Source organism: Parus major, chromosome 4A (genome assembly GCF_001522545.3).
Source record: "Parus major isolate Abel chromosome 4A, Parus_major1.1, whole genome shotgun sequence".
NCBI lineage: Eukaryota > Metazoa > Chordata > Aves > Passeriformes > Paridae > Parus > Parus major.
In genome coordinates this window covers 17,593,064-17,696,002 of record NC_031772.1, presented here as the reverse complement: position 1 = coordinate 17,696,002, position 102,939 = coordinate 17,593,064, and the positions used below count along the sequence as shown (strand labels likewise).

The window sequence follows — 102,939 nt, the reverse complement described above, 5'->3', positions numbered from 1 at the left end:
CCTGAGCAGATCCTGCATTGGCAGGGCAGGTTTGCAGCCAGCCCAGAGCCTGCCAGCCACAGCACAGCTCCAGTGCAGCTCTGCCTTGGCTCTTCCTTGGTGCCTGCTGCCACCTGCAGCAGGCAGAGCCAAAGGCTGACTCTTGCCCCCTTCAGAGAAAAATCTCATCCTTCACACAAGTCATGCACTGGTGAGGGGGTTTTACAGCAGTGCTTGTGCAATCCCTATCCAACACACGCTGTTCAGATTTTCTGAAGCCACCAGTAGATAGAGTCATTCCTGCTCACCCCATCCTACAGCTCCCCTCTCCTTCCTCTCTCTCTGCACATCCACATGTTAAAATTAAGTGGGTCTTAACAGGTCCATAAGTGGGATATACCCAAGTGTTTCCAATTTACCCTCAGTGAACTTGAATGGAAAACATTTGAAAATGAAATTCTGGGTGAAATCTCACAGCATTGCTGCAGCATATGGAGCCAATTTCAAATAGCACTTTGATAATGTCATGATCTGTTAGAAAGTGTTCACCTTATCCCAAAGATATTACAAACTCAGTTGCCTCACTCAGTGTATCTTCATCTTATGATCCATAAGAAAGCTATTTAGTGGATTGTGAAATATGAACTTTGGCCAGAGCTAATTTAAGAGAGATCGTTACACTAGTGATGGTGCAGCTTGTTTCTTCTGTGAGTTTTATATTATTCAACTGTTCACAGCTAGTAAATTCACATCTAATAAGCTGCAAAAGTTATCAGATGAAGCACAGCCCATTGTAATCCCCACATGAAGCAAATAACTGATAAAAAAATTAGTTCCAGCATGTGTTACAAATATTTTTGCAAGCAGCATCTGATAAAGGAATTGGCTTTATTAGCAGCTAACTCCTTCACGCAATGGAGAAAATGCAAAAATGTGTTCTATCTCTACAGGCCACAGCATTTCTCAAGAGCTGATGAGGAAAAAAATAGAATTAACTGGAAACAAAAGCACAAATAGACCACTTCTCCTGGCAGGCATAGACCTTGGCACTGGGAATGCAGTGGTGGGAATATGCTGAAATAGAAAGGATTTGCAGCATGTAAGGCGCAGGGAAAAAGGCGTTTGTGTAATGACAACCTTGTCAAAGCAAGTAGTTAATTTATACCTCACTTTTGAGACCAAGTAAGAGCCAGTGACTCCCACCACAAGTCCAAGTGACTCCTGGTTCTGTCCAAGGGCTGGCCCAGCAACCAGGGCAAACGTAAACACAAATCTGTGCTGGGGCTGGGCTGTCCCCTCTGCCCGGCACAGGGAGGGAGATGTGGAACTGGGACTTGCCTGTGCTCCTCAGGAGATCCTCCAGTGTGTATACAGTTCTCCAGAGCCTCCTGACCCCCAGGAGCAAACAGCTCTCCAGCTTACACAGAGCTCCTGGTATCATGCACCAGGAAAGATGCTCAGGGATAGAGCTGACAAACATTAAACCATTCAGAAGAGCAGGGTGTTCAGCACTTGTCTGGGGCTAAAGGTGTCTTAGAAACATCCACCATATGCAGGGATTGCTCCAAGCACTGAGCAGATTCAGGGAAGGACACCAGGTACATGTAGAACCAGGTAAATGTGCTGAGAATGAACACTGAAATACCAGTGCTGAGTCCTGGGAACTTCACTCAGTTTTTCTCTTGTTTTCACAAACCTCCACAATTGTTCGAGGCATCTGGAATAAGAACGAAGAAAGGTATTTCTAGTTTTACCCCTCAGAAAAATCAGTGTTAAGCCTCATACTAGGGACAGCCTCATACACCAGAGATTGTAGATATTGTGTTCAGATTTTCTTTCCCCTTCTCTAAGTCAGCCCTCAGCCTGCAGCAAGGCCAGAGGTTTCTCAGGTATCAGCAGGAGCAGCCCCTTTCCTCTGCTTCATTGCTCCTTCACTCCAGCAGCAATTCCTCTGCCTCTGAAGTCTGTCAGCTTTTCTTGCCAAAGAGAAAGGAATGACAAAAGCATTCAAAGAAAAAGAAAAACAGAGAGATCCCAAGCCTCATGTGTGACATAAAGCAAACAATTCACATGATCTTTATTTTTGTAACCCTCGTCCTCCTCTCACCCTCATGCCTGTTGTTATCACTCAGCATGTTATTGTTATTACTTCAAATTTGTTTTTGAAAGTGCCTATCCAGTGCTGGAGGTGCCTGAATACACACTGAAAATATACAAAACATATGTCCAGCTTAGACCCTGTGTTCCCTGAGGAAGGGCTGGTATCCCCGCCGTGCACTCAGCACACTTATGGCATGAACAAATTATGAACAATAATAATAAAGAATAACTAGTGCCTATTTATCTGTTTGGTCTATGAAACTGATCTGTCAATGACCCTGAAAACTCTTGGTGACACACACTGTGGTGGAGTTAAAACCAAGTTGCTCTTTCCATTAATTTTTTTCCAAAAGCTTGAGTCAAAATCCCAGGGTAGGTGACACAGGGCGACCCTCCTGCTTTTGATGTGAATGGGAAAGGATTTGTCTTTTTATATCAAAGCTAGCTGGGAAGAGGAGGTGGGTGGCCATGAAAGGGAAAAGCCATGAAATTATCTCCATTGGTTTATAAGAAACAGCCATTCGATGGGATTTTGGGAGGGGGAAACCTTATGAAAAATGTGCTGGTGTGATTCCTCTGGAGGCCGGCACATCTGAGCCAAGGCTGGGATGGAGCAGGGGGGGCAGGAGAAGTTCTTCCCTTAATTGAGAACACACTTGTTTGCAGAGTTCAATGTCGGGAACTCCAACATTGTTTTGAAAAGACAGAGCACTGTGTAGGTGTCGGAATTCAGAGGAGGCAGAACAAAACCGGGTGGAAAAAGGCAGCTGTGATGATTTAAGTCTCCGAACACCTTCAGCCACTTCCCTTCCTGTGCCCCACCAACCGGCCCTGGCTCATGGCTGGGCTGGGAGAGGCAACCCTGGAGCCTCCTGACCTTCTCCAGCACCTTCCTCCTCCTGCCTCCACCCAGCCTGGTCCCCTGGGCTCCCACAGCCCTTCCTGGGCTGCTGCTGGAACAGAACACAACCCCAGGACAGACAGCCCTAAAAACCAAAAAGCTCTTTACAAACCCAGGTCATCTTCATTACTAGCACAACGTTTCTATCCATTGGTGGGAGTCCTGTCAGAAGCCAGGATCCATGGAGAGAGGCTGAAGGTAATTATCATCCTCACGTGTTTCAGAGTTCAGGTGCTGCTGCTCTGGTGCAATGACAGCTTTGTGTTCCTGCTTTTGAGATCAACAGGTGAAGACAAGGTAGTTCTGCGGAACTCAGATCAGATTAAATTTACCTAAATATCACCCTTATCTACTAGATGTCTTTTTAAATGCATTGCAACACTCTAACAGAGTAAAACAGTGCAATAAATGAGACTCTTACTCCAAGCTTATAATATTCCTAGTCCTAATCAATAAATTAATTGACCAAAGTCAAGGTACTGAACTAACTTTAGTTATAAACAGATGATTGTTATTGAAAGCCAGTTATACTGCCAGGTATGGCCAATTCTAATGACCAGGTATGGCTGAACCAGCTGAACTGGTGCTGCATATAATTCTGATAAAAATATTCTATAATAATTATATAATTACAATTATATATATATATATATATTTTCAATATAAAATACGTAGTTTTGCCTGTTCAACAGTTATTTTCTCTTTACAGAAAGTAAACTCTCTTTTGTCATAGCTGACCTGGCAGCAGACCAATGATACAGAACTTCTGACTTAGAGAGAGACAAGCAGGTACCTCTGTGACGGAGGAGAAAAGGCACAAGGCAGACAGCCAGGTTCAGGCTGATTTGATGTATTCTTGTTCCTGAGTCTTTTTATCTCATCTTTATGTCTTGGCTACCCTTAGTAAGAAATGTGGTTCCTCGTCCCATCATTGCACTGTTTCACTTCTATTTTATCAGAGGAATTCAGCCAGAAGAGAGAAAATAGGAAGAACATTCTGACTGTGAAGATAATTAGCAGAGTTTTACATAATAAATTAAATTATTAAAGCTCCTGAAATTCTCAGAATTCCAAAGGTCCAGGGACAGACCATTTTCTGTACAATACTGAAGGACAAAAATGCATCAATCTCTGGGGTTTAATCACACCTTGGGGATCCCAGCAGGTACCGGGAGCTGGGTCAAATACCAGCACCTCTGGCATCAACACATCCTCTCATCTCCTGCAGACACTTCTTGCCAACCCAAGACACCAAACCCCACCTTCATTTAATTATAATTATAACAACACTAATGTGAATCTTAAAATTCAGAGGAAGATTTCTTTCTTGCTTTATCTTAAGTGTTGCTATGCAGGAAGGGGAAATACTGTGGTACCCAAAGACATGTTACAACTAGTTCTCACTTACTGTCATCGAGATATTTAGAAATTAAAAGCAGTATCACAAATTTCTGACATTAATATTCATTTATCTAAATAGTTGGGAGAAAAGGGCTGGATTATTTAGTTAAATGCAGCTTCTGGTATTGTCTTGTGGGTTGGTTTGGCTTGGAATCAAATTAGTTTTTCAGATTTAAAAACCCTCTTACTTTCAGTCCAAAAACTGACACGTTTGCCTCTTACAACCACTAATTTATGTTTTATCGGTTAAAGGGCCAGAGTGTAAACAAGTTCAATGATTTTTTGAGTTAGAATTTAAAAGCAGAAAACATCTCACAATGTTTTTGTAGGCAACTCAGTAATATTTAGCATAAGTGCTTGTTTCAAACAACGCATTCATGTAATGGGAAAAAAAACAGGAAGAAATTACATTTATGCTTAATCTGATTGCAAACGCTCTTGTTATGCTCAGAAACAACAATCAGATAGAGGTGTTGCTGTACTAACATTTATGAGGAGGTTATCAGTGTAACCAGGCTGTGGAGAGAGGGGTTGAAGTCAAGAAATTTCATCCAAACTTGTGGTATTTCAGCCCTGAATTTCTCATCCCCTTAGGGGTGAGGCTGAAGGATATGGAATCTGGATCTAGTTCTCAATTTTGTGGCTTGGTCTCTTTTCCAGTTCCCGCAGAAACGTGTTCATCAAGATCTCCTGACATTTCTTTGCATTTTTTTCTTTCTTTCAATGATAATTTGAAGCAAACCCTGCCCTTTCCCCCATAACATTGCGCTTTTTACATCCCTGCAGCATGTAAACACTAAAAAATGCAAGCATAGCAACTCAGCAAAATACATAGAAACAAATGTCAGCAGAAGAGCCTTTTTTCCACGATTTTATAGGAGTTCCACAGAGCTGGGATTGCACACACAAACCAGAGCAGAGTTACACATAAACCAGAGTGTTCCTGTCCTGGTGAACAAAACCTCTGTGGTTCTGTGCACTGAGATTACTGGACAGGAGATTTCAGTGCCCTCCCACTAATGAATCATCCTGCAACAGTGGGTCTGTGTGCAGTGCTAATTATGGTGATTACAGAAGTCAATGCCTTGAGAATGTGGGTAAAAGCTTCATGGAAATGGGTAGTTTGACTCCTAAAAAATTACCAGTCCTTTAAAAATTGCTCCAATAAAAGGAAAATGCGGATGAAAAAATAGGCTCCCTTCCAAAAGATGGAATCAAAGCCCTGATACCTTTTATCATTGTTTCATCACAGCTAATAAAACTTCCGTAATTATCCAAGGACACTGAAGCCTTTTATCTGTGATGAGTGACACAGCATTGTGTGTCTGGAGAAAGAAAGGTAAATACAATACATGTCTGTGACAGCATCTCAGGAAACAAAAATAAACAGAGATCTGGTTACAGATGAATACTGGCATAATCCTGAAATTGTAATTTCCCCTTCCAAGCTGTGCACCTTCCCAACCACCAAAACCACCACTGACCCTTCTACCCAAGCTCCTGCAGAAAGCACCCTCCAAAATACCTTATTTTGTGGGTTTAATCACTAAAGTAGCCTCATCATTTAATCAAAAGCCTCTGCTTTAATCAGTGATCACCTTCCACTCCAGGCTCACAAGAACAGAGAGCATTCCTCTGTAACGAGCTTCCCGAAAAATGAGGGATTGTGTAGACACTGAAGGCTGAAATTCTCTCCATTTGCCCCAAGGGATGCCAAGTGCAGCTCAGACAAGTACAAAGGGAACCTGTTCTTGCTGCTTTTCAACTGTGGCCCTACTTAAATCGCCCCGGGGGTTTCACATTTCATTCTCCTAAGGTTACTGTCTCAGGCTTTTCTGCAGAAAACATTAAGGATGTAGGCCTTGCTTTAAACCAATTTCCCTGGGAATAAGACTGGGCTCGTAACCTCACAGTAACAACTCACATGTTTGGTATTGTCCCTTTTCCATGCATGAATCACACAGCCAGGTCTTTAGAAAGAGCTCCTGCTTTAATTTATTGAGATATATACACACACATAAACACACACATACCCATGGGATGGAAAGAAGGTAAAATCAAATAAAACGGGCACTTCATACCGCACAAAGACTTACAATCTTAAAATTTCATGTTATTCTTAGACTTTTCATTAAAATTCTTGCCACAATCTTCGAAGGCACAAGCCAGTAACAGATCTCATGCTGGAGGATCATTTGATCCACTGTTGAAATGCTGCCACTTCAGAGTGGAGCAGAGCATCTGGTTTACACATTAGAATAGTTGGGGACATGAAATGAAGGCTCTTATAACCACCTGAAGCAGTAAAGGAAAATGTAGGTAAAAGGAATTTTAATTAGCTGAATCCCTACAGCAAGAGCCCTGGGAACACCGATGGATAAGCTCTACTGCTGATGTTTTGACTCTTCTGACAAGCCCCAAAATCATTTCATCTTGCCTCTAAAAGATGTTCTCACCTAGCTCAGCTGAAGACCAAGTCTCCTGAGGCTGAAGAACTGTGCCAGGTTTGAGGAGGGACAAGTGACAGCAGTGCTGTGTTGGCCACAGTGGCTGTCACTGGGGATCCTGTGTGTAGCTCAGGGACACCACAGCCTTCTCCTCTGATTCTTTTTAAAAGAAAAACCAAGCATTTGTGATAAAAAGAAAAAAGAGGAAGAGAAAGAAAAGAGAGAACACTGATTTTTCAAGGGTGCAGCAGGGTGCAGACTCTTGTTTCCCTTCCCTCCCTCCTCTGCTTGGACAGACCCAACCTCTCTCCCCCTGAACATGACGACCCCATAGCAGATCCCCTAACTCCAATTGGAAAAGGCTGCTGTTCCCAGCATGGGAGAAGATGAGGAAAAAAATTACACCCCAGCCTGTTCTGTCACCATACAGAGATGATAAATCCTGGCTGGGGTGATCTGAGACATTTCATACGGTCTCCAGCAAATTCAGCTGGATCCCTGGGCCCTCACTGGCACTTGCAGCGTGTCCCAGGCAAATAAATTGAATATTGCCAGCACGGCCTCTCACCCAGCAGATGTGCAGCTCTCACTGCTGCTGCAGATACAATATAATCCATGTGCAGGGGGATGACTACAATTTAATTTACACCAGTTGTAGCACAGAAATCTAAGCCACCACACAGAGCTGAAATCATGGGATGGTGCCATCTGTATGTAATTGTCAGGGTTACGTTTTCCATTACATTTTCTGCTGGAGGAAGGGGAGGATATACAACTGGGTAGCAATCATAACAGTCAGGGCTTGCAAAATATCAGTCAGAAATCACACTTTGGTTTGCTAAAGGGGTGATTTGCATTTCATTCTGACACGTCAGAACGGTCTATTTCTAAACAATGTCAGAGAAAATGAGACGAAATTCAATTTTTATTCCAAATATTGTAAAGCAATAGGCCAAACAGATGGACAGGTATGGCATTACTTCATCTGTGGCATGCTAAGCTTGGCCACGGGCCTGCAGAGCACAAATGTTTCACAGTCCTCAGGGGTTAACAGGCAGCACGTTCAGCAAGGCTCAGAAATTAAAAGATCTAGCAATTGTTGCTTTTTTTACTTTAACCCTGCAAGAGGCTGCTAGGCCGGGAAAGCAGCTAGCTAGACTAATCAGCTTGGCATTTTTAAAGGAAAACTTCAGAAAATGTGATTTCAACAACTGAAAAACAACCCAAAATACATTAAGCCTGAAATGATTTCTTCTGCTGCGTGTGTTTTCCTGGAAAGTGAATACTTAAAAAGACACTGAATACTCCTTATTGATAAATTATTATAATTATATAAAGACTCTGTCAAGCCTTTAATCTGTTTGCATGTCCTAAAGAATGCTCTAGGAGAATGCTAGGAGATTACAATTAGAAACTGAGGATGCAGTTCCATATTTCCTGTAGCATCAAAGCCACCTGAAAAAGATCCTGATGGACTCCACACCACCTTCCCCATCCCACCCTACACACCCCTGTCCTGCAGTTCACCTCTGAAGCACCAAGTTCCCTGAACCTCTGCTAAAACCCAACCTTGAACAGAATATTTTCCTTCCAGAATAGCATCAGCTCTTTCAAGGGAGTTCTACACAGGGATCTGCAGACTAAAATCATTTTAAAGCACGCTTTTGCTGTGTATATTTATCTAACAGTCGTGAGTTATGCTGGTGAAGCCAATCATTTTCCAGGCCCCTCTAAAGTTTGCCCAGGTTTTGTGAGGACAATTTTTTTTCCTGTGAGCACTTTTCTGTAAAACCTCACATTTATATCTGCTTTTTGCATTCGTAGCCAGAAAAGGGGGAAAAAAGAAAAACTACCCAAGTGCACAAACCATGTGCTACAAACTGTGCTGTTTGACATAACGACTCTGGGATAGGCCAAACCAGGGATTAATTTCTTTGAAACACTGACCTCTGACAATCCCCTCAAGTCTGGAAATACCAACACTCCAGGAGAGAAACGTTCTGCAAAGCATTCACCGCCCAAAATCACAATTATACCTGTCCTGTACAGCCTCTCTCCGAAGTCTGTCAAGATAAACATTGTAGTCAATCTGCTCTTGGAGTAAAAAAGTCTACAATAAACACTTATACAAACATTTGCCTGTCCATCACTCTTCAGAACAAAATCCCTGGCAAAACTGCTGGCGACAAGGCCTTGATGGATAGGGACAGGATGCCCTTCCAGTGAAATCCAAGAATTTCAGCTTAATTCTTTTAACTGTTCAAGTGGCTTTTTAAGAAAGTGATGTTCATGAAATACTACAGAAAAATAAATTCTGTTTAGGTTAAAAAATTGTTAAACACCCTCCTGGACTCATATATACAGGCAAAAATCCCTAAACAACCCAGGCCTCCAGCATGTAAGGGTTAAACTCCTGTCCCCTTAATGTTTGGTTGTTAAATGCTTCCAGAGGGCCTGGAACTACAACTGGGCACTGCACACTCCAAGCCAACTGGCAGACCAGTGTTGCTTTAGGCTTAGAAATGCTGTTTTTTCACTCCTGGGACCTGGGTTTATTCCAGCTTAATCCAGCTACAAATTGTTGTCTTGCAAAGCCTGCAGCTTCTTTTAAACGCCTCCCTCCTCCTCGTAGCCTATAATTACCAGCAATTACCATTCTTGTTTACCAGGGGCCATTTCTGAGTGGTGTCAGTGCGTGTGTGTTTGTGGAAGAGATGGAGCCTTTATGAAAATCTGCATGAACTGACCCAATGCTCTTGGGAAGGATAAGACAAATTGGCGTGGAAAACTGCGAGATCTGAATCATCCAAAGGGGAGCTGAGTATTAAAACAAAGCACAAAAATAAAATATCTGGGCTTGCTTCATTTCTTTGGAAGACCTACCACAGAGTTGTTTCCCCCACCTGATGTAAATAATTGCTTCTGCAATGCTAAGCCATTCAGAGGCTGTTGTGTTGGAGCAGTTGCTGGATGATAAAGTACTTTGGAGATAAGTTTATATAAAGAGAAATTAGACCTATCCTGCCAGAACAGTGACTCAGCCTAATGTGTGAGTTTATAGGCTGCCCTGGTCTCAAAATTCATCCTTCAAGTCTTGGCAGCAAGCACCAGGTGAACATTGTGTTCTTCACATGGAGCATCAAGTTTCTGGGGCTTTGGCTGTCTGGAACACGTGCTTGGAGAGGTGCTGCTGCACGGGCAATTAAACCCTGCCCTGCTTGGAGCAGCAAAGCCCTCTTCTGAGTTTCTGGGCTGTTTGGTGCCTTCAGCAGCTGCAAAGATCCTTCAGAACTAACCCCAGGCTCTGAGGAGATGCTGCATTTCCCAGGAGCGTGATGCTCTGGTCTGTACGAGGAGCTGGGAGTGCTGCCAGGATGGAACGAGGGTGTCTGTGACACACACCAAGCGAGACTCACACAAGTGAGCTGGCTGCATGAGCCACAGCTCCAGGGAGAGTGGGGACAATGTGATGAGGAGCTGCTGGGAAGCCCAGAGGAGCTGGGTAGTGCCAGGAACGTGCTGGGGACACCTGGCCATCACCTCTTGCTGTGAAACCAGCAGCACATTAGTGCAGGAGGGGAGCAGAGCAGATGCTGCAGAGCCAGAGCAGTCCTGTCAGTGCTTGTGGCACCCTCACAATCCTCGTTACTCACTGGAAGTGCTGCCTCACAGATTTTCTCTTGTCTAAGACAGTAAAATGTGCCCTCTGCTCATGGCTCAGCATGTGCTGCAGGCCAACAGGGTGACTTCTGTGTTAAGAAGGAAAACAGGCAGTGACAGAAGAGAATTCTCAAATTAATAACAAGAAGAAGAAACAACCTTTCTGCTTTGTGAATTTATATCTGTCCTATATTTAAACTCCTGTTTGTCATTCAAATAATAAACCAGAGGCTGATAAAACCATTTTAGGAGTGTGAAAATAAATTATTTTCTGTGAGTCTTTAAACTGAGGTTTCTTCCTTTCTGTAAAATCTCAGTACCTGAGACCCCAAAACTCTGGTGACTGAAATAAGAGGAAATAAATCCAGCCACATGTGACTGGAGACAGTGCAGAAGTACATTAAATTAGTGTCCCAACAGCTCCCCACTGTCCCTAATGGCAGCTCTGGGATGCTCAGACCCATCTGCAGCCATTGGCACCTCCCTGGCATTGATCTATTGCTTTTTTTTAAATTCTCTTTTTCCTAAAGGCCTAGGAACCCCTCTCCAGTGCTCTCCTGCCCCTACTGCTTCTGGAAAAGAAAATAATAAATTAAACTTCAGTGAACTGCAGAAATACTTTATTTACAAATTCAAGGAGAAGCTTTTAATTTCTCCTACATTCATACAATTGTTCCTATTTTCCTTCCTTTTCTCCTCACCTATGAGCTACACATAATCCTGCCAGAACCAGTTCTTTAACCTCATCTGAGCAAGCTTCCCTGAGCTGCAGAAAGGCAGAAATGCAGCACCTGCTCCCACTGGAAGATCACAAGTCAAAGCAGCAGGTGCTGAACCCCCTCTGACAATGATTAAAACCCCCAGCGAGCACAACTGAGCTGTTTTATAAACTTAGTGCATATTATCAATAATAATATTTATTTTAAATTTACAGTAGTCTGGAAAAAAACCCCTCACATCCCTTTAATGTGCACAACAAGATAAAAACATCCAAAATAAGAGAGAGAAAAGCAGCAATTTGGATCAGTAGCATTTCAGAGCCTGCTTTAGCATCCTTTGCTCACAAGAGACTCTTTTGCAAGAATACTTGACATGGTTAAGCACTCAGGTTGTGAAGCCCTTTAAAAAGTTTGACTCTTTGCAAAGTCCAAAAAAATTTTTGGGTTCTGCTGCAAATTTTGAATGAATCCATGCATTGTGCCATCATCAAAGACCAACCATGGATTTACAAGTCCATGAGAATTCCTTTGTCCCTTACTGTTTTGAAGCACAATCAAAGGTCAGTTTAAGATGAGCTGTTTATCTATAGCTTGGCTCGGGGTTTGAGCCATGTGAGTGTTTTCAGACACAGAGAAAATAAAGAAAATAAAGAAAAAGAAAATAAAGACATCTCTGAAGAAAATACTTCATTCAAGTCATGAGGAGAGATAATGTAACGGGATTAAAAATGTTGCACTGCAATTTAAAGATTAGAAAAATGTAGCTGTGAGACATTGACTGAAATAATAACAGGAATGCTAATAATAACAAAAAATAATAATAAGAAGGACACAAATGGGAATGCCAGTGTGCATGTAGGAAAACATTACCAAGCTGAGGAGTAGCAACTCAAAAATTTGAAACAGAAGAAGAAAAAAAGCTCTAGATCTGTAGCAATATTTGGCAAGCAGAGTTTGGCACTTTGGACTCAACATGCTTTTCTAGTTAAGAGTGCAAACTACACTATTTGTACCAGAGGAGGATGACTCTTTGGGATGCAGCTGGAGGGAGACTAAGACACTCCTGAACAGCCATATGGGTTTTCAAGTCTGCCTTGAGAAAAAAGCATTTTCCTGTGGCTTAAATAATCTCATGTCCCCTCTCTCCTGCCCCTTCTCTGAATCTTCCCTACTCTTATTTTTGTCTTGGCTAAAGGGAGAGCACGGGGGTGAGTTTGAGATAACAGCTTAGCTCAGTTGTTGTCACTTGGCCACTCAGAGAGTGGCAGTGCCTTCCAGACACTCCTGTTCCAAAAGCACCAGCTGTTATTGCCTCACAAAGAGTTATTGTAGCACAGCACCTTCCTCATCCAGAGTTCACTGACTGCCATCCATCTCTCAGAGGCCACCAATCAGAAAACCATGAACATCCCATGGTCCAATCATTAAGTGCCCCAGAACTGTGGTTTTGTATTTTGAGCTTGAGTACATAACAGGTTGTATAGAGCTTTTTCAGCTGGAGGTGGAAGATGCAATAGAAGGTGAAGTAATTCTGTTTTTCAAGTGTGGGGTATAGGTGAATCTAATTACAAAGCAGAAAATTCAGCTGTGATTTAGTCATTACAAAACCCTATTGCAAATGCAGAGGAGGGGACTCATCAGCGTTGTGGTGAAAGCACAAAACACCCCAAGAAACCAACCGGGCAACTGCTCCAATCATAAAAAGGAAAAGCCTAATGGAAGTTTAATAAAATAACATAATCTCAGCAGCAAAACGACTGAGGTGTTTCATAGGCGAACAGAATGCTAAAACCACCCTTCCCCAGCCTCAAGAAAAACCCTGAGCTGCAGCAGCGCTGAGAACTCGGTGCAGTGGATTTTCCAGAGTGCAGAGAGCCAAGAATAATATAACATCACCACGCAGACTTCAAAGCCTGCTCCTCCACTCACTCGCTGCTCCTGTGCATCCCTCCGGTGCCAAAGCACACAGGGATCGCAGGGCTCTGCTCAGCAGCTGCTCGGGATGTTTGACACATTTCCCAAACTCTTACAGCACTTGTAAAAGAAGTTTCCAATAGAGGCAGTGCTTTGACTGTAGCGTTTACAAGAACCAAAGATAAAAACAAGAGGGAGTTTTGTTTATTGATTGACTGACACGATTTTGCAGATATTTCCTGGAAAAAGGCATCGCTGTAATTGTGCAGAATATTTTCCTGTGGGACTGCAGATGTTCACAGAAGTACAAGGGAAGACTTATTGCTCTAGTAGGGAGTAAAGTCATTTTGGAAACCATCTAGAGATAATGACAACAAAGACTCACTAACTCAGTGCATTAATTACTTGATGAGCTTCAGGTTGGCAAAGCTGAAAGCATCCTAATTTAAGATCAGCTCTGTTTTCAAAGACAATAAATTCATACTCCAGCTACAGAGACTTTAAGAAGTGAGAACATTTGGTATCATGCTGTGTGAGCAGCATATTGGCAGAATAAAGATTTCCAATCAAAACCGAAGACCCAAACATACAGAAGCGTAGCTGAAATCCTCAACTCCCGTGCTAGACCTGTAAGTACCAAATTTTCCCGAGGTTGAACGGTGTGGGGTGTGGAGGGCTGGGGGTGCAGAAGGGTCACAGGGCTCTGGGTGCTGCCCTGGCAGCCAGGAGTTCAAAGTCAGGTCACTGCAAACCCACAAATACACAAGTTTTGATTTGCAGATTTTTAACAAAGCCCAAAACCTAAACCAGATATGAGTTAAGATGTTGGATTTTCATCTGGGTTGTTATTACTATTTTTAGTTTATCAAGAAATGTATCTGAAACTGTGTGGGAAGGAAAAGGGATAGAATACCTAACCTAAAAAACTACCATGAGCACCAGCAGGGCCAGCTGATGTTTTGCAGTCTCCTGTGGCTGCCTAATGAATTAGGGCTGAATTCACAATCAGGAGCAGATATCACAGCCAGGTCACTGCCACAGAGCTTGGATGGACATAACAAAACAATCACCTTCATCATCCCCATCACCCAAATATCCCATTGCACTGCCCACTCAGATTATTGGATGGGAAGGAGCTTGCATTAGACTGGAGCTGATTTTTTTTCCCCAGTTTAATAAAAGTGGCATCAAAAACTCATTCTCACCCGCAAATGCCACATGTAGCCAGCAGCATGAGCTGGCAGGGATGCTGGAGATTAGCTGTGCTCCCAAAAGACAGCACTTCCAAATATTCCACTCAGGCCATTGAGGTCACATCAGTCCTTATGTTCCCTGACAACAAATTTGGGGTGAGGGAAACTGATCTTGGATCTCCTTTTGGTTCATTTTGGTTGTTTTGCCCGTTTTCATTGGGGTTTATAACTTGGCAGTAACCTTGGGAGCTCTGGGTTGCATGTAACAGATTAAAGGCAGAAAGCACATTTGCTGAACAGAAGTTCACCAAGGATAACATCTTTTAATATTAAAGCCACTGATAAAAAAGTGAAATGCAATAAATAATAGAAGCCATATGAGCTGGGGTTAAAAACCAGGGTCCTTGAAGGTGCCCTGATGTTCAACACTTGAGAGTTTTCCCAGCAGCTCTGCCACTGGTGGTTTTTATTCATCAGTTTCCCTCAGCTGTAAAACACAAAGTGGTTCTCATGCTACAAAACTGTTCTGTATTTAATAGGTTACAGGATTTAAATGCTTTAAACTTGTAAGTCATATACACACACCACTGAGGCACTTTCAATTTTAAATCGACAATAACCAACATTAATTTCATGTGAGACAACTTCCAGTGGCATTTTAGAGAAACCAAAGCACCAAAGGCATCAAGCCTTGAGGGACAACTAAAAGCCTGTAGCATGAACCAGTGTGATTAGGAATAAACATCTGGCCTCTGCTACATTGTTAGAGGTTTTCTGAGAACAAATTATCAAGCACAGGAGAATACAATTGTGTGGATAAAATTCACATGGGTCCTTCAGCTTGCTCAAACAAGTGATGGCCCAGGTCCTGTTTGCAGCTACTGCTCCTGAAAGACCTCTGAAGGATGTGCTCAAGTGATAAAATGTTTCCCACTCACATCAAGAGGGCAAGAGAAGAAGAGCAGCTCCAGACAAGAGGCTTTTGAACTTGAGAACGTGCTTTCAGAAACCACAGGAGCTGTGATCATCCTTTCCTATGAGTGGGACTACAGCCTGCACCACCAGGATGTCCTCACTGCTGACCCTGTTCTTTCCATGCTCTGATCTCCTCCTCAGAACCTTGAAATCTCAAAACCCTGCTCTCAATCTAACAAATAACTCCAAGTGATCCCAGAGCCCCTCTGACACTTGTCTTTTAAAGCTTTCCTTTCTCTTTAGGCACTTTGGAGTTGATCATTTATTGCTTTCCCTTTTCTAAACATCCCATGGGTGTCCAGCTTCTCTGGTTTTTTAAAATTAACCTGTTCTGAAGTGTGTTTTTGATGGTATTCCTTCAGTAAGTACACATGCTTGTGTGTAGATAAATAATGATTTTACTTCAAACAGAAAATCCAAACCCTGTATACTCAAGATACAACTTGCCCCCAAAATTAATTATCTACACATGTCCAGCTGGAATTTCACTTTCTTCACAGTGTGCTTGAGCATAATAGACACTAAAACAATTATTTATACCACAGACTGGAATTGCTTGGGTTGAACAATGAGAATCTTTTAAAAAACATGTTTTTAAAGATAAAGCCAACTAGCTTTTCAGCTTCAAATTTAGGTTTTGCAATAAAAGACATTCTACAAAACATTATACCATTGGAAATGCTTTAAAGAAATAAATTGAATTTAGAAAGTTCATAGTTATTTTTGTGAAGGGAAATGTGGTGGGGAGTTTGGATTCAAGACTGCACGACATCGTAAGTCTTGGAATACTTGGAATTCTTGAAAGACGGTGGAATTTCCAGAGGACTAAAAGAAAGCTGGTGGTGTGCCAGTTTTCTAAAAAGGGTAGGTTGGACAGTCTGGCAAAGGCAGCCTGGTCAGCCTTGCTTCCCAGAGAAGAAAATATAGGGATAACAGCATGTGTCTCAACCCATGCAGCTCAAAGAGGATTGATAATTAATCCAAATCAATAGAGGTTTACAGAAAACCACTTTGGCTGAATGTCAGCAAAATCTCCTTACTGAGAAGTGAGAAAGATAAAATCAATAAGGAAGATATTAAGAGGGTTTAAAAATGGTTAAATGGCATTTAAATGGTGGTTGAGAAATGAACCTGCCCACTGAATCCCAAAGTAATTGTGAGACAGCATGAACACATTCTGGTGCTAACTGGGAAGAATCAAACAATAAACAACGACCAAAGATGTGAGCAAAAAACATCATGGGAGGAGAAAGCAGGAAGAGGTTGGTCACTGATTGGGATCTGCACCACGTGGGAAACTGAGCAACAGCAGCAGCCCCAGGGCAGCCAAATCCAGTGTCAGCCACTCAACCTCCAGCCCTCCTTCCCTCTGCTCCACAGCCACTCCAGATCCTCTGCAGGGACCCCACTGGGTAACTCGGTAGTCAAGAGCTCCCAAAAGTGGAATATCCCATATGGGAAGTGTGTTTACATCATCTCTGGGTATGGTGCTGCTGCAGGTACCACCCCAAAATTTGGTATTGACAAAATTTGCTTTGATCTTAATTCAGTTTGATGAAGAATTAAAAATTAAATTTGCTCTGGGTAAAGAAGTGTAGAAGCAACATTGGTTTGACTTATTAAGGAGAGGATTCTGTGCTAACTTTTTGGGTATCTAAAAAAATAGAAGAAATCCAAGAAGAGGAACATTTCAGTCTAGAGACAAGAATGCTTTTTTAAGTCCAGTGGGCATAAATACAGAGTAGGAGTTAAGGAGCAAATTTAGACACTCTGGTTACCAACTATTGGAATAAGTGAAGACAGACTGTGATGAATCAGTGGAAACTGTAGGATCAGGATTCTTCCTGTTCAACGGGGATTAAGCCTTGTGATCCATAACTGCTGTACGTGACCACAGGAGTCCACTTTGGACTACAATCTTTATGATCTACAAGTCTCCAGATAATATCACCTTCCCAAATCGAACAAATGGCAGAAATGCACAATCCAGCCACATCAGAGGAGCAGGGTAAACAGGGCAGAGGCATCAAGGCTGGCATGGTTATACTGCATTTATTAATGTGTGAGCTGGCCTCTGCCTCCCCGTGTCAACATGGAACTGCTCTGTGCCGTCAAAGCAAACCTAGTCAGAGCAGTTTTTATTGTCAACATTTGAGCAAAATTAAATTTGATATTACCTTCAAGAAAAAGCAACATGACATGATTAAATATTCATATTTTAGTAATACGGAATGTTTTTATTGCTAACACATGCAAAGAAAATATTGCAATGTTTATGTGAGTATCACATGCTTTAATAAACAGTGATAGAAGTTCATATTTGTGTTCATTCTTGTCTCTAGAACAAACCTTCTGTGACCTTTCTGGGATGCAGAGCATTTTAGACCAGTGTTTATGAAGTTCATAGTTACCTAACAGCTTTGAGCTGGTATGAAGGCACATGGTGCAGAACAGGGACTTTATAAATTTTTATGAAAGATCAAAAGAAAAGAGGAAAACAGCCAGCACCAAACAGGCACAGACATAATGGCAAATAACAAGGCTGAAGCTGTTGTGACCAACACTAACCCAAGGGCTTGGATGTTGAACTCTTATTCTGAGTGCCCAGAGAGGATGGAGTGAGGACCCTAACTTGGAATTTCCTGGCTGTCGTCAGTTCTGTTACAACCGTAACTTGTTTCAACATGTTTTCAGCTTTTAAATTTTTTCCCTCCTCCTTAATATAGTCTAAACTAGACATAAAATGGAAAAAATGTACTATTTCCACTGAGCACTGATGCCTTTGACATCTGCTTCCAAGTGTTATTCATCACCACACAGCGCAACAATCTGAGAGCAAGTACGAGGTACCTTTTGGAAAAAGTGAGTCCCTGGGACTGCTTCTCATAACAAAGCCTCCCTTTCCCCAAGGAATTGCAGCTCTGGGATGTCCACAAAAGAAAAGCACCACAGCCCACCTGCAGTCCTAGCAAGCAGTAGCTTTAACCCTCCCACCTCACAGATGGCAGAGGGGATGTTCCTTACTCCCTTTTTTCAAGCATAGTTTCCAGTATTTGTATTTTTATTTTTTTTTAAATCTACTCCCATCTCACAGCGGTGTAATTTTATGCTCATGACAACTTTTACATACAAAGGAAAACACCAAAGAGAATTTCTGAAAGGATGAAGGTCCTGATGAGCATCTCTGTCATGAACCAGGTGGCCTTGGGAAATCCACTTTGTGTGTCTGCAGCTGGCAGCAGCAAGGCTGCAAATACTGCAGGAGACACCTACAGTTGTGAGTTTGGGTTTCACCCCTACACAATCAAACTCTTTACATGGAAAGTCCTGGTGAAAATGCAGTAAGAAAAAAATCTGGGGCTAATCTCACCAGCAGGTTCCCATCTAAATCACTTGGCTGAGTTACAAGGACTTCAGAAAACTGCCATGTTATAACAAAATGAAGGGAAAAAAAATGCCAGTTTTACTGGGAAGAGAGGAACAATGGCTGAGCAAAATCACAATTACAATTAATGTTTTTCTGTATCAAGAATTCTATGCAGAGCAGAATAAGATGGGTATTAATGGGTTCCTTTCCAGGTCTTTTCTGCTTTGCTAGATAAATTTGAAATAATCAGCAGCTGGGATTGGCTCTGTTGATATTGGTGCATCATGGCTCCATCAAGAAGGAACTGTTTATAGCTAACACTATTCTCCCATTGAAATCTCCTCTGTTTCCATACAAACTGACTTGTCCTTTGTTGAGTGTAGGCAATTAAGGGTGATTCACATAAAAAAAGAAAGATCTGACTCTGCACAATTATTTTTTCTCTTGAAGATAATACTTGATTACATGCTAATTCTAAGCATCATTTTAAAGGGGTAAATGACAGGAAAATTAAGGTTACAGTGATGTTTGTAATTGATTTTTACTCTCTGTACAGAGTTGTGATTACATGAAGTTTCTGGCTTCACACTTTGACAGCTAAAGCAGGAAAGTGCAGGATGAGATGTGGATCTCCTCTGTCATCAACAGCACACAGAAACCAGGGAAGTTCAGGGGGATTTTTATTTATCTTTTAAATACACAGTATCACAAACAAGTGATGGCAATTACCACTGGTGATTTCATAGCTCTTCACTCGCTGATGTGCACAGCAGTGAAATGAATTTGGACAATTTCTGGGTCTAGCCATAAGTCAAGCCCCAAGGCTGTGAACAGCTCTCTGCTCTGGTTTCACACCGGTCCTGTGCAGGACACTCACACAAACTGTGCTGCCAAGACCTCAGCCAAGGGCTACAGAAATCCAACCAGTTATGCTCAATGTCACTCCTTTGAAAGAATCTGGGCTCTGACCTGGGGTGCAAATTAACTTCAGCATGCTCTCTACAAAGTGTTGACATGGAGACATTACTTAATTCTTGTACAGCAAGGGTGACTTGTATGGATCATTTAGGACTGTCAAAACAAGCTGCTCTGTGACTAAGGGCTTGCTCCATGTGAGCTGTGCTTGCAGGATTAAGTTCTTGGGGAAGAAACCACGAGCCTGTTGCTCATAAGTCTGGGGAACAGGTCAATTTCAAATCCTCTAAGGCAAAAAGAGTGGCTTTTTTTTCAAGAAGAAAATATTGCATAAGTATTTTAAAAAGAAAAAAAAAGTGAAGGTGTTATAATAAAATCGTTTTAGCTGCAGTTTGAGGTGAACAGACTGGTCAAACAGAACAACAACAACCACCTGCACCAGTGCTCATTGTAGGGATTCATCCTCCTTTGTATTCATTTTGAAATGAAGTAGTTTATTTATCTGTATTTGCTCTCCACTCAGGAAAAACAACTCCCTGTGCTGACAAATCCAAGTGTATTCCATCAGTCCTGGTGCTGCACTGACACAGAGGCTGAATTCAGAACAAGCTGCAGGGCAGGGACAGGTGCTTAAGGACAAGTACTGGAGTCAGCACTGAAACCTTTGATATTTTCAAGGGCAGAAACAGGGGGATTTAATGTTTTGCAGTGAGCAGCAGAAGGTTTCTCCTCTCCCATAGCAAACACAGCTCTCCTGCTGTTTCCAGGCAAACACCTATAAGTAAAGATCGTTCTGAAGTACTGATAAAAGATTTTTCTAGAAGACCTAACCAGATTTGAATAGAAGAAAGAGGGTGCTTGGCAAGGTGACTAAACATGGCAGCACATAGAACAGACTTGGAATTGGCATATTTAGTGAATATCAACAAAAATTTTGGATCTAAGCCCCAAAAGAACTCATTTTGGTCCAGGGCACATTTCAAGGAATAGGGGAAAAATTCAAATAAATAAGTAAAAAAAAAAATTTGGACCAGACTAGCTGTTTGATGGGATGTTTTGATTTTTCTTCCAGGAGACCCAGGTTGATGATGACCCTCTGACAGTGGAAGTACCTCACCTCAAACACAGCTCTACATTAAATCCTCCAAACAACACATTGCAGTGGCTCAAAATGTCCCTTGGCACACACGTATGCATCACACCCTGGGCCAGCCTGCAAAGGCCAAAATTCCCCTCTAGCTGTAGAGAAAGAGTAGAGAGACATTTTCTAGAAACAATTGTATTTTGCTTATTAAGTCAGGTGCCCTCCTGTTTTTGATACCTTTAAGATCTCCAGTCCTACTGCACAGTTTAAATTATACAGGTCAGTGACTTCCTGGTGGATATAGCACAGCTCTGACAATAGTCTTTGTTTCCTGTCCTAAGACAAAGTGAACATCATTCTGGGCTATTAAGTTTCCTATAAAGCACAGATGAACAAAAATGAAAACTTTCTTCATGTTGCCTTTTAATGGAAATGTGATGTTTCATTTCTGCACAGACTGGTTATACAGAAAACAGAGTTTACCTCCAGATGTGGTGCTAGAGCAGCTTGACACAATTTGAACAGGTGTTTATCCCAACAGGATTTTGCAATCTACAACTGACACTCTCCTTAAAGAATCTTCCAGTTATCAGCATTTTAGCATGTTTCAAAAATGTCTGACTCTGGAATTCTCTTACCTGCTGGTTTTTATTCTGTTTCTATGTTTAGAGCAGTGTTCACTACCTTTCGCTTACCTCAGCCATCACTCTCTAAACCACACAAGCCACAGTGCCTCAGAGGTCACTCATATCCTGGTTTCTGACCTGTGCTCTTCTCAGGTCACTTGCTGGTCCCTAATTTTTCTTTTGTAATGGATATTTTTCATATTGATGACAGTTCTTTGCCAGAGACAAATATCAAAACAGCAGTAAACATGTTGCAAATCTATTAAATGGCTCTGCTGCTGATTAATCTCCAGTTTAATCTGCTAAAGATCATTTAACTTGCACAAATCAGTGTCTTACTACTATCCTTTCTGTCTTTGCTTCTTGCTTTGTTAGGTACTTGCAAGTTCTCCATCAATCACTATTTTGAATTTGTTGGGAGTCCTTGTCTACCCCAGCAGCCCAGGGGTCAGCAATTCTCCAAATTCTGCATCTTCTTTTTACTCTGGAATACAGTGTCAAAAAAAGCCCTGTGACCAGAAGTGCCCCTCACACCTCACAGCTCTGCAGGGAGCAGGAGCAAACCCAGGGTCTGTTTTTCACACAGGCCATGGTAACGCTGCTACTCACGGCTCCAAAATATTCTCAAGTGCATCAGAAGAGACTTGAGGGTGTTTGTGACCTCCTGTGTCAGGGACCGAGTTTCTGTGCTTTTGAAAAGACCTGGGAAATTAGGACCAGGAGCACCAGCATCTCCTTTAGCCATCTAAACCCTTTCCAAAGTTTTCTGAAGAGTTTTGTTCTGTCTTTAAATAGAAAAAGAAAAAAGAAAGAATTTCACTGTTCCTTTGCCCAGTACATAGTGTGAGTATTACTGTGTTTCTGTCCCCTTCCCCTGGAGTGGGCACAGCAACATTCCAGGACACAAAAAGGGAAAACCAAGCATATCATTTCAGCTGTACCTATCCACTGCTGCTAGACATCAAAAAAATCCCCTGTTGAGAGAGAGAAAAAGTGGAGGTTCTGCTTGGGATGACATTAGAGGGATAAACAAAAGGCAAACCACCCCCAAGAGCAGCTGAACAGCTCTCTTAAATTTGTGGTGCAGCCATTTAATCACAAAACAGCTGGGATGGAAAATCTGATATTTCTTGGCAGTCTGCGTAACATTTTCTTCTCACTGGTGAAAAGTATGACCCTGAGGGTTTATAATTAAGCAATAATTAATCAGGCATACAAGCACCTCAGCAAATGACACAAAGCTTCAACATCTCTAGACATTCCTCCATTTCTTTCTGCTTTATCCAAAATACACTGTGAAAATCAGTCTCGGGAGTTAAAGATGGAGAGAGGCTGCCAGGTGGGGCAGGGGAGTCCACAACACCAGTCAACAATAACTTCTGCTCTCCAGCCCTTCCACCAGGGGAAGGCACACACACACACACAAGGGCTTTGGAAGATTCTGTAGTGTGAAGGAGGATTTGACGAGGACACTGACAAAGAGAGGTGCCCCAGAAAGCAAATTTGAGCCCAGATTCAAATGGGACACCTTTTGTTCAAGCTTTAATTCAGCCTGCAATGAAGGAAGAGCTGCTTGCACAGTCTGGAGCTGAACTTTTCCAGAGATCTAAAGGGCCCAATATTCAGTTCTAGCTCTTGGAATAAGCTACCAAACAAAAAAAAAAAAAAAACCCTTCAGCTTTTCACTCAGATTAACCATTGCTTTGGATAATAAAGGATTCAAACTCTTCAAAATCCCTCCTCCATTTCTTGGCACGGCATTCCCATCCCACTTAGAGCTGTGACAGGTGGAACTTTTCTGTAGCATTGTCTTTTCTGCCTTTTCCTGTAACATTTCCATGTTACCTTTTACAAGAGAGCCCCACAAACAGAGAAGGAGAGTGCAGGTGCAGTTAAACCCCCCTGTTCTGTAGTGCAGAGAGTTTCCATTACCTCTAATTTCCATTGTTCTGCAGTGAAAACAAGCAGGCCCACTTGGAATGGGCAGCCTAGGAGCTGGAGCAGTGGCCTGAGATTGGGATGTTTTCAAGTACAAAGTCAGATCTTTTCTAGCAGTTGCTGTTTCTAACTGTTCAGTGGCTTTGGCCACCTCTCAGAAGTTTTGGTGATCTCCTCTGGTGACAGGCAGGTGATTTGTTTATCATTTTGGTGCTTTCTTTTAGGAGGTGAGGACACATAGCCTGAAACAAAGCATTTTCATTCTTGAGTCCTGATGAGATTTGAAATCACAGAAAGACTGTGAGATATAATAATCCAGATAATTATTTGGATTTCAGCCTTTGCAAGGAAATTCCATATTGCCATTTGCATCCCAAGTGGAGCAGCTGGGAAACAGAAGCAACAGAGATTGTCCTTGCTCTAATTACCAGAATTTCTAGCTCCAACACAGCATGGGGCCAGGCTCTTAAATTAGTTGTCATCCACTAAAAATGGTTTAAGAGTTCTTTATTTCTCTGGCAGATTATCAGTGAAATATTGACAATCACAGAACTTTATCTTTAGGCTTTCTGTCTGTAATTAGCAATTCCTCAGAACCAATGCTAATGCTGGGGTGGTCTCATTCCTTCATTCACAGTAATGAGTGAGGATGGCAGGGTGGGCAACAACCTCCCTGTAACACACAAGATCCCAAGGAAAACTCTGACTACAAAAAACACTTCATGGAAAACCTGGCTCGTGTTCACTTGATAACACCAGGCAAAGTGTACTGAAAAACATCTCTGGAGGCAGAAGCACCTCCTGTAGATGCTGTGTCTGTAGAACAGGCACTGATAACCAGCTGCTCTCTTGGATGACCATCTTTTAAACCAGACACAGGTATCAGCTGTTGGGCTAAAGCTAAGGAGTTTGAAAATTAAACTCTTCCTTCATCTACAGGTCTTACAGGACAATTCAGCCAAAGTAAAGGGGATTAGGCAGGATACTCCACTATCCCAACTCATATAAATACTTATACCACACCATTTCCTCACTAGAACTGCCTCAAGCAAGAAAAGGTGTGAGTAACACACAGAGATTTCTACAAACTGCAACAGAGACAATCGCTATGGAATATTTACAGAAAAAGTCACCATTTTATTCAAGTTTGGTGGCATGATAATATCTTTGCTAAAACTCAGATTATCCTTGTCAAAACAGCCAGAAAATTCCCAGTTCCACGCAGCCAGGACCAGCTCATGAGTTGCTTCACACTGGTGAAGTGTTGGGCACTACAGAGGCATTTTCTGCCTGTGCCCTGAGTGAGCCAGCAATAGCCACACTCCAAACAAGGGGTGATGAATTTGACTGGTGTCAAATCTTGTTTTTACACCAAGCATTTCATTCCAACACTCACAAATGACTCCAGTGCCACTGAAACAGAACCACTCTCGTGGCAGACAGTGGCAACTAAAAACACATCGTGCAACGGCTGAGGGAAATAAAACGTTGGCAAAGGTAACGTTGTCAAAACTCCATTTCTGTGAAAACTGCTCTGGGAACTTTCAAGTGCATTTCAAGTACACACAAGTATTTTCAATTTATGTAGTTTCAAGTACATAAAGCAGAGACAAGACCTCAAGATTCAAGTTTAAAATTTCTCATCCTAACAAGCCATATTTTCATTGGAATAAAAGGAATAATATTCAATTTATACTTTATCTTCTCCAATTCAGTGATGGGACCAGCTGTACATCAAGCTGTGGAGGAACTAATAGTATTTTCTAAATATTTGATTAACTGTAGGTAGGATTTATCCCAGAGAGGGGTGGGAATAACCAAATTGTCTCTTGGTTACTGATGCCATCTGAAAATTAATCAAAGTATTTAATATTGTTATAGGCTGGATATGGAGAGACATTTAGGAACAAAAAACAAATTGGCCAAAAGATGGATCTTGAAAGGGAAAGAGGAGGGAGTGTCAGGATAACAAAATAAAGAGTTTTGAATTTTTATTGTCATACTTTTGCTTTGAGCTCGACATAAGGAGGATTAGGTCACTTAGGAATAGAACACATTTATTGTGAGTTTATTGGAAAACAACTTGAGATGCCCAAGAATTCTTCAATTCTTCTATTCGATCACCCCACCCACTGCAGTCAAATCTGGGTTTCAGGGAGCACATCTGTGGTTAATAATTAGCCAATAATTCTCTTTTGTAGGGAGAAAAATCCTGCCTACAAAGCCTTTTGGAGAATCTGGAAAAGGGGAATCAATACTCATTGAGTAAAAATCTTCAGCTCTTTCCTAGTGTGCATTCTGTTGGAAGAAGTAATGTATTATTATCTCTACTTGGTCACAAAAGAGCATAAACAAAAACCAAACAGACTCCAGGAAACAAGATCCCCCTTTTCCAAGTGCTGGATGTGTTGGGATTGCGCTGGGGCTGCTGCTTTGCACAGCTGGGACCACTTTGCAGGAGGGCTGAGACTTCTCACCCTCAGCTCCGTGGTGATCAGGGCAGAAAACTATAGCCAAAAATGTTTCTTTGAGGGTATCTGCTGAAGATATCAAATATAAACAACATTCACAGCCATCACAATGTGCCTCTTGCTACTTCAGCCTTATCCAGTTTCCCCAAGTTGCCAAGAAATGCCATTAAAATTTGGCAGAGGCAGTGAAGAAGCACTATAGTGCCATGCCTTGTGTTCATGGCTCCTGGAGAGTGCACTGGGGCTCCTCTGCCCTGCTTTGCGATGACAGAAATCCACTGACAGCAGTGAAATTCTTCCTCACTTGCACTGAGTCAAAACAGGCTTCAATTTACACCAAAAGCAAATTTCCCCCTTTCTGTGGTGGGATCACCCCTTAGAAGTTGTGTTGATTACTTCAAAGAAACATTAGAAGCAGAAAACTCGATTCCTTAATGCAAAATGGGGAGATACCAGAAATCTTTTTGTCTTTTTTACCACAAAATCAAATCTATTTAAAAAACTTGGTGGCCCCTGTGCAGGTTTCAGCACATTTTAGAGGCCTGGTCATTTTAAGAACCTGTTCTCATCCATCTGCAGCCTCTGCAATGACAGAGCTGTGAGGAGGGGATTTAAACATAAGCCCACACAGCAACAATAGCACTTATGGAATAAACAGAAATTCATGGCTAAAAATGAGAGGAAATTCTATCTCAATACCTTTCCTAATCAGTTCAAGGCTGTTGCAGACTAGGAATTAAATACTGCTGGCTGAAATATGTGCTAAAATCAAAGAGTTTTCAACATAAATCACAATACATCTACTTGTAAAATAACTTCTGTGAGATAGGATGTACAAATTAGAATGTAGTAAGGTGACACAATAAAATCCCAGAACTACAGAAACACAGATGTTATCAACAGAAACACAGTTTTGGGTTAAAATAGTGGAAAAGTAACCATAAACTACACTGTGTTTAATAAGAGATGCAATTGGAATGGTTAAAAAGAGAAGATGATGAAGAGTTAATATTGGTATTAGATGTAGAAGAACTGCAAAAATGCATTTGAAATTTGGTCATTTGGATGGGAAATAATATTATTCATGATATAATACATACCTGCTGGTTTGTTGCATGATGGGAGTTCAGTTAAAAAATAACCATATTCATGGTAACAATCCATATGTATTTTATGAGATTTATATAAGGTTATTATTAAACTAGACAGACTTCACTAAAAATGCAGAAGTTAAAATTCTACAAGTAAGAGAATCTATTTCTCCTGCTGAATTTCTCTGTCCCTGCCAGGAGTTTAATGTGGTTTGTGACTAATCAAACAGATGTAACACACCCTATAAATATATATATTTACATGTAAATACTAGCCAATTTCTGGGTCTTACAGAAATAAACTTATGGTATCTTAAAAATTGTTTCATTCCTTACTAAGGAAGAATTTGATATGAGGACAAATCCAGACAAAAAGCTCAGAAAAGGTGAAACAACTCTGTTAAATGTTGAATAATGGTACTGACCTCAGAAAAACATCTGTGGTAGATATTTCTCTAGAAATAATGATTTAACACCTGGTAATTAAAACATTAAAACATAGGAAGTTTCCCTTCCTATCCCTTTAGCTGGTAGGATTATCAGTCCTCCAGTGCCCTCCACCACCAATTTCCTTCTTCACACTCTTATTTATTTTAGTAACTTAAAGAAAACAACACTGAGGATTCGTGTGCATTTTTATGAGCTGGTGGGGCACACCATCAGATGTGTCAGCAAAACTAACAGCAACATCTCCCCTGGACAGAATCATTTGTAAAAGTTGTGTGAAGACACTGGTGCTCACGGTTCCACCTGTGTATGCGCTTAATCGAAACCAGGGATGTGCAAGAAAAGAATGGAGCTCGTTGTCATTCCAAATTCTGAGTTAGAGGAGGTAACTGGGTACCAGTGGAAGAAATCAGCTGAACCTTCAGTTGTGAGGCTTTGGAGGAAGCGTGGTTTTCTGGAAGATCCCCTCAGAAATGTTTTCCTTAAGTTTGTTAAAACAAGTGAGGCCAATCAAACGTGCCTTGTTTGATTGGTTCCCTTCCAAGCATGACACGATCCCAGGGCATGTGGTTTCAGTTAGGGCAGGGCTGTGACAAGAGAGAGTAAAGTCTTAACGAGGCCAACCAAGTGCAGGAACATGTTCAGCAAGACCACAGTGAGGATTCCTTAATCCTACAGAGCGGAGCCGCGGGAAGCGCGGGCATGGAGCACACGCGGCAATGGCTTCTCCTCCCCCATCCCAGCACCATCCAGGAGATTCCTTTGCTTCTGTTGAAGGCATCATCTGCCTCCCCAGTCATTTAAATCCCAATGTACACTCAAATTCAGTGAATGTCTTTGATGCTGCCTCTTAGTCAATGAAACTCCAAATGGTCTGGCAAACTCAGAGGTGTTTGGTCACTTCTCAGCTGTGATTAACTTTCAAACCACCTCAGCTTTCACGGCTCAGGCTCTGAAGTCATTAAGTTATGATACCTTTTACAGATGGCTCCAAGGTCACAGAAACTGAAATTAAGAAGGGTTACAGCTCAGGCAGCCAGGCCTTGTAAAGCAGCACAGAAATCAGTCACTGAATATATGGAAATAAAGTAAATGAGTTGAATATTGTCTCAAACAATAGCAGTTGCAGAATCATTTGAAAACTTGATTAACAAAATAAAAGAGACACTCCCCCACTCAAGTTATGCAGACCCCAGCTCCCCAAATGCAACAACCACAGGCTGAATTCTCACAGGCACTCACAGCAAACTTGAGCTGTGAGGGAATGGGAACATTCTCCAAAAGCATGGCTTTGGGGAAAGGCAGGAATTTCTCAGCTCTATCTACACTGTCATCAATGAGTATCTGAGATGGACAGGAAATGGTCCCCAGATGGATTTGGGAGCCTTGATCCTGACTGAGCACAGGCTGCCAGGATTTGTGCCAAGGGGAGCCCTCAGGAAGTTCCCTGCTGTGGGGTTTGTACAATCCTCTGTACAATCTGCCAGCTACCAACCTCCTGAGGCAACAAGGCCAGACTGAGCAGGAGCTACAGGTTGATCCAGGACTGGACTTCTTCCTTAGTCCCTGAGAATACAAACCTAGCAGTTATTTACTGTGCATCCACTCATCCACTCATTAAGGTAGCAGGTGTCCCTTGGCTGTTTTTCCAAACCTGCCTCCTGTCTCACTCACTTTCTGCTCTTAAGGGACCAATCAAACTTACACCAGTTTCCCTCCATGTGCTGTTGTTTCTGCTGATGGGATTTCCTGGTTTCCTAATCTCTGTGCAGCCACCTACAATGCTCCTGAGAAATCTTAGGTGCAAACATCAAAGTTTTGGTTCCTAGTGATGAGGCTCCCCTTCCTTGGCTCATGTGCCCCAGTCTGTCACCAGATGTCCCATTTTTCAGTTTCCCTTTCCAGGGCATCACCACGCATTTCCAGGAGCCTGCACTGCTGTAGCATCATTTGTAGCACCATGTCTGAGCAGCAGAGAGGAACTGAACCCATCATAGACACCTCAGCAACTCCTCAATAGGTTCAACCACATCACAGACCCACAGCTGGATTTTGCACCGCCAGCTCCAACTACGTGTGACTGCTCGGAGGGGCCGGACACCAGCACTGGAATGGATCTTTACAGCTTGGCATTGCTGCTGCCCTCTGAGGAAGAACAGGATGATGAGGTGGGAGAACAGAGCCACAGCCTCTTTTGGACTAATGGGTAAAAAATGCAGGCAAACTATTTTTAGATGAAAGCATGAAAACATTCTGCTTGAATTAAACTCAGAACCAACTAGAAAAAGCAAGAACAGATGCAAAAATACTTTTAGTGGAAAAATATGTTTAAAATTTTCTAAAAAGAGTTTGGAAGATGCACTTCCTTACAGACTTAGACAAAGTTTAAAAATGAACCAACAACTACTATTCCCTAACCTTCAAACACTCCTTAAGGCTGTCTGCACTCCCACAGGAGTTTTGGGAATGCTTTGAGTGGGCACAGCAATGCCATGAAGTAGCATCCATGTAAATGAAAATAGCAACCAGACATTTGGCAAACCAAAGTAAATGAGTGAAGAGATTGTCACAGCAAGAATGGACTTTTGTCAGCTACAATCCTTTCTTTTAATGTATTTTCCTAGGCTTTATTCAGGATAAAGGTCTTAAAACCTGAAGCTGGGCAGCAGAGCAGAGAGGGGAGGGCTGGCAGAGAGTCAGCCTGGGCTTTCTCACAAAGGTTTTAGCCCAAAGCAATTTGCTATGCCAGAGATCCCCCTCCTGCCACCTTGGTTCTGTTCTGGCGCCTACAACTGACATAGGGATAAAACTTTAATTTAAAATAAAAAAAGATGGCTACATGACACTCTGCAGAGACAAAGGCTGATAAACTGGTGTGAAGTTAAAGTACTGATATGAAGTTAAAATACTGAATAATTGCTAGGACTGTCTGACTTATCTACAGGACATTTGTTTAAATAATGCTCTTTTTCAGCTCAGAAAATGTAAGTGCTGCTATTTCATCCTATGCAAGATCCTTCACATGCAAATGCTTTTAGATTTGTTTTCAGGAGAGAATGCAGTAGCAGTCTGAACTTACCAGGTTCATCTCCAGGTTATTCAAAGTTGCACCAACACCAGGTCATGCACTACCAGATCACCCCATGGCACAGTTTGATCCAGATCAGGTGTGGGCACGGGACCAGATGTTTCTAAAATTAGCCAGAACCCCCAAAATGGAATTTGTGCCAGTTTTCCATGGCTCCCTGCCAGCAGCAGTGCATATCAGACTGAGCATAAAAGCACAGCAGTACCACAGGGAAACCCTGAACCAGAATAAAGTCAATCAGTTTAACTGATTTAATGTCCCCTGATATTCTGAACACATCTCGGTGATTTAAGCTAGGAGGATACCGAAGGAGAATACTGAATTCTTATCAGGTACCAGGAATCTGAAAGCCAGATTTGCTGTATTTCTAAGCTATGGCACAAGTGCAAAGCGGAAAGGCCAACCTGATAAACATCTATAAACATCTATTTTGGTGTTTGGCACCAGCTGGAAACCAAATCCACAGCAGGGATGGAAATGCAGCTTAGCAGAGAAAGCACTGACCAGAAAGCTATAATAAAGCAGAACTTCCCACCACAAAGCACCGCTCCTCATATCCACAAGATTCCTGGAAAGAGGAGATCTATGAAGCCAGAGGGAATTACACTCTATAGAAGGAGGCCAGTTGTGTTTCTTTTACACACTGCTGAGTGGATTCAGTTTAGTCTGAGTAGAGAAATGTTAGCAGCAATTTTGGTCGGTTGGAAATAAAGCTGATGCCAAAAGGTCCCACCTGGGACAGGCTGCTGCACTTAAGTCAGGGACTGTTCACCTTCCCTGGACCTTTCACTCACAAACTCATTGGCAATGGAACAGGAGCTTCCTCCACTGAGCCAACCAACATCCATTGGGAAAGGGAAAAAAAATTATCCTTGTTTTTTGAATCAAAAAGAATTGGGTTTTTTTGATAGCTGGAGCTTATTAATGAAAATACTGTGAAGAATGTAAAATGAAGCATCATTTCACTCCAATTTCTTCCCCGGGCATTTTATTTTGGGACATAGTCAAGTCACTCTTGTTTTCTTATTATACACATATATATTTATATATAGTCTCAGGATAAAAAGATGTCCCAGAATCTCTACAGGCAGCAATGACAGAAGTGGGTTATAGGCAGGAATAACATAAAGCTCAGCTCTGGCTGGGGAGCTCATGGAAATAGCCTGCATTTTCTTCTAGTGAGTTTTGAATTAAAGTTTTGCTTTCTTTTTTCTTTCCTTAAATCTGTTTTCAATAAGTGTGGAGCAAAAAAGTATGATGATAATTATAGCTGTCTGTGCAAAACAGAAATGTCAGACCTCACATTTCCCAACTGACCTTTCATCAGATGAAAATTCCCACAGCAATGTTCCCCAAGCACAGAGTTGGGAACTATGAAAATTTGCAAAACAGCTTTCTGTCCAATAACTTTGTTCATGTGGCAGATGCACAGGTGGGTGTTACTGTGATTTACATGGGAGGAATAGCTTTAAGGTAATAAAAAAGTAATCAAACCTTAAAAGCTGTTCTGTGAGAAAGCTTGTGCTGAGCAATCAGAGCACAGCCATGCTGAGGGACTGCTGGTGTGCTCTGACTGCAGGAAAGCCAATGACAAGAAAGTCAGATAGAAATGAAAATGCAATATTTGTACAAGATATCTTGTCTGGCTCCTTCCATTGATTCTCAAGTACTGCACTGAAAGTCTCCTATAGGGGGAACATCCCCAAGAAGGATGAAGGGATGAAAGAGTTCTCAGTAATTAACACAGGGATAGGAGAGTTGGCTTCAACTGATAAAAAGTGAGAGAAAGTCACAACAAATCTCAGACTAGCTGGAAGCAGCCTAGCACTGGATATAAAACAATGCTTTTTGTTCCCCAAAGCGCTCCACTGGCGAGATGTGCAAACATCACACGGTTCATGTGCTGCAGGAACAGAGAATGGATGAATGTGTGCAGATATTTTCAGTTGGCTTGGGAAGAGTTTTGGAGACTCCTAAGCTGTCTCATGCCTGGCTACAACTCACCCTGAAGCCACAGGTCTATCATCCCATTTTTCCCAGATGGGTACACAGAATCCCAGGATTGTTTGGGTTGGGGTGGACTTTGAAGGTCATCTCATTGCTGCCATGGGGACACCTTCCACCAGACAAGGTTGTTCCAAGCCCTGGTGAACGTGTTCTTGAGCACTTCCAGGGATGGGGAATTTACAACTTCTCTGGGCAATAACAGAAAAGTTGTTCATTAATTTGTCTTAAATAGCTAAAAGGCAAGAGATATTAAAAAAAAAACACCACCAGATCTAACCAGAACTGGATAAAAGAAGAAAAAAAACCCAGATAAAGTTAATGTTAACCCTCTCACTCTCTCTCCAAAGACAAGGATATGGTTTAACAGAGTTTTTTACTAACTTTAGATTCTGCACAAGCTTACCCAATCATTACATTTCTAAGGGTAGCAAAACATATTTTAATTATTATTTTTTTACTCTTTATTTGCATTTTCATAGTGTCCAAAAAGCATTTCTATATAATCTATAAAGTCCTTACAACAGAGAAGGACAATAAAGATAGGTAACAGTCTGAAAAAAGGAATATTAAAATATTAACTCTTTGTTATCACTTTTTCCCACCACATTTTGTAACACACCCCAGCCCATTTTCAGGTACATCACAAGCCTAGGAAGACTCTGAAACCAGAATTTAAAATCCAAACTTCAAGTGAAACAACTTCAGCTGCACTTTGTATCCACATCTTTCTAACTTATTTTGGTTAATCCTGCTCCTAGAGGTAATCCACTGAAATCAGGTGGAGCACTGGCCCAAACCTGTTCCCTGAAAATAACAAAACCAAAACATAGCCTCATTGTCCACTTAGTAATCAAAATTTCCTCTCCCAATTTCTTATGGAGCAACGTAATTTCGAATGCAAAAAAAAAAAAAATCAAAAAAAAAATCATTTTTTCAAGCAAAGTGTTGAGTTCTGGAAAGGCTTTACTGTTAAAGCTCTGCCAAATTGTTTTGGCTGACAGCTGGGGGTAAGGAAAACCAGGCTGGGGAATTTTTTTGCAGGATGCTGACAAAATTTTTAAATTCCTGCCATTTTCTGATAATGGCAGTGAAAGCTTCCATCACTTCCAGCAATGATTTTGCTAAGAGTGTTATCTAACTCCGATGAGCATTCCTTGGGAAAGCTCCCAGTGGGAGTCAGCGATGCCCTGGGTGTTGAGGATCACCCATCACCATGGGTACAAATATGCCATGGCTGGTGCCACACCCAGAGCACCCCTTTTTCCTGGGATAAAGTCATTCCTGGAGGTTTTCCTAACTCCACAAGCCATTTATGCAGCACTGAACATGGGTTACATCAGAAACATTCATGGAAAGGGGAATAATAATTAAAAAAACCCTGCACTTAGCCGTTTGCGTAGTGCTGTTTGCATTAGACAAGGTACAAATCTGCTCAGAAGTATCAAAATAAGAGGTGATAAATGATGGAGATAAAAGCAAATGAGGTCCTTAACCTCTGAAAGGGGTTCCTAAGGCTCCCTCATCCTTGCCAAAGTCCAAGTCTTAATAATCACATGGCTGTGATTTATTATCCGTGTATGGCCACGTTCTGAAAGAAGTCCCAGGGGCTCTGTAAATTGCAGATGTAACCACAGATTAATGCTCATAATCCCTGGTAAAAACTCTGCAATAACACTGCTATAGCCTAAAGAAATTCTCCCGCTAATATTCCTAATCCTTTCCCATTGGACTTTATGATCCTTCTGTGATTTTCAGGCAGTCCAGCAGTGACTAAACAATATTTATGATTTAATTCTGCTGGTCTTCATTTCCAGACTAGAGGACTTTTAAAAATTTTATTTTTAAGTTACACCCACACACATAAATGCTGTCTCTTATAAATGCAGGAAATGACCAAAAGACAAAATGATAAGAAACAAGATGATGTTCTATGTCCTTTATTGCCTCTCCTACCATTCCATACCCATTTGTCAGGCTGGAAAACAACACCTGGGAGCTTTAGTGACCTTCCACTGCTGCTGCTGTAGCACCACACCTCCAACTCCAACCTCACAAACAGCAGGACCAGAAGAAGGAAGAGCCTTCTATTTTTTCCCCCCTTTTATTACATCATACTTAGTCCTATTCTTTCTTCTGAGACTGAAAAGCTGCCAGTTTTCAAGTGTCCCTCATTAACTTTTAAAACCTAAGCTCTGCTAAAGTCGAGTTATTAGTTTTTTCCTGGCACTGCCTGAAATTGCAGTACCCACATAAGAGCACTAAATCCTAATAGCTACTCAAGGCAAACCAGGAAACACTGCCTAGTGTGAGGTGTGATATTAAATATTTGTACACAATGGGTTCTAATGGGCAGGAATTGGAGCTGGAGGTGATTATGGGTGCTTTTGGAAAGACAGTGATCAAGGTGTTTCAAAAGAAAATTACCTTTAAAAGTCAAAGTATAAGAAAATACACAGTAAATAAATAATGTTTTTCTTATTTATGGACATGCAGATATCTTCTACAGATATACAGAATAAGATTCATGTTGGAGAGAGGCTGAATTAAGGGGATTGCAGGAATGAGGGTTGGTAAGCACAGGGATGAACATGTATCTAAGTTGAATTCTTATAAACAGGATGCCACAAGCCAGATTCTGATCCTCCACAAACCACTCAAGGGTTCTGCACCATCAGTTTGACATCTGTACCCTCCTACTCTATCAGGAACCTGAGATTTAATTAATAATTGTCTGCAGGAATTAGATTGAAAAACACCAACTCAAATATATTTAAATCCCTCTTTGACAGAATGTAAAACCAAAAAATCCTAAACAATTTCTACTGTTTTGCTCTTCCTTTTGTAGAGGAATTAGGGCCACCAAAGCTCAGAATTTTTAATATCTACAGATCTGCAGTTTCAGTGTAGCAAGAACAGTATGAAATTTAGTAAGTAGCTTGTTTTGAAGGTGTCTAAATGCAGTAACACAGGAAGCAAGCAGCACAAAGCAGCAGAAAAAGCTCTGTTTTCAAATAAAAGGTCTGGCCATCAGCTTTTTAAGCAGCTGGACCTCATTTGAGCCAGCCACCTCTACTCCTTGTGCTTGCAAATGCCACTCTGTGGACACATCTCTGCAATAACTACTGTGCTAGTCTTGAAAATAATTCTGTGCTTCTCTTCAGTTTGAGGGTGGCTGTTAAAATGTGCAGCCAAAGAATGGTCATGATGAAAAGTTCGTATCCACCTTCCACCCAGCCATGTGGAATATCACCAAGACAGACTTGCAAAGGATGTATTAAAAACAAACTATTATAAGTGCAAAATCCAGGAATTTATGATGCTGCTGAATGAAGCCACATAAATAATTCAGTATTAATAGGACCTTAAACCTTCCTAGATGTACAGAACCTGATAGAAAATGAACTTCAGCCCCTGAATTTAACCTCCAAAAAAGTAACAAATCTTTTTCCTTCCTTTTCTCTTGATATAGATTCTCTTTCCTTCCTTTTACTGAACTGGTAAACATCCAAAATCCCCAGACTGGAATCCTAGATCAATATTCTATAACCAGTTCCCCAGCAGTGATGATGTCCTTAAGGAGAAGAAAGGATCTTTCACTGCTTTCACAGTGCTTTCATTTCAAATATCCTGAAGCCTGCAGCAGAGACCTTCTGAGTAAGGCAGATCCAAGCACATTCTTCCCGAGATGGTTGTATTAAAGTTCAGGAGAACACTGGGGATGTTTAAGAAAATAAAAGTTAAGCTGAATGTCTCAAAATATCTCCTTCTACACCTGCATTTCACACTTCTCCCTGTGACACCTGTTAAGTAAAGGTGGGAAGAAGATTCATGAGCACACAGACAGAAGCTTGGAGTTGCAAGAAAATACAGGATATTCTTGGAAAATTAACTTGGGTTTCTTTCCGTGGCACAGTCAGAGCCAGCCTGAAGCCGGATGAGGAGCTGCACTTTCAAACACTGTCTGTGATGTTCAAAGAGATCCCAAACAACCCCAGAACTTGCTATCCCTTAGACTTTCACACTTCCATGTACACACACACACACTTTTTATGAATAGATTTTTATTTCTGGAAAGTTTCTAGAGAAGCCTGGCGGGGTGTGCTGAGGGTCCCACAGGATCAGCAGGCTTAGAAGGAATCCCAGACAGGTCAACACATTCCATCATCTTCCTTCAGAGCAGAAGGGAGCTCACCATCCCTAAACTCCCCCCAAAAAGCAGGTGTCAATGTCTCACCTGCTGGGGCCAGTCACCTCCCCTGGAACCTCACTGCACTGACACTTCTCACATGGTTTTTCCTAAGCCTTCTCTGGCCTTATTGCCTAATCAAAATAATTGGTCCCTGTCCTTTCCCTAACAGTCCTTAAATATGTTTGCAGACACTTGGAGTTTTCTTTTGGTCTAGACTGAGCACAATCCTTGAATTTTCCACAGAGATCCAAGGGTTGATGATCTCCCTGGGGCTGAGAGCGGGGCCTGGCCTTGGTAACAGCTGCTGGGAGAATCAGCCATGCCTTGGAACCAGCCATCAATGTAACCCTGCCACTCACACAAACAGGTTCAAACATTCCTCACGTTAGGGGGAAATTTCAGTTTCTCCAGACCCACAACCATAACTTATTTATTGCTGCTTTGCCTCTTGAAGCAGTCTGCTCTTTAGAGAAGTACATTTGATTCTGCTGTAATAGGTGGGTTAGAATGTGCATCCATACTTTAAAGGAGTTTGAACAAAGAGAAAAACTTCAGGGAAATATACTTACTAAAGGACCTGAAAAATCCTCATCTATTCAGTTTGTCAATTAAAAATAAAAAAAAAAAAGTAAAAAATTTGAACGAAGTCTTTCAGAATTACTTTATAAGGAAAGAGTAAGTCATCCTGAACTTAGCAAAGGTATAACAAGAATAAGTGCTCGAGTCGCTACATTCAAACTAGAAATGAGATGGAAATTTTTCACAGACAAGTTACCAAGGAATGTGTCAAGATCTCAATCACACAGGGCTCTTCAGTCTAGACCAAGGCCTTCTAAAAGAGGCCACTGCAATCACATGTACAATATTAAGGATTGTTTATGCACGAGAGATCATAATATTAATTTCTGGGAATCAAGTCCCTGTTATACAATTTGCAGGTTTCCTTATGGGAAATCAGCTACAGAATATTTGAAGACAGACTAGACTGCTGAGCTGTGAATTAGCTTAGAAGAAAACACCATACTGCAATTCTATAAAATTTTATGAAACGTACTGCAATCTTTTCTTCTCCCATTGGTAACTGAATATCCTGCAGTTCTGGTAGGCAGACAGAAAAGGGAGGAGAGGAAATGGATTTCTTAGTAAAATGTAGCCTGAAATAAAAAAAACCCATGTCATATTTAGAAACTTTTCCAAGATCTTTTTGCTCTCTTTTTCTCCCCTAATTTTTCTGTACTCCTTGAGGAAGGCCTGCTGGAACATCTGTTATTACCCTTTCCCTTCCATCATTGAAGTAATGCACTAATTAGAACTCTCATTTGATTAAGCACAAGAGCTCCCACTTCCCTTCTGTTGTTTTGTCTCACTGGGTCCCTTCTCCCATCCCATCCTCCCCGTAGTTTTCCTCTCTCAAAGTCTATTTTTTGTTTTTACGGGTTATTGGTTGGCAATTAGACATCTCTGTTATTAGAAAGGCTTCCCCAGTTCTTGAATGAACACTTCAGGCAATGAAATTCTTTCCTTTACCTTATTAATATCAAATACTACAGTTGCTGTGGTGACCACAAAGTAAATTAAATCAGATTTTTTTAGGATCTAAAAGTGGGTTATAGTCTAAGTACCTGTTAGCAATAGAGGGCAATAAATAAATAAATAATGCCCCACAGCTGGAGTAATTTACAAAACATAATAGGGAAAAATTGGCCTTGGCTGTTGGACATCAGAGCATTAAAAGGGTGTCACGCAGCACAAGGTTAAGGCCTATTAAAACATTGTAATTTCACAGCCTTTAATGTTATCAGTATTTTCCACTTGACGCTGCCAGATAATAACCAAGAGTGGACAACAAACATCGAGCCTTTACTGTCAGGGTATGTGCAGAGAATATCCCCAGCCTGAATGAAAAATTCCATCCCCTACACGTAGGTAAGGACCAAGTGATGACACCTCCATGCTGAGGGGACTCTTGCCTTGCTCAGACAGATGCTGTGAGTGCTCCCTGCCCTCACAGCCAGACCCCAAAAACTGCCTCTGTTTGTCTCCTCGAGCCCTGCTGAGCAAAGAAACAGCAGGATGGATTTCAAAACCAAGCAAGAATCCATAGGGTGATATTTGGCAGTTGGGATTACTTTTTCTCCCTGAAAAGATCTCACATTTACACTTGAATAAATAGACTTTGGGCTCCTGTTTAGTGCCCACACTGCTCCATTGGCTGGGGAATAGTTTTGGTGGATGTTTTCCTCCACAAGCTCAGAGAGAAGAGGTGCAGCAGACACCCTAAAAACCAGGGCAGTTGAGCAGGACCCTCTACAGCAGCCCTCTGACAAACCAGAAAAACCAACAATTTCATATTTTTAGGGGTTACTGCCAGTACTGGACAGTAAAAACCAACAGTTTTGTGTTTTAAGGGGTTATTGCCAGTACTGGACAGTAAAAACCAACAGTTTTGTGTTTTAAGGGGTTATTGCCAGTACTGGACAGTAACTTCAGCAGCCCTTGTGCTCAGAGCTGTAGGACAGCAAAGCACAATGTACAGAGTCATTGTCACAGCCCAGCACAATATAAAAGAGACATGAGGCCACCTAGGGAGTGTCCAAAGGAGGTCAAGAGGATGGGGAAGGGTCTGTAGGGGCCTTATGAGGAACAGCTGAAGGCACTTGGTTTGTTCAGCTTAGACAAGAGGAGACTGAGGGGAGATCTCACTGCACTCTTCAACATCTTCATGAGGGGAAGCAGAGGGGTGGGTACTGATCACTCATGGCCAGTGACAGGACACAAGGAATCTGCATGAAGGAGAGGTTTAGGTGGGACATCAGGAAAGGTTCCTCACCCAGAGGGTGCTGGCACTGCTCAGGCTCTCCAGGGAATGGGCACGGCCCCAAGGCTGCCAGAGCTCCAGGAGCGTTTGGACCCCACGGCCAGGGATGCCCAGGGTGGGATTGCTGGGTTGTAGGGCCAGGAGTTGGGTGATCCTGACAGGATCCTGACTCTTGGATATTTTATGATTCTAGGATAGTCAGCAGAAGACCCAATCAGAGAAGCCCCATTTGGTGGGGCTGGCATTTGGCATTGTTCAAGATTTCTGGTCTCAGGGATCTCATTCTTGGCACCTCCACACATCAGGTGGAGCTCCTGCAGGACCTGAGCACTTCATTCTCCCCCACAGCCCCTTCCTGCTGGATTGCAGCACTGTGGTGCAGTTTAGGTAAAGAACAAATGAAACTTTTCCTGTTCTTGACATCAGTAAATAAGAATAGAGCAGCACTTCCCAAAGGAAGCAGGATACATAAAGAAAACTATGAAAAGTTCTTCTACCTTTAGAAAAACAGCTCTGTGAATCACTTAAACTCTATAACACCATAGAACATGGAAATATTTATCATGAGAAAACTGATATAGTTGTTTAAAAATATCAAGGACTAATGAGGAAAAAATAATCAGTAATGAGCCTGTACTTTAAGCACCAGGCAATGTTGCATCTGTATTGGATGGATGAAGCTGCTGCAGCACTGGATAGGGACGGGCTGTTCCTTGGCAGGGAAAGGCTGCAGAGGGTGTAATGCTCAGGAACTCCACTATCCCTTGCCCAGCACAACACCATAGTTAAGAAAAAAAAAAAAAAAAAGATGGAAAAACAAGGCAAGAAAAGATGATCTTGGCTGAGCACGTAAAGAATATCTTGAATAAGTGATATTTAAGTCATGTTCTTGTTTATTCTTTTAAACACGCTTGTGGTGAGCAATCGTTCACCTGCTATAAATTACAAGCAACTGATAAGTCTCCATTTATGAGTCTCCAGTCAACATCACTCATACTAAAAAAAAAAAAACAACAAAAAAACAAATTCAAAGCCATCCAGAACCAACAGCATTTTTCCAGAGCTGGACCACATACAAAAGTTTCCAAAGCAGATATGTAGCAGGTTTCTTTACAATTTAGTAGCTCAAGAGAGTCCCAAAATGTCAGGCAAATTTCACTCTCCAGCCATTCTGCTGTAGTTCTTTGCTAGATGTAAGTTTAATACTAAAAAAAATAAATTAATCAGTATGCTTGAAGCCTGTTCTTTTTAATCTTAATTAGTTATGATTTTATACAGTGTAGAACCTTATCCAGAATAGCTTTAAAAATTGAAAGGAATAAGATCAGAGAGAGGAGAATATGAAGTGGGGTTTTATCCAACACATGACTTGATGTTTCCAACTAGTATTCCATGCAAAGAAAGGGAAAATGAGCCATTAAAAAAAAAGTATTTTCATAGGAGATCTTCACAAATATGTTACCTCTGCTGACCTTTAGATAAAGGTAAAAAGGTTAATGCAATAGTTTGGAAATTATTAGCCTGAAAAAGGACCAATGACCTTCTCAGGGTTGTTCCCAGATTTCTCAGCATAGCTTCTAATTCCTGGGAGATCATTTGAGCCGTGCAGAGACCTTACTTAGTCAGAGTCAAAATATTTTTCTGCCTTTGTAGTGACTCTCCAAATCTATAAAATGTGGAGTTTCCTTTTGTTCCACCCCCACCCCTAGCTGGGGAGGGTGCCAGTGCATCCTTTCATTCATGGGGCTGCAGATTTTCCGACCCTACACCGTACCGGAAAGAACAGCTGGGATTGACTTCTCCCTAACACGTCCTCTCACTCCTCAGGGTTTGTCCACTGAACCATCAGCTCCCTTGGTGCATCAAACAATGCAAACCCATTTGCATCACTGCTCATTTTGGCCAAGAGTTAGGAAACTCCTGATTTAAATCATGGCAGTTTTGATAATGGAGAGCTAAACGGGGAGCGCAGAAGAAATGCAGAGTTCTGGGTTATTTCCTATCTCCTTCAATAACCTGAAATCCAGCTTGAGTAAACAATTAGATTTATTTATGCCACGATTTGCTTTTAAAGTTGATGTTAGAAAGTAAAATATCTCTGGGATTAATGCAAGTCTCGGACACTTTTACAAAAACCCCTTTAGAAGCTGGACTGGGCAGTGCCAACTGTAAAGAAATATGGAATGATGCCTGAAGGGGGCAAATTTCAAAGCAGGACCTTCAGTAAGGGTCCCAGTAATATTTTGAAGCAGAAATGCCTCACAATTCCAGCCCCTTAGTTTTTGAGATCTAGGCTCCTCTTGACCCAAGTTCTGTCAATTTGTCATTCTGCAAAACACACCAATGTGAACCCCCAGAGACATCTCAGTTCTGATGCACTGTGAAACACTCTCATTTAATTCTTCAGTCTTTCTGTCCAGTTTCCTAGAAGCTGAAATTTCCATTCAATTAAAAACTACTGCAAAGCAGTATTGCTACATACATCACATACACAATGCACCCTGTGCAGAAGGAAAAGCTGACACAACCTGCACAATGTCCTTTGAAGGGAGGGGGCTTTTGTGAATATTTATTTTTTACAGTCTCATCACAGCAGAACCAGTTCCTGGTCTTTGCCATGCCGTGGTGGTACCAATAACCCAGCAAAGCCACAGGTTCCCATCAGCCTTTTAAAAGCTTTTCCTGCTGATGCTGTTGTTTCCCCAGGAATGAGAGGAAAGCTGAGGACAGGATTCAGCACCAGTGCTCTGCCAGCATCTGTCAAGGGAAATCAGGAGTCCCCAACAGGACAAGGACTATCTAGAAATGAGACACACCAATAATGGTGACACACCAACTTCCAGAAGCTGAGATGATTTCTTTGCTCTCCCCCTAGCCTGTGTGATTCCCAGGATTAGCCACAGTTCACTGGTGTAACAGTGCAAACTCTTTTCCATCTGAGCTCTGTTAAAAAGGCAAATGGTATCTCAAGGAGCGAGTTGACCCCATTATCAGAGCCTTTGGGAGTTAAGAGAGCAGCCAGCAGTGGAGAGCAGCCAAAATGCCTGAGCTGAGGCCAGCTAAGAAGCCAGCCAGGCAAATCCAAGGCTGCTGGAAAAATACATATTGGAGCTCGGTGTCTGGGACCCCGAGCTACTATGCACACCCTGCTTCAGTGGATATTGGGTGTTGGCTGGAACAGAGCAGCACAGAAGAGAGGGTGAACAGGAGAAGCAAATTAGACTGGAGTTACATAAAAGGCCTATTGACTTTTTAATGACTTTGTTACTTGGAAGTAGCAGGTATATTTACCAGAATATAATCTCCTCTTTTACTGTAAAAGGTTTTTTACAGGGAAAAGATATGCAAAAAGGGATCTTACAATATATCCTTACAGAAGTGTAGAGGGATGGAGTAGGCAGCACAAGAGAAGTGGGACAAAGCTGTCTCCTTACAGTCTTTCCAAGCTTTGGAAAGTGTATTTTTCAGTCACTGTTGAGCATAATTGCTCTTTAAAGCCAACAGAGAGAAGACCTTTGCTACCAAAAGCAGTAGAAAGCAAGAAGGTTTATTAGGTTCACAAATTATTGAATATTCACTCACTTCCAGATCCTTATTTTAATAATAAAGAAAATTATGTATGATTTTTAAAAGGCAGTGTAGATGACAAGGTAACTCAGAGACACAGGGTCTGTCCTCCCCCAGGTACTGCATTTTTAGGGACTTCTGGTGGTGGGATCTCTGCTTCAAGCTTAACCAAACACCAGGATGGTGCCATGGCAATGCCCACATCTGTGAGCACCGTGGAAGAAGTTAAAATAAAACTACAGTCAGTGGCCCAATCACTTTTCTTGCTGTACTGAAGTGCTGACCTGTCAAGATAAGACCACCTAATGCACAGAGCCTGGCAACCCTTAAGAAATCATTGATGAAATTAAAAAGTCACAATCCTGGATCACAGTAAAGCTATTTCTAAAAACACTGTTTGTTTTGTTTTTTTTTACCTCTGCCATCAGGTCTCAGCTCATCACTGGAAAGCTGTATTTCCATGAAATTATTAAAGTCTTGAAAAATGTTTGCTCCAGGGATCTCTGCTCCCTTTTCTGGGGAAGCATTTTGCTGAAGAACTGTGTAAGAAGGAAAAAAACCCCTATGCTCACAGCAGCTAGAGAAATGAGAATCCCATAAGAATCTTGGGAAACTGAAAAGTAGGTGGAAATATCTGATACAGCTTGGGACTAAACCACAGTGTCAAGTCCATGGCCACTTTTTAGAGCACATAGCTTTTCATTCCTGTGCCATCTGAAGCTCAGGCATAGCACCTGTCCAAGAGCTCAGGCTGAGGTTTGGACTCAGCTCCCAGCCTAAGGGACCAGAAGATAATTAAGACATGAGACAGATGGCCTTGAGCAGGAAGAGAATAGCCTGAGTTAGAAGCCTTTAGCAAAATAGAGGTTAAGGTGCTCAGAAATATTTCCAAAGATTGTCAGTGCTTGCAGTGCTTCAGGTTGGAGTGAATTAGCACAGATCAGGTGAAGGAGACTGCTACACAAAAATATCCTGTAATGCAAAACTTTCCTGCTGTCAGAAATGCTCTTTTTAATCATTAGTACTTTAGCAAGAAAACACATGTGCACATACACACAAGTTTAACGTTTCTCTGAACGTCTGATCTCTTGTACTTTAGACCAAATAGAAAACACTGAGCAGGCCAAATTCTGACCAGAATCTGCAGCAAAGTTCAGCTGATCTGTGGTGTTGAAAGCCATTGCTGCTTAAAACAAGTATTTTACAAGGCAGTGAAATAAACTTTAGATAAACACAGGCAACTGTTGCTTTGGCATGGAGGAGACTAACACACTTAGAAATATTACTCCTGTTTTCTGCTCCCAAGACCAAGGAGAGAACAGCACTGTGCAGAGGACACTGAGACTTCTAACATGAGAACATTACACATCTACAAATGTCAGAATGGAGTTCCAACAGCCTTGAGTGAGTAGGAAGATGAGAGGACACCAGAGAAACGATCTTCTGTCAGCAAAAAATCATTGAGAGCATTTGTGATGGGATACCAAACACTGCTGTTTTCCCTGGGGGATGGAGGATTTCCAGCAGAAAGGAAATGTGGGGATGTTTCATCTGGCACCTGGTGAAGTCCCCTCTAGGGCTGGAAGCTCTACAAGCCTGGAGGTGCATCTGGAATATGGCAGTGCCATCAGGGAGTCCTCCACTGAATTATGCACATAGAACACACTCAGCATTGTTTGCACATTTTGCTACTAAAAAGGAAGGGTGTCAGCCCTACCTCCAATTTCCAAGTTCCTCTTTTATGGTGACACGAGTGGAAGAATCTCCATAAAGATTCAAAATGAAGTGAAGCAGTGGAACAATTCAAGGTGAAATCATTAATTTCCTTTTGCTGAAGCAACAACCTCTGCCCAAAAGAGAGCCAAGACACCCAGGCACGATGACTTCAAATCATTTGGCAAATATTTCCTATTATTTCTTTTGCTAAAGCCTTGAAATTGCCTTTGCAATGGTTCTCTGGGGATTTAGGAGAGGTTTCAGTGCTTGAAAGCACCCACTTTTAGCTTCAGTAAGAGAACAGATGTTTGGTGTTGAACTTGTGGTTCCCATATCACCTGTGCCACATGATCCATGTCAAGGTGCATGAGAAACAAGGCAGGGCACTGGGTTTTCACTTAAACATTAATCACAAGGAAAAAATCAAACCAGAAAATGCTTCAAAATATAGGGAACATTCATTCAGAAGGAAAAGCTGGTTAATCTTTGTAATACTTACTTTGATAAAATTACACATTTAAACTAAAAAGGCAAGAAAGAAGGAATTGAAACCATTTTTTTCAAGTTTGAATCTCCCTCATGCAATGCCAGAAGTCACAGATGATCACTGCTCATCTCCCTTCTTTTTTATTTGGGGGTTACCATTAACAACAGACTGTTACATCAAGACCTGGATAAGTACTTTTCAAACTTTAAAACCAAACAAAATACATTCAAATGTAGTTTACCTCCATATTAATATGAGGAACAAAATAGAAGTTTGCCAAGCAGAGTACAGAGAAAAACTGGACAGCAAAAAGGGATTTATCAGCATAACTTTCCAGGCTGATAACTACAGAGCCAATCTAACACTTCTTTGGTGAAAAAATAATCAACTTGCAGTTATTGGCATATTTGCAATGATGAATAAATGTTAGGTATTTACTTCTATGACTGTACAAGCCTTGTAAATAACTATAAACTGTCCCTTTTACTCATTTCATTTTTCTCACTGTGGGTGACCAAAAATTTAAAAGCAACATTATCATACATCATTTGATCTAATGGAATGGACACATTTTTGCCTTCCAGATAAAATTTTCAAATTTATATCTATCTCTTTCAAGATATATATATATATGTATCTATATATATACATATACCTGGAACCAATAAAGACTTAAAATTTTTCATGGATAGTAAAGCATTTTTGTAACCAGCTGTATATGTTAAGCTGGAACTCCCTAGAACTAGAATGGGAAGACCCAGATCTTTTTTAAAAGGCCACATGAAGTTATGGTAAATACACATTTAAGAAAAAAGGGATCAGCCACTGAACCTGGGCCACAGAAAAATGACCATGAACTTCTTAGGTAACCACATTCTAAAAAGAACTCCAAAGCTTCTCTGGACACTCTGGGTCTCATTATCAAACATTTTACAGTTGTATGAGACATGAGTCAATATGAAAACACTGGTGTAAAAGCAGAGCAAAGGAGCTATTTATTATGATATAATGGTTTGGGTTGGAAGTGACCTTAAAGCTCATCTCATTCCATTCTCCCTGCCATGGACAGGGACACCTCCCACCATCCCAGGCTGCTCCAAGCCCTGTCCAACCTGGCCTTGGACACTTCCAGGGATCCAAGGGCAGCCACAGCTGCTCTGGGCACCCTGGCCAGGGCCTCATCACCCTCATAGAGAAGAATTTCTACTCAATATCCCACCTTACTCTGCCTTCTGGCAGTTTAAAACCATTTCTCCTTGTTCTGTGACTACAGATCCAGTCCCAAGTCCCTCTCCATTTCTCTTGGAGCCCCTTCAGGTACCAAAAGGCTTCAATAAATTCCCCTGGGGCCTTCTCCAGGCTGAACACCCCCAGCTCTCACAGCCTTTCCTCACAGGAGAGGTGTTCTAACCTCTCCTTTGTGGCCCTTAGAATGGCTTTTCACTGAATTTCTCAGAAAAGGAAACAGATTCTCCCATTTTTCCCATTTAATCAAGCAGTGCTAGGAACAGGACACCACCAGCTTTGCCTTCCTTTAAAGGGGCTTTTGCACATTTCCGTGCACCTCTAATAACCCTGCTTCAACAACAACAGCCAAAATAACAATTGGAAGGCCCCACTCCCTCTCAAGGAAGCTGCAGTTGTGTGTGGAGCCATCAGGACAGCTTTGGGTGTTCATCTGGCCCTCACATCTGCCCAGCTGGACAGAGGCATCATGGAAAAGCAGAGATCCGCCCGGACACGTACCCCAGCACTGAATGGGCCCTGAAGGATTTGATGAATGAAAAATGCTCAGGACTGTGAAGTTTCATTTGATTTCCACTGCTGAGGGAATAAGGTTGACCTTTTGGTTACCATGCAACCTTGGAAAGTGGGAGCTGGGAGAGCATGTGTCACCCCAATGAAGGGCTTGAGTCAGCTCTTGCTCAGCATCTTATGGACCAGCTGCTGTCTGGACACATGTCCTCATTCAAAGCTGGTCCCCTGCCAAGGAAATAAAAGGCAGTCAGAACTATTTCTTCCTGAAAATCAGATTAAGGAATCTTGGAAGAAAGGAAAGATTGTATCATCTTGCTACATTACAAAAATCAGCTGTAACCCAAGAAATAACACTTAGAAAGTAAAGACAAGTGAACTGTAAGTACAAAGGGCCACCAGAGAATTAGATCTTCCCATCAGTTTCTCCAGGGGATAAATTCCCATCAAAATTCAAGAATCAGAGTCTGACGTAAAATGAAAAGTGTTGATGCAACTTTATAACCCACTAAGATGAGAAAATCAGGCATTTCATCATCCAGAAGAGACAGCCATTTCATACAATATAAAAAAAATTTAGGTCTGAGAGTAAAAAATCAGATGCAACTTCAATGTCCTCAGCTAGGGAAACATCACTCACAGTATTAAAAAGTGATTTTTAATAAAAAAAGCTCCCATTTTTAGTATTTACTTCACCTCAAAAGCCATTTAACATGCAAACGAATACATAGGCATTGAAAGACTTCAGGAGAATCTCCAATACTAATTGTCAGCTTTTCAGCAATTCAGCTGAATTTCAGCATTTGATATCCTCAAACAGGAGAACAGGATTGCAGCCAGAAGCCTCTAAATAGTACAAACATTTGTGCACTTTTACAAGGCAGGTAAAAACCTAAATTATGTTGCTAATTAATTTTATATTTCCTTTGGGTAGCCAAAGAGACCTGGAGCTGCTCAGCAATCATCAAATGATGGGGTTTTGCCAAGTATTCAGGTATGTTATTAACAGCACAAGCCAGAAGAACTGAGATCATGCTTTTTGCAATACCTACAGGGAAAAAAGTCAAATTCAAAGCAAGCTCACGCAAAGCAAACATCTACACGAGGCAGAAAGGGAGAAAGGAGCACCAAAGCACTCGAGACATTTAAATACAAGTTAAAAAGCCCTTAAAAACACTTCTCCAAAACTAAGACAACAAAGCCAAGACTATAATTCAATGGGAATGAATACCAACTACTCCAAAGAAAAATACTTACAAGAAATTGAGAACAAAATGCTAACTTGATCAACTTGCAAAAGATAAGATATGATTTGCAGTATGCACACTTTATCCAAATAGGCTACATCAGACTTAATTGATTTTTGTAATTGAGCATGGCACGATAAGCCAAACTTTCCTACATACCTGCACTGTGTAGGTGTGATGCCCTGGAGAGAAATAGACAGGCAGGACATTAAATAGAATATTTTTACCTTCAAAGCTGCTTCCCTGTCTCCTTTTTACCTGCAGAGTCTTTTTTGTTTTCCTTACAAAGATCTTGTAATTCAATTGAGGAACATCTGTGTTCATATCAGCTTTTAAGATACTTAAAGCCTGATTACCACACACAAATATTCACTTCCCTCTGCACCCACCAGTGTAAAGCAACAGCCTCTCTTCTTCATTCTCAGGGCACAAATTAAAGCCAACTCTTTTCTTCTTAACAAGTTCATCTGTTCAGTTGATATTAAAAGGGTACCAATTATTAACCACAATATGAGTGGTAAATAAATAACACCTAAAAAACAGATTAAAATGATAAATGCAAATTAACAATACATTTTCTCCCCTTCAGTCACCAGTCCTCTTAAATCTACTGTGAGGATCTGTTGCTTATAAAGGTATATCCTCACAAGATTTCCAGATTTCCCACCCTGAATCTCTCCCAAAATGAGTTCCAGAGTCTGCACTCATCTCATCAGTAAAAGTGCTGTAGTGGAATGTTTGGCTTTGTTCAACAGACAAGGAAATCCTTTCAGAGGCAGATATACAGATAACAACTTTGTAATTCACAACCAGTTCCCCTTTCTCTGTTGGGAAGGGGATTAATATGGCAAATCCACTTCATCACTTCATTTTGTTTCAAAAGGGCCAATATTTCAGGCTGCATTCTCTAAGGGAAAATTTAACAATTTATCCCAATCCCTGATGCAGCACATTTTTATAAATACCTTTGTGATTTCCTTCAAAGGAAAGAAAAACATCCCAAACACCTTGCTTCACCTACTCTCCAACAGATGAATTTCAAAGGTTTTGGCTCCTTCAACATCAGCAATTCAAGAATTAGCACCAGCCAAACATTTTGAGTCACTGTTTTAAGATCGGATCAATCACCATCGTATATTGCCGAAATTGTTTTTAACTGATATAATTCCATTCCACTGAAAGAACTTAATTCCTATTCAACGTTCCACCTTCAGCTCCAGGTTTTATGAACTAAGAAATCTCTCTTAATTGCTGAGAGACTGCTGCAGGGATAAGGTTCCCCATGTCTCTGCATCCTCTGCTCAAGGCTTGCAGCAGTCCCAGACTCTGGAGGAGAGGCCAACGTTAACAAGGTGCAATCCAACTCCACGTGTTTGGAGACACCAATAACCAGCTGAGACAAACGGCCTGGAAATGCTTACGGGAAAAAGTGGAGCTGTGCATTAAAACCCCAGCAGCTCCTGCTTTATGGGCCCTGAAGAAATGGATATAAACGTGCAAGTGCACAGAACATTTGCGGCGCTCTCCTGCCCGCACTGCAACGCACGTCTGGGCTCGAGGCAACTCTGTTCCCATGCCAAAACTGTATGGAATGCACCAAGAGGTCAGGGCGAGGAATTTATGTGTTTTGCAGTTATTTAGAAATTACGGGAAAGAGAACTTGGCTGTTCCTGTTGCTGCACAGGTGTAACTAGCTCAGAGTGCTCAGGTGGGTCAGGCTTTTTCAATCAAAATTCCACTTGGTCAGAAGCAATGGCTCCGTGCATGTGAAAAGATGGCTCAGTCTGGGGAGACAAATGAGGGATCACCTTCAAAATTCTTTCTTTGAACCTCCTTTTTATCTCACCAAAATCCAAGCCTAGGCTTTATGTTAGAGGACAATTATCTCAAAGATAATTCATTAAGTCTATGCATGTGAAAAAAACCCCTAAAAATATTACCCTAAGTTTTTATTTGGTTATGCTCTTCAGTGGAACAAAACCACTCAAAAATCATCATAGGAAACATCATTTGAGCTCCTAACTGAATAATAAGGAAAATGTTCCAGAAGCTGAATGGAAGAGCTCACTGGCTGTTCTACCCATAAGCAAACCTGCATTCCCAGACCTTTATGGGTCTGTGCATATACAAAGAGCCCTACTGATTTATACTTACTGAAGAGAAAAAAGGTGTGGTGGAAATGCAAATTTGAGGGTTTTTTTAAAAAATAAAAATAAAAAAAAGGACAGGGAGATACGAATACAAGAAGCAGCAAAATGGATGATGGAGGGAATGAAGAAAATGTGAGAACGTGCAGTAAGAAAACAGTAAAGGGGCCATAGCGAAAAACAAAACCAGACAATTCTCCCAGGTATGTGTTAAGGTGGCCCAGCTGCCATCTATGTGGAACTGTCAATTTTTTGTCCTCTCAATATTGCACCTGTGAAAAACACTACTCCCCATTACAGTTTCTCAGGAAACAAACACAGTAACAAAAGCTATAACATTGAAATTCAAGAATTAATTTTTCCTTCTGGACATAAGGAACACCTAAGAAAACCTGGGTTGGTGGCAGTCCCTGAGGAGTGTCCCAAGGTGGCTTTCCAAAGCTGCACACAGCTTGGTTTGTGGGCACAGCAGCAATCTTTCCACAAGACAGGCTGTGCTACTCCAGTAGGAATCTGTCAGTGCATGGAAAGTTAAGAGTGTCTGGATAGCACAGTGGTGGGTAATGTGATACAGATGATTTCACCTTTAGGTCTCCAGTTCAAAAAAATTCAGCCCAAAAAGTGTCATCACCTGATAGTTTTTACTACTTCTATTTACAGTACAAAATTTCCCAGAGGGCCAAACTGAGATCAAGACTCTCCTCCCTCCCTCCATGCTCTAGGGATTGTGTCTAAACTAAGGAACAGACCTTCTCTGCAATCCCATGGTGTAAACAGACTGCAGATATGAAGGGAAAAAGAGCACAGAAGACTGAAATGTGTTGTCAAAATTCAGTGAGTCAGACATTAAAGCGAGTCTGACTCCAGAGCTGATGACATTTTTACTCTGCTTTTTGTGTCGGGAGAGTTTCTCTACCCTGCCCCAAAGGCAAAAATGCACATGTGCAGCAAGATCTCAGCTCCAGGATGCATCAAACTTCCTAGACAAGGATATTTTTTTGTTTTATCCCATGTGGAATAGGGCTGATACCTCCCAGGAGTGTTGGGTTCACTCCACATAGGCTGCAGTGCACAGAGGGAGCACACCCAGGTTTCCCAGACATCCAGCAACGTGGTCTGAGCCACCACTCCAAGTGCTGGGAATCCTCAGTAAAGGTGCTTTAAAAAAAAAAAAAAAACCCAAAAAACCATAACCTCAAAGTTTATTTTTACCCAAACAAAGTATCCATACCCAGGGTATAATAATCTGAGAAAGCAGTTTATTCTAATTTTTTCTAAAAGGAGCAGGAATCCATGATCCTACTTTGCTCCTTAAAAACAGGACCACCTATGATTATAATTAAATATGAGATCAGAAAAATCAACTTTTGCATGAATTCTAGCTCTAAAGATGGCCTTTTCAGGTGAGGCTGGCAGGAATCCTGCTGAAGCTTAGATCACAGTATTCATCAAACTCATTCATTCTAGAAAGTTACATCAATTTCTCAGCAAAACAATAATTTTAAAAAGTATTATAAAAAAAATAAAGCCTTAGAAATGAGGGAGCCCATTCAGAGTAAAGCACCAACAGCATCAAAGAGTTATCTTTCCATGAAAATATATAAATATATATCGCCATATAATCAACCACTCCCTCTCACCATTCTGCAATAACAACCAGTAATTCTATTTCCAGTGTAAATCATTTCAATTCTGACATCTTCACTGGGGACTACATAACATGTGACCTTATCTAACTTAAAGCTGGTATTAATTTTAACAAGGAAAAAAAATGCTTTATGAAATTCAGAAGCTTAAGGGTAACTGGGGGGATACAGGTCTGCCTCAAAGGGTAGCATATGGATTTCATTTTCCCTACATTTTTCACCAAATTCTAGGAACTACAGTAATGTTTTGCTATAGGGTGCCACAAAACTAACTCTGAATCTTGCCCAGAAGAATCAGGGCCTGAATGCTGCACTGGGCAAAGGAAATTCGGAACATTTGAACAATTGCTAAACCTTACATAGACTTGATTTCTTTTCAAGCTTTCTCACATAACTTGCAGAACCTTTAAAAAAATAATTGCCTTCTTTGAAAAGTAAGAGTATGACCCTATTATGAAATATAGATAAAGCCTGGCTCTGCTTCCAGTTATGCCTTTAAGTGGGGAATGATATTCAGGAAGTTAAGCTGCTGTGATCATAAGTCCAAAAATTGATCCTTTAGGAGACCTTTGATATAATTTGCCAAAAAACTTCCTGATTCTTCAAAAACAGCTTTCTGAACTTCAGTGGGAAAGACTTTTCCATGCTGAAGGTCTTTTCATCTCTCTGTACACAGTTTGCTCTCTTCTATTGCCTGTTTTCCCCTAAATCCTTCCATGCCACCAAGAGAACCTGCTGTCTATCCACACCTTCAGAAGCAGGGAAATCTTCACTTGATCTGGCACTGACTCATCTAGTGAGGACAACCTGGACACACATGCTCTGCTGCATATTCCAGAGGTACTTGAGTCAGAGATCTCATTATTCCATTGATTTTACTAGTGTTATTAAAAAACTATATTAATTGCCTCATTTTAAAGTTTTCAAGTAAGTTATCTAAAAAACACTTGGTTTTGTTTATCTTAACACCTCACCTATTAATCTTCTTGCACATCCCTCAGCTCTTACATTGTGAAAATCCCCCAGTCAATAATTATGCATTGGAGCTGCTCCCTGCTCTCCCTCCAAACACATTTCCCAATCCAGACAGTCTGAGGCTGCTCCATTCTGCTCCTCTCAGTATCATTTCTAGTTCTGTTCCATTCCAGGACAGAGAAAACAGATCTGGTAGAGATGCAAAATGTACCTGGCACTTACACAACAGACTGTGCTGCTCCCATGCTTTGTTCTGATTCCTTCCACCACAATCCTGACCTGCCCTTTGTGGGTTTGGTGACCAAAAGTAGGTTCCGCCCTTTGTAATTCGAATGGAAGACACAAAATAACACATTGATATGGGACAGAACTGATTATCACTACAGCCACTCACGGAAACTGCTGTAAGGAAGAGAGGAAGAACCTTGGAATAACAAGAACTTTTCCTACACTTCTTTCTGTTCATCAGGTGCAACACCTAAGTATCACTGTGGGTCCAAGGCCTTGGAACAATCTGGGACAGTGGAAAGTGTCCCAAGGCAGAAGAAATGAGATGAGCTTTTAGGTACTTTCCAACCCAAACCATTTTTTGATTCTGATACATGTAGTGAGTGTTAAAAAAAATATAATAATAATAAAATACATAAATTCATCAACAACTGTAAAATGAAATATCTCAATAAAACAGTATTTTTAAAAATTGTTATTAACTTATTTATTAAATCTGGGAAGAAATGAGGCAGAGTTCACATTCTTCCTTCCTACTAGGTGGTCACACTTCATTTTGCAGCTTCATCAGCTGCCATAGAATGGGCTGTGAGAGCTTCCATTGGGAGCTGCACTGTCTCCAAGGTTTCTGTAGGCAGGAAAAAGGATGAGACCTGGAGCACCTCCCATGACAAACCCTGCACCATGTCAAAACCAAGACAAGCACTTTTTCCTACTGCAAGCAGACACAAAATCATGGTGCATGTCTTTCAAATCATGATGCATCAAAAAACTCTGCTGAAAAGGGCACCAAACACAGACCTCTAGAAGGAAGGACTCCTTACACAACATCTCTCCCCTGTGCCCACCAAAAAACCCCCAAACAAGTTCAGGAAAGGCATCCTGCTGGACTATTAAAGAGTTTGGAGCCAACAGTCAACACATTAGGTAACCTCATTATCCACTGCCTAGTGCCAAAGGCAAAACAGGTGTGAGGATACCAAAGCAAGAGGAAAGCACAGCCTGTTAAGAGAAATCTGCAATTTTAAGGGCATTAAAATATTTCCAAATGTTCAGAGAAAAACCTCACAGTGGAGCAGACGTTCACTAATGGAAAATAAAAGAAAAATGTGAACTGCTGGAGAGGTGCATCACCTTTAAGACACAGCTTGCTTTTCCCCTTTTTTGGTTCAGATTAACCCTGAGACTTAAGGCCTTGAGTTTCCTTTTGTTCTCCAAAGTGTAAGACAGCAAGGAGTAATCACCATCTTTGTTTCACATTACTGAATTTATCATTTCATGGGAATGGAACACTATGGATTTTTTGAGACTCAATAAATGAGACCATCCCACAGGATAGGTCAGATCACCCTCACCACCTTGTCCCTTCAACTTCTGCTAATCCACCATTCCCAGTTCAGACCTGGAAGTAACTGCTTTCAGAAACAGCTGCCAAACAGTAGCAAGTTTTGGTGAAATTAGTGGAACTACATGACTGCAGAGACAAAGTGAAAATGAAACCCTTTTTCTTCAGCCACCACAACACTGAGATCCTGGAATCTGTATCTACTGCATAGAAATATCTGGGCAAGAAAATCAGAGTTTTACATCACTTTGATTCTCTAATGCATTTCCTGAAGCATTTAATATCATAATTTAGCTGAATTTAGTTTTCATTGTCCATCTCACACATATTTCAGTGTCCATTCCCAATCCAGAATAATAATGTAAAAATATTCTTCTATTTCAGCTCTGTATTCAAAATACAGCTTATTTTCACCAAAATTTACTTCCACACACCTCCTGCAGATGCTGCAGGACACACTGATGAAATTTGAATTTCAAAGGCTACCTGACTTAGAGTTTGCAGGTTTCATTTATAAATTTCACTTGTTTATATCAGTGAAGCCATAGGATTTGCAGAGGGGACTTATGCCCATATGAGAGGGGAACATTGCACCACCTGAGAGTTAAAATCCCATACAAATTACTTGCTAGCACTTTAGATACTTTTCACATTCAAAACACAATAACAAGGTTTTATTAGTAAAATAGCAGCTATGATAAATTGGTTGGCAAGGATATACATAGAGAGTGTGAAGGACAGAAGGGGGAAAAAAAAAGCTTTGACAGCATATTACTTGCAAGCTTGTCTTCAAAGTGTGGTTTAGTGGTTTAAATAGAAAACTCAGCCCAGTGGGGCCTGACCTCAGCCATGCCATGGTTGGGTTTCTTGGTGTTGTTTGCCAAAATAATTCAGCAACACATTTTGTCCATTCTTTCCTTACCTGTGAAAAACGTGGCAAAAAGTTGGAAGTTTCTAAGAAACTCTCCAAGGGGCCAGTGGAAAATGCTGTGCTAGCAGGACATGGGTGTCCCTTGGTGACACAAAATCCCCCAGGGCCAGGGGTTCTTACACAGCCACTCAAGAAAAAATTCACCTTGCAGGGAAACGCTCTGAGCTTCAGCCTGCAGATCTCCTCCTGGAACTGCTTCCAGCAGGTACATCTGCTCTTTAGCAGGCAAGCAACACAATTTAATTTACCATTTAACAAGAACAAAGTTTCCTACACTTTTTCCACCCTTCCACTATCAATCTACTCCGGCACCAACCTCTGTGTCATTATTTCCACAGAGCCATGGAGATTGTTTTATTGAAAAAATCTTTCCAGAAGTTTTTGTTGAAACTCCACTTTGAAGACAATCTATGTACAACTCAAACACCACATTTGGGGATTTTTTTCAGCTGTCACTGTTTTTCTCCTGGCTTTTAAGAACTCACGAACATTCTTTCAATTAAACCTCTGGTCAATCCAAAAATGTGACAACTGTAGAGTCTCAAGAAGCATCTGAAGCAAATTCTAGGTTTCCAATAGTGTTAACCTATATTTGTGTGTTTCAAAACAGCTCCTTCAGAAGCTGTAAAATCAGGAAATAAATATTGAAAACAAATATATATAAAACCAGTACTGAGGAAAGAAGAATAATCTCTGTTATTGAGCTTTCTCATGTGGATTTAGTGCAGTAATTCAACTCCTCTTTCCCTACTGGACAAAGGAGAAGGAATGGATTAAATGAGAGCTTTGAAAGGGGCCACCAAAAGATGGTAGAGGAAACAAGAACCTGTACACTAAATAATGCTCACTAAACCTAAACTGGAGTTAGAAGTATTTAGGAGGAAATTCTCTCAAAACAGAAAGTGCAATGGAAATCATAAATGAACAAAATAACTGCAAGTAAATCCTGGCAGTGAGTCCCCCCTTTGCACACACACTTCTCTAATGTTTCTTTTGACTGACTCTTGTGCTGAAATGAGTTCATATGACAAGTCTGATTTTTTCCTCTACAGATCACCATGCTTTTCCAGCACAAATAACCCTGAGTATAAATCATATACTTGCTGAAATGCTTAGATTGGCATGTTATCTCATGTAAGAGCAAGGTACCAAGATCTCAGTTGTAGAGACGTGGTATTTTTTTGTTAGGCAAATTGCACTGGTTTTTTTCTTTATATAATGCTTCTGTAAGATATTCAACATTTTTGCCTCCTCTGATAAAAGATATAGACTGATAACTCACTATGTCTGTGCTGTTCTTCACTCATGTATTTCAAAATGCAGATAATTATCACCAATTTAATAATGAAAATCCTGATAAAAAAGATCTTTCTTCTCATTCCAGCAGTAAAACATGGAACAAAATTTGTGAGTCTGAACACTCAGTTCAATATGTTTTCCAAATAATTTACATCCCATTATAAAATAATTAGACTGGCTCAGACTACAAAATGACCTTAAGGAAAGTTCAGGAATTTTGGGTCCTAGGATGTGAACCAGACTCCCACGCCTGCTCAAAACAAGTCTTAACATCAACAGTTCAGCAAACATTGAAACTAAAATTTTCTGTGTTTGGTCCTATTCACTCCAACCTCAGCATTTATTTTCTCCAAGACAGCCCTTGTTCCAGCATCCCCTTTCCTTCCTTCCCCCAGTCACATCTCCAGCTCCCACCCTCTCCTATTTGTCTGGAGAACAGGCAGCCATTGCCACTGTGAGCCAGCCCATTGGCAGGATGATGCCTCACAATGGGTAACATTTGAATTCTGTATATATGACTTTTTTTTTAAGAGTACCAGTTCCCTCATCTTTCCTTTATTCAATTCCTCTTTTCCATGAAACTTGCAGAAACCTAACTCCTTGGAGATGCCAAGCTGAAAAAGAATACATGATATCATTCTGTCTGGAGACAGGGGTGGAGGCAGATGGGTAACTGTCTTCAGACACATCCCTGGGCTGCTGAAAAAAGGATGAATGTTCCATGAGTAGAATGAGAAGAAAAGGAGGTCTGAATTTCATCACAAAACACTCAGCTTAGGCATGTAAGGAATTACCCAACAGTTGTAGCTTAATTAACTAAATTGCCGATAGAAGGTTGGAATGGCATCACTGGGACTTTCAAGAACAGGTGAGTTGAAAGCGCTGGAAGGAAACCAGGTGTAGGTTGCTTGTACTCACTTGGTGGGCAAAACACCTTAAGAAGCCACCCATCCTTCTGTGCTGGGCCTCAGTTCAGAGCAGGGGAACAGGACAGACACAGGCAGGGTACAAATCAGCAGCAGACACAGCATGAAGAGACAGGGAGCTGTTGGGGCAGGTGCAGAGGAAGCCATGGAGATACTCCATGGGCTGGAGCCCCTCTGCTCTGGAGCCAGGATGGGAGACCTGGGGGTATTCAGTTTGAAAGCAGAGGACAACTTCTTGTGATCTTTCAGTACTTAAAAGCTCCCTACAGGAAACACAGGATCTGTAGCTCTGACAACAAATTAAAAATTTGAGCTCCTAAATCTGCGAGGAAGAAAATAATCAATTAAAATTAGCTTGTTAAAATGAGCTTGATTCATATCTTGAAGTCTTTATTCAGAACTGCCCACCTTATTCATCACTGTCCTCTCTCACTCAAAGTCACTGAATATTTAGCCTGGAGTTTCTTTTGTTACTTTTACCACTACTGGGCTTTTTCCTCACCACTTGTGTAAAATTATTAAATGAATCAGTTTCCCTTTAAGAGCTGGATGGCCCTGCCAGCTTAGCCAACATGAAGCATTTCCAAAGAAGTTTCTTGCTCATCGCAGTAAGGAACAAAATATTTTAAAACCCCAAACTTCAAAATCCCAGATGGTCTTGAAGCCCTTTTAAAATAAACTGTGTGAGTTTACAGTCAAATCTGCCCAAGAAAATCTTCTAATGGAGACTGAAATCTATAAATGCTCTCAGTTTATTAAAAAATGATTTGACACCAGCACAGACTATTTCAATTTTTTTCCTCACATTGCAGAGCTAGACACACTTCTCAAAATATTTGCTTTCAACAAAGTGACAGCAGCCCCTCAAGAAGTGTTATGTATGAGCCAGTGTTTGATTTTTTTTTGTTATATTTCATATTATATTGTCTGTTGAATAAGATGTTTTAAAAACATTAATGTAATATAGAATTTCAGACTCTTAATCATTTTGACAGGTTTTCTGAAACTCTTCAGAGCAACATTTGAGTAACGACCCTGTGCAATACACAGCACTGAAACAGGCAGGACTGGGGGAAGGGGAGAGGAGTGCTGGAAAGGTCTCTGCTCTAAAACACATGCATTCATTAGAAGAGAAAAATGCCTAGAAATTTGGCACTAGGAAGAGTGTTTAAATGAAGTCTGCCTGAGGGGATAGCCCTGACTTGCACTCTTACCAACGGGATGGATATCATGTGAACGTTAACAAGAATTACGTACCAGGTTAAAAATCTCCCCGTAAGAAACCACAAGGCCATGCCACGCTCTGCAGCGCTGCACAGACAATGCCTTCTGCAGGGAAATGATTCCAGACTGATGCACAGGCTACACACAAACACATCCAGACAAAAATGGCAACAAGCTAAAACCAAAATTCACTGTATCCTGGGATTCGGGATGTTCGCTAAGGGTGAATTTGGATCCAAGTTTATTAACAAATTGGGTTTAAGGTCAGCTTATTTTGAATGCTGATTATTTTACACCTTAACTCCAGTTTTTTAGTGTAAGTTCATCTCAATTTTTTAACTTTTAGGCCTACATTCCAGTCTTGCATTGTAGCTCTCTGGAAGGACAAATTTCAATGCCAGAGTCCAAGTGCCAGTCTATGTGCTCCCATCTGAAAAATCAAGTCCACAGCTGAAGCACAGCAACAGACTCAACATGAACTTGGTTTTCCAAACCACAATTATTCAAGAAATACTTGGGGACCAAAACAAAGCAACCCTCATTCAGAAAAATCCTGTGTTGGCTGGAGCTTTTGGTATTGATATTTCCGCCATAACTAATTTCAAATATCTATAAATAAAACATATAATCTTTCATACAAGGATCTATTATAGCTCTAACACCTCAATAGGGGACATGTCAAATGGAAAGGATTTATAGTTTTTTGCTCTATATACTTCCCCTTTTGGAGAAAGTTTGAATGAAAAGGACCTCATGCTTTGCTTTTCAAAACATTACAGTTAGCAAAATAAACTATAAGTTTAACATACATTTTTAATGTACATTGCAATCCAATGTCACATTCAGGAGGAGACAATTCTCTAACAAACGACAATTAACCAGCCACCTTCACCCATTTTTAACTTATGATGGATATTAATATTCTGTATGAGCTGCTTCCCCAAGCAAACTCAGCTCCAATCCACCATCTGGAGGCTGATGAAATTTCATTTTTGCCCATTTTCACAGCTGCAGCAAAGCAGCCAGAGAAGGTCGAGAGATTAACCTGAGGTTGCCGAGTGAGTCAGTGCAGCAGGATTACAATCATTAGCACTCCTGGCTGCCAGGCTCAGCTCTGCTGCTTCTGCTGCCACTTCCACAGCCCTCACCAGCTTTGGCACACAAAAATGATGGACAAGTTAGTGCCAGGCACTGGGAGAAAGGGCAATTTTCCCTGAGCAGTGTCAGTCCAGACAGCCTTGATCTGTGAACACCCTTCAGCCCCAGCACAGCTCTGCCAACACATCGCACTGCTGGCCTGTCAAACCCCGGGGTTTGTGAACAGGGACTGCCTGCTGAGCCAGATGGAGAGGTGGCTGTGGAACCAGACAATTCATTGGAAAATTCAACATCAACTTGCACCTGCAGCTATAGAGTTCACTGACACTGCAGAATGCAAAGAGAGTATAAGTGAGCCAAGCCTGAAATTGATGGTGTATTCACCTCCTGCTCACAGCAATACCTGACTGTAAACACTCACCTGTAGTGCAGCCAGAACAACAAACAACTTCATAGAATGTTTGCTTCCATGGTGGAGATGGCAGCAGCTCCCCATCGAGATTTGGGCAATTTTACTGTTTTAAATCAAAGTTTAGTTTGTATAGACAGCTCTGACTCCCTTGCTCTGCACCACAGAGCTTTAATCAGGTTGGTGTCACCATCCTGCAAAGAGAGGGGCAGAGGTTTTTCCCACTGAGCCTCTGACAGTGCTTCCCCCTGCTCGGGATTCACAGCTCATGGTGACCATGACCTGCAGTTGGTTTCAAGTGTATGAATCCAAAATCTCATGAATAAATGGTCTCATAACCCAGTTTTGTACATCCAGGAACCTTAGAATTGTCATCTTTTGTCAGATTTGTGAATGCTTTTCTGAAACAAAACTCCAAACCTCTGTGGGTCACCTACTGATGGCTTGCAATATTAATCAATCACATTTGATACACTTGACTCCCTGCACAGAAATTAGAATTGGTTTCACTGCATCGATTCACTGCCAAAATCCTGCAGCTGGTGTCACAGGGTGGTGGCATTTGTCATGTCACAGCACTGTGTAGGAGACAGCTTTAAGAGCCAGCTTACTCTGCTCTTCAGCCAATGGCATGGGATAGAGGTAGATTTGAGAACCACAAACAGATGGGAAATATATCCAACTCCAGAAAGGATAACATTTATATTATACCAGGGTTTAATTTATTTCAGGTTTTCCTCAGGATGTTATGGGTACAGCTCAGACCACCACAAACCTGCAGAGATGTGAGTACAGGAATCCTAAGCACTGTCTGTGTTTTTCAGTATCACCCCTGCCAATGCTGGGCATCAGCAGCAAAGGGGAAGAGTCAGGTGGAGGCCAAGATAACCAAAGTCACCTGATGCTATCCCAAGGCCACTGTCTATCTTCATTTTCACATTTGCTGTCTCTTGAAGATGGGGCTTTTCCAGAGTGATCTTAATTCCTGCTGCTGCTCCAAGGAACATTTCCAGAGAGCCCAGAACTCAAATGAACCCCAAGACAGCCGAGCACGCACAAACCAAGGCAGAATAGCTGCACTTGTTTTTTGAATTTTGTAGTAGGATTCCTCCATAAAGCTATAGAATAAACCAAATAATATCTTTTATTTGAATACAAATCCTTTGATCATTAAAAGAATAATGGAATGACAAAAAGAAAATGAGCACAGGGCATAGGTCATTATTTACAAGCCATATGTCCCCATTTCAGTCCTGGGTTGATCTTTTAAGCCAGATAAATCTGCCACCAGCTGGCAAGTACTTTGAATTCCTTGATTCCCAAGCATTCAGTAGTCCCTAGAGTTCTTAAAATTCCAACTGCACACAGAAGGGCATGATCACATCTACAAACTCTACCCTCAGCCATCCCCTTTGGAAGTTTCTGTGTGGGGAAGAGAACCAAGCACAGTGTAAGCAGCAGAAGGATTGCTGCAGCCAAGCAGAAACATCCAACTCTTCACCAGCTCCAGACCAAACTCTCCCAGACAGGGGTCTCATTCCTGGCTAACAGAGCCCACACAACAAAGCTCTTAGTCCTTATCTAGCATTTGGATTAGGAAGATTCTAAATCAAGTGCTTAGATGGCAGTGAAAGGCAAGTTTGCATTTGGAATAATGGGTTTTTACAGAGTTGCACAAGGAGTGCACATTTCACCTGCTCCCAGTGTCAGCAGGGACCCAAGCCCAGCCCATCCAGACTCCCATCTGAGCATCCTTAGGGACACAGGGCAGGGACAGGCACCTTGCAGCCCCTGCTGGGACTGATCTGGACACATGGAAAGAGGCAGAGATACCTGGGTTCTTTTTGGCCTAAGAAATATCATCTGCAGCAGTGAAATTCACTGAGTGGGTGAAGGAAACAGGTGGCAAACAAGAGAAAATGGTTAAAATGTTCCCCTCACTAAACATGTGTGAAATCCCTAATTCCAATGGGCTGCAATAAACCTACCACTGTCAGTGCACATAAAATGGGTTGAAGAATTTTTCTTCACAAGGAGGTAAATCTGATTTTTATCTAAGCTGGCAGTAAACAGGTCAAATATTTAACTGTTTCTGTGGCAACTTCCCCACTGTTTTTTTAATTTTTAAATTTTTTTAAACATTTCAACAAGGCCAGAATGCTGCACAGCTACAGAAGATCACAAGGATATAAACTAGGGGGTCCATGGCAAATACCAACTGCCAAATTAAGAAAGTAAATGCTGATTGCAAAGAGAAAACAGTGGTCCCAGATAGAGGAACTCAGCTTCATCAACACTGGATTTATTGTGCATGGTTTAGTCAAGTGATTTATATGGATTACACCACATTTTCCCTTTTTGTAGCTTGCCTTGGTAATCAAAAAGTCTTTTTGTAATTTACATTAATAGCTTTGCAACATTGTGGAAAATATTAAAAAAGACCTTTATATTTTTGGCACCTCCTACTTCAGAGGACTGCACACAATCAAAGCTCTTTTGAACTGTTCCAAAGAGTTTGGCAAGAATTTGAGGTACACCCAAAATGTCATGAAAGACCCTGTACAGAATCCTCAGAAAAACTGGTCAGTGGATGTCCAGGTCAATAGTTTTCTTAGGCCTGAGTCCGCAGCACGTCCCTGCCAGCAAGAAAAAACATTACACATCCAAAGCACTTCCATTATCTTAAATCACTGGGTTTGAATAATAATAATAAAAATAATAAGACATGTTATGGAAGTGTTATTTCCACAGTCAGTGCATCCCAAGTTGGGGAACACTTTCAGGCCATAAAAAGATGTCACCACAGAAGATTTCTGAATTAAATCAATTAAGAACTAGCACATGTTGCTGCCTCAACAACACAAGAAAACAAAGCACAGCCAAGTGTAGCTCAGTAACCCAAGGATGGAACTCAGAAGTCTGAGTTTTTGATTGTGTCCACTTTCTGGACAACCTAAATTGTCCAGAAATAAGATATTTTCTTATCTTTAAAAAGGATCCTATCTCAGAACAGGATTGAGAGAGTGAAAGGATAAAATGGAAGCTTTATAAACACAAAGATGTTTAATTATTGTTGAATTTGTGTGGATGCACCGTGCAGTGCTGGTAGTGATCTGTAACACACAGCTCAGCCTAGTGACAACTGCCATAAAACTGCCATGAACAGTGTGATGCTGGAAAGAAAACAAGAAGAGTTTTGGTACATCTTGCCTGTCAATTCATAAAATATTACTTAATTACTGCTCCTCCAAAGAAAAGCATAAAATGAAGGATGAAACGTGTGGTAAGAAAGAACGGGAAGTGTGTGAAAGCTGAATTCATGGCCCCAAATTCCAGCTAAAGACAAACTTTTTCCAAAACTTTGCATCAGGATTATGTGTTTCTATCACTTCTGTAAATGTAATTATCTTGCTTTTCTTCCACCTCTTCCCTGCTGTCTTTGTGAGCTTCAGGAAAATGTGAATCAGAGCAGGATTGGTGCCAGTGCTGGGCACTACACAGAGACACTAAAAGGCATCTGCCCATACACTGCATATTTGGATCTGCTTAACAAATTGCAAAGATATTTAAAAAATTAGTAAAGTCTATTACTACAAGAGAATGCAAATGTAACAACTAATGTAAAATGCACTAGCAAATACCCAACAAAATTCTGGTTCCCAGGAGAACCAGTGATTTCCCATGTGATCCCCAAACTACTGAGGAGGCTTTGGAGCACCAGTTCAGTTTCCTAAAGAAGATGAACTGAGAAGAGCCACAAAGAAATCCCTTTCTGCTTTCCAAGCTGTCAGTCCCCACACAGGGAGAAGAACAACATCTGACCTCAGAGCTCTTGCTCCTCTGTGCTCTGCCAGGGCTGTCCACACCGCAGGAGGATGAGGTAGAACTTGCAGCAAATATTTGCTATCACTAAGGTACCAGGCCTACACACAACCAATGCCTACATTTTCTGCTTTAAGAACATTAAATGAGAGTTTTCATTGTTAAGTTAGAGCCAAATCTTGTTCCAAAGATATGCAAGACCTATAGCAGCTTCTCCCAGGGCCAGGATTCAGTAACTCTAGGAGAAAGCTAGGGACGTCTAGAATTTCCCCATATACATATTTCATTTTACACACAGTGAATCATCCTAGAAAAACGCTTTCCAAACACTTTGAGACAAGCTGGATATGTGGTATTTGGATAAAGCACTATTTGAACATCACGAAATAAGAGAAACAAAACGGATTTTTACAGACTGACCCAGAAGAACAGTTTTAGAAAACCAAACCCTTCATATCTTAGAGAGGGACCTCTTTCTCTTGCACTGAATATTAAGCAGCAATAATCGGGAAAGAGAATAAACCTACGTGTCTAAAAAAATCAAGCCACAGACAGCAGCTCTCCAGCAGGGTGACAGTGATCAGATCTGTAATTCCAGGCAGCAGATAAAAGCTGTGATGAATTTGCACCACAGAATCAGGCACTGAATTTTCCCTGGTTCTCACTGTTCTGCATCACTGGATTCCAGGAGTTAGTTGAAATCTGACTACATATGAACAGGATTGACTTCCAAATTTTTGCAGCTGTTGAGATACCAGTTACTGCTAACATCTGGATCAGCCCAGCTTCAGAATCCACCCAAGCCTGAGCTAATTCCATATTTAATCATGTTGATTTCAGCTTTAACAGTGACAATATGTAATCCTTGTCCACATGCTGAACAAGAAAGGGAGGTAGGAATTTATCTCTTAAAATAAAATACCAGTGATTAATAAATCACATGTTTATATCACTTTGGAGGAATACTTCTAATACAAAGCAATCCCAGCCAGAGCATTCCATGCCAAATCAAATACTCATACGAAAAGACAATTTCTGCCAGTTCCTATGTCCAAAAAAGCTTTAAAAATTGGAAAAATGAAAGCATCTGCCCTCTTTCCATGAAAACCCAGAGTGCTGGGCACCAGGAAACAATGTTCCCACCAACCTCCACTAACTGAGGTGAATAATAATTCGAGTTATGAGAAGTAATTTGATGCATTCCACTGTGTGGAAAAAGCAAAAAAAAAACCAAAAAAAAACCAAAACCAAACCAAATAAAAACCAACCCAAAACAACAACAAAAAGAGGCAACTCCTTTTGATGCTGTAAAAACTTCCCTACAAATACATTTGCATTGTGTAAAAATTCAGATTTCTTTTCCCCCTGTATTGTCCAGCTAAAAAAGAAGATGCTTTCTCCTCACAGGGGGCTTTGAAAAGTTATCAGAGCCACAATAAAAAAAGGAATAAGCTGGTAATTTATTTATTTTTTAAAACTAAGTATTGGTTTCCCTTACTTCATAGGAAGCTTATAAAGATGACCAAGTTACAAAGTTCAGGCAAGAAGAGGAGCAAGCAGTGGCAGAAACCCTTTAGTCAAAGTACCAAATAGAGCTGGTGGAAATTGTATCTGTCCTCCCAAGAAAACACACAAGTATTTTCCAGAAATGCTTGAAAAACTTTGAGTCAGTTTGAAATTTAAACAAAGCAAAGCAAACAGCCAACAAGCATTAAAAAAAAGCCCAACTAAACAAACCCAGAAAGGCATGCAGAAACAAAAACAAGCAATGGTGAAAATAAAATGTACCATAATTGACAACCAGCATTTTTAGTTCTATCTCCATTTATCACCAACCTGAGAAACTGTCAACCCATATAATTTCTCACATAAATACAGATAATATTGATAAGGACAGCCATAACAAAGAATATTAAATGTTTAGAGGGTTTTCAATGGGGAAGTCAGATCCAGCCCCATATGCCAGTGAAATAAAGGGCTCTGGAAATACACCCTATGTTGTTTAGAGTATCTCCATTTCTATAAAAGTATATCTCCTTTAAATTATAATTTATTTGAAATATTATTTTCCATTGAAAGTTTCATAGTACCCTGTTTAGGCTCTCATGTCCATTCTTTATTTTACAACAACAGCACCATTTGGGGAGCCATTCCCAAATAACTCTTCTGATTTTGGGGAACTGGAAAGAGATGCAAACCCTTCTTATTTTTTTATTTTATTTTAACCAAGGAATGTAATTCTCCTGAAAAAGTACCTGCAATAATACTGGTTCTCAGACAACCTTCATCAGTCATGGGGAATTTGAGGTATTGCAAAGTTTGCCTCTGCTCTCCAAGGATGAAGCTATCAGATAACACAGCCCCAGCTCCAGCTTATTTTTACCTGCTGGCTTGTCCCTGCTTCTCAGTTTTTTTCTTTACCCATTTTTTCTCCACTATGGCAACTTTGAGTTTATAAATTCCATTTTGAAATTAAAAGCAGATATCAAACTCAAAAACTAAATCCCAGGCTGAGCACCCAAATAGTGAACATTAAATTCCTGATAAAATTCTCATTGAGACGTACTTGGACTTTTTAAGCCAAGCAAGTCTGAACAGAGAACCTGGCAAAATATTCAACTGAGAAACATCAGAAGTCTCATCATTAAAAAAAATTAAAAAATATTCCATTGCCTGACTAATTTCAAATCCTCTAGAAAAAACCTCCACCATGCCATAAGTTCCACTGCATGAAACACGAGCCATATTGAGTCAGTCCTGGCAAAATCTGCAGGAAATGCCAAGAATAAGTTTTGATGGAAACGTTGCTTAACAGAATTACTGAGAACACTGATGAGAACTCTCAAATGGTACAGAGCAAGGGGCCAAACAGAGTTAAGAAAATGCTATTGTCTCCTCTCTGCTGTAGGGCTTTAGAATCTGCTGCAGCAGCAGAGTCAGCGGCTGTGCTGAAATCCTCACTTCAGAAAGACAACCAGCAAAGAGAGCTGGCATCTTCCTCTGATGTCTTCCTCAGATATCTGAGGGGAAAAGGCCACCTGGAAATGACACCTCCAAGAGGGAGATCTTTCCTTTCCAGGTGTAGGTGTCACATCTCCTGCATTCCTGCTCTCCTGGCTGCCCTGGGCAGCCTGAGGTGCAGCCAGGTGGGTGTTTTAGAATATCTGATCCTTCCAATGGAGCAGGAATCTTTCTAGCCCTCTCTCCTCAGCTGTACACAATGTACAGGCATTGTCCAGAGAAGGACACATGTCAGATTGCTCAGCACATCAGCTCCAAGGTCCATCAGCCTATCTCAAGTGTTCATTGGAATACATGTATGACATTTCCCTTCCAGCCTTGTCCTATCTTCCACTCCAAGTTGCTAATCCTCAATAGGCTCCTCTTTCACGAGCTTCCTCTGTCTGTTCTGAAACCTCTCAAGTTTGGAGCACCCACGGTGTCATTTTGTCTCACTACACCAGGAAAGGCAAAAGTAACGATGCAAACTCTTCAGATTTGTTGCAAAAGGAGCCAGTTTTATTCTTCCAGCTCTTCTTTTATAGACGGATCTGAGAAGGTAAACCTCTCACTGGTCATTAAACGAACATATCACCATCACTGGACAATTAGGAACAGCATCCCTTGATTGTTTCTTGCAAGTAAACAACAAGAAGACAAACAACACCTGCAAAGGTTGTTTTCCTTCTCCAAGGACTGTGTGGATTCCTCCTTGTGATTTTTCAGGCCAGAGTGAGAAACTTATGTGACTCAGTTTCACACAGACATTGTGCTCCCTGCCCGATTTCTCACTTCCAGCATCCATATCCTTTAGCAAGTTCTACAATTCTGCTCCTCATCCCACGAAAACCTGCCTTTGCCCCCATTTTGAGTGAGCCCCAACAGCTTCACAAGATATCCCTTAGTTCCTGTATCAGGAGAAGAATTAAACACTTGACTCACTCTCTGCCATTGAGACTGTGCATATATCCACCATTTCATTTATTTCTTTCCAGACTGAAGGCCTTATTCATTCCTAATACTAAATTGGCTCCACCCATAATTTTTGCACCTTTTTGTCCTTCCCTGTTACATATTCACTTTTTATGCCCTTTTAGAGATACAGGTAGTATAGGCAAGTCAGACTTTTCTAATCCAATACTACCACCTCACAAAAAACTGAGATCCTTTCTTCCTCCCTGATGTTGCCAGGGACTGAGATCTTTCCTTGGAACTGTTGTCATCACCCCCAAGATCTTGCTTCAAATTTACATGTGAAGGCAGTATTGTCACTTCCCCACATGCAGAATTCTGTACATTTATTTATGCTGAATCACATCAGCCATTTCATTGCTAAGTCAGTCTCAAAGTTTTTCTGAAATTTGTCCTAATCTATGTCATTTTTCTCATAATCTTCATATTGCATGTAATCCTAAACACTGGAACACAGGCTTGAAATTTGAAGGACAGGGTTTATCTGGGGTGATTGAGCATATTTTTAGAAAAATATTATAATGAATTATTCCAGAGAGATAATACATTATTACAGGAGGATATTCAACTCCATTTGCTATTAGAAAAATACATTACAATACAAATTTCCAAGAGTTCTCCGAGGTTCATTGCTCTGTTTCAAAAGCAAGTCAGCTGCAACTCCCCTTCCCACTGAGCATAGAGAGCTTTTTTTTCCTGTGGAACAGTTAAAATAGTTATGAAGGAAACTGAAGCACAAAGTTTTGAGTCCCTTTCTCCTACACTCCCTAAATGAGTCAAGTGAGCTTTGTAACTGAAGCCAAATGGAGCTGCTCTGTGGGGCTGGAATATCCCTCTCACATCTCATGAGAGCCCAGAGACAGAACCAGAGCCTCAGGAAATCCACCTTTACACAACACAGGGAATTTCCAGCTTTTCTGCAAAGCAGAGCAGCTTCAACAGGTGAGAAACTCTTCTGCTTTTCCTATGTTCCATGTATAAGAGGAACAAATGCTTTTCCTGCTTTACTCACAGGGAAGACACCAGGGTTACCAAAGCAGGTTGTCCATGGTTTAATGGAACTCCTAAATGTTCTCTCAGCATAGCTATAGGTCAAAACCAGAACATCACTTTTTCTCTTAAGTTGCCAAAAAAGGAACAGAACCTGCAGTGTGGAACACTTGGCTCAGAGAGACTGTCTGTGCTGGAAGTTTACAGGGGTTCAAGGGGAGATCAAACAAGATAATGAAAGAAATTCAGAGGGGTTTAGGGCACAATCAGGCTGCAGCAGTTCTTGAATTCAGAATTCTTGGGAGAAAGTTAGGGAAAATATCCCTAAAATAATATTGTAATATTTTTCACTAGGCTTATCACTAAGCAAAATGAGGTTCTTTTCTATAGGGCCTCACACCTTATCTAGAGTAATTAATTCCTGTGTCAGCACCAAGGCAGATGAATAAATAATCCTTTGCCATTTCCATCCCCAAGCAGGCAATGCAGCCTGGAAATTGGTTTGGGGTTCAAGTCCTGCAGCTGACTGGTTGGACCAGCCTGCTCTCAGGCTGCACAGTTATCTGCTGGTGATTACACAAAGGCCCTGGAATGTCCAGGTTGCCCTCCCAGCTTATCCCAACTGTTCTATATTTTACAGGACCAACCAATTCATTTGTTCATGCCTCGCCTTCCCCACTGGGATAAGCTTCCACCTTTAAAGCAGTCATGCATTAAAAGAAAACAAGTTGCAATCACAACACACAATCCTTTCCCTGCAGCTGTGAAAGGAGGTGGATGTCTTTTCTCCCTGTGTTATTCTGTATTCTTCTTTACCAACTCTGAGAACTCAAAGCCATCTTGTAGCAGCTGTACCTTGACAACACACCTGTGCTCAAGCTGAAGCAGGGGAAAGTTCAGTAAGGATTAGACTGCAGGTGCCAGAACATCTCATCCATTCCAGAATATTTCACAGATTCAGTATTTCCCCCCCATTTCCCCCTGAAGAGGTTTGTGCTTTATCCACAACACAGATTAGAAGGACAAAGCCGTTTCTGGAGCACACAGAGCCCTCACTGCTGGGAGCACTGCAAGAGTTTCCATGGATCTCTGTTGATCCTGGACCTGTGCTCGCACAGCTCTATTGATTCAGGACAAAAATAAGTCTCTGGCTGGGCACCGTGGCTTTCCATGGATATCTGCTCATCAGCAGGCCAAAGCAAGCTGTACTAACAGTGAAAAAACACCATGCTGAGGAATTAGACAACACCAAGCTTGGAAACGACTGCAGCCTCAGGGACAGCAGAGGCAAGTGCATTTAGGGAATACTCTCAGGATAACATCTTTGACTCTCTCCTTTTCTACTCATTACTTTAAATCCAATAAAATAAGAAAATTGTGTATGCGGGACCAAGAAGAACCTGCCAACCTGCAGAAGAGTCCAGGAAAGGACAAATCAGACCATTAATGATTCTTTTTGTACAGCACAGCACCATTTCACTGCTGGTGACTCCCTTGGTTTATCATGCAAGGACACATATTTCTGTAGTGCTCTCCAGAGTTAGGCAGTCTGAAGTGTGGGATCTCCTCCAAAATTTCATCTTATTACACCAGTGCTACTCGCCATAATCTAGCACTGGCTTTAAACCACTGACTTCAGCTTCAATCCCTCCCCCAGGCAGCTCCCACCTTGTTCCCATCTCTTCTCTGTCAAAGCATTTCCTGCAGTTTCTCCTCCAACTCCAATGCCTGAGCTTGGTTCTAAGAATACTGTGCTGTTAAAGGCAGCATGAGTCAAATTAAAGGTATCCCTCAAGATATCTACAGGTAATTATTTATGACCCTACAGCATTCCCTGCTCCATCTTTTCATCCCCAGAATCACCAGTAAGGCTCTGGAATTAGCAGCATCCTCTCAAATGGCAAAATGCAGAAGCTGAGCAAAAACCCCAGGGTTTTTTGTTGTTTTCTGTTTGGTTGGTTTTTTTGGGGATTTTTTTAAATAAGACTAGGAATGTTAAGCCTTGCAACACTTTAAGTTAGGTAACTATTTTACCTCTAATAGTATTCTTGTACTTCTACTATCAACTCAATACATACTATCTACTCAACAGATTCTTGTACTTCATTGTATAGATTTCATAAGCGTTCAACAGCTGGACAAAATGCTGTGGGACTTCTCAGCATTAAAACTGTGTGAGATGCAATTTCCTTCTACCTCCTTGTCTCTTTACTAATCCATCAAAATGAAGCAATGCAGTATCTAATCTAAGTTAAGCTGGTCTCAAAACCCTTCTCTAGAAGATATTAATCACACTTAGATGCCCTCTCTGTAAAATTCATGGGCACTTCTATTCTCTCCAGGACTGATAATGCATCACCTGCATGAGTGAAGTAAAAAACATTCCCTGATAAGAACAAAAACTTTAATAGGATGTAGTTTTCCAGAAGTGGAAAAAAGTTTTCTTCCAAAAACGCCTCCAGGTATAACCAAGAGCAATTTTCAATACCTAGAGAAGCTTTCAACAGAAAGGTGTGGAATACAGAATTCATCATTTTCACATCTTCCTTGAAAATCTTTTAACAAAGCAATTGAATTTAGAAAGAGACAGAAAGGAGGTAAAGTATTTCTCATCAGGAAATTTAAAACAAAGAAGAGTCTTGGTTTTGGGCAAAAATGAAGAAAAGTAGTATCTCCCTTGAATGACAGAATGTACTGAAAGAACTTCCAAGAAAATCAGAAGGTGCTTCCATTCCCTGTAAAGTGGAATATTCTATGATAGAATCACCCAATGGTTTGGGTTGGAAGGGACTGTAAAGTTCATCTGGTTCCAACACCCTGCCATGGACAGGGATGCCATTCTCCAGAACACATTACTCAGTGCCCCATCCAGCCCAGCCTTCAACACCTCCTGGGATAGGGAACCTACAACCTCCCTGGGTAATGATTTAAAAATCCCCTCCTAAAATGAAAACTGCAAGGTTATAAATGCTTCTCACTATCTACAGAGGAGCTCAGGCCAAACCCAAAACCCCTTCTACAAAAGACAGCTGATTAAAATCCAAACCCAGACTCACAAGCTGAGTGTGTTTTAACAGCCAGCTTGGCATGTGACATCACCTTGGAACACAAGCATCCTTCATTCAGTTCTTCTGCAGAAGAAGGTTAAAGCAGAAGTATTTCATATGCATTCTCTTATTCTGTTCCAATCATCTTGATGATGCTCCATCATATATCCAGGGAAGGAATCCATCAGATGTCCCAGTAAGGAATCCCACAGCACCACTGATAAAGGCAGCAGGGACTGGGCTGTGGTAGCACTTTGGGACGAGTCTAGAATTGCACCCCTGCTGTGCTACTCTTGTAGAATGGAACAAAAGACAGATTTGGGCCAAAGAAATTATCATCCAAGTGCTCTAATTCCTATTTTGCATTTGTGGGGAGTGATTCACTTGTAATCACTCAGTAAGTTAACAACACAAAGTGGGATTCAGCCAAGCATAGTGCTTAATTCACCAGGGCTTGCAAGACACTGGGAGATCCTGTAACAAGGAATTTCTACAGAGGACAAGAGATTAAAGCAAAAGCTTTAAGACTGTCAAAATGCAACAGGTGCCATTTTCTTCCACACAGCTCGACTTGGGACACAGTTCCTGAGCCAGAGCTGTAATGGCTCACATAGTGCAGGTTTTTTTTTCAAAAGCCATTAGAGCCTTAGAAATCCTATCACGGTTATTTCGCATGACTGGAAAGCTTCCATGCCAGAAAAACCTTCTGCTCACCAGCCTGAGGTAGGGGAGGCTCCTCTGTAATTGGCTGATGACCAGTTCTTCTTAAGGAAAGACTTTTGCTTTGTTATTTGAAGCTGATTCCTTAAAGGTAAGGAGAAAAGTTATCATGTGAGCAGCCTGGTCAAAAAGCAAATGCAGAGCAATGCAGTAGCAGATCAGAGGGGAGTTTTCCATACAGCTTTCAGAGACCATTTATTGAACAGCTGTGGTAAAAGCAGCTATGGATTTTTTACTATTTTTAAAAGTTCAGTTAAAAAGAAATAAAAAAATACATTGAAGAGGTGTCAGGGGTACTTACTGATATTTCTTCCATTTTAACTTCCTTCTAAAGTTAAGGAATACCTTAAAAAAGAATACCTTCATGACCCAGAAAGAAAGGTGGTGCCTGTATTTATAAAGTTGTTTACAAGATTCTACTTTAAATGCACATTTACTCCCACTTCCAACATCACCTATAGTCAAGTAAGTTTTAAGTAGTTCTGTGTTCATTGAAATCTCTTATCAAGGTGATATCACATCCTGATGCAGATCAAAATTTACACATGTGATGATGCAGCTCTTATATTGTACCCTTAAATTACATTTAGCCATTCATGCCCCTTCAAAAAAAAAACAAACCAAAAAACAGTGAGAGTGTGAACAAATTTAAAGAGCTGCTAAACTCCCACCAACCTGCAATGTGCCCTAAATTTAAAAGAAAGAAACTAAATCTGCTCCTTTCCTTATTTTCTCAGTTCAGTAGAGTTCTTGCATGAAGCTCATGAATGAAACAACCAAAACAGTGAAAGAAGTTGCAAAACTTGGAAATCCAGATTATACTGAAGCCTCAAGAGATTCCTCTAAGTTTGGATTAGCTCCCAAACTCCTAGATGCTTATTTTAATTGAAGCATGATGAGTTTATTCCTTTTTTCTCACACTGCTCTCTCATCAGTAAATGTATCTCAATCTCTCCATTTTCAAACAACATTATGAGGTAAAGAATCAGATCCTTTAAGTTCAACCTGTTGTGATGTCTTGTGCATGTATACACACACACACATATATATATATACACACACACATATATTACATACTTCTCTTCCAACTCCAGCCCAGAGTTTCTCAGCAATTCATTCAAATCATGTAAAGTTCAGGGGGAAATGGGTTCATGGTGCATTTCCAGTCAGCTCATTCATCTTCCGAGCCTGCCCTGGAGCAGAGGTGTGACAGGAGCAGCAGAGGCTGCAGCCATCCCTGGGTCCTGCAGCACTAGATGGCACCCGAGCCTTCAGCTCCTCAGAGCTTCTCCAGCCCTCTGCTCACCCTCTTTCCCAAATACAGGCACCTGAATTTTAGTCGGGTCAAGAATAGCGATTTTTAATTCTTGATGTGGGAATGTGTTTTAGAAAATACAGTCTAATATAGTAGTGGCCTCATTATAAATAAAAAAATTAAAGCATTCTTCTGTTCTACATGGGCAAACATAAGTTACTCTAATTTTTTTTTTAAATTGGAAATGAACAAGCAGTTTCATTCACTTCAAGCAACTTAAAAACAGCCTTTAAATTACAGGAAAAATACTAAATAAAATAGGGAAAGTACTATGCTGACGTGTTTCTTTACTTGGTGCCACTAACCAGTCAAGAAAAAATTATGATTAATTTCTGAAAATCTGATTGCCTCTGTAAACACTGGACAAGTTAACAGAGTTGAAGGCATGCAAAGATTTAGCTTCCCTGAAACAACAAGGTCTTTGTGTGTTCTGCCAAACAAATTGGCGTGCACCTATTTCCAGAGCTGCTGGGATGCAAGGAGGCTCTGTTATCTGGAGACAGCACACTGATAAGGAAATCCAGCCTTCAAGCAATTGAATGATATGGTCAAAACTACAGAGGAAATCTGTGTCAGAGCTAGGAAATGAAGCCATTCCAGGTCAGTGACTTATCCAGGAGGTAAGAACTTGCTCTAAAGTCCTCACATGCAACTGGAAACAGGCAAATTCCCTTCAGGACTCATAGAGAGCATCCAAGGATTTGAAATACCGTAGCTGATTCTGAATAAGATGCCATGATCCACCTGCAGACCATCCCATACATTCAATGCTCTCCTTTTCTGAAGCAATGACAAAACAGGATGCTCTATCCAGTCTCTGAATTATTGCCATGAAACTTTATAATGGCACAGAAAAGGCAATACCAAGACAACAAACTCATTTTAGGTACATTCCATACCACTGAAGGAAGAAAGGATTGCAGCAGACAAACACAAAGCTATTTTTTGGTGGCATTGTGAAAAGCAAGACCAGTAGAAAAAGGATGGCTTAGGAAACTGAAAAATTAGAAGGAAAAGGGAAAAGGTTATACAAGCAAAAAGTAAATGTGCTATGGTTTTATTTAGAATAATAAAGAGCAGAGAGGTCTAGGCCTAACTAAATTTTAAATCAAACAATTGAAACTGATTTTACAAACCCGTGGAAGTTGCACCAGGGCACATGAGGTCAGAATTGGATCCAAAGTGCCCAATCTCTCACCATATCAACAAGTTAGCAGGTGGTCAAGGCAGTCCAGCTGGAGAGTGGGCTCAAATTTTCAGTGAGCTAATACACACTAATCTTTCACTTCTGCAGACCTGGATTCAAAACCTCAGATCATGAACTAAAATTAGTCTGCTGGTTTCATTCTGGTCCCCACTGGTGCACAGCACAAAACCACCATAAAAAGTGTCATGACTGGCAATCCCTGAGACAGCCCCAGCTCTGGAAGAGCAGGAAATGTTGTAAGTTAGGACTGAAGCACATTGGCACAGCTGTGTTTGGAATTTTATACTCTCTACCCACACTATGCTGTTGCCAAAGCCAAATGGTTTTTTCTCCTTGATTTCTGCAAGTGTCACATTTATGCTAAAAAAAATAAAGCAAGGAAAGGAAAGAACTGCAGAATGAATCACTGCAGTCACTGATTCACACTGTGCATCTGTGGTAAAGGCAGTGATACTGCATGGGATATAAATTTGCACAGAGTTTGTTTACAATAACTAGATGTGGTGTGGTTATTTTTGGTTGTTTTGAATTCTTTTTCTTTGTAAATACTTTCTTTTTGGCCCATAATAACTGTGCAGACTGCTAGACTGGGTTTGTAACTTTTGAACTCGACTGTTCAAACCACTGTAAAGACAGAAGCTGCTCCCCCTCAAGTGACTGTCCCAGCTCAAATGGCCAATGACCCAACCTGGAAACATGCTTCAATTTATTAACACAAAATTTTCAGTTACCCATGATAGTTCACTGCACAAACTCCAGCCACATAAACCAAGGATAATCAGCTACAGGTAAATAAGGAAAAGAACACATCCAACTCCTAGGTCCAAGATAGCATCATGTATTCACACTGGATCCCAGATTCAACAGTTAGAATCTAAAGGAAGGACTCCTGAACTATGCCCTATCCCTCTAAAGCCTTTTATAATTGAGACAGGTTTTTTGTAAGTAAAACTTCTCTGTTGAATCATGAAACTCCCAGCCAAAGCTGGCAGTGAAAAACAAGGTGTTCAGTAACACAGATGGATTACAGAAATATGAACAGATTTGGGCAGCTACAATATCTTTAAGATGGCAATAAGGGAACACACTAGACTGAGTTAAAAAGAAATAAGGAGGACTCAACAGATTTAGGAGCTTAATGAATTGTTCTCTTTGACAATTGTGGCCCATAAATCACGTGGCTTCTCCACATCCCAGCATTAAATGGGACTGACTGGCATTAACCAAAGCAGGACCATCACTTGTCAGCAACAACACAAACACCAGATAACAGGAGCAGCAGGGATTGCTGTTAATCCCAGGTAACACTTTCCCCTTTTGCCAAAGCAACCCTTCTCCCCAAGAGCAATTCTCAGTCCGAGGCCAAGGTGGTGCTCAAATATAGTAACAACCACCTCTAGTAGCAACCACCTGCTTCAGCTCCACCCCTCCCCGTGTCCTCCAGAGGGGCAAGAACCAAGAAAACATTTGCTTTCCAGAGGGGGACTTTGACTTGGCACAAAGGAGTTCATCCACACAGCTACAAACGTGAAAAAAATGCACAGGCAAATCCAGATTCAAAATTCCTCGTTGCGTGGATTTACCCTCTTGCCCAAAGACGACATTTCATAAACACTCCTCAATGTTCTTTGTCTGAGCTGTACTTTGAGAAAAGCTTCTCTTTAAGATTTAAGATCTTCTATTTAAGATTCCATTTTAAGATTTCAGCTTCTGGATAAACACGGTGACCACTCCAACTGTGATTTGGGTCCTTGCTCACCTGGTTTTGGTCTGTACATCCATCACCAGAGCTGGCTGCAAACACAACAATAAGAAACCTGAAATTTCCCTTCCTTTAGTCCTGGCTAATGGGGTAGACTTCACTAGTTTTTAGATCTTGTGGTCTCAATGCCTCTAGAAAATCCCTCCTCAGGAAGGGAAAAGCCCAAGGTGGATACCCAGGGCTGCAGAGCAGAAAGAGAGCAGTTTATTTCTGCAGCAACAAACCCCAAGGAATAAATAATAAATACAACCTGAAACCAGCCACAGAATCGAGATGTTTAAGGTGTGCATTTGCAACAGGCTCATGCTGTTCCCATTGCTCACAGAAAAGATGGAAATTAAAGTATGCTCTCTGTGGATTGAGCCGGTTGGGCAGTGGAAGGTGATTTCCAGTGGCCCAATCTAAGTGGGCATGGGAACACTTTAACAAGGCAAAAGTCAAGAGATTTTTTTTATTTTTTTTTTAAATAAAAATTGCCATGATAAAAATGCTCAATCCCCTTCTCGAAAGTTTAGTTTTGTGTTTCATGTTCCCAGCTGTTACTGATGTTGGTGCAATACACGAATATGTAAAAGCAACAAAGCTTCCAAGGGCAAAGGCCAGGGGAGTCCAGCTGATTTCCAAATTGGACAATGAAACAAAAATCTCACATAAAGAGCCCTGAATATACACAAGACAGCCAAAGTCAAAAACGAGAGTTCCATATTTATAAAAATGTTTTTAGTTGACACGGCAGGAAACCCCTCCTGGTAGCAGCTCCCTCCTCAGCCACCTCGGTGCATAACAGTTTGAGTTTTTGGCTAATTCACACCACTCTACCTCAAGTGCTTACACAGGTGGGAGCTGCCAAACCTGGCGCTTTCGCAGGCAGCTGTGGCAGGAAAAAAAAAATATCCTCAGACTACAGCCCAAAAGCAAAGTAAGGAAGAAAGGAAAAAATCAATTGACTTCTGCTACCAAGTAAAAACTTTACAGCTGTTTTAAAAGGTACTGAGCTACCAATTTGCTTTTCTATCACACCAGTTATTAGGCACTCCTGGCTTTCGTGACCATTTTCTGCTCCAACCATTTGTGTAATACAAAAGGAATACAGGGAAAGCACAACGTGTTTAATTATAAATGCTGTTTGCTAAGCTTTCAGAGGAAGTTACAGAATGGTGTGTTTCACCATAATGATATTTAATCTAATGAAATTTTAAAATGTCTTTAAAAAATGTTTTGTCTCCTTTACATGACAAACATGTTGTTCATGGTAATTACAGCTGATTCACACAATAAAGCAGCTACCAGAAAACTAAAACAGAGATACATGAACAAATCAGCACAGGGTAAACTTTCTGAACCTTTAGGGTGCATCACCTGTGCTGTGGGAACATCATGTAAATGTGTTCATCCCATGGTAAATTAAAAGTAGCTGATCCTTACTCAAAGAGCTGTTGAAAGAATTCCTGCTCCTTTGCCAGCAAGTCCTCTGGCTTTGAGCAGATGTGGTCAGAGTGCATGAGACCAAGCCCTGGCAAGAGCTACAAATCAAGATACAGCCATTAAGCAAGAAGCAAATACCAGCCCTGCTTAAAACATCGTACATATTATCACAGGCTTCAGGGAAAACAATTTTGCCTTCTCTTTCTGGGTTTGTTCCTTAGAAACTACCTGTTCAAAATGCTTAGAGAAACAACCCAGCCCTTGAGTCAACATTTTAGTGGTTACTACAGACATTTTTGGAAGCTCTGGTCTGACAGTGCTTCAACTCACATTATTCCTTTAAAAACATCTTTACATGGGGGAACATGATCTGGCAGCTCATGAGGACCTCTGGTGCATGGGGTTTGCTCTTTTAACAGCAACAAACACATACAGAGTTCAAAAGGTAAAGTCAAGAGCAGGTTGTGTGCACACAGAGGCATGGATGAGTCCCCAGGAGTCTCTAGGGAATTTTGACATACAATATAAAGAATTATAATGAGCAAGAGAATTATCAATCTTCCTAGAGTACCCAATAAACTGTTTTACCTCATATATGTAACATTTTGGATAAAAGTAGTAGCACTAAAAAGAATGAAGAATTCCTTCTGTAAGCTTGGGATTGTGTCTAATAAACCTAAATACAAAGGCTCTGGAACAAACTGTCTGATAACTCAACCAGAATATTATTACCTACTATTGATCCAAGAACAGAGCTGAAATTTGGAAATTTGAGTTATTGCAGTTAAAAGGAAAATATTTGAACTTCCCCAGCTGCGATTAAAGATTTCAAAATAAGTGACAGATATTCCCTTTATCTTCTCAGAAGCAGGTTATGCTGACATTAGGCCTTATGTCCTTCGAAACACAGCAATTTATCAACAAAAAATGCAACCTGAAAAAACAAATCATCTACAAATCACCCCTTGATCTAAGCCACATTATTAGTCTTTAATGCCTGAATGTGTCTGGCATTTCTATAAAGATATTAGTCATAATAAAATTCCAGCTCATTCATTCATATGGCTACAAAGATTTTTATTTTTTTTTTTTTTTTAAATTCTAGAAATCCATTTTTGGAAAAAACCTCCAGCTTTGGATGGGCATAATTCTCCAGTTAGTGCCTGTATCTAATGCCAGTTAGACAACTCAGATTTGGAATTTATCTTCTCATGTGTCATAAGCTGGTTTAGGATCAGTTGTTAAAACACAAAAATGCACAAAAATAGTTTCCAACTTTCATTCTCCTCAATAAAGACAATTTATTTTAACTTCTCCAGTAAATGATTAAGATTAACTAATGAATTCTATGGTCTCCTAGGAGCAGCTTTGGTCTCCCTTCCCTGATCTTGCTCTGGAAGTCCAAATTAACTTGTGTGATTTTGTCCAGCCATTCAATTGAGATGTGTTATAAATCTGAATCAAATATATTAAGCCAGTTTTGCATTATTTGGACCTGACCACTTAGGCCTCTCCCCTTTGGAACTCTCTTCATTACCTGGAAGGCCCAATTAACGTTCCACCACATTTAAGTCCTTTTTCTTCGTTAACCCTTTGCCATGGCTGAGCTCCCTGAGGTTTCTCAGGGAGATTGGAAGCTCAGATCCCAAGGCACCCCTGGGACTGAACGAGCTGTGGCAGCCCCAACACCAAAACTGTAAATTCACCCATTTGACACAAGAGTTTAACCACAGGCAGGGCTGCCCTGCCTTTCTGGCACTCCCCAGCCACTGCAGGTTGGGATCTTTGCTCCCATGACACAACTTGATTGAATTTCCTTGGCTGAGCACGTGCCCCAGAATGAGGTCTGTCCTCAAACTGACCACTGCCACATCTCTCAGGAAGAAAAGGAATCCAGAGCTCCTCCCTCAGCTGCTAAGGCTGAACACCACATCCCCAGGCCTGGCCAAAAGCATCCCAGCCCTCTGCACCACACTCAGCTTCACTCAATGGAAAAATCAATAATGGAGAACAAAATTCTAACAAAAGAATTAATTTTTTAAGTGCTTGAGAAAGTGAGCATCTCTTTAGCTGTCAGCTCAATTATTCTGTTAAGAATTAATTTGTTGATATTTCCACAACTCTGGCTTTCCAAAGCCCACACAAGTGGGGTGGGAGGAAAAAAAAAAGGAGAAAGGTTTTGTTGTGTTTTATTGAGAGGTTAATTAGAGCAGGGCTCAACAATTGAGAAATATGGAGCGAATATGGACTACTGCAAAGTGACAACCATTAACATGTTATTCTATAGAATACTTAGATACTGGGAATATTTTCCAGCTGAAATCCATCCAAGTTTTCTTCTATCCAATGCTCCATGTTTAGTCCAAGAACATTAATGGTGAAAATCTAGACAGCATTACACAGTGTGAACTATTAGATGTACACTGATGATACTTGATTTTATATTGCCTTTGGCTGAGCCAGCCCATAGAATTTAAATGAGCTGAATTCTGGCCTGCATCTGCTGTTGAATGAGTAAACATTAAATCAAACTTAAGACTTCATTACAGAGTTGAAAGTCTGTTTTCCTCCAGACCTGGTGTACCACATGATGCAATCAAACACATTATCTGTCAAGCATCCAAAAATGAACTAAATGACTCATAAAAGCAATAAATAAGACACGGTCTCTGCCCCTGTAATTCTTTACATTGTAAAATTAAAACAAGACTCCCAGAAAGTCCAAATCCTGAGGAAATTAGCCCTACAATGGAAATGGAGGACATGGGTTATACAATATGATAAAGCAGTTTTCCCCTAGATGAAGGTCTCTCCTCTCTCATTTTCAGTGTGACCTACAGATGCATGAGGCTGTTGTAGGACACTCCTGACTGTAGGTGTGTCTGTTGGATTTGTCAGCAAATGGGGCTGAATCTCTCACAACTCCTGCTTGCTCACAAATAACTCAATACAGTCGAGCTCCCAAAGCTTTAAAACACCAAAATCCAAGTTCAGTGCAGCAATAACCAAAAATCCCAGCTTCAGAGTGGACTCAGCAGGCATCCATCCCTCTGATTTACAGGGCAGCCTAATAAAATCTCAGCTCAAAACAAAGGGGAGAATCCTCCTGTACCCCAGCAAGGCCAGCCCAGGCAGCAGCTGCTCCCAAGAGCTTTTGCAGAGGCAGAGCAGGTTCCAAGGACACATTTAAACATCCAAACACAGCTGGACATGTCCCAGACCATACAAATGATAAAAATATTGACTAATTACAGAAATCTCCATTACACTTATTTACATTTTGCAATTGGATACTAAGCCTATTATATTTCAAATATACATCGATTATTTCTTTTTATTAGAAAGGTCTAGTAGTCATAACAAAAATGCTTTTGCATTTTGTTAATGAAGACTTACTAAAATTACCTGCTTTTAAATGTAATTATTTGTTGAACACCAGGCACAAAGCTCCAAATTTCTGCTTTGGTTATGACAGACAAGGAGTCCTACAGTGATAGTGGAAACTGAGCCTGCTGGTAGTGACTTTTTTTTTAATTAAATTAGACCTTCAGCACCTGATGAGTTTATTGAGTGTTAAATGGCTCATGGTACCAATGAAGAATATTGATAAATCCTTTGAAACAGAATCAGACAAAATTTTGTGCTTCATTTTGTGAACCCTGAAAAAAAAATCATTTACATGAGTAGACATTTTCAAACATTGATTCTCAGACAGCTTTAAACATCCTTCATCCAGGGCTCATGTGGGGAATGAGAAGAAATGTTGGAATTTTTGTCTTAACTCCATTTTTCAAATGCTGCCACAGCCTTCCTCTGCTGTAACCTACCTGAGATCTTTGGGACAAAATCTGAGCTCTTGATGCACCCTCCACCATCATGCAGGTGTGTTTATAACAAGCGCTACTCTTTTGGGATTCCACAGCTGAAGAGTTGCTATAATCTGTTACAGGCATAAATCTTCCAAAATATTGGTTTTTAAATACACTAATGTTAAGAATATTCAACATTATAAAATGATAGTCTTAAAGTAAAAGGTGTCCACTGAGCTTAGATCAAATATATGCATTTTTTTTCATGTCAATAAGACTTGATAAAGCTTTAGAGGCTGTGATGGGATTTTTTTTTCCCCCCAGACCTTTATGCAGTGGTTTCACATTGATTGACATCTTCTGGGGAAGAAGTGAGAAAACAGATTTTCATTAATAGATGCAGAAAGTCCCCAAATCAAAGTACCAAATCAATACTTTCATGCTAGCAAACAGAAATAAGGAATAAACCTCCTCATGAGACACTGATGTCTGATAGAACATTATTTTAATATATACCTAGTAACAAAAATTTTACTCAGACTGTTGCCATGGTATTTGTCACTAGAAGTAAATCTCAGAAGGAAAAGTATGCAGCAGTTTTCCTCTCAGATGCAATAACCACAAGGCCAATCAAGGGACACCTTATTCTGTTACCAATCCACAAAATTTCTGCAGAATCAGGCCCTGAGGTTTCACTACTATCAGCTGTATCCTTTACAGTTTTTAAAATAAAATACTTAAATAAAATATTTAATATTCCACACTATTGTGCCCAGTGTTTCAAATTGATGGAAGAAAAGCAGTGATTTAAAATGCAACAAATACAAATATTCACTGTATTTTCACACAAGTGATCTACATTTATTGGCCCTTAATGGGACAATCCTTTAAGCCTCCAAAGATGAGTGGATTTTTGCTCCCTCTTGGATAATTTACACAGAATCCAATCACTTTAACACTGAATTAATACAGAAGGCAATGAATACCCAACACTGGCATTGAGCAGATCCTCAGCCAAGAGAAAAACCCACACAACAAATGGATTTGAAGCATGTAAAGGTACATTTAAATGTGTTTACACATTATTTTAATAAAGTCTGAGTGCCATGTTTGGGGGTGTACATGGTTTATTACATCAAACAGGGTGGAAAGATGCACAGGTCTTGCTGGCTGAAGTTGAGAGCAGCACTAAGTGCCCATGGGCTCTGCTTGCCTTGAGAAATCACTTCTTGTAAAATACCAGACTTTAGCACATTCTAGAGAATGACATCACCCAAAGCAGCCTGCCAAAAATGTTACTTTCACATTTCTTCAACGAAAAGGTTTCTTTTCACCACTCTTTTTATTTTTTTTAATCAGTCAGTTGTTCAAAAACCTGAGTGTTCTAAGTACTTCCAGGCCTATAGATGAGTAGATTTTAACACAAGAAAGTGACTATGCCTTTTAAAAATGTTGTGTTTAAATGTACCATTTCTCCTGGTTCTTTTTTAGCATATTTGTATTTGCAATCACACTGAGCTAAAATAATACAAAGCTGCTGCAACTACCATACTGAAATGACATTTTGTGCTTTAGATTTATCCCTATTGCACTGAAGAATACTCCTTATGAAACTATGTCTGCCTGCTCAGTGAGCTGTAGATAACCCACTGGAAACACTGAACATTAATAATAAGATGAATCAGGCAAACCAGACTATTTTTGCATTTTCAATAGAACTTTTTTAAGGTGACAAGTGCAAGTGATGCATTCCACTCCTTCAAATAGTGTAAATAAACAACAAAAATTATGAACTTGCAGAAATAATGGTTCTTTCACTGAAATATTCAAGATAAACTCTTTGATTTTGCAGTTCTGATGAAGGTTTTATATTTTACCTTGGTGGAAGCCACAGCTGAAGCACACAGGAACTTTCATCCAGTGTTCATCAGTCTCAGGTGTTAATCCTTTCTCTGCCAGTGTTACCAAGTCAACACCCAGCTCCTCACTGCAGAAATTGTGTCTTCATTGCTGGCTTTGAACCTAAATAAGACAATTCCATTTTAGCTTCTGCTGTAAATATTTGGATCATTTCCCTTTTGAAAAAAAGGGGGTAAACTGCAGCGTGTTCAAGGTAGGTGTATAAACTAAAAGCTGTCTCTGCAACCCAATGGCATTGCCTTGATGCAAAGGAATGTTCTGTGCTCATCTTTTGAGCTCTTGTTATTAAACAAATGAATAGAAATACTACTGAAATTCAGATGCCTTTTTTTGACAAAAGCTGGGCTAGTCCTAAATACAAAGCACTTTGGTACAGAAAATGAAGCAGCTTTCAGACAAGAATCCGGTGTTATCAAGGGGGAAGACAAGAGAATTCAACACAATTTTCTAATGTAATAACCCAGTACTAGAATGTCATCAAAATTTTATCACCAAAATTGTCATACTTCACATGAACATTTACATGTTCTATAGCTACACAGTATCTTTCAAAGGCACACCTGTGGAGGAAACATTATTCTTTGGGTCTTTTTCTTTGTGTTTCCACAATGATTTTTTAAGTACAGATTGATAATTTTAGGAAAAAAAGCAGGCCAGACAATGAATGCAGCTGGTTTGATCTGCTTGTAAAGTAACTCAATGTTCTCCAAGGGCAGGTTGCACTGCTTATGTAAGAAACATTACAATAAATTACTTATTTATTTTTCATTAGACTCTAGGCCATAATAAATTAAGAACCCCAAATCTGTGCTGAACTTTCATCCATAACCACATTTTAATGTAAACATTAAGAAGTTTCCAGAGTTATTTTGGATTATAAGTGAAGGAGAACAAGGTTTTAAGCTTAATTTCATGATTCACAGCTCTTCCTTCTGCATGGCACCCAGTTACAATTCCTCCAGGGCTGCTTTCTGCTGCCTGGCCTCAGACAACTGAGAAAAGGCTGATGCCATCCAAGTCATTTTGCTTCACTGGGACAAGAACAAACTGCATGAATTCTCCTCATATTCAAATACACTGTTCTCAGGATGGGTCAGTGAAGTGAATAAAGACTTAAACAGGAATAAAATGAATTCTTGTTTGCTCTATTAGCTCAGCAATTCTGGGCATCAGAGGATCCATTAAGATTAATTGTGCTTATACAATAAAAGATATTTTTAAAATGCAGAAGAGGAGGGAAAAACCCCAACACATTGTCCTATTGCACAGAGAATGAGAGATTTTATTCAGCCATGTATGTGATATAATATTCTTTTGAAGTTAAAATACTTTCATTTACAGTGGCTTTACTTGCAGATTGTAGCTCTTTTTCTGCAGAGGCCATCAGTGCAAGGTGAGATTAAAGACAAACTTTACAAATCCCTATTTTGTGGCATTAAAAGTAGAAAACAGAGGAGCTTTCCCCCTCGGTGCTTGTCAGGGCTGCCCTGAGAAGTGCAGTGCTGGGTGCTCGGGTTACACATAATCCCCCAGCTTCGAGCAACAATTAGCACCACAATCTCTAGAAAAGCTTTCAGCTCTCAACAGGTGCCTGAGCATTGTGCTCAGGTTTAAATCAAAATCTGGCAGAGGGAATGTCCCACCTCCTGCCACCCCTCCCCATTGAAACAACTCTGATTACAGCCCAGTCAGAGCAGTTCCACTCTCATTTTTCTCCAAAAAGACCAAACATGACTTTCACCCCTTTTGTCTGAGTGCTTTTTTCCTTTATCTTCCTTCATCTCTCTGACTCAGAGATCTGAAGGCAGGAAGTGGAATTTATTGGTTGCATACTATGAGTCTACTACTTCTCTCCTGACTGGTGAAAATAGAAGCAAATCCTTTGAGAGCTATATAATTATATTGACAAAAATCAGAAAGACTTTCCCTCTCCCTGAGCAGTTTCAGATATTAGAGTCCAGAAAAATGCACCAGGTACATCAGTCTAATATTAACATTGTATCTGCATTAAGGTGTGAATTATAGATCTGAGGGGTATTTTTTTGTAATATTGTGCATTATAAAATCTCCTTCCCAATCAAAAATCGTATTCTTTAGATGAATTTTTTTTTCTGTCTTTCAGAGCATCTTCACAAGGCAAGAATGGCAAAGTGCCTCTTACAATTCCAACTTGTACAGTAAGTAAAACAACACTGAATACTTCTCAGAAATAGTCTCTTTTTTCCAATGCAGAGGCATGCTCTACCCAGAAGAAATATTTATTAGGAAGAATTCCCTCCTTAGTAGTCAGTCAAGCTTTTCTGATCCAGTAACAAACACTTTCTGGCAAAATAAGCAATTTAGAGCCCTGCAATACTCAAGGGAGGCCGACTGCCTAGTGAATTAATCATTTATGATGAATAAAAAGAAAATCGTTATGAGAGATATCAAAAGATGCAGTAAAACACAATGGCACTTAAAAGAATAAGAAATCTTGACATTTGAACTGACTTGTTTCCATATGGAAACAAGACTGATAATACAAACCAGATATTCCTCTGGCAAAATTCAGATTCTAAACTCAAGTCTCCACAACACAATGAGAAAACAGAAAGGAGATTAATCATGTGCAATTTCCAGTTTGCTTTCTTCTCTGCATCTTGTGGAGTCCTACTGCCATTATCTTTCTGGGCCATGATCACAACTGTTTCTCCCAGATTTTTGCTGCCCTCTGGTTCCTCTGCTCCTCCCATGGGTAGATCCCAGGGGCTCACACCCTGTACCTGGCAATCAATCCCCAGGAAACTCAGCATCCTAAATGGTGTCTTGGACTTGTTAATCCTTTAATAGTTTTTATTATTCTTGTCCTCTAATCTAAATTTATTATCAACTAATTCTTAATTACTATCTCCTCCCTTGGACCTGAAGCCTCTCCTGGGTCAGAAGTGCTCAATACCATGAAAGAGAAGGTCACAAAAATCAATTTTCACATACAAATGAAGCCACACACGACCTATCCTAGCAGCCACTAGCTCATGGCCAGAAATGGAAATATCTTCCAGTTATGCTGTAACATCCTTCTATTCCTCTAGGATGGCTACAGAAAGAATTCACCTCCTGTACTGAAGCTAGCAGCTAAAACAGTGGCAACCCTGGAAGTCAGGACCCTCTTTTGGGTGAGTGGGGCCTCACCCAAAACCAGAAGGGCAGAGAGGTCTGCTGGGCTTTGGGTGAGCAGATTTGGAAAAGAGGTGCAGATGAGATAAAATGGTCAGAGAAAATTAAATCAAGACAAGAACAGAGAAGAAAAAAATCAATGTTCCTGGCAGTTTGCCACTGGCACTATAAGCTCTGTATTGACATCAGTATATTCCTGTAACTGCAGCAAATCTAGTTTTTACAGCTCTGTCCAGTAGAATTCATCAGCTACAGTTCTACTAAGTAGCAGAATTAAATTCTTATTTTTTTTAAAAAAAGTCTCAATTTTAATATATCAAAATTGACTCAGACAAAAATGGCAAAACCACTGCAATGTAAAGAGCTTATTCTCTTTAATTGACTTAGTGCAACTACCACAGCCTGCAAGAGGAAAGTCTGGAGTCTTTTATTCTATCAATAACATTCTTATGTTTTTACAAAACAGCAAATCTATACTGAAATAAAAACCTTCACCTAAATGTTTCCAACCCACTTTCCCAGAAAGAGGTTTCATGAACAGATGTGGTTTCAGGATGACAAAAAGTTCATCTTGCCTCTTTATTTCATTGGGCAGGTAATCAGCAGAACACACACAACGCCAAAATGACAGGATTTGGATTCCCAGCCATGCTGGATTTCATGTCACTTACAAAGATAAGTAGACAGCTCGAGGTCATCATGAGTGTGTTTCACTGGAAAATATTAATCTTTTTTATGGATTCACAATGACTTTAGAAAATACCTTACACAGAAAGGCCAATTTCACTCTGCTGAATTATTTTGTTATCAGCAGTTTAGGATTCACTGTGAGCCTTAAGGACAAGCCAAAATTTAATTGTACTACTTTTCAATAACAATAATAAAAAACCAAGATCCTGAGCCAATTTATTTACAATCTAGACAAGACTGAAAATAGCAAGGAAACACCAAAGAAATATTGATAACAATAAACAGGAATAAACCAGAAGCCTACTGCAGTTGATTTTTTTTTCATGTGAAAACATGAAAGTTGGGGTTATTTTGGGGTACTTCTGAAGAGCCTCTCCAAAATGTAAAGGAAACAAAATCAAGAACATAAACTTACTTTACCTGGAATATCATTGAGCAAAGGATAGAGCCATATCTCTAAAAGCGGGGCAAAAAATTAAGGAAGATATTAAAAATCAAGAAATTAGAAAGCAAAAGAAAGTAGCAAGCACCTGTATGGGGAAAGAAGTGGACAAAGAAGATAAGCACTGAACTGGAAGTGGTGCAAGGATTGCTGGACTTCAAATGGGCAACTCTGTTCATTTCCAGAACTTCAGCTGTTCTGCTGAGGAGAGAGCAGGAGTGATGGATGCATCCCAGTGTGGGATAATTCTGAAGTCAGAGAACATATGCTTTGGGTTTAATCCAACTGCAGAGTTCTGGCAAACATGCTGCATTTAGAGAGGCAAATACATCAACTTCAATTTTTTAGCAGCTGTGCTGCCCTTTAATTGCTCACACCCTGAAGTGTACACTTGTACCCCTCTCCCTCACCTCCAAAAAGCAGATCACTTCAAACAGCCCAGCCTTTCTATCTGAAGCCAACTAACAGCTCTTGCCCACTGGAATTTTCTCTGAGATATACTGTTATTTTCCACTTCTTCTGCCCATTTTCTCCTTAACTAAACACACATTGAAGTGTCTTCCTAGGAAGGCTGAGCTATACTAGCAGGAACCAAGACTGCTTAGTTCAGCTGGCAAAGCTCCTCCCTAGAAATCCCAAATTAGCCCAGATCCAGAGTGTTCTCTCTTTCACAAATTAAGGTTCTCCTCACGGCTCTGATCCATAACTCCAAGCATTAACTCTACCCAGTGTATCAGATCCAACTGAAGTCAGCAGCAGTACCAGACCACCTCTAACTTTGCTTTTCCTCCCAGCCCTCAGTGGGGGTTGTACTCACACACCTCAGGTCGCATCCACAACCTCTGGCCAGCAAAGCCCAGCTGCCTTCCAGCAGAGCTGAGGAGAAGGAGACAACATCTAAACCTCTCCTCACAAACAATCAGGTTTAGGCACCCATCAAGCTCATTGGCACCAGGTGTTTCACATTCCCTCAAAATTACAGCAAACACCATCTTCAAGCTACAAACCTTTTAATATGAGCAGGCAGCAGGTGCCAGGAGTTAAGGGGGTGATGGCAGTCAGGGCTGGAACAATCCCCTTGAGGCCTAAGGGGAGAAAAGGATGGTGCAAGAGAGCTGTAGGAAAGGAAAAAGTGTTAATTTTGTACCTGGTTTTCCCTTCCCCTGGCAGCTGAGGGACAGGAGGAGCTGCACAGAGGGAGAGGTGCAGAAGGATGGGGTTGCTTTGTTTAAGGCCACTGAGGGAATGAGAGGAGAATTTGGCTGAGGCAGCAAATGCAGAGGAGAGTGAACCCTGCTCCCCTCGTGGCTCACTGCTCTAGAGCCCCTCTGGCTGCTCACCCCCAGCCCTGCCTGTGCTGCAGTGGGTAGGGAGGAAAATCCCACAGGGAATGGAAAGGGACAATAATCCAGAGTCTGGGCTCCTCACCATCACACACAATGAGGAGAGAGACAGCCCTGCCTGCTTCCTGCTCCTCAGGTTTCTGTTTTGCACTTGCCACCAGTTAATGCCTTGCTGTGGCAAAGCCCTTCTGTAAGCATGAACTGGCAGCTGTTTATGGGGGTCTTTCCCAGGGTTGGCCTCTTGTATAAATGCATTTATTCCCCATATCACACTCAGACTCAGGACAGGAATGAACTGCAGTAAATAAATCTCACCTGCAGACCTGGGTTTTTGTTGGTTTGTTTGTTCTCAGCTGCTGCATTCGCAGGAACCCCCTGGCCATGGCTAGGTGCAGGAGCTCAGCACCCCTGGACTCCAAAGCACAGGTACAACTCAGCTCCTCATCAGCTCAAAGCAGATGTCCCCAGCAGTTCCCACACTCATCCCTGCCTGAGATGCCTTTGGAGCACAGCACAACCTCAGCTGAGGCACATCTTGTGAATGCACCACATTCCTGTCCACCTCCAGCACATGGAGGAAGTTCAGCTGGCACCGAGTGTCGGAAACGGCCCCGGTGCAGCAGGACAAACAATCTCCCAGCACCACTTCACTGAGACACAAATTTCAATCTTGTTTGTTCAGAAACGACTGCCCCCGCTGTCGCCAAGAAAACCCAGCTCCCTGAAACACAGAAACTCTAAATTATTTATTAAGATCTTGTTTGGCTCCTCTCAAGCTTTGTATTTTGTTTTCATTTGTCAGATTGAGCACTGCTTGGCTGTATACTGAACTACACCGTGACCCCTGATTCACTCTTCCACCAATTCTCTTCATATCTCTTAATTGTCTTGAAATAGCCAGACTTATGTGTGGTAATTAATGTTTATGTGAACTTGGACACTGGAAATCCAAAAATGATTAGATTTCTGGAGGGCTGAATGAACCGGTGTCTACTGGTGTATTGGTATGTAGTGATGTGAGCTTGGAACTGTGAACTGCAGACTCTAAAACCTGGGTCTACTTTGTTATTCCACCTCTGCAGAAGGAGGATCTCTCTCTTAATTCACCTACCTCCCAAGTTTGGGAAAAAATCTGGAATGTGACATAAGTGCTAACACTGTAATTAGTCGGAAAAACTTTCCCTGTTCATCCCAACATATTCAACAACAGATGTCTATCACTTAAAAAAGACTAATCAAAATTTTAAAACATATATTCTGGGCAGAACATTTTTAAAACAGAAAGTATTCAAGATGGAATTGTCTTGATAGTGTCTGCTATAGACAGACTTAGGACAGCTCATTTTGTTTAAAAAAATTAAATAGAAAGCTTCTGGGACTTGCTTTTGTATTTTTCTGTTATAAATTTAAACCTGTGTTATAAACAATGAGATGAAAAAGAATTTTCTTAGTGCTGGTAGATTAAGACATCATTTGTAATGCCCAGGAGGGGGAAACTTGGGATTTACTGCTTTTGGATCCAGAGTGTCATGGAGCATTAAGAAGATTCCTGCAAAGCTGCCTGACCTCAGGCTCTGTGGAATTCCCTGTTCCACAGCACAGTGAGGCTACAAACCAGCTCTGCCTTGTAGTAGCATCCTGAAAATGGACCTCACATGATTTTGGCCCACAGAGGGTGGAAAAGTGGCTGCTGTTTTGATCATCTAATCCTCAGTTATTGTACAGTGAAACATTAATTCATGCAGAAGACAAGAAAGGCAAAGATCATTGCCAAGGAAATGAGGATGAACATTTTCTGTAATATACAGACAGGTCACATATAGAGAAGAACAAACCTGAAGCACTTACAAAACTTCCAAGGTAAATTCCAACAAGCTTCTGGGGAAACATAAAATAGCTCATGATGTTCTCATAGCAAATTGAAATTGTCAGATTTAATCAGGATTTCTTTTCTCTGTGCTGTGAGACCGTAGATGCAGGCTGTAAGACAATAAATATTGCACAACAGGAAGAATAAATATTCCATAATGTCCTATTCCAAGAGAATGACATTTGAAGTTTCAGGCTTTTTAAAGTCTTACTTTAAAAATAAAATATAAAGAGAATCTGGGGATTGTATAAATACATATGCTAGAACCAGGCTAAAAATGTTCTTCAGACTTCCAGTTTCAAGCAAACAATTAAACAGCTCTTGCATATGCCCCTGGTGTCAGCCTGTCTCTCAAAGCTTTGCAGTAATAGAGCTGGGTCTCACCCATTGATTTCCAGGAGATTAGATCCCTAAATCCCAGTATCACATTTTCTAGAGTGACTGATATAATAGAAACCCAAAATTTTCCATCCATAAAGACATCAGCACCCAGCTCTGCCAAAGCAAGGACCCTCCTCAGCTGAGGAGTGTGAAATGACGCAAGAGCACAGTTTAATACTCAGACAGATACACAAAACAAAATTATAAAATGTTTTAAGGTCATCCTAGGAAAATTGTATGACTGGAAGGTCATGACTGAGAAATTATCAACTCATTTACAATCTCAGTTATAGTTGTATAATGCAGAGTTATTCAAGATATTTGGCACTCTGAGAACCTGTGCTTCTCTTTTGTGTTGCTGTGTTGTTACTGAACAGCAGTGACAGGCAAGTCTGCAGGACCAAAACTCAGCCACCCCTCTGATTATAAATAAATAAATAAATTTGTATTTAAATTTTAAATCTGAAGAACTGAAAATCAGAGATTGCCATATCAGTTATCTGTGAAGGAAATGAAAAAATTGTGATTTAGGCAAATAATTAGTTACATGATGAATATTTTAAATTTCATAATATGACTGCTTACATCAATAATAGGTAAGAGCAGAGATAGTAATTAAAATGTCTGGTTTTCAGAGAATGTTCAACAGTTCCAAGGTTTTCACCTTTAAAGAGGTAACAACATCTCCTGGTTTGCAATGCATAGCCAGCCTGCATGCGATTCCTGATCCACTTCAGATAGAAACACTTACATAATGCCAGGTCTGGAGGAAACAAATGACTTACAGCCCTGGCCATTTGCCAGATCTGCAGGGTTCAAGCTCTGGGTGAAATGGGAATGAGAATATGTTACAATATAAATCTTGTGGTGGTGGATGTGAAATCACTTCAGTGATCACAGAGCAGTTTCTGGTGAACCAGCCCCTGCTGTACAACCACACTGCCGGCTCTGACTGTCCTTTTTTTTGCTGACAGTCTTGGCAGAGCAAGCGAGGACTCACTGATAAGAGGGGACTCTTTATCTCCAGAGGTGGTCCTGGGGTCAGAGTTGAGGAATGTTGGCTGGATAGCACTGGAGCATGTGCTGCTGCTGCTGCCTGCAGTGTGTTTATCTGTTCCTTCCACGAGCACCTAATGCTCCATGACATAATCAGGACCAAGAGTAAAGCTACGTACAAAAAGAACCAAATATTTCATCAATGACAACACCACCAAAAACTACATTAGTAAGAAATAAAACATTTTTGAACCTCAGGAGAGAATTAGAATGGAAATAAACCCTAAGACATGAATTTTTAATTACCAGATATTGGGAAAGAATGTTTTCTTTGGGGGAGTTTTTCTGAAACTAGCAGCTGTCATATTCCTTGTGCCTTTATCCTTGTTTTGGAGGCACAGCACCAGCCTGGATGAACAAAGGCAACTCATATGCCACTGCAAAACTCACCTGTAAGCAGCTTATACCTAGAGATCATTTGGAAGTTTTTTACTGTCAAAGTTATATGAGCAGCAGAAAAGAAACACAACAGGAAAAAAAAAATGCTTAGCAATTGCAAGCACCATTTAATACAGAAATATGGAACAGGGAAACCCAAGCTGTTTTTAAGCCAAGGCTGAACCATCCAGTGTCACCATGTGAGTGTCACAAAAATGAGATGAACTGGAAGGGTCAGAATCAAAACCCACGCATGGAGTGTCCCCTGCAGCAGGAACTGTGCTCATGGCAAAAAGGGATTGCCCAGGGTATCCTGATTGAGGTCACTGAGATAAAATGTGCTTAACTATAAAAATTTGTATGTCTTTTAAGTCATCTGTAGAAAATCTAAACTGAAACCTTCCCGATTTTTAAGTTCTTGGCAATGTTGCTTCTCCCTTTTTCTCCTTGACTGAGCACTAACATACACTGTGTCAGTTAAGGTCAGGCTTATCTGAGCCTCTCTGAACTACTAATTCTTCTCTCTCCCAAAAGTGAAATCTAAACCTGTTGGAATTGGCCTCTCTTTTCACAAAACAGGATGTGAAACCAGGGCTGATAGCCCTGAGAGTAATGAAAAAAAAAATCAAAAGAAGTTTGCTTTTGTAATGGTGTTAACAGTCTAAATATCACAAGCTTTAATATATCAAATAGTCAAGGAATATTAGGAGATAATATTAATCAGGGACATAAAAATTCAGACATAGTTGTGTCAACTATTGTACTTATATATAATATATATGTATATACATAGACAGTGTGTTTGTGTGTGGATCAGGACCACTTCTAGCCACCTGCATATAAGTGAGTTAAGCATTCACTTTGTCCACAAAAATAACCAGGTGCCGGGTTCTTAGAAGAAACTGTCCCAAAAGGACATCATTTAACAAAATTATTCTTATCATTGAAACCTATAGCCTATATCAGGTGATATGCAGTTATTAGCTTTGTAATAGAACTTTGATCACTGCTTTTGGAATTTGATTGTAAAATTAAAAAATGCTGGAATAGTTTGGTGGACCACACGTAGCATTGTCATTAAAATACAGAATTCAACATATTCTACATATATTATGTTTATATGAATGAAAAAGCTAACAGGGGGTATAGTTATGATTTCCTATCCTCTACCCCCTTGTTTGTTCTTTTGCCCAGTGTTTGCTCTCTGATCTACACAACAAATGTTGTTTTTCAAGGAGTGCAAGAGTGCCCTAAGAAGTGCAATTTGTAAACCACTTGCATCCAGCTTTCTGCAGGTGTTTAGCTCTGGGTATGTGGAAACACACCCAGGGATGGTTTCAGACACTCACATCACTCCCAGGCCGTTTCATGCACACAGATAAAAAGTTCAGAACAAGCAGGTCCTGCCTGAAGGTGCTGCCTGCTGCCCCTGCAGCCCAACCTTGACACAATTTACAAATCTCCTGAGCGTTCCCAGGATGTTCTATGAATCCTATTTCAAATTAACAAACACAAATAGCCAGCATGGCCTTTAATATGAGATTAAATAGTTTTATTATTTTAAATATGCATTATTGTCTGCTTCCAACAGCTCATCTGTTAACTTTGCCATACCATGGTGGCAGTTCATGATGAAATTGTGTAAATAACTATAATGACTTTTGTATTGTGGATATCTGAGTTATGCAGGCTGTTTGCATCTGCTCAATCCCTTTTTCCTTCAGAGGGACAGCTGAGTGTCCCTGAAAAGGAATGACTGTTGTCTTACTCAAAATCAGGCATCACAGATAACAAAGACACAATTGTTTTGGACTTAGAATATGAAGTGATGATTAATCCTTTCCCTGAGCATTCTTGTCAAGTACTTACTTCACCTCCCACTTTAGTCAGTTCTCAAAAATCATCTGGCCTACAGTTCTTTTCTTTTTTGGTTGTTTTTTTGTTTTGGTTTTGGAATATGTTGCCTAATTTTGTTAGTCATGACAAAAAGCTGAAACCAATGGTGATGAGTCTGCACCAGGTGCCCAGTATTACGTCATGTTAGACATTATCTAGCAAAACAGTCAAATGCTTATTTTGGCTGAAGGGTTTTTTTTCCAGAGCAGGGATATTCTTCCCACCCACAAGAATTATTTTCTATTCTACTACCCAGAGGGCCATGAAAGAAAATGCCACTTTATCAACAAATAGACAGTTGTGTTCTCCTGAAAATGTAAAGTTCATTCTTTCACTTAGACCTTCATGTACCAAAATCAGGAGAAGAATTCCCTAATTCTGTACCTAATACACTGAACTGCAATTGACATAATCTTGTACAATGATAAGTTCAAGGCAGAGAGGGATAAACAAGTAATGTTATGTCCAAACCCATCACCCTGTACAAAACAGGTCTTGAGGTTCTTAAGCACACAGAGCCATCTGGCCACAGCCAAGAAATGCTCCTTTCAGGAAAGTCAACACTTTGCTTTGATATATGGACTTGTCCCACAGCTAAAATGTTATTCATTTCACAGATGTTGAGTTAAATCATTACAAATAAACAAGCCCATTTCCCTATCTGAGCATTCTTCTACCAAATAAAAAATGGTTTGCATTGTTCCAGGTGAAATCCCCTCCAAAGTGACTTGCCCAGATAACAGTGTTTACTTGAATTATTTTACCATGCAATTATGTTGTTTTCCATCCACAGTCAGCTGAGAACCATGATCCAAGATCATTCTGTTGCCATTGGATTGTGATGTTGGAGCAGAACTTGCAAAGGACATTTCATCCCACCAGGGCACAGTATCTCAAATATCTCAGCTATCTCTCTACAGTGTGATGGATCATCCTTTTCTTTCCTTTTTGGCTACACAGGGAATCCTGACAAACAAAAATATAAATTTTTTATCTGGAACTCTGGCTGATTGCCTGATCTCTTTTAAACTGGCTGCTGACACTAGAGAAAGTCGTCTTTCTCTGAAAAAAAAGGTTAAAGTCGATCACCAGGAGTTAGCTTCAGTGTCAGGTACCTTTTCTTTGCAAATAAAAGCTCTTGGCTGTCTCTTTTTTGAGACCTCTGATGTTTGTGTTGCACATTTTCATTAAATTCTTAGTAAATTGTTCTGCTCTGGGACTCTATAGGAGTTGAGACATCCTTTTTGTTATACATTCTCCTTCCTAACAAACTGATTCAATTAGGCCTGAGCCCACACATTTTTGTAAACCAACATTTTGATAACAAATTGTCCCAATAGGTACACTGCTTTTATAGAATTATTTCTACATTTCTCTTGAAATTAAATATCTCTTTCTATCTAAAACACTACTGAAATTTTTTGCAGTAATGAACACCTTTACCAAAGGCAACTTTCAAAGGACTGTGTAGTGACAGTATTAAATTTCACTGTGAAATTTGGGACTGTGGAGCCATCACAGACACAGTTACAGAGTAGGTTAGACCCTAGATGACAATCCAGGACAGATAAAAAGTAATCCTTTCTCTGTCTTTCTGCACCTTCTTTCCCCACTTTTCTCTTTTTTTTTTTTAACCTTTATAATGACCTGATCATACATAAATCCAGACTATCCCACTTCCCCACAAACATTGCTAGGTTTGTACTATGCCACTATTAGAAAAGTGACACTGATTTCAGGATTTTCAAACACTGTGTAAAATGAGAAAGTAGCCCAAAGGCAGAGAAACTGGTTCCTTAGCAAAAAATAAATGACTAAAAATAAAATACGTGTAGCAAAAATTACTATTATAAAAATTATAGATTTACAGCCCCAGTTTGTGATCAAAGGTCTCCAAGTTGCTATCACATAAAAGCTCTGCTCTGTCGTGGAGGAACATTACAGCTCCTCTATTGTTCTCAAACACAGTTCAGGTCAAAGAAGTAGCATAACAAATCAATTAATGTCCTACCTGCCTCCCTCACTAATTAGAGACTCTCTCTCTGCTCTTGATATTTGAAACTTCTCAGAAGGTGAAGATTAAAGTAGCAGCTCTCAGACTTTTCCAGAGGGTTCAGTTTTTAAGCCTTACCTTCCCTGACAAGTATGGATTCAGCTGAGGTGAAAGAGCATTAGGAAATTTTACCATCTCTGCTGCTTTTTTTTATTTTTATTCAACCCCATAAGCACAGTCTGTTAAACACTTCTACAAAAGAATATCTTTATTATCTTACCTCCAATTCTGGTTCTAAAAATACTCAGATAGTCCAGAATATTGAACCTAATTGCTGTTAAACCTAGTTATTCATGTTCTTCCCTGTTCCAGGAAATGTGGCCACAGCACACCTACAGTAAAGGTCCCATCAACATCCCTGGTTTTGTAATCATCTTTCAGATATGGACCAGCATTGTTCTTTTTTTTCCATAAGAGAAATTCTTCAGTCCCTGTGTCTCAATTCCCACTGGACCATTTAGATACATGTTTTCTACTCTTTCTCCTGGTCATTCCACTTTGAACAATGAGGACATGTAAGTTCTGTCATTGTTATTTGGCTTTCTATATTTTCCATATCCAAGACTATGGTCTAGCAAAACTCTCAAATTCCTTTCTTTTTACTCTTCCTCTTTTAGGCAGGACCATCCACCAGCACTAAATCCTAATCCTTAATCCAATGTAATTATCAAATATGCAGATTTTTGTTTCCATTACACAACTTGTGTGAGTGTAATAGAAGAACTTGCTCAGCTTCTTGGACAAGCACATGATTTGCATATTCACACAATTAAATGCAATAAATGTAATTAAATGGACTGAACCCTGCACATGTGTGTATCACATGCACCTCTGCACATGGAAGGTGCTCTGGAGTGATCAGAGCACGATGACACCTGGTAAATGCCTGGTACACAAACCCAAGACAAGAAAGCAGCAGTGTTTTTGCAGGAATTTTGGGTTTGGAAGGGTTAATCCAGAGCTTCAATCTCCTTTGAAGGCAGCATTTATGAACCATATCACACACCAGACTGTGCATTTGCAGCTTTCACTGAAGCCAGTGGGAGTCATGGCTTCTTCCAGCAGTGAGCCATACACACATAAACTGAATTAAAATATATTGTTTACATACCCCAAACCTAATAATTCACAGAACCCCTGGAATGGTACCACAGGACTTTCCTGCAGACACAACCACTTCTCCAGAGCTGGTTTTTCTTGCTGGCAGCTGACCCTCAAACCATTTTCAGACATAAATTGGTGTTTTCTTAACCTGCTGTAGGTGGGCCAGGGACTGTGGAGGATTTGGGTGCTGTCAGTGCTCCCTGCTGGGCTCTGCCCAGCCCCAAAATGTACCCAGCACAGCCCAGGGAAGGGCAGAGTTCTATGTTCTCTGTTCAGAGTTCTCTGTTCTATGTGCTCATCATTTCAGGGTGCTCATCAAGAAGCTGAGCAAGAATAGCAAGCAGAGCTCAGCAGAATGAGGATTATTCCTGGTAAGTCTCAAATGAGGTACTTTATTTTTCCTTTTTTTCTCAGTTTAGACAATTTTTAAAAATTTATTTTATTTCTATGGGTTTCTTCATTCTTTCTTGATTTTCAATAATTTAGAAGTTAAAAATTTTAAAAGCACATTAGATTGAGTCAATCCTCCACCCCCAATTTATCTCAACCTCAAATATCTTAACAGGTTCCAATTACCATAGTGGTTGACTGTTAGTTTTACTTTGACTGGACCCTTATTCACAGCAACCTTTAGGTTAGGAAGGAATTGTTCCCTGGGAGGGTGGGAAGAGCTGGCACAGGGTGCCCAGAGCAGCTGGGGCTGCCCCTGGATCCCTGGAAGTGTCCAAGGCCAGGCTGGATGGAGCAGCCTGGGGTGGTGGAAGGGGTGGGACTGGGTGAGCTTTGAGATCCCCACCAACCCAAACCATTCCATGATTCTATGAAACTCTCACTTCATGGTCCAAATTTATCTCAAGTGTATCAGCTCCAAGCTGGAATAACAGTTTAAAGAAACTGGTGAGGGCTCCATCCATTAAACCACAATTAGGGAACAGTTAGCAAAGATTTCTATTATCCAATATTTAAGATGAATGATGTAATTGCATCATAAGCTAATAAATAACTGATATCTACATCATATGTCATATGCTACATCATATATGTCATATCTACAATGATGTCATATGCTGACATCATTCTCAAAAATGTAAGTTTGTCCAGTTATCTTTCTCTGTGAGCAGTTTTTAGACAGAAAGGTGAACTTTAATTCTAATTTTTCCTAAATCTTTCTTTGATGACACCTTGAACAGTACAAAATGTTTTAATAGAAAACAAGTAACTCTAGCAAGATGATTGTATAGTTATAAAATATTCTGATTTTCCAAAAGCAGATGGAAAAAGCTTATGCTGAAAGATATTTTTCAGGAAATGTTAGAAACATCTCTTCAATGGATTTCATGTTGATGGAAACACAAAATGATATAATGATAAAGGACAGAATCCAATTATTCTAATATTTTATTTCTCTCAGAGGCCAATTTTAGACATTCCAGGGAGAAGCAGAAAACCATTTCTGAACAATACAGAGACTCAATGGAAGAATTTAAAAACCAGAGCAGGTGTTGGAAAATTGTATCTGCCCTTTTTTCTGTTTGTTGTCCAAAAATGCAAATTGCTTTTTACCAGAAACCTTCCAGCTACGTTTTAGCTTGACAAAATTTAGCATCTATTCATGCTAGTGCTGAGAAATAAAGCCATAAATGTCAGCACACAGCAGTCTGGATTTTATAATCACATGTCTCTCAACATCCTTCTACATAATGCCTAGGACCAGGTAATTACAGAGCAATTTTTAAAAGTCTCCTAATTAAATAAAATTAGGACAGAAAAAAATAGAGAATTAAGGAAACTTGTGTATTGAGGTTGCCAAATATGGATAATTGGCATAATTTTCCTTAGTAACTAAAATATGTAAACACCAAAGCTATTAAAAATCAGCAATTTACATTCACATTTAAGATTCTTTAAAATTTATAAAGTATCTCAGCTTTGTTAATGGCATAAATAGAGCCATGAAATCAGGGAGTCTAACATCAAAATTTCTATTTTCACACCCCTGAAAAGAATATTTTCCATGTTAAAGACACTCTCACCCAGTCCTCCAACTTAAACCAACACAATTTTCTCAATTCCTACCTCCAGAAGAATGAAACTACAGAAATCACATCCTTCAGTACATTTCCAAAAATCCCTGTCCCACCCAGCCTCTCCACTGGATATTAACTGGCCTTTGTTTCATGCTGCTTTGGTGCATTCTACCTCAAATTTGGTGCTGCTTTGGTACTTCAGGCAGGGCTTTGAAGGGCTCACGTGAGCATCTGATGTGGCTTTGTACCTAAATATCCCAGTGGACAGAAACCAGGACTACAGCAGTGGAAGGACTGGTATAAATCTAAAAGGACCAGCTAAATTCTCTTTTTTTTTGTCTATAACTATGAAATAAATGGGATTCCAGTGCAACCTAAAGTTTTTGCACTGCATGCTTTGACAGACATTAATGTGGCACCTGGACAGCATTCCAAAGTTTTCTATAGATAACCTAAGCATTTCAAAAGAAGGAAGAATATTCATTCTGCTTTATATGAAGCTGAAGATTTTCCTTGCAAGTGTGTTAAATATACATTTTCCATTCTGTGTGCTTTATTTTATTTCCAGAGCTGGACAGCCTTGGTTATCCACAATATCTTGCATCCATTTGGGAATTATTTGCACAAGATTCCCCTGCTGACAGTTCCCATTAGCACACATTCATTTACACATACTGGTTTTTTTCCTGGCATTTGTGAAATTCCTTTCTTCAAGTGGATATGAAAGGTTATTCCTTTAACAGACCCTTCCCCAGGTAGATAAGTCTCATTCAAGGAAGCTGTCGCTCAGCATGACCACGAGATCAAAGGGGCTGCAGCAGAAAGACAGAGACTGAATCTGTGAGGGGTCACTTGTCCCCTAAGCCCTGGCTGATGTTCACATCAAATGATTGTCCAGGTCCATCCCAACCATTCTGACATTGTGGCTGGAAGAGTGGGATTGCCAGGAATGCCGCCCCAGGTCAGCTTACATTCTAATCAGTCACTTCATTAATTAGTGCAAAATGTATTTGATCAGTGTAACCTCCTTCTCCTGGGCACTAAAACACACAGAAAACCTTGGGTAGTGCCCACAGCAGGGTGAGATGATTAACTGCACCCTCACCCAAAGTTTGCTCTGTGGCCACCAGCACATCTCAAACCAGAATTGATTCCTGGTCCCTCTGAGGACCAAGTGCTGGCAGTGAAACGAAGGCAGATCTCTCCTGTAAAGGCTGAGTTACAGGAATTGTGGAAACCAAAACAGGTCAATAAGAAAGAGGAAGATCTAATTCCTAATTTCTGTGAGAATGGATATCTCAACAAGGTATTCATTTCAAACCTGTGCAAACTTCATTGAGAAGGGGGAGGACTTCTGCTAATGAGATCCAAACACACTGATATATATGGAGTTTTGTCTGAGTGAACACCAGCAATTTTAGCATCTTTCTGTATTATTTATGTTAAAATGTAGTAAAAACAGGAGGTACTGGAAAGGTGGCTCAGGGACAGAATGATCTAATAACTACTAGCTCACAGATAAGGGTAAAGAATACACTGAATTTATAAAACCTTTCAGTGTTATAAAAAAAAATCAAATCCTTACCTGTATTATGGGGCACAACATTTTCTGTTCCAAATGAGAGCTGAGCCCTCTCATGAAATACAAGCTCCCACCTCAGGAAGGAACAGTCTGGGAGCCCAGTGCCAGGTGAGCAGCTCTGGATTTTCTTGTCCTTCCTTGATCACTAGCCAGTGTCCCCCATTGACTTTGGGCAGAAAAGATGATACTTGGAAGATCTTAAGAAGTCCTTGGCATACAGCAGAATTAGGGCCAGCCAGACTCTGTGCCCTCAGTATTTTTTGTTACCCCAATTTTAGAGGTCTGTCAAGCACCAGGCACCCTGAATAGACAATTCAATTGCATAATTTGCCTTCAATTTTCTGTAGCTGAGCCTGAGCTGGGAATTCAGCTGCAAGCATTTCAACATTGATGATTCACTGTTTGAAGGACCTCCAGGGAAGCCCTGCAGTACCTCCAGACAAAGTTCTCACCTCTGGCTTTTCTTGGCTTGCAGGTTTATTACCCTCTGGGGAGTTGAGAGGTATAATACATCAAAACACAACCTAAATTCCAGGCTTATACTTGTGCTGATGGACCCTGGAGCTCCTAATTATAATTACATATTCATATCAGCTGAATGAGATGCTAAATCAGCCTTGATCCCACTCGGTGCCTCTGCAC

The 102,939-nt window shown here is 40.7% G+C and overlaps 2 long non-coding RNA genes across 4 annotated transcripts; one reads left to right on the top strand and one right to left on the bottom strand.

Annotated features, from left to right (window-relative positions):
* Positions 1-33,717: 33,717 nt before the first annotated feature.
* On the bottom strand, positions 33,718-102,605 carry LOC107203903. Of its 3 annotated transcripts, none has more exons than XR_004497319.1 (5): positions 102,301-102,601; positions 91,799-91,930; positions 89,615-90,671; positions 84,277-84,421; positions 33,718-33,932 (listed from the first exon to the last, which is right to left on the bottom strand). It is a non-coding gene; the product is annotated as an uncharacterized LOC107203903 (long non-coding RNA). The 3 variants fall into 3 exon arrangements; XR_004497320.1 differs by lacking the exon at positions 33,718-33,932 and adding an exon at positions 76,296-77,197; XR_004497318.1 differs by lacking the exon at positions 33,718-33,932 and having other exon boundaries at positions 82,742-84,421; positions 102,301-102,605.
* LOC117244373 lies at positions 86,394-88,445 on the top strand. Its single transcript, XR_004497321.1, has 3 exons — positions 86,394-86,496; positions 87,391-87,474; positions 88,071-88,445. It is a non-coding gene; the product is annotated as an uncharacterized LOC117244373 (long non-coding RNA).
* Positions 102,606-102,939: the final 334 nt, after the last annotated feature.